General features: G+C 39.9%; 3 protein-coding genes across 6 annotated transcripts in view; 1 reads left to right on the top strand and 2 right to left on the bottom strand.

The window, feature by feature from the left end:
* Nucleotides 1–42710, top strand: part of Ttd14 (TRPL translocation defect 14) — a 104591-nt gene extending 61881 nt beyond the window's left edge. Inside the window, exon 12 of the mRNA XM_070104235.1 lies at nt 37032–42710. Coding sequence (XP_069960336.1) covers nt 37032–37357 — 326 coding nt within the window. The 3' untranslated portion in view covers nt 37358–42710. The remainder of the gene's footprint in view (nt 1–37031) is intronic.
* Nucleotides 42711–50047: 7337 nt separating this feature from the next.
* LOC128697180 (palmitoyl-protein thioesterase ABHD10, mitochondrial-like) lies at nt 50048–63153 on the bottom strand. Of its 3 annotated transcripts, none has more exons than XM_070104050.1 (6): nt 63047–63153; nt 58649–58910; nt 56469–56629; nt 55384–55531; nt 54154–54402; nt 50048–50250 (listed from the first exon to the last, which is right to left on the bottom strand). In XM_070104050.1, the coding sequence occupies exons 2-6, from the start codon at nt 58688–58690 to the stop codon at nt 50080–50082; spliced, it is 771 nt and encodes a 256-aa protein (XP_069960151.1). In that variant the 5' UTR covers nt 58691–58910; nt 63047–63153; the 3' UTR covers nt 50048–50079. The 3 variants fall into 3 exon arrangements, with proteins under 3 accessions (XP_069960151.1, XP_069960152.1, XP_053644698.1); XM_070104051.1 differs by having other exon boundaries at nt 63031–63147; XM_053788723.2 differs by lacking the exon at nt 58649–58910 and having other exon boundaries at nt 63047–63151.
* An 11883-nt stretch (nt 63154–75036) lies between these two features.
* Nucleotides 75037–112247, bottom strand: LOC128697148 (sodium/potassium-transporting ATPase subunit beta). 2 transcript variants are annotated; one of them, XM_070104046.1, is made up of 7 exons: nt 112078–112247; nt 88459–88605; nt 78846–78965; nt 78505–78686; nt 77738–77857; nt 76169–76331; nt 75037–75792 (listed from the first exon to the last, which is right to left on the bottom strand). In XM_070104046.1, the coding sequence occupies exons 1-7, from the start codon at nt 112190–112192 to the stop codon at nt 75689–75691; spliced, it is 951 nt and encodes a 316-aa protein (XP_069960147.1). In that variant the 5' UTR covers nt 112193–112247; the 3' UTR covers nt 75037–75688. The 2 variants fall into 2 exon arrangements, with proteins under 2 accessions (XP_069960147.1, XP_069960148.1); XM_070104047.1 differs by lacking the exon at nt 112078–112247 and adding an exon at nt 111673–111802.
* Nucleotides 112248–118196: the final 5949 nt, after the last annotated feature.

Genomic DNA, 118196 nt, shown 5'->3' on the forward strand with positions numbered 1-118196 from the left:
ATGCTGGTGTCTTGAATCACTTAACACCGTTCATTTATCAGTAACGTATTTGGTGGTACAGTACATCAAAAAGATTTTTTTATTATTTGACATTAGTGTTTTAACCGGGGTGACCATACATCATAACAAAAATTACAAATGAATTTGAATTTTTTGTTGGTGAAGGTAGTAAAGAATTCGGTACCATGTATAGGTCTATTTTTGTCATTGATGACAGTGGAAAAGCTGATATGAATATGTATAGTAGAGTAAAAAGTAACGAATGTGCACACAATTCAGCCCTCAAGTTATAAACTTCAAAACTTAATTTTTCATATTTACTGAAAACTTCGGATATTGTATTTAGAAGTGGCTGACAGAGGAAGTTTTTAAACTTAAAAATATACACCATATGGATATTATTTTCTTAAATAAATGGTATGGTTACTCTGGTTTTAACCATAGTCAAATTCTCTCCAATAGTGCAGTAATGGGTGTCTTATCAACTTAAAATAATATTTTTCTCTCAAAAAAAATATTTTTTTGTTGATGAAATAGTTATATAGAGCCAGTTGCCAATCACCACTGGGAATTTTCATATACTAATGTCAGACAGAAATGTTTAAGTGGTTCTGGTAACAGTTGTTTTCATCCTTTAAATACACATTAATGCATTATATACTGCATGTAAAATGTATTCTAATATATTCACCGAATGAACTTGATAAGTTGCAACTTCAAGTATAGAACAAGTTACCGAAACCACAAACTTTTTGGTTTGGCTCACTGTTTGATCTGATAAGTACTGTCAAATATAGGTTGGTGGTATTTCCTACCCTTAACATGGTGCTGGATATTATTAATTTGACTTTTAAGAGCTGTTGTAGCACACAGTGTTGCTAACACGGTATTTTACTGATGGACCTAGACTTCACTGACAAGTCAATGCCTGGTGTTTTGTCTTACTTGTGGACAACAGACTACACTGACCACTGGCAACGCCTGCAGTCAACCTCACGAGTAGTCTTGTATATACTGTAGTATACTGCCCGGTACATTAATGTGGGTTAGTGCAATGTTGTCATCACACATACACGCACACTCTGTATTCCATATAAATGGTATTAAGTAGTGGAAAGCACCAGTGGTGACCCTGCTTGATATCTCTCCCATTAACATGTAAATTTTCTGCAATAAAGAAAGGCATTAATTTATAATGCATGCATGTTATAATTCTCATTCACTAGTACAATTTAAATTCACACTTCAGTTTTCTTATCAAATGTTGTTTGGGACACATGAAATCGTAATAACAGATTGCAGAAAAATCATGGAACGGATGGGGTTTGAACAGTGGCATTCAAGCCCCATCCATTCTGTGATTTATCTGGGACAAATACCATTCACGATTGTCAGTGATATTTTTACCTTCTCATCTCGTTATGTTGTTTCATGATATTTATATTCATCTATATTTGTACTTTAAAAAATATAAATGACCATTGGACATTAAACTTAGTCATAAAGTTTATGATAATCATTTAGTCACATTATTATTATTATTTTTTTTATATTCAAATGTAAGCTGTAAACCCATAAGGGTCATTCAATGCTTGGGAAGTAGGAGGCAATCAGGTTTGATCTGTGGATGAGGAGGGTGGCTCCAGTTCCTTGGATCAAGCACCCTTCACCAACACCATCATGAAGGGATAGACTCAAAATGTAAGGAGACCAGATGGATGTTGATTGGTATAAAGTTTAATCTTGGTTGAATATAAACTTCTGTATGATACCATCATTGATTCATTCTTGATATTTGTGTTAGTGACATTACTAATCATGTAAGAAAGCTGAATGTTAAACAGATATTCTGAAGTAATTCCCCAGGTGTTCAAGAATGAGTTGACTTTTCTGTTGAAGAGGCACATAAGTTCCTCCGTCTTCTAGTAACATGTTCATTTTTCCACTATAATCAACGTTGTCCATAATTACTATCGCATTTGCTTTGTCTGTTTCGTAAGGTGAAGTCCAGGATCTTTCCTTAATTCATGGTATAACTTAACAAATCTTTGAGGACAATTGTGTTGTAGAGGTCTGAGCTTTGCTCAGACAGAGCAAATGCAATAGTAATTATGGACAAGGTAGATTATAGTGAAAAAATGAATGTTTTTAGAAGGTGGAGGAACTTGCATGCCTCTTAACTGATCATATACTACAAATGATAAAACACTTTACATAATAAGAAAAGAATGTTTCTACAACATTCTTAGGTAAGATTACCGAGTAAATTGCAAGTCTAATGCTTGATCGCAGTGAGTCAGTGAGTGTGATCATGACAGAGATGTTGTTAACATCATCATAGCATCTGCTGAAGCACGTCAGTAAAGTGAGTGTCGTCATTTTGAAACACAAAGCAGACTTGAGTTAGACCGAATAAATTTAATGGTGTAAAAAATGAAAAAGCAAGGTAGAGATGCAGGAATGTCAGAATAAGTTAGTATTATGGGTCTTTCAGTGTATCAACATAAGCCATAAGTAAAATAAGAATCTCAGTGTTGTTCAAGTAGCAAATTATGTAATGAATACAATGGACTGGCCCGGTGGCCATGCAATTGCTACTTCACGACTGTACTGACTTCACTTTGTGGTGATGTTAGTACAGTTGTGAACTTACAGTTGCTAGATCACCAGTTTGGTTCTTACTACGTACACAGCTAATAAACCTTAAGATATGTAAGTGTATTGAGTGAGGACTAAGTAATATTTTCTTGTAAAGCTCCAAGCACGACATCTTACTGTATTAGTGAGATAAACTCGTAACTGTGACAATCGTGAACACACAATAAATGATGAATAACTAAAGTATAATGAACACTTGCCAGTGCTCAGTAATAACCCACATGGAAGCAGAAACTTGGGAGATTAATTGATCTATATATTTTGACCCCCTGCTGGGGTCCTCTTCAGCAGATGGAAGAGGATCCCAGCAGGAGGTCAAAATATACAGATCAGTTAAGCTTCTGAGATGTTTTGTATTTATTACCAATTACGGTAGTCCCCCTGTATCCATGGGGGACGCGTTCCAATACCTACCGTGAATATCTGAAACCATGGATAGTAGCGAACCCTATATATAAGTCATTTTTCGTTTACATTCCTACGATTAAGTTTAATTGATAAATTATGCATAATAAGAGGAGAATTAGCACTTTTTCACTAATGGGAAGCATTTCACGGCTTCTCTTAGGCTTTAAAGAACTCTCATTACTACTTTTATGCTTTGGTCTAATTATTAAGCAAAATTAAAGCTTACTTTCAGGCCACGGATAACTGAAACTGTGAAAACCAAATCCCTGGATGCGGGGGTTCTACTGTGTGTAAAAATTTATGCATGCACACCCAAAACAAGTACAAGGAATTTCTAATAGAGGCATCCTCTCTTAAGTATGGAAATTCCACGAATTGAAGCTTATTTTAATAAACCTGGCGGCTCTCCATAAGGAGCTTGATATGATCTGGATTATTTTTTTTAATTCCAGTGTGTTTGTATGAGGCTCTTTAGCAAACAGTGTGGAAAATACATAGGAGTGATCCTGTTTGGCATACCAGGGAAGAGTTATAATATCCAGGGAAAACCAAGAGAATGTAGAATACATTCTGAGCAGGGAAAATCTGCTATGAAATTAATGAAGTTTAAACTTCAGGGCCCCTAATCCTGGAGGAGCCCCAGAAGTGACTTTAGTCCACATTGCTTAAAAATCTTGGGTCTGCTGTATGAGAAGGGGTTGCAAAGGGACCCCCCAACAGTTCAAGCTTCAGGGCCCAAAAAATGATGGTCTGCCACTGAAATGAGTGAAACCTGTTTAGAAAATGCTCAGTGCGCGATGCCAGCTATGAATGACCCTCATGCATTTAGTGCTTTATTTGAATATAATAATAATAGTAATTATACCAAGAATAATCAGAATGATTAAAATTTGAATATAAAAATACAGTGCATAGAAAAGTGACATTATTTGTGGTATAATGTTATTATAATCATAAGTGAGCACTAAACCAGTAGGGATCTTACAGCACCAGGGGGAATAGGAAGTAAACAGGTTTGATCCAAGGAAGAGGGTGGCTCTAAATTCCTGGATCAAGAGCCATTTATTAGCATCAGAGTAACTCCATTTAATGTCAGAACCTGTGAGAGTAGGTTTGGTGTTGGGGCCAACCCAAAATTTAGCTGATTTTTGCAGATCAGTCTTTTTATAAACACTGCAGAAGAGGCAGCATAGAGTGCAAAAGAAGATAAATAAAGTACAAAAGGGTATGAATGAACTTGTGCAATATGGTTAAAAAAATTTTTTTAATGCACCAGCCATGTCCCACTGAGGCATGGTGACCTAAAAGAAAAACAGTTTTTTTTATATTTAGTAATAATATGGTTAAACATACTCGCAAAATTGCAATAACACGATTGCAAACAAAGCGCAGAATGGATGGGGGTTTAATCCATGGTAAGTTTTAGGGCTTTGCTTGCCATGGGTTTAATCCCCTGCCCATCCTATGGGCTGGTTCAATATGTACAGTCAGGCAAGGTGATGACAAGTGAAAAGTGATGGGAAAGTAAAGTGATCGATGTGTTTCTCAGCTCCAGAGTAAAACGTGTATGAGTGAATGTACCATTAAGGAACAAAAAGGCACAGTACCATGACTGGAACAATACACAAACAACCCAAGTTGGACCAAAACATTGTCATAAGCTCCTCTCTTCTGTCTGGGTTATTTGTGTATTGAAATGTAACACTGTAATGGGAAGTAAAGAATCAGAAGGAAATGGTAAAAATTTATATACATATATATAAAGTACTTGGAATCACTACCATGCAACATGTTGCAACATGATGCAACACTACAGTCATAAGTAGAGTGATTTGTTGTTATTCTCTTTTGTTTGCAGGATTATAATAGAGACGATAGAATAAGAGAAAAATCCAGAATTCATTTTGTAGTAAACTATTGAAGAAAATGTGCATGATGTATACTAAACTATGAGATAATACCATATAGACATGTTGAAGATATGTAAATTAAGTGTGAATTACTAATTGAAAAAACAATGGACAATGGTATGGACAATAATGAGTGAGTGTTGCAAGGAAAATTTGCAAGAGTGAGATACAAAGGATTTGGATGACAGGTATACTGTGCAATAAACTTCTTGGACAGGAAAAGTCAGGCAGTACAATCAAGGAAGATGCTATGATAGCAGACAAAACAGTCTATGAAGGTCTACAACATTTACATTGGTCACTTTGTCTTTCTGTAACCAACCCAGAGAATACTTGCCCATGGTCATTACACACCAGTGATACAGAGGAACATTTACTTTATTGCAAACTGGTTCATTGTTACAGTAAGTTATCTTGCACTTAAGATTCTTACAATTAACATATTATTATATTAATAAGACCTGTTAAATCTGTTAGTATTTGTGTTAATTGTGACTCTACATAGTGTACTTGTTTTGGATCATTTTAATACCTGTATAAAATAATTATTGCTTCCATAACTGTATGGATTTTAATATACAGTGGACCCCCGCATAACGATTACCTCCGAATGCAACCAATTATGTAAGTGTATTTATGTAAGTGCGTTTGTACGTGTATGTTTGGGGGTCTGAAATGGACTAATCTACTTCACATTATTTCTTATGGGAACAAATTCGGTCAGTACTGGCACCTGAACATACTTCTGGAGTGAAAAAATATCGTTAACCGGGGGTCCACTGTATATCTTTTAAAACATTTATTTTAAATTAATATCTACAATTGGTCAAATATATCCAGCATTTATGTATTTGAATGATCTTTTTGTATCAGTTTGTGAAAATTAATTTAGATAACATGGGTTAAGTCTTGTTTTACAAGTACATTGCTGCTATAGATATTGTTACTTATTATTATATGTTTGTTATTGTAAACACTTATTGTTGAGATGTTGTATATGACAAGCATAATATTCACTGTCCGTTCTGAAGGATTTTTCTTGTGTATAGAAATAAATTATTTTTTATTGAGGGAAAAGGAGAGGACCCTGACTGTTGAAAATTATTTAGAATCAGTGGCCAGTCAATCTGAGGTTAATGGAATTATATATATTTTGGGGGAATCTTAAAAATAATCTAAAGCGCCCTAAATAAATTAGCTATTACAGTGGTCCATTGAGTTACAATGGTCTCGAGTTACGATAGTTTGAGTTTTGGGCAGTGGCCCAAAAAAAGAAAAACTTTCACCATCATTCACTCCATCACTGTCTTGCCAGAAGGGTGCTTTACACTACAGTTTTTAAACTGCAACATTAACACCCCTCCTTCAGAGTGCAGGCACTGTACTTCCCATCTCCAGGACTAAAGTCCGGCCTGCCGGTTTCCCTGAACCCCTTCATAAATGTTACTTTGCTCACACTCCAACAGCACGTCAAGTATTAAAAACCATTTGTCTCTATTCACTCCTATCCAACACGCTCACGCATGCCTGCTGGAAGTCCAAGCCCCTCGCACACAAAACCTCCTTTACCCCCCCCCTTCAACCTTTCCTAGGCCGACCCGCTACCCTGCCTTCCTTCCACTACAGACTGATACACTCTTGAAGTCACTCTGTTTCACTCCATTCTCTCTACATGTCTGAACCACCTCAACAACCCTTCCTCAGCCCTCTGGACAACAGTTTTGGTAATCTCGCACCTCCTCCTAACTTCCAAACTACGAATTCTCTGCATTATATTCACACCACACATTGCCCTCAGACATGACATCTCCACTGCCTCCAGCCTTCTCCTCGCTGCAACATTCATCACCCATGCTTCACACCCATATAAAAGCGTTGGTAAAACTATACTCTCGTACATTCCCCTCTTTGCCTCCAAGGACAAAGTTCTTTGTCTCCACAGAATCCTAAGTGCACCACTCACCCTTTTCCCCTCATCAATTCTATGATTCACCTCATCTTTCATAGACCCATCCGCTGACACGTCCACTCCCAAATATCTGAATACATTCACCTCCTCCATACTCTCTCCCTCCAATCTGATATCCAATCTTTCATCACCTAATCTTTTTGTTATCCTCATAACCTTACTCTTTCCTGTATTCACTTTTAATTTTCTTCTTTTGCACACCCTACCAAATTCATCCACCAATCTCTGCAACTTCTCTTCAGAATCTCCCAAGAGCACAGTGTCATCAGCAAAGAGCAACTGTGACAACTCCCACTTTGTGTGATTCTTTATCTTTTAACTCCACGCCTCTTGCCAAGACCCTCGCATTTACTTCTTTTACAACCCCATCTATAAATATATTAAACAACCACGGTGACATCACACATCCTTGTCTAAGGCTTACTTTTACTGGGAAATAATTTCCCTCTTTCCTACATACTCTAACTTGAGCCTCACTATCCTTGTAAAAACTCTTCACTGCTTTCAGTAACCTACCTCCTACACTATACACCTGCAACATCTGCCACATTGCCCCCCTATCCACCCTGTCATATGCCTTTTCCAAATCCATAAATGCCACAAAGACCTCTTTAGCCTTATCTAAATACTGTTCACTTATATGTTTCACTGTAAACATCTGGTCCACACCCCCCCCACCTTTCCTAAAGCCTCCTTGTTCATCTGCTATTATATTCTCCGTCTTACTCTTAATTCTTTCAATAATAACTCTACCATACACTTTACCAGGTATACTCAACAGACTTTTTTTTTTTTTTTTTTTTTTTTTTATCACACCGGCCGATTCCCACCAAGGCAGGGTGGCCCGAAAAAGAAAAACTTTCACCATCATTCACTCCATCACTGTCTTGCCAGAAGGGTGCTTTACACTACAGTTTTTAAACTGCAACATTAACACCCCTCCTTCAGAGTGCAGGCACTGTACTTCCCATCTCCAGGACTCAAGTCCGGCCTGCCGGTTTCCCTGAATCCCTTCATAAATGTTACTTTGCTCACACTCCAACAGCACGTCAAGTATTAAAAACCATTTGTCTCCATTCACTCCTATCAAACACGCTCACGCATGCCTGCTGGAAGTCCAAGCCCCTCGCACACAAAACCTCCTTTACCCCCTCCCTCCAACCCTTCCTAGGCCGACCCCTACCCCGCCTTCCTTCCACTACAGACTGATACACTCTTGAAGTCATTCTGTTTCGCTCCATTCTCTCTACATGTCCGAACCACCTCAACAACCCTTCCTCAGCCCTCTGGACAACAGTTTTGGTAATCCCGCACCTCCTCCTAACTTCCAAACTACGAATTCTCTGCATTATATTCACACCACACATTGCCCTCAGACATGACATCTCCACTGCCTCCAGCCTTCTCCTCGCTGCAACATTCATCACCCACGCTTCACACCCATATAAGAGCGTTGGTAAAACTATACTCTCATACATTCCCCTCTTTGCCTCCAAGGACAAAGTTCTTTGTCTCCACAGACTCCTAAGTGCACCACTCACTCTTTTTCCCTCATCAATTCTATGATTCACCTCATCTTTCATAGACCCATCCGCTGACACGTCCACTCCCAAATATCTGAATACGTTCACCTCCTCCATACTCTCTCCCTCCAATCTGATATTCAATCTTTCATCACCTAATCTTTTTGTTATCCTCATAACCTTACTCTTTCCTGTATTCACCTTTAATTTTCTTCTTATGCACACCCTACCAAATTCATCCACCAATCTCTGCAACTTCTCTTCAGAATCTCCCAAGAGCACAGTGTCATCAGCAAAGAGCAGCTGTGACAACTCCCACTTTGTGTGTGATTCTTTATCTTTTAACTCCACGCCTCTTGCCAAGACCCTCGCATTTACTTCTCTTACAGACTTATCCCCCTATAATTTTTGCATTCTCTTTTGTTCCCTTTGCCTTTATACAAAGGAACTATGCATGCTCTCTGCCAATCCCTAGGTACCTTACCCTCTTCCATACATTTATTAAATAATTGCACCAACCACTCCAAAACAATATCCCCACCTGCTTTTAACATTTCTATCTTTATCCCATCAATCCCGGCTGCCTTACCCCCTTTCATTTTACCTACTGCCTCACGAACTTCCCCCACACTCACAACTGGCTCTTCCTCACTCCTACAAGATGTTATTCCTCCTTGCCCTATACACGAAATCACAGCTTCCCTCGTATGGGCCAGTAGGCCTTCTGCAGTGTTCCTATATTCTTATGTTCTTATGTTCTTATTTAACAATTCCTCAAAATATTCCCTCCATCTTCCCAATACCTCTAACTCTCCATTTAATAACTCTCCTCTCCTATTTTAAACTGACAAATACTTCTTATAATAAATTATCTTTGCATAATAAATGAGAGTGAATTAATTTCTATATAACTGTAATGCATTAGTCATATCTCAGTTATTAGCACATTATTATATTTATGTGAAAGAGGTAAACCTGTTGGGTCATACAGCATGTGGGAAGTGGGAGGCAATCAAATCTGATCCAGAGAGGGAAAGGGTAGCTCCAGTTCTGGGAATCAAGGCATTCCCTCACCTTGAAAAACAGACATATATGGTACTGCTCAGTAGCAAAGATAACACTGATTGGTTTTAACTGTATTATTGTTTTGTTTGTTTTATTTCATTTAAATATAAGACTTAAAACTGCATCGTGAGCAATTCTATTATTCAAGATAATCTTACTCATTATTTTCATTGGGGTCCTCGAAGCCTCTCCCCCAGTATATAACTTGTCACACCAGTCAACTTATGCCCAGATACCTACTTAATGCTTAATGGTGGCAGCAGGTGTAAACAACTATGTCCAACATTTCCCAAGGCAAGTGGAAATGTTGAAGAAGCTTCCTTACTCCTGCTGCCACTGTTCACCTAGTAGTAAGTAGGTACCTGGGTGGTAGTATCTTACACCTGTTGTCACTCTTTCCCTAAGGTACCTGGGTGGTAGTCAACTAGTGTGGGTTGCATCCCAAGGAAAGAAGATCAAAGAATCCCCCATTGGAAATATGCTAAGCCAAACAGTCTGATGGCATGGCTTGATTGGGTCATCCTGGGTTACTAACCCTTAGGATTAATAATCCCAACAGAATCTTCTTAAATGGTCAGTTTTGTCTTGATCCACTGAACCTTAATACTGTGTTTTTTGACACAGCGACCATCTCCTGCCTCGGCAGTTTGACCTAAAAAAGAAGAAATGCTTTCATAAAGTTTTCTTTTTTTTTTTAACACTTTGGCTATCTCTCACTGAGGCAGGGTGACCCAAAAAGAAAGAAGAAACCCCAAAAATGAAAAACTTTCATCATTCAACACTTTCACCATTACATACATAATCACTGTCTTTGCAGAGGCACTGAAATACGACAGTTTAGACGTCCCTGCAAACTGCCAATATTCTAAACCCCTCCTTTAAAGTGCAGGCATTGTACTTCCCATTTTCAGGACTCCAGTCCAGATAACTGGTTTCCCTGAATCCCTTCAAAAAATATTATCCTGCTCATACTCCAACAGCTTGTCAGGTCCCAAAAATCATTCGTCTCCTTCACTCCTATCTAAAACACTTGTGTACGCTTGCTGGAAGTCCAAGCCCCTTGCCCATAAAACCTCCTTTACCCCCTCCCCAACAGATTTATATGCTCTGCAAGTCATTCTACTTTGTTCCATTCTCTCTAAATTGCCAAACCACCTCAACAGCCCCTCTTCAGTCTTTAATACTTTTAGTAACTCCACACCTCCTCCTAATTTCCACACTACGAATTCTCTGCATAATATTTACACCACACATTGCCCTTAGACAGAACATCTCCACTGCCTCCAGCTACCTCCTTGCTGCAGCATTTACAACCCAAGCTTCACACCCATGTAAGAATGTTGGTACCACTATACTCTCGTATATTCCCTTCTCTGCCTCCATAGATAACCTTTGTCTCCACAGATACCTCAGTGCACCACTCACCTTTATTCCTTCATCAGTTCTATGGTTATCTCATCATTCATAAACCTATCTGCTGACAAGTCAACTCCCAAATATCTGAAAACATTTACTTCTTCCATACTCCCTCTCTCCAATGTGATATCCAATTTTCTTTATCTAAACCGTTTGATACCCTCATCACCTTACTCTTTTCTATGTTCACTATAAACTTTCTCTCTTTACATAACCTCCCAAACTTGTCCACTAACCTTTGCAAATATTTATCACAATGGGTGGAATCAGGTAAATGTATAATTTTTCATCTGATGCCTAATTAGATGTACTCTATATCATTATAACATTATTATTATGTTATGTATTATTACTGTATTATTGTTATTATTATTATTATTATTATTATTTTATGTGAGAAAATGCCAAACCCATAATGATAATATTGGCTAGGGAATGAGGAGGTAATTAGGTATGATCCAAGGAAGGGAAGGGTAGTGCCAGTCTGCCAGATAAATAGCTCTTGACTGGCAGTAAGGCAAGACTCTTCATCCTTGAAGGTACAGTCAAACATTGGGAAGTACTGTCCCTCCAGGAAGGTTCCTTAATGGTGATAAGGGGAATCTTGATCCAGGGAATTGAACTTGCCCTTCCCCTGTGTCAAACCTGATTGCCTCCCACATCCCAAGTGCTGTCTGGCCCTATGTATTTAGCTCTTTCTCCTAAATATAATACAGCCTCTCCTCACTTAGCAACATACTCGTTTACCCGTGCCTCGGACTTATGATGAGCTCTTTGACCAGCCTTCATACCTAAATAATGTATATCAGAAATGACATCCTCTGTTCTGTTTATTTCAGTATATGGTACACTTAGGTCACACTACACATACATGTACAAGCATATATATACATACACATCCCTCTGGGTTTTCTTCTATTTTCTTTCTAGTTCTTGTTCTTGTTTATTTCCTCGTCTCCATGGGGAAGTGGAACAGAATTCTTCCTCCGTAAGCCATGCGTGTTGTAAGAGGCAACTAAAATGCCGGGAGCAAGGGGCTAGTAACCCCTTCTCCCATATAAATTACTAAATTTAAAAAGAGAAACTTTCGTTTTTCTTTTTGGGCCACCCTGCCTTGGTGGGATACGGCCAGTTTGTTGGAAAAAAAAAAATGGTACACTACTGTATAAACATTTAAAAATATACCAGAAATGTTATAAATGGTGCAAAGGTGATATGAAAACAATATCAAAGATGGTTGACACAAACTCTCTACCATTATAGTGTGCTTCTTGTTTAGCGGCAAATTTGTTTAACGACATGATCTTTGGAATGGAACCCCACCGTTAAGTAAGGAGAGGCTGTAATTTAAGAGGGAGGAGGCTCGAACTGCGGTGTTGAGATCTGGGTTCATAATAATAATAATAATAATAATAAAAGAATGTGAAGCACTGTACTGGGTTGCCATGCACAATTGTATAATCAAAAAATATTTATTACTGTTTTGAAAGTTTAATTTTATGTACAGTCAGCTCTCTTAAAGCTCATCTATATATGCAATTTTTAATAAATGTGTCGATAGACCTTCATAGTAGGTGCTATTTAATTTTCAGTGTATTTTTTCAATCGGCTTTGTAAAAAAATTACACGATATAGAGGAGCTTTATAAAGAGCTTACATGTACAGTACAGTGATCTGTTAACAGGATACAGTACTGTATTATGTATTTGTAGACCACAAGTCTCACTATCTATTACTAAAACAAGTTCCAAGTACAACCTATTTACTTAAAAGTAAGATATATTTTGACATGAATATGAGAGACAAGCAAAAACCCAAATTAAAATTTCACAGTGTGTTAGTCTCCAGTGATAACCCTCACACTACCAGCCATGTGGTGTTAGTGTCCAGTGATAACCCTCACACTACCAGTCATGTGTTGTTAGTCTCCAGTGATAACCCTCACACTACCAGCCATGTGTTGTTAGTCTCCAGTGGTAACCCTCACACTACCAGTCATGTGTTGTTAGTCTCCAGTGATAACCCTCACACTACCAGCCATGTGTTGTTAATCTCCAGTGATAACCCTCACACTACCAGCCATGTGTTGTTAGTCTGCAGTGATAACCCTCACACTACTCAGCCATGACACAAACAGCTCACCCAGAAAATGCAGTTATTATTACTGTACATATACAGGTAGGACTTGATTTGTGCAGATAATGAATCACGTGAAGTGGTCATATTATTTGAATTCTCATTTTGAATTATGTTCATGTATGTAATTTTTGCATATTATTTGAAGAGCTTGGGGGGACTAGTATTAATTAATTTTGCACTAAATCAAAATTGACACTATTTGAGCTCACATTAATTAAAGACCTGGCTGTATTCACAAGAAGTGCTAAGTCTGTAAGAGTCATGTACTGCCTTTGGAGATAATCAGAGTCAGAGATTTATTTCCACATGATAAAATGTTGATACAGATATGGGTGACATTTGGTTGTGCATGCAGAAAGAACATAGTTATGCAGACCATTTTGGGCAAGCCTAAGCCTAACTTAAGACTACAGTGGTTTGATCTAATAAAGGGGATGGTGTTCTAGTTCTTTGGATGAAGAACTTCTAATGGTTGAAAATCCTTATAACCTGTTCTTAGCACAGCAGCCACACTGGAGGCTTACACTTGACTCCTTGTCCTTGCTCATTTAAAAGTTAGAGATCTGAACTGACTCACGAAATCGCAATGACACGATTACAAACAAACCACAGAACGGGTGGCTTACGCACTGGCCTGGAGCTTTACGACTCGCTCGCCATGGGATTGAAACCCCGTCCATTCCGTGGTTTGTTTAGAGATCTGAAAGTTTAGTAACTTTTTTTTAAATGAACATCTCTGCAGTTTGTATATTTTTTCCTTTTTTTTCCATGGGAAGAGCTGTACACTGACTTCTGATGAGGGTCCATTTGTTGACGTGCTTCTCATGTGATGTAAACACCAAGGTATTGTATTGTTAAGATGTGGTGGGCAGAGACCCAGCGTAGGAGATCCCAAACTTACAAATGGTTCAAGTTAAACACATCCACAATTACAAACAGGCACTTAGGGACCAATTTAAATAATTTACAACTGCTAAGTTGTGTGAAATATAATTATAACTGATAATATATGTGAATACCAACAAATTTCAAAAAATAAGACACTAATGCAGTATGGAAACTTTGTAAATGATAATGGTTTACTTGGTTTACAAGTTGTTATTTTGAAAAAAAAATTCACCAACCAAGCAAAACTTTGTCATTTATAGTTCCCATGTTAGTTTTATTGATCAAAAATTCTCCTCTATACTGTTATTTCCTATAGAAACCTCTCATTTGTAAGCTGAAACACCAGGATTACAACTTTTTTTTAAGTTGGGGATCTCCTATTTCTAAATGCAAGTTTCTGGTGCCTACTTGCATAATGCACTCATTGCAGCGCTCTTACCCAAGGTCAGGCATATGCTTTGTAAACAACCAATGATTACTGTTAAGTTGCATCTGTTATTACTTTAATGCATTCTCAATATTATTACTTCAGGTTTTGTCTTGCTCGACTGTATATTAGTGGTATTTAACCTGGAGGTATTTGTATAATAATTATGTGAGTGTTGAACCCATACATGTCATACAGTGCCTAGGTAATGGGCAGTAACTAACTTGATTCTGAGAGAATAGCTCTAATTTCTTAAATCAAGAGCCCTTCATTAGCCTAAAAGGTAATCTGGGAAAAAATTACCTCTGGAAATAATTCAGCCTTTATATGGGAATAATTAGTTGGTGACATTGGCTATTTATTATTGTTTTTAAGTACAGGTGCTTCTTGCCGTGTGATGGGGTTATGTTCTGACGAACCCATCCCAAGTGCAGGTGCTCCTTGCCATGTGATGGGGTTATGTTCCGACGAACCCATCCTAAGTACAGGTGCTCCTTGCCTTGTGATGGGGTTATATTCTGACGAACCCATCCTAAGTCCAGGTGCTCCTTGCCGTGCGATGGGGTTATGTTCCAACGAACCCATCCTAAGTACAGGTGCTCCTTGCCGTGCGATGGGGTTATGTTCCGACGAACCCATCCTAAGTGCAGGTGCTCCTTGCCGTGCAATGGGGTTATGTTCCAACGAACCCATCCTAAGTACAGGTGCTCCTTGCCTTGTGATGGGGTTATGTTCCGACGAACCCATCCTAAGTATAGGTGCTCCTTGCCTTGTGATGGGGTTATGTTCTGACGAACCCATCCTAAGTACGGGTGCTCCTTGCTTTGTGATAGGGTTATGTTCTGACGAACCCATCCTAAGTGCAGGTGCTCCTTGCCTTGTGATGGGGTTATGTTCCAACGAACCCATCCTAAGTGCAGGTGCTCCTTGCCTTGTGATGGGGTTATGTTCTGACGAACCCATCCTAAGTACAGGTGCTCCTTGCCTTGTGATGGGGTTATGTTCTGACGAACCCATCCTAAGTGCAGGTGCTCCTTGCCTTGTGATGGGGTTATGTTCTGACGAACTCATCCTAAGTTGAAAATATCTTAAGTTGAATGTGAATGTGATATGCTAAATGAATAAGTAAATAAATAACTACTGTCACTGAATAAATAAACAAATACATAATTATCATAACTAACTAAATACCAGTATTGAAAAGTAAATAAATAAATACAAGTTAGACTTGCCATCTTCATGCTGGGTAATTATCTTAAGTCTCATTTCCAAAGAAATTGCTTTTGCACCATTGTGAAGTCAAAATATCATAAGTCAAGGAGCATCTGTATATACAGGGAAAGGGTGATTATGGTACATTTTCTTTGCTACCTCCAGGGGTATTAATACCAAAAATGTTAAATACCGCTGGTTTATATTATATTGATTAGAATTGCTGAGTTGGCGTAGCCTTGAGAATATTAATTTATTGGCATTTATCCACCTCGGTGAGAGGTAATTAATCACTGATGCTGTTTCTTTGGAATGCATATTTTACAAGCATCACATAAAATATTTGCTTTGCTCTTTCTTAATTATCTGTTGACAAGTATTAAGTGCCTGCCACTTACACAAGTATGAATTCTCCCATTCTACAGTAGTTGCTGGTTCCCCCATTCTACAGTAGTTGCTGGTTCCCCCATTCTACAGTAGTTACTGGATCCCCTATTCTACAGTAGTTCCTGGTTTTCTTATTCTACAGTAGTTACTGGTTCCCCCATTCTACAGTAATTCCTGGTTCCCTCATTCTACAGTAGTTCCTGGTTCCCCTATTCTACAGTAGTTCCTGGTTCCCCCATTCTACATTAGTTCCTGGTTCCCCCATTCTACAGTAGTTCCTGGTTCCCCCATTCTACAGTAGTTCCTGGTTCCCCCATTCTACAGTAGTTCCCTCATTCTACAGTAGTTCCTGGTTCCCCCATTCTACAGTAATTCCTGGTTCCCCATTCTACAGTACTTCCTGGTTCCCCATTCTGCAGTAGTTCCTGGTTCCCCCATTCTACAGTAGTTCCTGGTTCCCCCATTCTACAGTAGTTCTTGGTTTCCCCATTCTGCAGTAGTTCCTGGTTCCCTCATTCTGCAGTAGTTACTGGTTCCCCCATTCTACAGTAGTTACTGGTTCCCCCATTCTACAGTAGTTACTGGTTCCCCCATTCTACAGTAGTTACTGGTTCCCCCATTCTACAGTAGTTCCTCGTTCCCCCATTCTACAGTAGTTGCTGGTTCCCTCATTCTACAGTAGTTACTGGTTCCCCCATTCTACAGTAGTTGCTGGTTCCCTCATTCTACAGTAGTTACTGGTTCCCCCATTCTACAGTAGTTGCTGGTTCCCTCATTCTACAGTAGTTACTGGTTCCCCCATTCTACAGTAGTTGCTGGTTCCCTCATTCTACAGTAGTTACTGGTTCTCCCATTCTACAGTAGTTGCTGGTTCCCTCATTCTACAGTAGTTACTGGTTCTCCCATTCTACAATAGTCAACGATTCTTTGAAAAACACCTTACAGCCAGTCAAAAAAATAATAAAATTTAAATCTTTTAAATTTCAATGTCTTTGATAACGTTCTTAAATTAATTTTGCTATTACACTTGAAACATTGTACTATATGTATCTTCATGTAGGAACTCTATCTACATTCTCCTATATCAATTTTTTTATGAAATACTGTGCCCTTTGCATGAATTCTAAATATAAATTTGTGGACAGCATGAGTACCATCACAAATACAAAATATAGCAAACAGCTAAATGCAAATAAACAGTGGCTGTTAATATTTAGTTTTACAGTATAGTGTAGTTGCATTTACATCGTGCATTATGTTTACGTCTCATTACAAACTACAGATAAGTAGTAAGTCATCACTGCTTCTCAGCTTCTTATTTATAAAATACGTATAATCCAATTAAGCAGTAAATCTGAAGGGGGCAAACAGCACTTTCTTATTCACAAAATATACATTAAATTTGAGGTATACATATTGTACTAAACTAACCTACTGGTAGTGTTAAAATTTAACTAGTCACCCAAAGTGCCCGTTGCAATTTTGAAAGCCTGAGACCTTGTCTTGCTTGGATTAAAACTGTATAGATACTGTTCAATGAAAAAGTGAAAAACAACATGGACACAAAAATCAGATACAGTGGTACCTCGAGTTTTGGCTACAATTCGTTCCAGAAGGCTAACGAGTGCCGTTACTGAACAAATTTGTTCTCATAAGGAATAATGTAAATTAGATTAGTCCGTTTCAGACCCCCAAAAGTACACTTACAAAAGCACTTACAAAAATACACTTACGTAATTGTTCGAGTTGGGAGCTGTTTGAAACTGGAGGTACCACTGTATATCTGGGCCTCAGTCAGAGACCCTCTTCAGCAGAAGTTCTGCTCAAATGTCTCTCTTATTAAGACTAACATATACACACCTCGCTTTTCATTTCTTGTGTTGTTTGTGGTTGTCATTATAATGATTACATATAATAATTGTCCAGTAAATTTTATAACCTATGAAATGTATTTTGAGGAGAGTCAAGTGTACAGTAAACTTGCATTATTGCCACTGTTTATTGTTAATGCTTGTGCAGACTTAAAACTGACTGGATGTTACCTTTGCCAGGACAAATATGTGCATCACTTGGATATCTTTATAATGGAAACGTTTCACCAGCCAGTGGCTTCTTCAGTCCAGTATAGAGAACAGTGGAAGATGAGGAGGAGGTTTGAGGTAATCAGTCCCTCGTCTCCCACCGTTCTTCTCTGTATTGGACTGAAGAAGTCACTGGCTGATGAAACGTTATAATAATAAAAATTTGCAATTGTTGCACAAGTGTCTCATTCTTCAACTTGTCAGTTTTGTAAACCATTTACATCAAAGTTTAAGTTGTGGAGCTTTATGAAAATTTATCAACAAGTATTTCAACACGTCAGATTAGCCTTCCATTTTGATTTTGAATATTTGAACCAGAATCAATAAATGGAAATTTTTACATCATGGCAAGCAACAGTGGCAATTATGTAGGTTCAGTGCATGCGTAAATGTTTGTACAATAAGGACATGTAATACAAATTTCCACTAGGTGTAATGCATGAGCTTATGGTTCACCCCTGGCATGCAGGTACTGTATTAGACAAGCTCTTTGCAATTTATCACCTCAAGAACCACACAAAGCAAACAGGGAAGTGCTAAACCCTGAAGGGTCATTAGAGTGCCTGGAAAATGGGTGATGAACAGGTCAAATTTAAAGAGGTAGCTCCAATGCCTTGAATCCAAAGCTCTTCTGCAGCATTGAGTCACCACCCCTCCTTGTCTGGTTAGGTCCTCTCGTAGTTATCTTCCATCCTAGTCCATATTTATTTTAATTATTTGTCATCACTACAAATAAGAGTTTAGGAGGTGCCTTATAAACACCCCAGGTTACACCTGTCAGTGCTTACAAACACCCCAGATTACATCTGTCAGTGCTCACAAACACCCCAGATTACATCTGTCAACACTTACAAACACCCCAGATTACATCTGTCAACACTTACAAACACCCCAGATTACATCTGTCAACACTTACAAACACCCCAGATTACATCTGTCAACACTTACAAACACCCCAGATTACATCTGTCAACACTTACAAACACCCCAGGTTACACCTGTCAGTGCTTACAAACACCCCAGGTTACACCTGTCAACACTTACAAACACCCCAGGTTACACCTGTCAACACTTACAAACACCCCAGGTTACACCTGTCAGCACTTACAAACACCCCAGGTTACACTTGTCAACACTTATAAACACCCCAGGTTACACCTGTCAACACTTACAAACACCCCAGGTTACACCTGTCAACACTTACAAACACCCCAGGTTACACCTGTCAACACTTACAAACACCCCAGGTTACACCTGTCAACACTTACAAACACCCCAGGTTACACCTGTCAACACTTACAAACACCCCAGGTTACACCTGTCAACACTTACAAACACCCCAGGTTACACCTGTCAACACTTACAAACACCCCAGGTTACACCTGTCAACACTTACAAACACCCCAGGTTACACTTATCAGCACTCACTAAAGTGGGCACTAAGGAATCAAATACAGTGGACCCCCGCATAACGATTACCTCCGAATGTGACCAATTATGTAAGTGTATTTATGTAAGTGCATTTGTACGTGTATGTTTGGGGGTCTGAAATGGACTAATCTACTTCACAATATTCCTTATGGGAACAAATTCGGTCAGTACTGGCACCTGAACATACTTCTGGAGTGAAAAAATATCGTTAACCGGGGGTCCACTGTAGTTTTACAACTTGTGAGTCAGAACCAACATGTACAAAACATAACCATATCCTTTGTACTATTACATGTGTACAAGCAACTCATTTTTAAGTTGAAAATTCAGGAATGTAAATTGTTCGTAAGTTTGGACCTCTTGTATGTAGGAGTATACTCCAGTTAGTGAGTCATTTATGATATATACACTAGGACTGTGGGGTAGAGTAGCAATCGTTAGTGGTCTTTCTAGTAACGCATCCGTTGTGATGTGTCAACTCTGAGTGTAACAATGTTTGTTATGGTTGTAAAGCAGTGCCAGCAAATATTGGTGATACTTGATACTTAGATGTGTAAAGCAGAACAAATTCTTATTAGTTATACACTGGTCAACAACAACCAAAAATTCATTACCAAAGATATTTGAAGGTATTTAGGATATTTTGGGGTTGCTAAATTCGAAAATGACACTAGATTTTTCAAATTGGCTCTAGTTTGTGAGATATTGCATAATTACCCTCGACTAACAAGGAACTTAGCCCTCTTGGTATAGCAGTCCCAATGAAAGTAAATTATTATTATTACATGTATTTACTTTCATGGGAGAGTGCTAAACCAGCAAGGGGTCACACAGCACATGGGGAAATGGGAGGCAACCGGGTTCAATCCAAGAAAGAAAAGTCAGGTGGAATAACTTGAATCTAAACCTCCTCACTTGCATCAAAGAATCTCCCTTGAGAGAAAACATTTATTCACTGGGCTTTAAAGTTCTCCTTGGATAAAATTTTTTGTCTTACTAAAGGCTTGCTTGGGTGCCTTTGTATTACCCAGTGTTCCTGTTATTTGAATATTTTTGAGTCAATGCTAGAACTATTATATTTTTTTCATGAGCTTGCTTCTGCAGTTTGTAAACAAGGCTTGTGTGTGGCAGAGTAATGAAGGTTCTCTTACTCTAGGAATATGCTTTCCCTTCTCCTCTGTCATGTCTAATATCTTACCATGTCTTTACAAGGTTTGTTAAGCATGATCTACCATTCCTGAACCCATGTAGTTGATCTTTGAGAAATTTGTATTTTGCGTTTGCACCGAGCCGAAGACTCGATGTCCGTAACCTCACTGAGTGGGAGACTTTCTTGCATTGAATGGGAACCCTGCTTAAACAGTTGTAACTAGGTATGATTATATCTCTGTGGCTGGAAAACTTAGCTATTTGGCATTACTGCAAGATATTAATAAGATATCTTGTTTAATTATGAAGCAGCATATCAGTGATGCATATGCTCTTCGACATTGACAGTTGCATAGAGCAATTGTTAGTTTACCATGTCACATTTCTATTAAGGTCTTGATAATTTTTGAAATAGATTAATTAGTCATTAAAAATTATTAAGATATTTTCAATACTTCAGACCAAAACAAAGATAATTGTTCCTAACCATTTCTATGTCCCGCACACCTAGGAACCAAATGCAGTACTGTGGGGGAACAAATGGAACTCGAAAAAAACAAATAAACGTAAAATGCAAATATAAATTGAGCAATTAGAAAAGTTTTTGGTAAAATAAACAGAATTGTGATTTTCATTAGGGCTTTTTGTCACACCCCTGAAATGCCATCTTGAGCCTTCTAGGGGTGTATGCACCCCAGGTGAGTGCACACACACCACAGATTGGGAACCTCAACTGTAGAGTCAGTCTTTCTGTACTACAGTGGACCCCCGCTTTACAATCACCTCCCAATGCAACAAATTATGTAAGTGTATTTATGTGTGTAATAAAGTTGGTAGAATTACCGACAATATGTAAAGTAAAAGGACACAAGTGCAACTAATGTGACATTTATTGTGGCAACGTTTCGCTCTCCAGGAGCTTTATCAAGCCATCAAGCTTGATAAAGCTCCTGGAGAGCAAAACGTTGCCACAATAAATGTCACATTAGTTGCACTTGTGTCCTTTTACTTTACAAGTGTATTTATGTAAGTGTGTTTGTATGTGTATGTTTGGGGGTCTGAAATGGACTAATCTACTTCACAATATTCCTTATGGGAACAAATTCGGTCAGTACTGGCACCTGAACATACTTCTGGAATGAAAAAATATCGTAAACCGGGGGTCCACTGTATATAGAACTGGATAAAGATAAAATGACTGTGTATCTGATTTTGGAGTCAAGAAGTTATGTTTATCTTTAGTTGTGCATTCTTATAAAGATCACAAACCTATGGTACTTGTACATATCTGATCCTGAAAGTACTCTTATATAATACATAAAACAGCACGTTTTCTCCATTAGTAAACAACTTATGTTAACCCGTAAACGGTCCAAACGTATATATACGTTTTTTCAACATTTGAAAGTATGTAAAAAAAGTAGATTTTTTTTTTTTTTTACATTTGAAAATGTGAAAAAAAACTTTGATCTTTTTTTTTTTTTTTTTTTTTCTTTGTTATAATTGAAAATATGTAAAAAAAAATAGATCTACTTTTGAAGCACTACACATGTGAATGTAGATCTGCTTGGACCATTTATGAGTTAATATTTTACTAACTTCTGTTGCAAACTAATTTGTTTAATGGGTTCTCTGACTGCAGACTTCAATAAAAATTGTACTATTTTGAGTAGGCAAAATTAAAAATTATTTGCATTATTGATGACAGTTACCATTTTGTGCCTTAATCACAGCATTAATCATCCTTATTTATTGCATGAATTACCTTATCCATGACTTGAAACCATTGCCTTATAATTATTATTTTATTATGTTCACGGGGAGGTTCTAGATCCATATTGGTCATATGGCACTCGAGGAAGAAGGGGTAATCAGGTTTGATCCAAGGAAGAGTAAGGTTGCTTGGATATCTTAAATCAAGAGACCTTTGCCATCATCAGTGTAATGCCCCCTTCTCCAGCCTTGAAGGGAGCCACGGTCATAACATGACTAGTAGCATAGTACACAAATAATCGCATGTAGGACACTGAAACTTATGATCACGTTTTAATCCAACTTGGACCGTTAACTATTCAGACCGAAACTTTATCATAAGTTTCACTCTCTTATGTGCTGGTTATTTGTGTATTATTCCAGTCATGGTATTGTCTTTTTTTATTGTTTAGTAGCATCATACTGGTTTCACAAGATTCATTACAAACACTATCTTTGCATATTCATTACTGTACCAGACAATTCACAGCAGCAGAATCCATCACACTTCCAGACTTATCAAAAAGATCATTTAGAATTAGTTATCCAAATGTTTCACTGTAGCATTTTTATGTACAGGTATAAAGCTATACTAACTTCCGTACAATGCTGTAGTTTCACCCACTCTTACACACATGCACACACACAACATTATATAATGAACAAATTAATAAAGACAGGTCACAAACTTGGCTCTACTTCCACCAAGACAGGGTGATGCAATAAGAAAAACAAAAGTTTCTCTTTTTAACTTTAGCAATGTATACAGGAAAAGGGGTTCCAGCCCCTTGCTCCCGGCATTTTAGTCACCTCTTACAACATGCATGGCTTACAGAGGAAAAATTCTGTTCCACTTCCCCATGGAGAGTAATTAGAAGTAGGAACAGTAATTGCGTGCATATGCGCGCACGCATGCACGCATGCACGCATGCACGCACACACACACACACACACACACACACACACACACACACACACACACACACACACACACACACACACACACACACACACCTGTGTGTGTGTGTGTCTCTGACATGTATTGTGTGCAGAGTCATGGAGAAGATTATCAGGAGGAGAGTGGTCGAACACCTGGAAAGGAACAAGATTATAAATGAAAACCAGCATGGGCTCATGGAAGGCAAATCCTGTATCACAAACCTCCTGGAGTTTTATGACAAGGTAACAGAAGTAAGACACGAGAGAGAGGGGTGGGTAGATTGCATTTTCCTAGACTGCAGGAAGGCCTTTGACACAGTTCCCCACAAGAGATTAGTGCAGAAGCTGGAGGATCAGGTGCATGTAAAAGGGAGGGCACTGCAATGGATAAGGGAATACCTGACAGGGAGGCAGCAACGAGTCATGGTACGTGAAGAGGTATCACAGTGGGCGCCTGTTACGAGCGGGGTCCCACAGGGGTCAGTTCTAGGACCAGTGCTACTATTTTTGATATATGTGAACGACATGATGGAAGGAATAGACTCTGAAGTGTCCCTGTTCGCAGATGACGTGAAGTTGATGAGAAGAATTAAATCGGACGAGGATGAGGCAGGACTGCAAAGAGACCTGGACAGGCTGGACATGTGGTCCAGTAACTGGCTTCTCGAATTCAATCCAGCCAAATGCAAAGTCATGAAGATTGGGGAGGGGCAAAGAAGACCGCAGACAGAGTACTGTATAGGCTAGGTGGACAAAGACTACAGACCTCACTCAGGGAGAAAGACCTTGGGGTGACCATAACACCGAGCACATCACCGGAGGCACACATCAACCAAATAACTGCTGCAGCATACGGGCGCCTGGCAAACCTGAGAATAGCGTTCCGATACCTTAATAAGGAATCGTTCAAGACACTGTACACTGTGTATGTTAGGCCCATACTGGAGTATGCAGCACCAGTCTGGAACCCACACCTGGTCAAACACGTCAAGAAGTTAGAGAAAGTACAAAGGTTTGCAACAAGGCTAGTTCCAGAGCTTTAGGGAATGTCGTACGAGGAAAGGTTAAGGGAAATCGAACTGACGACACTGGAGGACAGAAGGGTCAGGGGAGACATGATAACGACATACAAGATACTGCGGGGAATAGACAAGGTGGACAGAGATAGGATGTTCCAGAGAGGGGACACAGGGACAAGGGGTCACAACTGGAAGCTGAAGACTCAGACGAGTCACAGGGACGTTAGGAAGTATTTCTTCAGTCATAGAGTTGTCAGCAAGTGGAATAGCCTAGCAAGTGAAGTAGTGGAGGCAGGAACCATACATAGTTTTAAGAAGAGGTATGACAAAGCTCAGGAAGCAGAGAGAGAGAGAGGACCCAGTAGCGATCAGTGAAGAGGCGGGGCCAGGAGCTGAGTCTCGACCCCTGCAACCACAATTAGGTGAGTACACACACACACACACACACACACACACACACTGAGCACGTCACCAGAGGCACACATCAACCAAATAACTGCTGCAGCATACGGGCGCCTGGCAAACCTGAGAATAGCGTTCCGATACCTTAATAAGGAATCGTTCAAGACACTGTACACTGTGTATGTTAGGCCCATATTGGAGTATGCAGCACCAGTCTGGAACCCACACCTGGTCAAGCACGTCAAGAAGTTAGAGAAAGTACAAAGGTTTGCAACAAGGCTAGTCCCAGAGCTCAGGGGAATGTCGTACGAGGAAAGGTTGAGGGAACTCGAACTGGCGACACTGGAGGACAGAAGGGTCAGGGGAGACATGATAACGACATACAAGATACTGCGAGGAATAGACAAGGTGGACAGAGATAGGATGTTCCAGAGAGGGGACACAGGAACAAGGGGTCACAACTGGAAGCTGAAGACTCAGACGAGTCACAGGGACGTTAGGAAGTATTTCTTCAGTCATAGAGTCGTCAGGAAGTGGAATAGCCTAGCAAGTGAAGTAGTGGAGGCAGGAACCATACATAGTTTTAAGAAGAAGTATGACAAAGCTCAGGAAGCAGAGAGAGGACCTAGTAGCGATCAGTGAAGAGGCGGGGCCAGGAGCCGAGTCTCGACCCCTGCAACCACAATTAGGTGAGTACAATTAGGTGAGTACACACACACACAGAAAGCTACCCCTGCAACTGCAAATATGTAAATACGTACATACAACAACATCTGCAGTTATATCATTATGTAGACTGGCATTGTTAATTTTTATTTTAAGTTTGATACAAGAAGTCATGCATCTTACTTCCACACTAACTTGCAAGTGTTAATCGCTATCTTAGTATAAAGAATCAGTCACCCTCACACTAAACTTCATATTATAAGCAAGTGAAATGATGATTGTATTATAATACATATGGTCCTGGAGATGCATTTTCACCTGCATAAACTATATTTTGAGAAGATTTCAAATTTATAAGAAAATTGTGTTGTTAGAAATAATTACGCCTTGTAAAAGAAATAGTTTAGGTATGTAAATATACTTTCACTCTAGGACTGTTTTATAATGTAACAGCAATATAAACGTATCAATAATGAAGGATGGCAAAATTTCTTTAATATCTAAAGAGGAGCCAATAAATTAAAAAAAATTGACAACTGGAAATTTAGTGTTTTAAATATTCATGTTGTAATGATGCATTGGCAATATAAACACAAATGCAGTATAATGTGATCCTTTATTGACTACGTTTCGCCCACACAGTGGGCTTTTTCAAGTCACAAACAGAACTACTGTTTGTGACTTGAAAAAGCCCACTGTGTGGGCGAAACGTAGTCAATAAAGGATCACATTATACTGCATTTGTGTTTATATTGCCATTGTGACGGTATTTTATACCATTCATTTCCGTAATGATGCATTACTGAAACAGCACATTTTTCCTCTAACTAATTATACAGTGGACCCCCGCATAACGATTACCTCCGAATGCGACCAATTATGTAAGTGTATTTATGTAAGTGCGTTTGTACGTGTATGTTTGGGGGTCTGAAATGGACTAATCTACTTCACAATATTTCTTATGGGAACAAATTCGGTCAGTACTGGCACCTGAACATACTTCTGGAGTGAAAAAATATTGTTAACCGGGGGTCCACTGTATTTAGCAGGCAAAAATTATATTCTCTGAGCAGACTACTTTTTTGTGGTGAAGGATTTATGGTCTCAGTGCCTTGGACTGTACTGGCTGCGGCTCTCCTTGCCAAAGTGGCAAAGACTGCAGAAAGTAACGGAGCATTTCTCCCATCTGTTATGTAGAGACACCCACATACTCCTAGATTCTTCTTGCAGGAGAGTTGTGCCTGCACCTGCAACTGTGACAGATCGATCAGTACCATGTTTCTTTAATGAGTGGATAGAGGTGAAATTTAGTTTCAGTAATGGCTGTTAAATCAATCTGCTGATTATTAGCTAGGGTCAAGCAGGCACTGGAGGGTATGTTGTGCCATTTTGGCCCTGTGACTGTTTCTAAGACCTCTGAAGGATACTAGCATATATTGATCATTTAATAAACAATGGGAGTTATATATTTAAAATGAACTCCTTGTTGAACTCGAGGAAGAGAACAAACACTAAAACTCGATCAAAGAAATTTGTTGCCTAGCAATGAACCACAACTGCAGGGCAGGCAGACTCAAAGATTAGAAAAAGAGAAGTAGACGTACAGATTAATCTTAAGTGCCAGTACACAAATAACCCGCACCATTAACTAGTTAATAGTCCAAGTCGAACCAAAACATTGTCATAAGTTTCTTTCTCCCATGTTTGGGTAATTTGAGTGGCAACCCTGACAAGGAAAGCCCAGGTGCATCACAGGGCTTAAATAAAGACTGTTATCCTGCCACTGTAACAAGGACTCTGCTCTCCATTATTATTATTATTAAAATCGAGGGGGAAGCGCTAAACCCGGAGGATTATACAGCGCCGGGGGGGGGGGGGATGTGGAAGGCATTCAGGCTTAATTCGGGGAACTGGAGCACAGATCCAATTCCCTAAATCAAGAGCCCCTGACCAACATCAAGGAACCTTCCTTGGCTGATTTGTGACTCAATAACTTGTTTATCTCCTCTTAAGTTCATAGCAATATAGGAATAATTGTATATTTTGGTGCATGTACTTTCCTAGGAAAATAATTTTCCAAATAGAAATAAAAATTCAAAATTGCTTGATAAAATTTTGTCATGGAAAAAATCTTAAAGTATGAAAATTTGTAGAAGGGCGATGAAAGTACGAGTTACCGTGAGTACTGCAGGAGTAACAAAGTAATGAATACGCTCAAAAGACTTACACAGTCTGTTATAAAAGATACGTAAATGTTTACACGAGCCAACATTAGTAAGTAATCTATATCAAAGATTTTTTTCATTGCTCTCATCTAAATTCTGCTGTTTTGTATCGATTCTTTGGAGGAATATGTGTGTGTGTTAGGAGAGTGAAGAATGTACTCGATACTAAGTTCACAGACTTGATAACATCATCTTGACTGACACTTTTATGGACCTCACCCTACGATTTTTTTTTTTTTTTTTTTAATGCACCGGTCATATCCCACCGAGGCAGGGTGACCTAAAAAAAAAAAAAAAGTTTTTCATTTTAAATTTAGTAATTTATACAGAAGAGGTTACTAGCCTCTTTCTCTCGGCATTTTAGTCTCCTCTTACAACAAGCTTGGCTTACGGAGGAAGAATTCTTTTACACTTCCCAGTGGAGCCAACAAATAATATAGGCTTATTTTCCAAAATTTGAATATTATATTTTTACAGTTTGTCTTGTTGGATAACTTGAAATCTACTTCACTGAGAGATGTTAATTATTATAATTATTAGATTTCAAATTTTGCTAAAGTGTTTTATATTTTAACTTATATCCTGGTGGGTGAGGGTAGGCATTATATGTGATGTTAAGGTGCAAATCAGCACATCTTCAGGAGCTTGCAATGTTGCAGAAATGAGAAGGAAGTCCAGGTAGATTCGTTCAAGGAAACGACTCTAGCTAGAATGAGATGATTATAAACAATTTAGGATTACATTATATTTTATTATGTTAGTTGAAACAGATGTAAATGTAGAACAAAACTTTTATTGAGGCAACATTCTGCTTGCATAACAGCCTTTCTTTTTCCAAGTCAATACAAAATAATGAACAAATATATTTATACAAGATGGTGAGTCTTTGAAGAATTGAGATGATGACATGAGTGGTAAGTAGCCAGGGAGCACTGCAGCTGCGGCTCTAGTGTTCCTGGAATGTTCACGTGAATCATCAGTAGCACTGCAGCTACAGCTGTAATGTTCCTGGATGTTCACTTGAATCATCAGTAGCACTGCAGCTACAGCTGTAATGTTCCTGGAATGTTCACGTGAATCATCAGTAGCACTGCAGCTACAGCTGTAATGTTCCTGGAATGTTCACGTGAATCATCAGTAGCACTGCAGCTACAGCTGTAATGTTCCTGGTGTGTTCATGTGAACCATCAGTGAAGTGGTTTTGTTTTTGTAATAGGTGAAGGGCTAAATAATTTGCTAATCTCCACACAAAATACCATTGAACAGAAATAAGGAGCCTTAAGCTCAGCAAAATGCTTAGCCTTATTTTTATTACAAAAACAAGAGTACGCTAATCAAAATCAACATTAATTTCCCATGATAAGATTATTTATGCAGGAATAGGTGATACTTGAATGCATGTAAAAAGCCCATGGTTATGCAGAGCAATTCAGGCAAGCTTAAGCTTAAATTAAGGCTACAAGGGCAATAAACATTACATATATTTTTTTTTAATAACACGCTGGCCTTCTCCCACCGAGACAATGACCAGAAAAAGAAACACTTTCACCATCATTTACACTAAACTGTCTTACCAGAGGTTATTAAATGTATACAATGTTCTGGCTGCTTACCATTCATACAGTGATCTCAAACAAGCCACCTGGAGATGGAAATATTTAGCTAAATATTTCCATCCCCATGTGGCTTGTTCTGCACTGTTAAGATCGTCTATTTTCAATTGTTTTGCACGGTGATCTCATTTTCCTGACTACAGGTACAATATTGCCTCAAAAAAAGTTATTCTGTATTTATCTGTACCACCTTGTTGGTTATATGTAATCTCTCCTTTTACTGTATTGATGGGGAAGCTGTAAAGAAGTAGGGGGTCAGACACCATTTAGAAACTAGCAGGTAGCCAAATTAGACCTACAGTGAAATGGTAGCTCCAGTTCCACAGATCAAGAGCCCTTGAGCAGCATCAAGGGGTCCCCTCCCTGAAGGAACAGAGTTTACAGTAACACAAATATTGTAGGACTTGTGAGAAACAATATCCAGCCCAACACAAAGTAGAAAGTGAATCCACCTCAATGAGTTTCAATTTGCATTTTACAACTAGTATTCAATATAAACTTTCTAGTCTCAAGTACAGTATTGTATATTTAATTTCAAGTACTGTACAGGTGACCCTGGCATGATGCAACAATGTTGCAAGTCCACAGTAACTACTAAACACCATCAAGCCATCAACAATTCTGCATAATAAGAATCTTCAAATATGCTTTGCACCCAGCACTGATTGCATATGGCAAACATATATTGCACACACACAATTACCAATTGAAATAGGTACTTGCATAATAATGACTTGACATACAATGAAGCAGCATAAAGCTAGGGAATCCTGTATATATTTTATTGTATTTTTGAGATGGTAAGTGGTTAAATTAAACCCCAGCTAACTTCACACTGCTGCAAGCTCTGTAAGCTTCATATATGTCACCATTGTATATAAATATATATTTTGTAAGAAAAGCATTTCATCACCATCTTAATATCACTAGTTTGTTAGAGCATAATCACAGTTCTATAAAAAAAAATATTCACCTCCCCTTTGTTTTGCACAGTCAAAGAATTCACTACGACTCGCGAAATATTAATAACATGTGAATCACAAAATCGTAATAATGCTGTTGCAAACAAACCACCGTATGGGTGGGGCTTGAACTAGCGGCAAGTTCACCACGAGTTCAAACCCCATCTGTACTGTGGTTTGAAAGAATTCACCATTTCACAGCACATCTATTAAACCCATACGTCTAAGTTTTACAGCACATAGGAAATGGGAGATAATCAGTTTTAATCAGAGGAAGAGGAGGGTAGCTAGAATTCCTTGGCTCAAGACTTCACCTGTATCACAGTAGTGTCCCCTTGAAGGGAAAAGTTCTGCTATACAGTTTAAAATGTGAAACTTTGCACTCTTTGACAATGCAAAAAGAGGAAGAGGTATTGAAATTGTTTACTGTAGTTTGCATGTAAAACTAATTGGTGCAGTGGTGTGAGTTTAAAACACAACACAAGCCAGGCACAGGTGTGAGCTTCAACTCTAGCAACAATGTGTAGCGATGTATCAAGCTCGTCCAAGCTGTGTGCTACAGTGTAATTCTTGCAACATACATGTTTACCATGTGTTGTTTATCTGGTACCGTGTTTTTATACTTATGCAGTGTGAGCTGAGGCTGCAGCATTATGTACAGAATGATGAATTGTTATTGGAATAGGTTTTTCTTGTTTACATTTGTACTGTATCGACTAAACTCGATAATTTTTAATGTATCTGAAATCTTTTGTCATACTATGAAGGCTGATGTGTCCTAAGCTCACAGTGCTGAAATAGGGACTAAATTTTGGCATGTATTTATATTGTTTACTCTTGGTAAATTGTCTTATATGTAGCAAACATTACAGCAGTGAGAGCCCACTTCACTGATGACACACATGTAATGATCATCTCCCATCTCAATAAACAGGTTAATGTTTTATGGGTTTTCTTGCCATGTGGATCAAAGTCAACTTTAAAGCCAGTTCTAATAGGCCTCTTTAACATTTGTACTGTGCATAAATCTTTGAGCATGTGATTTCTTATATGCCCTATAAACTGAAATAATTAACCAGGCAGGAATGTGCTATATAATGTGTGTGTATATAGTATGTATTACTATTTATATACAGTGGTACCTCGAGTTACGAACTTAATTCATTCCAGAAGGCTGTTCGAGTGCCAATACTGAGCGAATTTGTTCCCATGAGGAATAAGTAAATTAGATTAGTCCATTTCAGACCCCCCAAAAATACACTTACAAAAGCACTTACAGAAATACACTTATGTAATTGTTCGAGTTGGGAGCTGTTCGAAACTCGAGATACCACTGTATATACATATGTATACAATATATATGGTCACTAACATACAAATGTTGCAGTTTGCAAACATCTTCATTTACAAATAATGCCTCAGGAATGAGAAAAAGATTTACAGCCATTCACTGGAAAATTTGAAGGACATAACCATCCTCTATTTTACTGTTGTCTATATGAGCTACTCAGTCGTACATTGAAACTCCTGGAACTACTTACGTAATTGTATGTTGGAGACCATCTGTACGTGACTTATTACAAACTCTGCATGTTTTTTCCTCATTGAGTGAGACCATATATGAACTTTGGCTGGTATGTTGAAAATCTTTTATGAAATAGTATTTTCAAATTTTGAATTTTGGTATTAGAGTGGACCCCCGCATAACGATCACCTCCGAATGCGACCAATTATGCAAGTGTATTTATGTAAGTGCGTTTGTACGTGTATGTTTGGGGGTCTGAAATGGACTAATCTACTTCACAATATTCCTTATGGGAACAAATTCGGTCAGTACTGGCACCTGAACATACTTCTGGAGTGAAAAAATATCGTTAACCGGGGGTCCACTGTATGTTTATTGTAATTAGGGGAAGTGCCATTCCAATAGGGGTCATATAGCATTTAGGGAACAGGAGGTATTTAAGTTTGATGCATGGAAGAGGAGGATAGGTCAGCTGGATTGGATCAAAAGCCCATTACCAGCATCATCACCTTCCTAGACAAAGGGTAAACTTGTTTAAACATGAGGTTTTTACTTCAAATTTAAATAGCTAAGTTTGAGCTAGAATGAAGATGGGATAAGTGTGTCCTTTGCTAGTTTGTGCCGGGAAGGTTCTTAGTACAGTGACAACCTTGCTCAAACTGACTTCTTGCAAGAAGCTAGACGTTCATACCGTGATAAAGCCCAGCGTAATGAGGGTTAACTTAAGATAATAACTTTATTAATCCTAATCAACTGTATTTACAACTGGTTTAATCAGAAGTTTGTGGATATTCATATTACATTACTTTATGCACAAATTCATTGCACACAAAAATACTTGTACACTGTATGGATACATTACATATTTATTTGTATTTGATGTAGATGTGTCAGCAGATGAGCTAAATCACAGACTAGACAAGGAAAAGAAATCAACAGGAATGTTGTTGACTCTGTGTGAAGGAACTTGTTAAGTGGATGCAAAATGGGTAATGTATATGAGTGTTTTGGTATAAACATTTTGTATCTATGTGAGGCATGGTCTTTGAATTAGATTAGGTTATGTAAGGTTTGTCAGGAAAGAGGACAAGTATTGCCTAATATAGGTCTTAGTCATATGATGACCCACAGCTGGAGCTTTTGGTCATCTGACTGAGGCCTTCCACTGGCTCACCCCTCCACCTTTATAAAAATTAGGGTTATTTTTACTAATAGTCTTTGAATGTTGCTGCAAAGTGGAAGATAGAGACTGTGAGTGAAGATGTGTCTAAGGTCAGTATGAAGTATGTATGTATATGATGCAAAAAATAAGGATTAAATAAATTAGATGGTTTGGCGGCATAAGATGGTAAATTCAGGTCATGGATGTAAGGTTGTTGAGATGACTTGAATGTTTTGAAAGGTTGGCATAAGTTGATGAAAAGCTTGGATGGAAGGTGTAAAGGATGTCCAAGCATGGGCTGAAAGGTTTGTGTGAAAGTGGTATTGAGTGGTAAAGATTTGAGAGTCTGGCAAGCACATGTGATCTTGGTAGATCAGGAAATGGAGGCAAGTGGCTGCTGGAATTTTACAGACTGTCGAAGAGTGTGAAAATATCTATTAAAGGATTTAGAACAACTGGCTGGTATAGTGACTGCACCTGAAAAGAAGAGCAGAGGTACTGCAGCTCAGAGAATCACACGAATTTTGATATTTGTGCACAACTGGCTGGACAGTTAATAATGTGACAGTGAATGAACTGTTTTATATTGGGGTCTCCCTATCTTGTTACAAAATGGCTTGTGTGGTAATAGAAAAAAAAAAAGGGAGAAAGCTTCTGTGGCTGTGAGAAGAAGCATCAGGGTCACAGATGGTGGCTGCTGACGGAAATATGAATAGAAGTCGTTTCCGAAGTCTTCCTATGGAAAGCCTCATAGCTCAGTGGTAAAGCACTGGACCTGCTCCATGCCAGGGCCACACTTCAAGACACTACCTGTTCTTCTCTTTATTCATTGATAATCATTTAGGTACACCTACCATCCGACTTACGACCTGCTCGACTTACGACCACTCGAGTTACGACCGTGTTTTTTATGCCAAATTTCTGGGAAATAAACAACTATTTGTGTTGTACACAGAGTTTATCCTAAACCTTACAGTATAAAATACAGTACTAACAACATAAAAAGTAAATTAAAACACGAAATACCAAAATAAAACAATAAAATAAAGTCATTACAAAAATGTTTTGTTGATATTCAGTAGTAAAGTTCGACTTACGACCATTTCGACTTACGACCGGTTTCTCGGAACCGAACTCGGTCGTAAGTCGGATGGTAGGTGTATTATGATATATTGTTATATATATATACACGTATATATACGTATATATATAGTGCAAATTGCTTGCATTTGGCATGACTATATCAATATTTGCTCTCTGTGGTGCACATTACTAACTACAGATGCTTAATAACTGTTTCTCACCATTACTACCAGACACTTAAGTTTCTTATTAACAAGATTAATGTGTTTACATTATCTAATTTGATGCTGTTGTCAAGCTTTGTGCCTCGTTACCTGACCAAGTTGTCAAACTCAACTTAGTTAAGAAAGGCTTTGGCATAAGATTAATATTCACAGAAGATTTAAATCTTCTGTGAATATTTCACTAGTAGTAGAAGACTGTTGAAGATATGATAAATATTTGTTAATGAGGTTTAAACATACATGGAGAGAGACAAGAGTAGTAGGTTGTCTGTCTATTACAACCTCCAGCTAAGTTCTTTTACATATTTGCTGAATTATTATTTTTATTACATTAAAAACAATCAGGCACTAAACCCACATGGGTAATAGAGGTGGAGACAATTAGCACAAAATTGGCAAATAATGAAAAAGACACAATTTTCTTTTTCACCCCTGGGTTATAGATATCTCTTGTTTCTCTCTCCATCTGAGGTTGAACCTCTCAAGAGGATATTGCAGTATGTAGAAATGCTTTGTGTATAATGCTGAGTTAAGCAACTTGTAAAGGCCAAAATAGGCTTCAACGGTATGTAATAACTGAGGTTTGGGTTTAGTGGCTGAAGAAACTACCATGGAAGGCTAGCTCTCAGGCCCTCATACTGGCATGCATTCCTGGTAAGTTAACAAGTACTTTTAGTACCTGCTTGTGCACATGCCTTGCTGCCTTGCATTTACATAGTTGTGTTGCTCGAGAACCTGATTGATAGTGTACACTTAACACTAACAAACATTATCTGGAGAAGCTGAGGCTCTACTTCTACCACAAAAATATATCATTACAAAAATAGGAATAAAACGAATTTATAATCAATGAAGACTAAAAAATAATGCTATGAAATAAATAATCTACATACTTTATATTAATTAGGTTCTCTTCATAATGAACAGTTTGCATTTTTGGCATCAATATCAACTAACATTAACTCCCTTTTTTCCTTACAGCCAATATTCATATAAACAAGAAAATAATTTCGTTTTCATTTAATTTGTATATAACACTGTAATACATTTACAGATAAGTCATTAAACTTGTAGTTTGTAAATTCTCAAAGCAATGTTAGTAATTTTTATTAGATTGTAAATGGCATGTTTAGATATTTTTTTTTAAAACTGAGGTAAGGCGTGGATGAAAGATGAATGTGGACACACCAAGATGCTACTTTTGTAAGCAAGTGGGGGTAATAGGCATGAGTAATTTAGTCTCTATATACATATATAATCATGGGAAAACACCAAACCCATAGGGGGCATACAGCATCATGGGAATGGGTGATAATCAGGGTCCTTGGATCAGGAGTTAATCACCAGGTATCAAGGCACCCTTCTCCCCGGCCCTTGAAAGGGAATATAGGGTGATGTACACAGTACAGTGTACCTGGAAATAGGACTGGAAAAAAACATTTGCGTTAATAACCAAATTGATGATTAAACTTCACAAAGTTCCTCATTCTACAGATGAGATTTTTCTAATAAAATACCACTTTCAGGACTGGCATTATCAATAAGTATTGACACTGAGGAAAGGTTACCACTTTAGTGGTATTTTATTCTGAAGGCTACTCAGACATTTGCTAACCTTGTTTGCAGTGCAGTACAATTTTCATTTTTTATGTGGTACAAATATGTAGTTTACATGTAATAAAACACTGGTAGGCACAAAAGAAAGCCGCTAGTATTCAATGCATTTCAGGCCAACTGCCACTGCCATGTAGTCATCTGGATGAAAGTTACCCTGAAAAATCTTTAGCCAAAAACTTCAACCTGGTGTTAAAATTAAAGTAAATTGACGTTTGGATTATTTGAACCAAAATAAGCTTTCTTACCTTGACTCTATGGAACCTTGTGCCAGATTCCCCAAGTATTACATTCAAGTCTTTAAATACCCATAGCTAATAGATTAGGAACTAATGTTTTGGCAGACTGAAATAGAATCAGGCTTAATAATGATCCAGGATGGATTCAGACAGTCTAAACACTGATCTCTAATTTATGAGTTAGTTGTGATTTATTTTTATGCATGAACAGAATGTGTTGTGGTCATTCGTGAAGGTGGGAAACACCACTGGTGGTGTGAGATGATAATGTAGATGGAAGAGATGTAGGATATGTTTGTAAATGAGGTGTTTAAATCCAAGAGTTTTACAGTTAATTCAGTCATCATTAATTATCTGCCAATCCAGTGATCTTGCTCAATTTATCATCTAAACAAATAATACTCAAAATGTGCAAAATAGAGGACATAAAAAAATTTGTGATTATCGTGGTTTCTGAAAATCTGGATCAACCTTGACCATAAAGGCACAGGATAACTGATGATCCACTGTATTACCTAAGGATGACTGAAGAACAAGTGCAGTGAAGGTATTTTGTGTAAAAGTAGAACAATAAATAGACGGGAAGTCCTATAGTAACTGTGGAACTTCCCATTATTTATTTAGTGCATGATAAACAAGTTATTGATACTTATATTTTATATGTCCTTTTATCCTTCATACCCGTTTACATAAAAATGAGGTTCAGAATAATGTAATTGACAACCTGTTCTTGGAATATAGCAGGCAACTATCATGTTATTTTTTATATTAATAGTATATAACTTATAATTTCATCATTTTTATATCCATTTAGGATAATAATCCTAGTAAATAACTTCAGTATAGATCTTGTGAGTAAAATATTATGTGTAAAATACTTATTGTTATCTACAACATGTAGTCTGTTGTGGAAAGTGTTCTCACTATATATTACCACCAACAGAGGAAGCTGAAGAGACTGCCTGTGGGTCTTGTCCTGGTTCTGGGCTCGACATGCACCTGCACCAGCAGAGTCCCCTCCTTGCTTCATCCAAACTATCCTCTTCGCATCATGCTCACCTTGAGTCAATAGCTCCATATAACCCCATTCTTCCCACCCATTTTGAGACAATGTCCAAGAAACTACTCCCCATCACATCTAAAGTAGCCATCAGCAGCCTTGAGGACAGCATCAGTATGGACACGAGAGGTATTGACATCCCATCTTCAATCAGTGTAGTTAATGGCCCAGTAAAAGTGACTAATGGTTTTTACATCCCAGAACATTAAGTGACCTGTTAGTATTATATTTAATGATAAATATTTATGTGAAACAAGATCACAAGAAACAAGTGATATCTTAATATGCAGTTTAATCACTTTGAAAGGGAAATTAAATTTGAAGAGCTTTCGTTATCTTTCAGTCTCATTCTCAAGGAATCATTATTCCTTGAAAAATCAATTGAAAGGCCACAAAAGAATTGGAATTTAATTTTGCTTTGAAAGTGGATAAACTGCAAACATTTGTGTGTGCGTGAAAATCAACTATGAAGAACAAGATACATTAAGAACAGACTTAATTTGAGCGGGATGTGATCAAGATACCTAAATGAAGCCGGATAAATACAGTATACAAATACTGCAGTGTAATAATAGCTATGCAATACTCATGTAAGTACATACTAAACTATGTAGTTAACTGTATATCTTGTAATGACTGTCTCATGCTAGGTTTTAAGTTAAATAATATAATTAATGACATTATACACCTAAATAATTATATTATCATTATAAACAAGCTACTGTTTAAGTTAAAATAATACAGATAAAGACATTTTACATTTAAAACTAAAACTATCATTATGAAGTACAATTTAAGGGTTAACAGCATAAACATTTAAAAATAAAAAAGTACAACATTCTATAAGTTATTAAGTTACTTTAGAACTTTCAACTGAAAGTAAAAAACAAAACAAACTAAGAACTTGATATACTGATATTGAGAGATTTGAACATTGCAATGCAGGGTTGTGCATATGTGTGTATAGATCATTTCCATCTTCCAATGCATCAAGTTACACACGTGTATTTGCAAGCAAGGCACCTCGGAAACATTGTTTTACAACCACCAAGTCTCGATACAATCATGTGTGTAACATAGCCATCTACTGTACTGTTCTTTTCTATAAAACTCGTTTGTATGCCGGAAAACCAGGAATGCAACTTGCATGTAAGTTGGGGGCCTCCTATATTTATGCTTAGTATGCAGGTTGGGAGGCAGCTGTGCGAATGTCTCGTTGCAAACTTGGGCATATTTTAAATTAATGAAATTCTTTTCAGTTTTCTCTATAAGCTTAATGGTGAACTGAATACAGTATTCTCATAATTTTAAATTAATCATCAATTTTTTTATTTGTTTCCTTCAGCCTTTTACAATGTGCAGTAATTCAAACAAAAATATTAATTATCAGCATGCAAATTTTTTTTTTACGTGGAGCACTAAACCCATGTGGGCCCTTGAACATATGGGTGAAGGCTCAATCCTCCATCCACTAACTGTGAAAACAAGTCAAATCGTACTCACTTATTTATCAGTTTACAACAATGTGTAAAGACCTTACAAAGAATTGCTTATCATTAAGTCCTTAGAGTGAACTCTAAGTTGTGCTCCTGGAACCGAATGAGCTAACCCAAGTGCTATTCTAATATAACGTGCTCTGTCTGGAGTATTGTGTTCTCGTCTTTAAAGACGAGATATCAAAACATCAAGCTGCTCCCTTGATGGGCATATTTATAGTATATTATATATATATATTATCACACTGGCCGATTCCCACCAAGGCAGGGTGGCCCAGAAAAGAAAAACTTTCACCATCATTCACTCCATCACTGTCTTGCCAGAAGGGTGCTTTACACTACAGTTTTTAAACTGCAACATTAACACCCCTCCTTCAGAGTGCAGGCACTGTACTTCCCATCTCCAGGACTCAAGTCCGGCCTGCCGGTTTCCCTGAACCCCTTCATAAATGTTACTTTGCTCACACTCCAACAGCACGTCGAGTATTAAAAACCATTTGTCTCCATTCACTCCTATCAAACACGCTCACGCATGCCTGCTGGAAGTCCAAGCCCCTCGCACACAAAACCTCCTTTACCCCCTCCCTCCAACCTTTCCTAGGCTGACCCCTACCCCGCCTTCCTTCCACTACAGACTGATACACTCTTGAAGTCATTCTGTTTCGCTCCATTCTCTCTACATGTCCGAACCACTTCAACAACCCTTCCTCAGCCCTCTGGACAACAGTTTTGGTAATCCCGCACCTCCTCCTAACTTCCAAACTACGAATTCTCTGCATTATATTCACACCACACATTGCCCTCAGACGTGACATCTCCACTGCCTCCAGCCTTCTCGCTGCAACATTCATCACCCATGCTTCACACCCATATAAGAGCGTTGGTAAAACTATACTCTCATACATTCCCCTCTTTGCCTCCAAGGACAAAGTTCTTTGTCTCCACAGACTACTAAGTGCACCACTCACCCTTTTCCCCTCATCAATTCTATGATTCACTTCATCTTTCGTAGACCCATCCGCTGACACGTCCACTCCCAAATATCTGAATACATTCACCTCCTCCATACTCTCTCCCTCCAATCTGATATCCAATCTTTCATCACCTAATCTTTTTGTTATCCTCATAACCTTACTCTTTCCTGTATTCACCTTTAATTTTCTTCTTTTGCACACCTTACCAAATTCATCCACCAATCTCTGCAACTTCTCTTCAGAATCTCCCAAGAGCACAGTGTCATCAGCAAAGAGCAACTGTGACAACTCCCACTTTATGTGTGATTCTTTATCTTTTAACTCCACGCCTCTTGCCAAGACCCTCGCATTCACTTCTCTTACAACCCCATCTATAAATATATTAAACAACCACGGTGACATCACACATCCTTGTCTAAGGCCTACTTTTACTGGGAAATAATTTCCCTCTTTCCTACATACTCTAACTTGAGCCTCACTATCTTTGTAAAAACTCTTCACTGCTTTCAGTAACCTACCTCCTACACCATACACCTGCAACATCTGCCACATTGCCCCCCTATCCACCCTGTCATATGCCTTTTCCAAATCCATAAATGCCACAAAGACCTCTTTAGCCTTATCTAAATACTGTTCACTTATATGTTTCACTGTAAACACCTGGTCCACACACCCCCTACCTTTCCTAAAGCCTCCTTGTTCATCTGCTATCCTATTCTCCGTCTTACTCTTAATTCTTTCAATAATAACTCTACCATACACTTTACCAGGTATACTCAACAGACTTATCCCCCTATAATTTTTGCACTCTCTTTTATCCCCTTTGCCTTTATACAAAGGAACTATGCATGCTCTCTGCCAATCCCTAGGTACCTTACCCTCTTCCATACATTTATTAAATAATTGCACCAACCACTCCAAAACTATATCCCCACCTGCTTTTAACATTTCTATCTTTATCCCATCAATCCCGGCTGCCTTACCCCCTTTCATTTTACCTACTGCCTCACGAACTTCCTCCACACTCACAACTGGCTCTTCCTCACTCCTGCAAGATGTTATTCCTCCTTGCCCTATACACGAAATCACAGCTTCCCTATCTTCATCAACATTTAACAATTCCTCAAAATATTCCCTCCATCTTCCCAATACCTCTAACTCTCCATTTAATAACTCTCCTCTCCTATTTTTAACTGACAAATCCATTTGTTCTCTAGGCTTCCTTAACTTGTTAATCTCACTCCAAAACTTTTTTTAATTTTCAACAAAATTTGTTGATAACATCTCACCCACTCTCTCATTTGCTCTCTTTTTACATTGCTTCACCACTCTCTTAACCTCTCTCTTTTTCTCCATATACTCTTCCCTCCTTGCATCACTTCTACTTTGTAAAAACTTCTCATATGCTAACTTTTTCTCCCTTACTACTCTCTTTACATCATCATTCCACCAATCGCTCCTCTTCCCTCCCGCACCCACTTTCCTGTAACCACAAACTTCTGCTGAACACTCTAACACTACATTTTTAAACCTACCCCATACCTCTTCGACCCCATTGCCTATGCTCTCATTTGCCCATCTATCCTCCAATAGCTGTTTATATCTTACCCTAACTGCCTCCTCTTTTAGTTTATAAACCTTCACCTCTCTCTTCCCTGATGCTTCTATTCTCCTTGTATCCCATCTACCTTTTACTCTCAGTGTAGCTACAACTTGAAAGTGATCTGATATATCTGTGGCCCCTCTATAAACATGTACATCCTGAAGTCTACTCAACAGTCTTTTATCTACCAATACATAATCCAACAAACTACTGTCATTTCACCCTACATCATATCTTGTATACTTATTTATCCTCTTTTTCTTAAAATATGTATTACCTATAACTAAACCCCTTTCTATACAAAGTTCAATCAATATAGGTAGGAACTTATTTAGTGGAGGCTCAGTAATTCATTACAGTGGACTCCCGGTATTCGATATTAATCCGTTCCTGAGAGCTCATTGAATACCAATAATATCGAAAACCGAATCAATTTTCCTCATAAGAAATAATGAAAATCAAATTAATCCGTGCAAGACACCCAAAAGTATGAAAAAAAAAAATTTACTACATGAAATATTAAGTTTAATGCAATAGAATAATTACAATAACAATAAAATAATTGACACTTACCTTTAATGAAGATCTGGTGATGAATGATGGGATGGGAGGAGGGGAGAGGTGTTAGTGTTTAGAAGGGGAATCCCCTTCCATTAGGACTTGAGGTAGCAAGTCCTTTTCCAGGGTTACTTCCCTTCTTTTAATGCCACTAGGACCAGCTTGAGAGTCACTGGACCTCTGTCGCACAACAAATCTGTCCATAGAGCTCTGTACCTCCCGTTCCTTTACGATTTGTCTAAAATGGGCCACAACATTGTCATTGTAATAGCTGTGTTAGGGTGATTTTCATCCATAAAGGTTTGCACTTCAACCCACTGTGCACACATTTCCTTAATTTTTGAAGTAGGCACAATGTATTCCACAACTGGTATAGGCTTCTCAGGGTTAGCCCGAAACCCTTCAAAATCTTTCTTAATTTCCATACTAATTCTCACCCTTTTTACCACAGGGTTGGCACTAGAAGCTTTCTTGGGGCCCATGGTGACTTATTTTGCAGAAACAAGCACCAAACACAGTGATAATATGGATAATATGGAATGTACCGAATGTATCCTTAGATGCGCGCACACTGGCTGGCTTGTAAACACTGGCACACAAGGGGCAGTTCAGGCCACATGTGGACAGGTCTCGTACAAATTGTATCGAATACCGGGTTTTCAATCGAATACCGAGGAAAAATTTTTGCAATATAATGCATTGAATACCGGATTTATCGAATACCGATGCCATCGAATACCAGGGATCCACTGTATTGATAAAATTTGAAGTAGAGTACTGTACTGCAAGACACGTAAGTGTAGGTGTTCATGTAATATATGAAAATGTATACACCTACCATCTGACTTACGACCTGCTCGACTTACGACCACTCGACTTACGACCGTGTTTTTTATGCCAAATTTCTGGGAAATAAACAATTATTTGTGTTGTACAGTGTTTATCCTAAACCTTACAGTATAAAATACAGTACTAACAGCATAAAAAGTAAAGTAAAACATGAAATACCAAAATAAAACAATAAAATAGTCATTACGAAAATGTTTTGTTGATATTCAGTAGTAAAGTTCGACTTACGAACATTTCGACTTACGACCGGTTTCTCGGAACCGAACTCGGTCGTAAGTCGGATGGTAGGTGTATGTAGAAATAAGTGTGCAGAAAGACATCAGCTTACCAATACCTTATGTAGTACAGGTAATTTTTTAAAAGTAAACAAACATGAAAATAGAAGAACCTGTGCATGAATATATGTAGACCAGTGTTTTTAAATGGGGTTCCCCAAAACCTTCAGACTACAAAATTTTCCAAAAACTGCAGAAAGTTCTTAGGTTCACTTGTAATGGTCAAGGGCAGGTAAGGACGGCACATGCTATTTGACACTAATATACTGACAGTAGAAAGAAAGCTTTTGAAGCTAGAAGCTTCAGCTGTTAATACAATAATAAATAATTTAAAATAACCTTAGAAGAAATGTGCAAATATTATATCACATGAAACAAAAACCACTAAAGTTATTCATTTTTATAAAACTTTGGAAAATCATCAATCCTAGCCATGTGTACACATGGAAGTGAGATGACTTTTACGAGACAAGGTACTCTTGTATTATGATGATCGTAAGAAGAAATGTTATGTACCTTCAGCTAAGACAATGTTCTTAAATTCTATCTTGCTTAATAATAAACCTTGGTCTTCTAAGTTGGATTACTTAGCTAGTATATTTCAGCAGATGAACAAGGTAAATACTAGCATTTAGGGATGAAGTTAAACTGTCTGCACTTGAATGATTAATATTTATGCCCCCAGTAGTAACCTGAATTTTTCTACAGGCAAATTATTAAGACTGCCAATTAAAGTCTAGATAATCCCTTCATAAATACTACCATACTCACACTCCAACAGAATGTCATATTTTAAATACCATTCACTCTGACTCCACTCTTGACTAACCTACATATTCCTGCTGGATGTTCAAGATTCTACCTCTGAAAGATATGTTTGACACCCTTCTTCAAACATCTCCTTTGCCTCTAACCTCCTCACTGCAATATTTATTGAACATAACTTCATACCCATGCAAAAGGGTTAACACCATTATACTGCAATACATTACCCTTTATATACCCACTGACAAATTTCTTTTTTACAGATTCAATATGCCACTTAATGTGTCATATACTCTGTGATTCAACTTATCACTTTTATATACTATCTTTTTTTTATCTCTTCATTCCACCAGTCATTCCTATTACCTCCTATAATCACAAACACCTGCTGCACACACACTAGCACTGCATCCTTAGATTGGTCTATTGACTACACAATACTTCCCGGTAAAAGTAGGTCTTAGACAGGGATGTGTAATGTCACCATGGTTGTTTAATATATTTATAGATGGGGTTGTAAAGGAAGTAAATGCTAGGGTGTTCGGGAGAGGGGTGGGATTAAATTATGGGGAATCAAATTCAAAATGGGAATTGACACAGTTACTTTTTGCTGATGATACTGTGCTTATGGGAGATTCTAAAGAAAAATTGCAAAGGTTAGTGGATGAGTTTGAGAATGTGTGTAAAGGTAGAAAGTTGAAAGTGAACATAGAAAAGAGTAAGGTGATGAGGGTATCAAATGATTTAGATAAAGAAAAATTGGATATCAAATTGGGGAGGAGGAGTATGGAAGAAGTGAATGTTTTCAGATACTTGGGAGTTGACGTGTCGGCAGATAGATTTATGAAGGATGAGGTTAATCATAGAATTGATGAGGGAAAAAAGGTGAGTGGTGCGTTGAGGTATATGTGGAGTCAAAAAACGTTATCTATGGAGGCAAAGAAGGGAATGTATGAAAGTATAGTAGTACCAACACTCTTATATGGGTGTGAAGCTTGGGTGGTAAATGCAGCAGCGAGGAGACGGTTGGAGGCAGTGGAGATGTCCTGTCTAAGGGCAATGTGTGGTGTAAATATTATGCAGAAAATTCGGAGTGTGGAAATTAGGAGAAGGTGTGGAGTTAATAAAAGCATTAGTCAGAGGGCAGAAGAGGGGTTGTTGAGGTGGTTTGGTCATTTAGAGAGAATGGATCAAAGTAGAATGGCATGGAAAGCATATAAATCTATAGGGGAAGGAAAGAGGGGTAGGGGTCGTCCTCGAAAGGGTTGGAAAGAGGGGGTAAAGGAGGTTTTGTGGGCGAGGGGCTTGGACTTCCAGCAAGCGTGCACGAGCGTGTTAGATAGGAGTGAATGGAGACGAATGATACTTGGGACCTGACGATCTGTTGGAGTGTGAGCAGGGTAATATTTAGTGAAGGGATTCAGGGAAACCGGTTATTTTCATATAGTCGGACTTGAGTCCTGGAAATGGGAAGTACAATGCCTGCACTTTAAAGGAGGGGTTTGGGATATTGGCAGTTTGGAGGGATATGTTGTGTATCTTTATACGTATATGCTTCTAAACTGTTGTATTCTGAACACCTCTGCAAAAGCAGTGATAATGTGTGAGTGTGGTGAAAGTGTTGAATGATGATGAAAGTATTTTCTTTTTGGGGATTTTCTTTCTTTTTTGGGTCACCCTGCCTCGGTGGGAGACGACCAACTTGTTGACAAAAAAAAAAAAAAAAAAAAAAAGACTACACAAGTGTCATTAAGGCTTCTTGCCACCTGTGCACCACCATTTAAGAATAATTTATTCCTTAAAATAGGGATTAACTTAAACTCTCAGCATATATACATCAAAATATACACACCTGTGTATACTATGTACTTTTAAATCCACAATTTGCTTCTCATCGCTCAGCCAACTGTTCTTCCAACAGTTCCTCGTGTCTCTCACTAACCATCCAACAGTCCCTCACATCTCTCACTAACCATCCAACAGTTCCTTGTATCTCACTAACCATCCAACAATCCCTCACATCTCTAACCATCCAACAGTTCCTCGTGTCTCTCACTAACCGTCCAACAGTCCCTCACGTCTCTCACTAACCATCCAACAGTTCCTCGTGTCTCTCACTAACCATCCAACAATCCCTCACATCTCTAACCATCCAACAGTTCCTCACATCTCTCACCAACCATCCAAGTATTCATAATTGTCATTGTAATCCATGTTCCTATTATTGTTTCTTTAGCTATCATTAAATTATTATGCATATCAGCTGCTCATCTAAAAATGCTTACTTCACCTTGTGGTTCTGTATGACCCCCCCTAAGGGTTTAGCACATGTTTTGTAAATATAATAATAAAAGTAAGTACAGTATAAGCAGAGGTTGATCCTTCAGTCATTTACCCACTAACAGCAAACTGAGTTTGTTGTGCACTTCCTTAAACTTCATATACCTATTTATTCTCTACTGTGAAAAATGAACTGACTGTCAGGAATACCTTACTTCACTTATAAACCAGGTGATTGCATTACCAAAGGAACCAAGTAGAGGGGATATGATCATGACATACAAAATACTTGAAAGCATGGACATGGTAAACAAGGATAGAATCTTTACCAAATCTGAAACAAAAAAACAAGAGGGCATGATTGAAAATTGCAAACCCCAAATAAACACAGGGATATCCAAAAAACATTTCCTGAACATAAGATTGGTAAAGAAGTATGACAAACCAAACAACGACACAATGAAACCAGACTCAAACAGCTTTTTTAGCTGCTGAAAAGCTCACTTCTTACAAAAGTAAATAGTTACTTACACTTATGAGAAATATGAAATATATTATAAGTAAACACTTCATTTGGTGCTTCATAAAAAAACATTACAACATTTTAACTTTTTATATGTATTTTATCAATACAAATAATATGCAGTGTTACAGGAGCCAAATGTACATTACAGACTTTATACATGCCATATGTGTGAATTTTAAAACTAAGTATTACATGTATATGTATCTTTTCCAAGTAGAGTGGGTTATATTTTTAATGCATATGTAGCTAATTATAGAAATTTCCGAGAATAAAAGTGACAATAGAGCTGCTAGAACAATTGACAACTTAACCACAGTTTGGAGAAAGAATTTTTAAACTTCTCAGCCATGACTTATTAATGTTACAGGACCAACTGACAAGTTGTCTAGTTCTCTCTAAAAAATTGTGGTCTAGTTTTGAATTAGAGGAACCTTAGATAACATGAAGAAACCAATGTAATAAAAGTATGATATATTTTTATCTTTTGCCACTGTACAAACCTATAGAGAGACTCAACGTAGTGTTGTAAACTGCCACTCTGCTGTAGTTATACTCATACAGTACCCTAAATTTCTTTAAAATGAAGGGATAATCAAGAAATACGTTTAATCCTGTCTTATAATCACACTACAAGTGATCTCAAAGTAATATCTTCATAACTACTCACCATGCCCACAGAAATCATTTTTTTTTTTAAACACATCGGCCATTTCCCACCAAGGCAGGATGACCCAAAAAGAAAAAATATCTACTGATAGTACTCTCTTTACTGAGTGGGGGCAGTTATATGAATCAGTTGTCTACGTAAACATAAATTTGGTTTAGAGTATACGCTGTCCTCTACATTAAAACCAAGAAAATAAAAAAAAAATCTGAATAATGCATATCATGTCCAATGGGATTATTGTTGTTTAGTGTTAGTTTCACAGGGAGACAAACCAACTGCAAATAATGTATATCAGGTACAGATGAACTTGCTGTTCTCTAGCAGCAGATGTAAGTTTCATAATGAAAAAGTTGAAGATTTGCTTGTAAGAAATCAAGCTTTCGTACTTCAAAACAAATGACTCGCCATACTTTAAGGTGTAACTGTATAGACAGACAAACTGAGTATCTACTTAATGCAAAAAATGAGTGTATCCCCACAAATCCTGGTACACTATGGTATACTCCTTTCAGATATATACTTGCATACATTAAAAAGCTGTACACTTAAAATCTGTCTTATTGATTGCATCTCCTGGGTAATAAGGAGTTAAATGAGTGAGTTTGATGGCTATATTATCATATACAGTACTAAGGCAAATAATATAGTAAGCCAGCATCTTAAATCAATTTAACACAAATTTTTCTTGCTAAGTAACAGGTGACTATGTGAAGTCAACAAATTCAAGAAATTAACACTAATATCTTGGGATGATATTAGCAGTTTGGAGGGATATGTTGTGTATCTTTATACATATATGCTTCTAAACTGTTGTGTTCTGAGCACCTCTGCAAAAGCAGTGATAATGTGTGAGTGTGGTGAAAGTGTTGAATGATGATGAAAGTATTTTCTTTTTGGGGATTTTCTTTCTTTTTTGGGTCACCCTGCCTCGGTGGGAGACGGCCGACTTGTTGAAAAAAAAAAAAAAAAAAATCTTGGGATGAGAGTTGAATTTACTTTGTCATTCAACTTCTTCCGAATACAACTAAACGAATGTTACCCTCAGTCTTAGACTCAAGAGGTGTGAGGGGTGGGGAGGGGCACGAGGCTCTTCTGCTCCCCTCATGTGGGTGTTGAAAGATAATGTAACTAATATATATTTAGTTACACTTCATGAAAACCAAATGGAGAAATATATATAGCCCTGCTTCCATTACAGTGTTGGACTCACTTAGCATGAGCCAGTAGGACTGGTGCAGTGCTCCTTCTTTCTCATGTTATGTTTTAATATTCCCCTTCAGGTTAATATCCATCTGATTACCATATTTCAAAAAGATAATATTTTAATAATTATTCCTTTCCTTTTATGCATTAGAAAAATCACATTCACTACTGTAATGAAACAAATGAATGAACCAGTGTAGCCAAGATAATAAAGTTAGTTGCATACCATTAACATCTTGAGAACTTGCTTATACAATGCCTGGTAAATAAAGTTTTCCCTTGAAACAAAAAATTACTGTACCAGCTCTATAATGTAGTCTTCTCAGCATTAACCCTTTCAGGGTTTCGGCCGTACTAGTACGGCTTATGCCCCAGGGTTTTTGACGTACTAGTACGCCTAAATACTGTGCACACTGACCACATAGACCCATTCTTTCATATGTAGGCCTACCAGCTTTCTCACTAGATTTGAGGGCGCTAGAATTTAGGCGTACTAGTATGTCAAAAACCCTGGGTCGTAAGACGTACTAGTACGTCCGAAACCCCCAAAGGGTTATTCAAAAGTATTGTACTTGGTAAATAAAGCTTTTCCTTGGAACAAAAGGTCAACATAATCTTTTCAGTTTTATAAAGCAATTTAGCAAACCAACAATAATATTCAAGTACAGTATCTTTTCTGGCCCCCATAGTATCCATTAAAGGTAATTTGCACAATGAATATCATGATACTGGCAAATAAATATGAAGAACATTTAGCCGTCTACCTGAAATTGGAGTAGACGTATTTGTTTAGACTAAACTATTAGCAAGGCAGTCATAACTATGTACCGAGTGCTGAATGAAGCTCATTAAACGTTAAAATAATATCCTTATGGAAGATATCCTAAGCCTATAATACTTATTAAATTCAGGAGTGGAAATGTCAGACAGGACACACCAGGACTCAAGATGGGAAATTTGGTGATTGTTCAAGCTCCAACCAGGTCCAGAAGAAATGCCACAGTGACACAGCTCTCCCAAAAACTGAGCAATATCGGGCAAAATAAGGTAAGAAACAGCTCTTTTTATATCCATCTTAAACCCTAATCTTTCAATGAATTTAGGTTATCATTAATAATGCAATGTAGCAGAAAAAAAAGATCTACTTCCAAACACTGTTTCCAGTGTGACTAATACCGACAAAAAGTTCAAAGAAAATACATACACGTGCAACATATGGGAACTTTTACTCAGGAAACTTTGCACTAACCATGAGCTGCCTCGGCCTGACAAGTTCCTGGCAAACAACCCATTTCCTGAATAAAAGTTCCCCATGCATTGCAGTCTTTTTTATACAATATTCCTAGTTCTGCTAATGCTACAATACTGTACTACAGTACACCAATATACATAATACAGTAGATCATTAATTCCAGGACCACTGGGAAATGGTCTTGGAATTAATGGTCCATTCGTTATGCATTTTCCTTTTCTGTGTTTGTTTGTGTGCCAGATAAAATGACCACAAGATGACGGCAGCAGCCAAGTAACCAGTCACTGGGTAAGCAATGATCTAAAGTATTTACAAAGTTATTCATTGCACAATCATAGCTCAAATTTCCTAATCCTTAAGGATATTTTTTTACATTTAGTAGTAATCATAAACAGGTGTCTCATTAAATACCTTTGCATTACATAAAAAAAAAGCTACACTAGGGCCAGGAAGAGAAAAATTAAGTAGAGAAGAAAGCTGCTTTTATGAAGATTTTCCATGAATCTGAGCCAGGTCTAAGAGAGCAACTTTTATTGCCTCAAGACAATAGTCATCTTCAAGAAAATGACTTCCAGATTCAATTAATGTTAAAGTCTTCTCGGTGGATGCTAATGCCTTGAATAACTTTTCAGAAAATTCATACGGGATCTCATCCTGAAATAAAAGATAATGTAATAAGTATATTTATGGGAAGTGCCCAGCATGTAGGGGTCATGCAGCACCTGGGGAAGGGTAGGCAATCTGTTTTAATCCAAGAAAAGGGTAGCTCCATTTCCTTGAATTAAAAGCCCTTTCACCAGCATTAAGGCATTTCCCTTGAAGTTAAGAAATATCGGCAGACAAAGTCTAATGGTTGATAGACAAGTTTAACGGTCAATTTAACACTTAACAGACTTGTAACTGAGTTGCTAATCTATGTAATATCACTCAGATCATTTGTGCACTTTACATAATGACCAGGCAGGACTGTTGGTCTTTCCTTTCTGTCTCATGAATATGTAAGATGCCAGTGTGGTGGAGGTGTATGAGGCAGTGGGTAGAATGAAAGGCAGTAAAGCAGGTGGGAATATAGTTTTGAAGAGCTCAACACTTTTGTTCAATTAATGTATGAAAGACGGGAAGGTACCAAGGGAGTGTCAGACAGCATGCATAATTCATTTATATAAAGGGATGGGGGACAAAAAGAGTGTAAAAATTATAGTGGAATAAGCCTACTGAGTGTACCAGGTAAAGTATATGGTAGGGTTATTATTGAAAGAATTAGAGAGCAGGACTGCAAATGAACAAGGAGGCTCTAGAATGGGTAGGGGATGTGTAGATCAAGTGTATCATATGAGTTAGGTAAAGAAAAATTGGATATCACATTGGAGGGAGGGAGTATGGAAGAAGTGAATGTGTTTGGATATTTGGGAGTTGACTTGTCAACAAATGTGTTTATGAAGGATGAGGTAAACCATAGAATTGATGAAGGGAAAAGGGTGGGTGGTGCACTGAGGGATATGTGGAGACAAAGAACGCTATCCATGGAGGCAAAGAAGAGAATGTATGAGAGTATAATGGTACCAACACTATTATATGGGTGTGAAGCATGGGTTGTATAGGCTGCAGCAAGGAGGAGGCTGAAGGCAGTGGAAATGTCGTGTCTAAAGGAAATGTGTGGTATAAGTATTATGCAGAGAATTCGTAATGTGAAAATTAGGAGGTGTGGAGTTACTAGAAGTATTATTCAGAGGGCTGAGGAGGGGTTGTTGAGGCGGTTTGGTCATTTAGAGACGATGGAGCAAAATAGGATTACTTGGAGGGTTTTAAATCTGTATTGGAGGAGAGGAGGGTTAGGGGTTGTCCTAGAAAGGATGGAGGGAGGGATAAAAGAGGTTTTGTGCACAAGGGGCTTGGACATACAGCAGGCATGTGAGCGTGTTAGATAGGAGTGAATCGAGATAAATGGTTTTTGGGACTTGACAAGCTGTTGAAGTGTGAACAGAGTAATATTTTGTGAAGGGATTCAGGGAAACCAGTTAGCTGGACTTGAGTCCTGGAGGTGGGAAGTACAATGCCTGCACTTTAAAGGAGGGGTTTGGGATATTTGCTGTTTGGAGTAACATCTGAACTGCTGTATCTGGGAGCCTTTGCAAAGACAGTGATTATGTGTGAATGATGATGAGTGTTGAATGATGCTGAAAGCGTTTCTTTATTGGATCACCCTACCTCAGTGGGAGACGGCTGGCTGACATTTTAAAAAAAAACTACACACGCACAACTGCATTACACATGTACAACTGCACTACACTTGCACAACTGCATGTGTAGTATAAGCTTGATGTAAGTAGACATAAGAATATATACCTGTCATCTTGCATGTTTATGAGACAGAATGAAGAAAACAACAGCAATCCTACCATTGTACACTCATCTGGCAGGATGGTAGTTTTAGACTCTATAACCCCACTCGGTACATCATCAGATGCAGCATTCTCCACCCGATCTCAGCATTCTGAACCTGACTATAAATACTCGCGTACCTTCCACCCCAGGTAGATCTGTTTGTGACTTGAAAAAGCCCACTGTGTGGGCAAAACTTTGTCAATAAAGGATCACATTATACTGCACATGTGTTTATATTTCCAGGATGGTAGTACCCTCCCCCAGGTTGTTCTTGGCTACCAACCTTCTTATAATATTCATCCAATTAGCTATATAGGTATCTTGTTGCAACAATAATAATTTTTTTATTCACATAAAAAGTGTACTAGTGATACAGATTTTGCAACAAGCCCACAGCCTGCACAGTATTTCGGGCATCGAAAAATCTTATCAAGTTAATATATATGGTCTATTGGTTAGAACACTGGCCTGCTACTTTTAGGATGACCCAATACTAGTTTTAACTATAGTTCTGCGAGAAACAATATGCAATTATGCACAGGTTCTTCTTGAAATGTGCGTAATTATCATCTTTCCAGTGTACGTACCCTTGCAGTTTAGTGCTTCTTTTTTATTATAATAATAATAATCCAGTGTATGTAGCTTTTCCTACATGAATAAATGTAAAATACCTTCCATAAATAAAGATTCTTCCTTTCCTCAATGTTTTAGTCTTCACCTGAAGAATAATAAATTTGAAGAACACTATGTGCCTGCCAGTCAAAATTGATATAGTTTAGTATACCCTTGCAAAAACTCATTTTAACCCGTAAACGGTCCAAGCAGATCTACGTTCACATGTGTAGTGCTACAAAAGTAGATCTACGTTTTTTTACATATTTTCAAATATAACAAAAAAAAAGTAGATCAAAGTTTTTTTACACATTTTCAAATGTAAAAAAACAAAAAAGAAGATCTACTTTTTTTACATACTTCCAAATGTTGAAAAAATGTATACAGTGGACCCCCGCTTAACGATCACCTCCAAATGCGACCAATTATGTAAGTGTATTTATGTAAGTGCGTTTGTACGTGTGTTTGGGGGTCTGAAATGGACTAATCTACTTCACAATATTCCTTATGGGAAAAAATTCGGTCAGTACTGGCACCTGAACATACTACTGGAATGAAAAAAGTTCGTTAACCGGGGGTCCACTGTATATACGTTTGGACCATTTACGGGTTAAATGTTTAGAGCATACACAAGCCATGGACTTCCTAGGTACCCTGAGTCCAAGTCCACCTCCAATATATACAGAAGCACACAAGTTATGGTAACATGGATGAAACAATTAACAAGTAATGTACAATTTGACACTTTTGGTTTGATAATGGGCCACGAGGGACTGAAATGTTATCTTAAATTTTTCCTTAAAATTGGGGGTTAGTGTGAAAATTATTAAAGATTTATTTTCTTACTGCCAAATTATAATCTTATACTGGAGTGCCCAGCACGTTCATCACCTTCTTTATCACTATTCCATGTTTTTGTTAACTTTCAACTCAGCCACTGTTCATTATGTTCGGTGTTTTTACCACTTATCCCCCATTTTCAGCACCATATTTTAAGGTAAGTATTGTGTGTACTATGTACAGTAGGTCCCCATTTCCATGGGGGATGTGTTCCAAGGACCTGCCGCAGATACTTAAACTGTGGAATGTACCAAACCCTGTATATAAGTCCTACACATACCTATTATAAAGTGTAATTGATAAATCATGCACAATAAATGGAGAATTATCACTTTTTCACTGATGGGAAGAACTTCATGGCTTCGCTTGAACTTTGAAGAACTTCCACCATCACTACTATAACACTTTGAGGTCATTATTAAGCAAAATTAACGGTTATTTTTTGGCCACAGTAAACAGTGGATAGCTGAAACCACACATACCTGGCTCATGGATATTGGGGTCCTACTGTATTTATTTTGTTTTTTATCTATATTTTTTAAGCATAGCTGCATTGAGCACTTAATGTATGATAGTGTAAATACATTATTGAGTGTTTCAGATGCATTCAATAATGAAAAAATGTTCTTTTCCACCTGCTGGCGATTTTTCCTTATTGCACAGGGTCGGGAACCAAAGAGCCATACAAACCAGGCCTTCCTGTATATATTTCATACTTACTTTTTCTCCATGAATGATGGTTACTCTGCAGTTTATGTTTATCAGACTACTGCCAAGTTGAATATTGTGCTGCTTTGCATCCCTGAGCAATTTTAAAATATTAAAATAACCTATGTGCTGTGATGCCCCTTCCATTAACTTGCTGTCAGTGGGGGTTGTTGTCACTGCTTCATGTAAGTTGTACACTGGACCCAATAACATCAAAGCAGTAACTCTCTCAGGATGCTTCAATGCTAAATGAAGAGCTATCTGAAAATAATCGTTGACACATTAACTACAGATCTGACCCTGATTCCACCAAATCATAAGTTTATGTACAGAGGTCACTGGAATTGTAAAATCTGTACTCAGAAGGAAAAAGAGCTAAGGAATGTATGATGGTGAATGTGCTTTCTTTTTCTGGCTCCCCTTACCTTGGTGGGAGGTAACCAATGTATTAAAAAAAATGTTTTTTTACCCAAAATGCTGTGCACACTAATGGCTTTTCACAAAAAGTGTATCACATGTAGGGTGACAGAAACAAAGGTAACACATTCACCATCATTCAATCAAGAGATGACATGGCAGAAGTGTGTACAGATAGCATAATTTTGTCAAATGACTCCAAATTGCAACATTACCGCCCTTTTCCAGAGTGCAGGCACTGCACTTTTTTTTTTTTTTTTTTACAAACTGACCATATCCCACTAAGGCAGGGTGATCTAAAATGAAAAATGAAAGTTTCCCTTTTAAAATTTAGTAATTTATACAGAAGAGGGTTACTAGCTCGTTGCTCCCAGCATTTCGGTTGCCTCTTGACACGCATGACTTACAGAGGAAGAATTTTGTTCCACTTCCCCATATTTAGTTCCTAAAACCACTTTTGCAATCTAACAACAAGGGAAGAAGAGCTCACCTTCCTAAAGCCCATTTTACATACATTTATTGGTATTTATGTTACATACATTTATTGGTAATTTATTGGTATTTGTTGTAAGAATGAAGGAAATCTTACAGCACTATCTGTACTCCTGGACGGGGATATGGTTTGGTTGCAATCGTGTCATCACGATTTCATGAGTCACTGATACATTTTGCTACAAATGCCATGTATACAATGGGTTCAACCATGGTACCTATACTAGAATCTTACATATTTTTTTTTTTTTTTTTTTTTTGGTGGAATAAATCTTGAAATTTGAATTTGAGACATTGACCAGGTACTGTAGAAGTCGACCATACAAAACTTACCAATCCCCCAAGTGAGTGTGACACAATAATCTGCGAGCCCCTTGTAAGGTTGAACATCTCCAAAGCATCGTCTATCCAAGTGGAAATAATCAGTTTATATTCTATAGGGTCACTGCCTGCACTTTTTGCCACATATGTGGGATCATACCTGAAAAAAAATATACAGTACACTGGTCTTTGATGAGACACCATCACTACAGATATGAGTATCTCTTATATAATGAACTGTGAACGTCAAAATTTATAAATAAAATTTAATTACTGTAAATGAAATCTTATACTGACCTATTAATTGCCACTAAAAGTAAATTATTTTAAATAAAAATCCATTATTTTAGAATCAAAATCTGTATAGTCCTTGTGGCTTAGCGCTTCTTTTTTATTATAATAATAATAATAGAATCAAAATAAATAATCTCTCAAATTTTATTGTGCTTTTCATATGGCTTTTTTTTTTTTAAATATGTGAAATATTAACATATAAGAAATATGTGCTATAACACTACTTTTGTTAAGCTTTCCCAGTGTTTCTTAAAGCTGAGCATATAGTTAGAAGTCCTGGGTCCTACACATACTTGACTGACACCCAAGTCTGACTGAATTCAGATTCAGGAAGGCTATAGGAAAGCACTGGTTTGGTAATAGAGTTGTGGATGAGTGGAACAAGCTCCCGAGTACAGTTATTGAGGCTAAAACGTTGTGTAGTTTTAAAAATAGGTTAGATAAATACATGAGTGGGTGTGGGTGGGTGTGAGTTGGACCTGACTAGCTTGTGCTGCTGGGTCTGGTACAGTGCTCCATCCCTGAGTGGGGATGACCAGACTGGGTGGGCCATTGGTCTAATCTGGGGGGAGGGGGGGGACATGGACCTGCTCTGAATGGATCAGTAGGCCTGTTGCAGTGTTCCTTCTTTCTTATGTTCTCATGTTCTTATAAGTTCTTTCTGCTATATGTGGGTTATTAGTGTCTTCAGAGAAGGGATAAACCTCACAAATTTAGTGCTTTTCATAACTATTATGGCAGACATCAGGTAAATACTCTGTGTTCAAAATATGCATAATACTATTAAAAACAGATCATCTCACCTTAAGAATGAAAAGTCATGTTCTTTGCAAAACTTATTCAAGAACTCTGGTTTCTTGTCAGTCATGTCTCCCATAAAACCTGGTATGTAAAATATACCATGCTCTCTTCTGCCACTTAGCATCATGTAGGCCAGCTTACGTGACCCATAACAATTCTCAATCTAGAATGAGAAATACAAAACTTCCAGTTCTGGTTATTTATGAGTATAAAGCTGAAATACTTGAATGTCAACACTTCACAGAATGATAAACAAGATACTTGTGCGACACTTAAGTATCTTTATTCTGGAAATGTTTTACCAGCCAGAGGCTTCTTTAGTACAATACAGAGAAAAAAGATGGAAGATAAGGAGGAGGAGTTTGATTACTTCAAATTCCTCCTTGTCTTCCATCTTTCTCGGCACTCGACTGAAGAAGTCACTGACTGGTGAAACAGTTCCAGGATGAAGATACCCAAGTGTCACACAGGTGTTTCATTTATTAACTTGTCAGTTTTCTAAACCATTTATTCAAACTTCACAGAATTTCATATAGTAACCTTATTCTTGACACAGTGACCTTATACGCCAGTGAGCACATACGTCTTATGTGATACTTGGATGATTCCAGTATGTCCTGGGCATTTTGCCCAGCGTAGAAAATTCTTTCCTTTTATGAGATCTACAGCAATCGGCTAACACACTTTTTTTTTTTAACACACTAGCCGTCTCCCACTGAGGCAGGGTGACTCAAAAAAATAAAACACTTTCACCATCATTCACACTATCACTGTCTTGCAAGAGGTGCACAGATATGACAGTTCAGACGTTGCAATAAATAACAAATATCCCAAACCCCTCCTTCAGAGTGCAGGCACTGTACTTCCCACCTCCAGGACTCAAGCCTGGCTAACTGGTCTCCCTAAATCTCTTCACACAATATTACCTTGCTCACAAGGTACATTTCTACCATTACCATTTCAGTAATGGACAACAATGAAAATGGTAACAGATCACATTTTGAATATAGAATGTAAAACATAATGTTAAGAGCATGTGTAAGAAAAGACATTAATTATATACAACAGATTACTTCCATGGAATTAAATAAATGTTTACCTGGAGAGAGTTCCGGGGGTCAATGCCCCCGCGGCCAGGTCTGTGACCAGGCCTCCTGGTGGATCAGAGCCTGATCAACCAGGCTGTTACTGCTGGCTGCACGCAAACCAACGTACGAGCCACAGCCCGGCTGGTCAGGAACCGACTTTAGGTGCTTGTCCAGTGCCAGCTTGAAGACTGCCAGGGGTCTGTTGGTAATCCCCCTTATGTATGCTGGGAGGCAGTTGAACAGTCTTGGGCCCCTGACACTTATTGTATGGTCTCTTAACGTGCTAGTGACACCCCTGCTTTTCATTGGGGGGATGTTGCATCGTCTGCCAAGTCTACGTAATGTCGTTTACTAAATACAGTGGACCCCCGGTTAACGATATTTTTTCACTCCATAAGTATGTTCAGGTGCCAGTACTGACCGAATTTATTCCCATAAGGAATATTGTGAAGTAGATTAGTCCATTTCAGACCCCCAAACATACACGTACAAACGCACTTACATAAATACACTTACATAATTGGTCGCATTCGGAGGTAATCGTTATGCGGGGGTCCACTGTACTGTAAACAAGCTTTTAGGCAATTCCAAAAACACTGTATGTTAGACTTGCATTATTATACTTCAACTGGCTGTGGTGTAGTGTCTGCATATAAATACAGTTTTTATAAAAGGGAAACTCAAAGTGAACAAAACAGATAACAAAATTAAAAAAATTAACACAAAGAATGATTGTGGAGATGTTCGCTTTGGAAGGTAGGGGAAAGGAGTCATGATGATCACACACAAATTTATAAAAGGCTAATTTACAATTTAAGGGGATATAAATAATACAATACTATGTATAATGCAAAAGAACACAAAATAGAGGGAAACTGTACTCAAAGGAAGGTCATGCATGCTATAACCATGAGAAATTTACAAAGAAAATATTCTTAAGCTCTTTTTGGGGGGATGGGAAAGAGGACCATTAATTCTGTTAGTTACACTATACTTTAAATGTCTCCGCACTTTACTCTTTGCTGCAATGAAAACTCAAAATAATGCTCTCTCTCTCAAATTAACACAGACAACTGATGAAGAACATACTGTACCGTGTGACTCTGCATCTCTGGTTCTTCCTTGGGAGTTTCCATGATCTGGAGGAAAACAATACAAAGATATGTACAGGTACACCACCAATTTTCCGGCAATGGACAGTTCGGCACCTCCTTTAGCTTGGATAAAATTACTAGCAAGAACTTGAAATTCCTGCACCCGCCAGACCAGTTTACTAGGCAGCCCACAGATGGAGGTGTGTGTAGCCAAAAAGAATGTGTCCTGTGGCTTCAACTTCAAGTACCCCGGATGTCACACCTGCAGCATCAGAAATGCAAGATGAAATGATCAACTAGGAAACAGTAATCATCACAACTCTCAACTTCCAGATGCATAAATAAATTTTCTTGTCGAAAAAAATATTGTTTAATTTAATTATTTAATTTACATTTAATATTTGTTTAGTTTAAGGTTGTAACAGTACATGGTGCTTTAGAGACGCACAGGATTCGAGTGTGATGAAGAAGGTTATCACTGTTGGTTTGACAAAATGGTTAATCCGGTAAAGCTTTGGAACCAGGGGTGCCAGAAAATCAGTGGTGAGCCTGTACTATATTATTCAGTAATAATGAAATATACTTTTGTATTAAAAAATATCATGGCATATTTAATCCATGATGCTTCCCCCCCACCCCCCAGGTAATGTGCTGTATTCTCCATTTATGTTGCACCCCAAGGTGATGTGCTGTTTATTGTATTGATGTTTTTGAATCCAGGGTGATGTGCTGTCTCCTGCACTGATGTTGCCCCCAAGCTGATGTGCTGTCTCCTGCATTGATGTTGCCCCCCAGGGTGATGTGCTGTCTCCTGCATTGATGTTGCCCCCCAGGGTGATGTGCTGTCTCCTGCACTGATGTTTTTGCTTCCAGGGTGATGTGCTGCCTCCTGCATTAATGTTATGTCCCCCAAGGTGATGTGCTGTCCCCTGCACTGATGTTTTTATCCCCCAGGGTGATGTGCTGTCTTCTGCATTGAACAGAATGTACTAAACAGTCTGTAAATTGTTAATGTAACTCTTAATATACAGTGCTTTTATCAAAAATGGCTTATAAGGCTGCCAAGCAGGTTAGTTAAGACTGTCAAGTGGGCATACAAGGCTGCCAAGGGGATTTACATGATCAAATTAGTACTGAATTATATTTATGGTGATGTGCTAAATGCTTAAGTTACACACAGCACCTGAGGAAAGGGAGGTAACCAGATTTGATCCAATATTACATCAAGGTGATAATACTGATTCATCTAAGTGTTCTGGGTGTAAACACCCAAGTGGCCCAGTCCATGATCAGGTCTCCCAGTGGATCAGGACCTGATCAACCAGGCTGTTACTGCTGGCCTCGCACAATCCAACGTATGAACCACAGCCCAGCTGGTTGGGTACTGACTTTAGGAATCTATCCAGTTCCTTCTTGAAGACAGCCAAGGATCTATTAGTAATTGTTTTGTATGATGGGAGGCTGTTGAATAGAAATGAACCTCCCCCAACTCTATTTTATCTTAGCGTACTCACAGCATCGCTACTTTTCAAAAGGGGGAAAGGTTGCACTGTCTGCTGAGTATTTTGCTTTCATAGGAAGTGATTTCAGTGTGCAGATTTGGGATGAGTCCCTCTAGGATTTTCCAAAAGTAAATTATGATGCATCTTTCTCATCTGTGTTTCAAGGAATACAGGTCAAAGAACTTCAAATATTCCAAGTAACTGAGGTGCTTGACTGAACTTATATGTGCAGCGAAGGTTCTCTGTACAGTCTCCAGATTTGCAATTTCACCTGCTTTGAATGGGGCTGTTAGTGCACAGCAATACTCCTGTCTAGAGAAAATAAAGTGACTTCAAGAGGATTATCATTGACTTGGCATCCCTTGTTTTAAAGGTTCTCATTATCCATCCTATCATTTTCCTCGCTATGATTATTATAAAAATCAAGCACTAAACCCACAAGGGTCATACAGCGCTGTCCTCGTAGCTGTGACACTGACATCGTTGTGATCCTTGAAGTAAAGATCTTTTGACATTATCATTCCAAAGTCACATTAGCTTTTTACTCTATTGTGTGGCTAGAATTTGTGTTATACTCCATTTTATCCTTTATTTCCTCAAGTTTTTCATAATTAAGTAACTGAAATTTCGCCCCCATTTGAACTTAATATCGTTTTTTTGCGGCCCACTGGAAAACTTGGTTTGTATCCACTAGGAGATTTAGTGTCCTTAATGGACGACACTCATACAAATTTTAGTAATGTCTGCAAAAGAAGACACAGAGCTATCTATGGTTTACATCTTTGTCTATGTTAGATATTAAGATGAGGAAAAAGATGGGGGCAAATATTGTACTTTGTAGTTCTGTTGTGAAGATATTGACCAGAGATGACAATATTGACCAGAGATGACAATATTGACCAGAGATGACAATATTGACCAGAGATGACAATACTGACCAGAGATGACAATATTGACCAGAGATGACAATACTGACCAGAGATGACAATATTGACCAGAGATGACAATACTGACCAGAGATGACAATGTTGACCAGAGATGACAATATTGACCAGAGATGACAATATTGACCAGAGATGACAATATTGACCAGAGATGACAATACTGACCAGAGATGACAATACTGACCAGAGATGACAATACTGACCAGAGATGACAAAACTGACCAGAGATGACAATACTGACCATAAATGACAATACTGACCATAGATAATACTGACCATAGATAATACTGACCAGAGATAATACAGACCAAAGATAATACTGACCAGAGATAATAGTGACCAAAGATAATATTGACCAGAGATAATACTGACCAAAGATAATACTGACAAGATAATACTGACCAGAGATAATACTGACGAAAGATAATACTGACCAGAGATAATACTGACCAAAGATAATACTGACCAGAGAAAATATTGACCAAAGATAATACTGACCAGAGATACTGTATAGTCCTTGTGGCTTAGCGCTTCTTTTTGATTATAATAATAATGACCAGAGATAATACTGACCAAAGATAATAATGACCAGATATAATACTGACAAAAGATAATGACCAGAGATGATAATGACCAGAGATAATAATGACCAGAGATGATAATGACCAGAAATAATACTGACCAGAGATAATACTGACCAAAGATAATACTGACCAGATATAATACTGACAAAAGATAATGACCAGAGATGACCACAGATAATGACCTGAGATATACTGACCAAAGATAATGACCAAAGATAATGACCAGAGATGATAATGACCAGAGATAATAATGACCAGAGATAATAATGACCAGAGATAATAGTGACCAGAGATAATACTGACCAAAGATAATGACCGGAGATAATATTGACCAGAGATGATAATGACCAAAGATAATATTGACCAGAGATGATAATGACCAGAGATAATAATGACCAGAAATGATATTGACCAGAGATGATAATGACCAAAGATAATGCTCAGAGATAATATTGACCAGAAATGATGACCAAAGATAATAATGACCAGAGATAATACTGACCAAAGATAATGACCAGAGATAATACTGACCTGAGATAATACTGACCAGAGATAATACTGACCAAAGATAATGACCAGAGATAATACTGACCTAAGAGAATACTGACCAAAGATAATACTGACCAGAGATGATAATGACCAAAGATAATAATGACCAAAGATAATACTGACCAGAGATAATACTGACCAGAAATAATACTGACCAGAGATAATACTGACCAAAGATAATACTGACCAGAGATAATACTGACCAGAGATAATACTGACCAGAGATAATACTGACCAGAGATAATACAGACCAGAGATAATACTGACCAAAGATAATACTGACCAGAGATAATACTGACCAGAGATAATAGTGACCAGAGATAATACAGACCAGAGATAATACTGACCAGAGATAATACTGACCAGAGATAATACAGACCAGAGATAATACAGACCAGAGATAATACTGACCAGAGATAATACTGACCAGAGATAATACTGACCAGAGATAATACTGACCAGAGATAATACAGACCAAAGATAATACTGACCAAAGATAATACTGACCAGAGATAATACTGACCAGAGATAATACAGACCAGAGATAATACTGACCAGAGATAATACTGACAAAAGATAATACTGACCAGATAATACTGACCAAAAATAATACTGACAAAAGATAATATTGACCAGAGATAATACTGACCAAAGATAATATTGACCAGATATAATACTGACCAAAGATAATATTGACAAAAGATAATGACCAAAGATAATGACCAGAGATAATAATGACCAGAGATAATACTGACCAGAGATAATACTGACCAGAGATAATACTGACCAGAGATAATATTGACCAGAGATAATACTGACCAGAAATAATACGTAAGTCTGCTTCTTGATGCATTTCGTCCATAAATTATAATATTACTGGACTACCACCAACTGACGCCATTATGATCTAACTCAAAATTTTACATAAAAAATATATATTAAAACGTTGTTACATAGAATTGTTTCTCTTTAACATTTTTCTTGCATATTATTATCGAAATTATTATTATTATAAAGAATCGCAAATTATTATTTACAACTAAGCTTTAAATCACAATTTTAACAAAAAAGTTTAATTTTAATATTCGTTTATCAAATTATCATCAAAATCGAGCGCTAAACCCACAAGGGTCATTAATACTCATTTAATTGTTTAGGTCTGATTTATTATATGTTCCATTGTTAAGACTCCAGTGATTATAAATATTTTTATTTAATATCGACAGCAGAATATTATAGGTATTATATTATGCACTATTTTAATTTCAACTGCTTTATTAGCATTGGATAAAGTTGTTTTAAAAAATAATTACAATTAGAAAAGCTCTAACCCCCCACCTCAAAAAAGGCGCGGGAGGGAGACCTGACGTCAGTACCTGACCAACCGAGGTAGAAGTACCACGTCGGTCTGCGTGCTGCTGCCAACAGTAATAGTCCGGTTGATCAGGCCCTGATCTACCACAAGCCCCGGTTACGAACAGATCCACGGGGGCGTTGACCCCCCAGAAACCCTCTCCAGCTGTACAGATTTTTCAAAATAAGTAATATAGTTGGACCTGGATTGGTTACTTGTGAGATAAATCGGTTTTTGAATGTCGTGTTGAGGGGGAAAAAAATATTTTGGTTTTCGTACGTTCTCTTGGATGTCGACGGACGAGTTTTCGCGTTTACGGAATGGGATAGTCATTATAATCAAAAGGAAGCGCTAAATCTACAAGGGTCATACAGCGGAATGGGACAGAGGCTCAGGTCACTTCGGATTATTATAATCAAGGGAGAACCGCTAAACCCGGAGGGTTATACAGCGCCTGGGGGGGTGGATGTGGAAGAACAAATTTAACCCTCAGGGTGACCCCTGAGGGGAGGTTCCTCGACGCTGGTCAGGGGCTCTTGATCTAGGGAATTGGATCTTGTGCTGCAGTTCCCTGAATTGAGCCTGAATACCTTCCATCCCCTTCCCTACAGATGCTGCTGTCTAATCCCCACGGGTTTAGCGCTCCCTCATGATTATTTAGATGAGCCAGTAGAGGACCTTGTCCCCCTGGGGAGGACCTTGTGTCCCTGGGAAGACCTTGTGCCCCTGGGGAAAACCTTGGACCTAGAGGTAACTGAACATGTGAAGGAGTCCTTGTGTCCCTGGGGAAGACCTTGTGTCCCTGGGGAGGACCTTGTGTCCCTGGTGAAGACCTTGGACTTAGAGACAACTGAACATGATGTGAAGGAGTCCTTTTGTCCCTGGGAAGTTTCTTGTGCCCCTGGGGAGGACCTTGTACCCCTGGGGAGGACCTTGTACCCCTGGGGAGGACCTTGTACCCCTAGGGAGGACCTTGTACCCCTGGGGAAGACCTTGGACGTAGAGGCAACTGAACATGATGTGAAGGAGTTGGTGGAGGAACACAAGTGAACTCACCGCAGAAGTTCTCGTAGACCTTCAGAAGGAGCAGCAGAAGATCTGTCAGAGGAAGAGGGGGGGAGGGATGATGTGCCCATTGCATTTGTCAAGGAAATGTGTGCTAAATGGCGTAAAGTGCAGGAGTTTGCTGGAAAATACCATCCAGATAAAGCAGTGGCCATCTGTCATGTATAGTGACAGAGTCAAGTCTCACTTTAGACAAGTTAAAACGGAGCCCGAAACAAACCCCATTTGACAGGTTTTTAGTGAGACAAAGAACCAGTAACCCAGAACAAGGTGTTAGTGGTGAAAGAGAGAGAGAGAGAGAAGAGAACACCAGAAGCACAGTTTCCTGACATTAATATGTGACTCTTCTTCCAACCGGTAACTCCCCCCTCCCCCCCTCCTCTCCAACTCCATCTTCCAATATGCCATTACCACCTCTGACAGGTAAGGGGCAGTTAATTTTTCACATGCTATACAGTATTTCACTTAGTTTCATTTAGTATTCATTTTTACAGTTTACCCGTGCTGTGTAATTTTATACGTCGTTTTATGTAATAGTTAATAAGTTTATTTAGGTACAGGTACACAAATACAGTTACATAAATTATCATGCATAGCAGCATATGTGTAGATTACCCAGGTTAACCCAGAAATGTCAGACTAGGTGACTTATTTCCACTGGAGCCCTTATGATAATTATAATTTACAAGTTAAAACAGGTAAGTGATTTACCATGTGGAAAGTAATCATAATAAAAGGAGATATACTAGGGGTAAGGTAAATTCAGTTATTTAGGATCAGGTCATAGTACATGTATGTTAGGTATACAAGAAATCACTCTTCTCCCTTCCTGTACCCACATTACATACCTTTTGGTTCTTCTTGAACTAGCTGATGCTGTGATAGGCTTTGGCATGTGCAGGTAGTCTATTCCACTCCTTAACTGATGTGCAGTAAAATGTGTTGAAAGCCTGACCACTGACTGTAGGTATTGCAAAGTTGTTCACCCTTCCCCAAGTATTGTAATTGATTTGGTTCCCAGCTGTAACAAAACTGGCAGCAAGCTATGCTGGACACTAGATGTGAGCAATTCTATAAACATAATTTAGCTAGTTGTTTTACTGTCTTCAACATGCAGCATATCCCGTTGTAATTCATTCTGGCCTACATTCTCTCTTGGACCCAGCTCCAGAATGAATCTCACCATTTTGTCCTGGGTGATTTGTAGCCTATTCTTAAATTATTTTGTTAAGGCAGAGTACTATGAAGAGCAAGAATAATCTGTATGACATTGTATAAGAGCTAGACATAGGAGGCCTGGTCACAGACCAGGCCGCGGGGGCGTTGACCCCCGGAACTCTCTCCAGGTAAACTCCAGGTCCTGCAAGCCTCCGTAGGTAGACACTGTGCCTGTCTCCCCATTATTAATATATTATTTTATTTGGGGTCTGGAACGGATTAATTCTATTTACGTTAATCTTTGTGAAAAATTGCTTTGATTGTCATTGAATCGACATCTGGAACGAATTTGAAAACTGAGGTTCTACTGTATCCTGCCTATTAGTTTCTATTTTCATTATTATTACAATCATAAGTGTTAAACCCATAGAGGTCATACAGTGCTGTCTATATTTGGATTAATTATATTTGTAGAGTGCTAAACCCATAGGGGTCATAAAGTGCCTGGGGAATCGGAAGTAATTAGGTTTGATCAAAGGTGAAATTCTGATTCTTTGGATCAAGAGCTCTTTAGAGTATCACGAGACCTCCCCCCCTCCTCCCCTAAGGGACCTTCCATTAAACATCAACTTCCTCCTGTGATTATTATGATTAAAAAGGGTCAAGGTCAGTACGGGTTTATTAAAAGAAATATGGCAATCTGGTCATTGTTTAGTCAGTTTATTCCTAAAGACATTCAATACTAGGCTGGTTATGTTGAAGAAATAGCATTTTATTCAAGTAAGAATCAAAAATAACATTACTCTGCCAACAATAGATATGGGTCTGACGCACAGTTCTTTACTCATCTTTGTTCACTGTGATTGGCCCTAACGTTCTGCACATCCCAAAGTTTATAATTTTGCTAATCTCTCAAAAGTAACAATATACACAAGAAGTAATTCATGCCAGGTACAGAATGCTTGTAGTTCAACGAAGAAAATACGTGATATTAAGTCTGATCTGAACATTCACAGCCAATTTAAACAGAAATTATTGATAAATATTATCATGGAGTGCTAAACCTGTAGAGATTATACAGTGCCTGTGGGTGGGGGATGGAAGGCATTCAGGGAATTGGAGCAGATCCAATTCCCTAGATCAAGAGCCTCTCACCAACATCAAGGAACCTCCTTGGAGGGGTTATTGATAAGTAAGAGGCACACAAGTCCCATATCTACAACTGGAGTTGTACAGATGTGGTACTATAGTAACAAGAGAAAAAAAAATGCTGGTGCTTTTCCATTTCTGCTTAAGACACTTCAACAACGAGGTTATTAGCACCACTAGACTATCATATAAGATGCCACTTGATAGCTTGTGTAATTAACTTTGTAGATGTCTACCCAGCTCTCACAGCTGTTAACACCTGGAATATTACTGGAGAAACAGTATACAAGAACCTCGCACCACACAACCAGGAACGTCGTCTCCATAGGCATCTTTCTTAAAGCTCCTGCACCCCATTGTGGCAAAGTTCCAAGACCAATTCTGTGGGAGAATTCATGTCATCCTACCCCATGCAATGCCCATGAAACCCAGACATCTGCATACCCCTGCAAAACACTTCCTGCTTTGAATACACTAAAGAACTGATTGACAGCTGTGTTCCAAACTTTGGAACACAATCCCCATTAAGGGACTTATCTTGTGACATTTCAGACGAGACTTTAGAGAATGGAACCCCAGCCATATGAACGTTAAATTTCCACCCTCCCCTTCCCCCCATATTCATCCTGCTGGGGATTTGATCCCCAAACCATTATGAGCCGCACCCCCTGCAACTAAGCTATCGTGCACGATTTAAAAAAAATCAAGGGTACTTTTATGCTGCTAGGTACACAGGGTAATTGGGTGAAAGGAAACTAATTTCCACTTGTTCAGGGATCGAACTTCAGTGCAAGCCGACTCCCCTACCAATTAAGCCACAAGCATTTAAGGTTAGTGTGTAACACTGGAGGATTTGAATCTCCACAGGATACCTGAGCCGATATTCTTATAATCATATCTAAGTGCTAAACCAGTCAGGGTCATTATTATAATAATCAAAAAGAAGCGCTAAGCCACAAGGGCTATACAGCGCTGCAGGGCAGAAAGGAAGCGAGGGCATCAGGTGGCATAAGGGAGATGGATGAGTAATAGGTTACGGAGAACAGCGGGGCAGTGGATGGTGAAAGGGTAAAGGACAGCAAGAGATTGAGCTAGAAAGGGCTGAGGGAAGTGCGAAAGGTATCATCATAAGAGTTTGTGGAGTAAATCAGTCGTTGTCAAGAAGTCAATGAGAGAGTCAGGATTAAAGGAGGGTCCATCAGCAAGAAGAGAAGGTAAAGAGAGAGTAGTAGAGCGGAGACAACGTTGGAGGTAAATTCTGCGTGCTCGTTGATAGAGGCGCCAGTCTAACAGAGTGTGACTAATCGATACTGGAACTTGACACTGCTCACAGAGAGGAACAGGGCGCCACTCCATGAGATACCCATGAGTGAGACGAGTGTGGCCAATGCAAAGGCGGGAGAGAGTGGTCTCCCAACCTCTGCACTGATGACAAGAAGACGGCCAGTAACCTATGCTCGGTTTAATAGAATGAAGTTTGTTACCGAGCAGAGTTGACCAACGTTGTTGCCAACGGGTGTGAAGGTGGGTAGCTATTACAGCAAAATAGTCCAGAAATGGAACACCTCTATATGAAATTGGTAGGTCATGTACTGCTGACAGCGCAGCAGTGTCTGCCTGTTCATTGCCCTGTACATCGACATGACCAGGGACCCAACAAAAAACATCTTTGTGCTTGGTAGAGATACGGCGTAGCCAAAGTTGGATATGGAGAACTAGGGGGTGAGGTGTATCAAATTTTCGTATAGCCTGTAGAGCACTAAGGGAGTCTGAGACTACCACAAATGATGACACGGGCATAGATGCGATACGAATAAGTGCTGCAAGAATGGCATACAATTCAGCAGTAAAAATGCTAGCCGAAGATAGTAAATGCCCTCAAACGACACTGTCCGGAAACACTGCTGCGAATCCGACACCGTCTGAAGACTTAGAGCCATCTGTGTACACAGAGATGGCATGAGAATGAGAGTAGAAGTGATCAAGAAAGGTGGGAAGCCACCATAGGCAGTTGGGCTTTCGAGCAAGAGAGTGAGAAAGAACAGACCCGAACAGCTGGAACTTCCCAGGGGGGTGCGGAAAAGTGAGATGCTACATGAACATGTAAAGGTGGTAACTGAAGGGAAGACAAGAGCGAATGTAGGCGAAGAGAAAAGGGATGAAGCAAACAGGGGCGGCGAACAAATAAAGAATGTCTACTAATATCGGTGACCATTCTATAAATGGAAGGATTGCGGAGATCGTGAGAGCGTACATAGTAGCGAAGGCAATGGGCATCACGGCGATCAGACAAGGATGGAACATTCGCTTCTGCATAGAGGCTCTCAACAGGGGAAGAGCGAAAAGCACCAAGGCATTAACGTAATCCTTGGTGATGGATGGGGTTAAGGCTAGAGAGAGTAGCAGGAGAGGCCGCTGAATAAATCTGGTCACCATAATAGAGTTTCGATAAAATGAGGGCTGAATGTAGGCAAAGCAGAGTTCGACGATCAGCTCCCCAGGAAAGATGAGCAAGGGTTTTAAGAAGGTTCAGCCGGCTGTGACAAGTTGCCTTCAGAGAGGTAATGTGAGGTTTCCAGGATAACCTACGGTCAAAGAGAAGGCCTAGAAACCTGACTGTATCATGTTCGGGGATACGGGAGCCATAGAGATATACAGGATGATCGGAGATGACAGAGCGTCTAGTGAAAGTAATTTGGTGAATTTTGGTACTGGAAAATTTAAACCCATGCGTGGTGGCCCAAGTGGAAACACGGTCGACCACATGCTGGAGAGAAACTGTAATGAGATGACAGTCAGCGCCTGCACAAGCAATAGCGAAGTCATCAACATACAGTGATGACCAAATATTGAGTGGAAGAACAGAGGCCAAATCATTTATAGCAAGGAGAAAAAGTGTTGTGCTCAGAACACATCCCTGAGGGACACCTTCAGCTTGGACGAAGTCCGGGGAAAGCACATTATTGACTCGAACACGGAAATGTCTGTCAGTTAAAAAGTTCTTAAGGAAGGATGGTAGATTGCCTCGGAGGCCTAAGGAGTGGGCTTGGGCCAAAATATTATACCTCCAAGTTGTGTCATATGCCTTCTCAAGGTCAAAAAATATGGCAATAACCGAGTGATTATTTGCAAAGGCATTACGAACATACGTATCCAAGCGTAGTAAGGGGTCTATGGTAGAACGGCCCTTACGAAAGCCATATTGACTAGTGGAGAGACTGTTGTGTGTCTCTAAATACCACATTAAACGTCGATTTACCAGACGTTCCATCACTTTGCAAACTGCACTAGTAAGAGCGATGGGACGATAGTGGGAGGCATCATGTCCCATAGTACCCGGCTTGCGGAAAGGGAGAACAATGGCAGATTTCCACAGCTGGGGAAGAACTCCTTGTGTCCAAATAAGATTGAAGAGGTGTAAGAGGACTACAAGGGCTGACTGATGTAAATGTTGTAACATACGAATATGAATGTCGTCAGGCCCAGCTGCCGATGATCGGCAAGCTGAGAGCGTTGCCTTTAGTTCCTGAAGTGTAAAAGGCACATTATACTGTTCTTCTGAGAGAAGAAAAGTCCAAGGGTACTAACTCTCTGGCAGACTTTGAGGAAAGAAACGAGGAGCATAGATGGAGCCTCCGGGAAATACGGACCAGATGAGTGCCAATTTCAATGGCAACATCAAGAGGGTTTGCTACGTCAATACTGGCGACTCATAGAACAGGAGCTGGGTCAGGAGAGTATTTACCACTCAATTTCCTCACTTTTTTTCCAGACTGCACTCATATAGGAAGCAGAGATGATGGTGGAAACATAGTCTCGCCAGCAAGTGCGTTTAGGGTCACGGATGACACGGCAAGTGATCGCATGCTTCTGCTTAAAATCAAGAAGTCTCTCATCAGTTCTATTGTACCAGTACCTGCCCCATGCAGCGCTGTTCAAACGTACTGCATGAGCACAAGCAGGAGACCACCAAGGCACGCACTTCTGAGAATGCCTACCTGAGGTTTGGGGTATAGAATGAGAAGCTGCGGTATAAACTGACGTCGAGAAGAGGTGTAGGAGCTCATCAATGGAGGATGAAGAAGGAACCTCACTAAAAGCAGTGAGTTGCGAGTAAAGGTCCCAATTTGCCCGATCAAATTGCCAGCGAGGGCTATGGAAAGGTGGTGAATGTGCAGAAGAAAGAATGATTGGAAAATGATCGCTGTCATGTAAGTCCGGTAGAACAGACCAGGTGAAGTCTAGTGCAGTGGAGGAAGAGCAGACTGATAGATCGATGCAAGAGAGAGTATGAGTACGAGGATCAAAATGGGTGGGAGTACCCGTATTTAAAACATGGAGGGGGTAAGAGGCGAGAAAAGCCTCCAACTGGATGCCACGTGAGTCACAATGAGACCCCCCCCCCCCCAGAGGAAATGGTGGGTGTTAAAATCAAGTAACAGAAGTGGTGGTGGTAAGGATGAAACGAGAAAGGCAAAATCTGGGATAGAAAATGCTCGAGGAGGAGAGAGATATAAAGAACATATTGTAAACCACTTATTCAAGTGGATACGGGCTGCAGTGTAATGCAGCGAGGTATGGACAAATAGTTGACAGTACGGAATATCATTGCGTAGAAGAAGGGCACTTTCATTAAAGGTCCCATCTGAGAAAGGATCCAAAGAATACAATAAATTATAGCCTGAGATAGGTTGGAAAACAGCCGAGTGTAATTTTGGTTCTTGTAAGCAAGCACCAACAGGGGAATTATTATTATTATAATCAAAGGGGAAGCGCTAAACCCGGAGGATTATACAGCGCCTGGGGGGGGGGATGTGGAAGGCATCTGAACTGGAGCTCACCCCAAGATTAGCCCTGAGGCCTGAGGCCGGATATTCCACTGTAAATAGGCCATGATTGGCAATGACGAAAATACCAGGAATCCGTAGGGAAGGGCACCTACAGACTAGAGGGGTTAAAAAAGTCAAAGTGTGGTGGCATTGGAAGACGTTCAAGCAGCGAACGGAGTGTTGCAAAGAACGGAGTTGTGGAGAGGGAAGAGAAGGAACAGGAGGTGGATCAGTGTCCATTGAAGGTTTAGTCTCTGCAATATATTCTGAAATGGCTTCAAGTGTTTCTGAATTCAAAGATGTATGGAAGACAATATTGGAGGTAGGAGGAGGGTGAGTAAAGATTGGGACAGTAATGGACTGTACCAAAGTAGAAGGGGACGAAAGAGTGTAGGGGACTGGAGAAGAAGTGTGGGAGGGGACAGAAGAGGCAGAAACCTGGGAGGTGGCAGAAGAGGGAGAAACTTGGGAGGGGACGGGGGTGGAAGGCATAGTACGAGGAGGAGGGTGAACCTCCACACTTGCCAGAGAGAAGGGAAGAACTAGGCACAGAGACTGGAAAGGTAAAGTGCAGAGGTGGAAGAAGGGAAGGAAGGGGCAAAGAAGATTTGAGCAATGGGGATTTTTTGGACTTCTGAGAAGTAGAGGGGCGATTGGTATAAGGTGTCGTACGAGGTCTTGTCGATACTGGGGTTTGTGAGGAAGGACGCGATGATGTGAGAACAGACCGAGTTGTAGTCGGGACGTCAGAGCCAAGGACAGCAAAAGGATTAGATGCCGGAGTGGCTATGGGAGGGGTAACAACAGAGGAGGCTGCAGAAGATGGGACCCCAGAAGTGGGGGGACGTTTTGAAACACGAGAAACACAGGGTAGTCTCCCTTGGAGGCGGAGATGAGTAACTGCCATAGCATAAGGGAGACCTTCTGCCTCTTTGAGGCAACGGATTTCATGCTCATTTAAGTAGACCTGGCAACGGCGAGAGTATGAAGGGTGAGCCTCATTAGAATGGTCGTCTTAGAATGGTCGTCTGCACCACAGACTGGGCATTCGGCTTTAGATCTGCAATATTTCGCTGGGTGACCAAAACGCCAGCAATTTCTACACTGTTGTGGTGTAGGGATCACCTTTCAAACTTGTAACCGATGTCCCGCGACATAAACAGAGGATGGGAGTTCACGGCTGTCGAAAGTTAATCGAGCCACATTGCAAGGGTAACGTCTCCGCCCTCAGGCAGGAAGGACATAAGTGTCTACTTTGAGGATTGGGAGATCCTGGAGTTCCAGCTGTTCAAGAATGTCATTGCCACATGACTGGAAATTCTGTTGGACTATGGTATGGGGCAGAATGGCAGTACCACTACAAGAATTGAGAGAAAGATGTTTTTCAATAGTGATAGTAGTAGTATCGATATGCGAAAGGAGAGAAAGATCATGAGCTTGGGTAGCATTCTGGACAGTGACGATGCGCGTACTGCTCTTGAGAGCATGAAATGAAATATCTCTACCAACATGGCGCAGGAGCGCTTTGCCAATACGGTACTATAGTCAGAAAGATAGGCAGAAGAAGTCGGTCATAAAGTAAAGAATTTAGTCCATTGTGTGTCCGAAACTGAGCGTGGAGAGGGAGTGCATGACGTGTCGGTCTTTTCCGAGTAGAATGTGAAGGTAACGAAGGAACATCAGGAGATTGTCGTTGGCGTTTAGGAGTAGGACCGGAGTTGGTCCGTCGTGAAACGGGCTGACAATTCGAAAATTGCCGTACCGTAGAGGGAGAGGCCGGAAGCACAGTCAAAGGAGAGCGGAGGTCAGACAAATCGAAGGAGTCAGTCGAAGCCCTGGTACCTGAAGCGGGTGAGGAAACAGCACCAGCAAGAGGTACAGGGGCATGAGGAGTGTCCGAAGAGTGATAAAAACACAAAGCAGGGTCAGAATGGGGTGCGGTATCAAGGGGCCCGGGGGTAGTGGGTTCATGGATTGGTTTCTCCATGGTTAGGTTACTCCTTTGCTTTTTGTTTAAGAAAAAAAAAAGAAAAGAATGAAAAAAGGGGGGAGCGAGGAGGAATAGTTCCCAGGAGGAATGAAAGGGCCGGAAATCTCCCTCCGCGCCCAAGAGGACCTCAGCACTGCAAGTAGCGCAGATGCAGCATGGAACCCGTCCCATACCCTACCCTTCATGCCAGTAAACCAGCAATCCGGGATAGCAACCTCACTTCTGCCAAGCTACCTCGGTGGACAAAGGAGAGGGCGGCCAGATATCCGCCACAAAGCATACCTCCTTCGGCCACCACCCCGGAATCCGAAAGATGGCTTCCAGAGATACACCCGTCGCCTGAAAGACACCCAAAGCCACTCTCCGGGATACCGGAGAGGGATTGGGACATCCCCAGGCGATCCAGATTCCATGACAAACTACGCCACCGCCAAGAACCTCAACGGAATGGGATGGACCTTGGTACCCTTTCCCCTACCTAGGAACTAGCGCGCCTGTGGGAAAAATCCCAAAGGCCAAAAAGAGGAAGGGCAAAAGTGAGGGGTGGGGGGGGGGGGAGGAGGAGGAGGAGGAAAGGGAAAAGGGAAGGATGGGATAGGGAAGGGGGGATTGGGGGGTAATTAGGTTCGGTCTGAGGAAGGAGACAGACAGGTGTAATTCCTCAGACCAAGAGCCTCTTCACCACGCCAAGGAGCCCCCCCTCCCTTGAAGAGGAGTCAGGGTCATAAAGCACTGAACTTGACCCAAGAGCTCAGAAACAAGATAGAAGAGTATAGCAATCTGGCCATGTCACCTGTGGAAGGTGTAAGTGATGGTGCACAACCTAAAGGCAGTAAAGTTTGTTAGCCAAATTCTATGCATGCTACAGAAAAAAATGGGTCAAGAGCCATTTTAAACTACAGTAGTTGTCCTTCATGATTCCACAAAACTGTATTAAGTTGGTATTTTACTTTTTACCAATCCAGTGTAAAATTCAAACATTTGCAGTCATGCTAGTAACATCCTGGAGAAAAGGCACTTTAATACTTCTGTACACTTTAGTTTTCACTTTTAAATGACATTTTCAAAGCATTTAGTGCATAAAAACTAAGATTGAGGGCAAGAGTAAACGTAACAACACTTCCCATCTCTAAACGTATTTTTAACTAATATTTTTTACAAAGTTTTAAATTTCATGGTAAACTTTTCAGAGCCATGACATCTTTATTTGTATCTGTTGATGAACTTTAGTTTAAACATACACAAGGTTATTAAGCAGCTAAACTGGAGGTGTTAAAGATCTTTACTGTTCAATAACAGAGATACAGAAATTTCCTTTTTATGATCCAATTTAGAATCAATCCTGCCAAACAACATTGATAAGTTATGATGTATGCTCTCACTAAGAAAAAAAAAATTGAACAGCAGTCATGTGCCATAAATACATTTGGGCTTATGAAAATGCCAAGTGATTATGCATACCCATCACCCTATAATGTTGGACAGCAGGTGGTAAGTAGATTGCAAGAAACAATTTTATCCTCTGTATACAAGACTATTTACATTAACTAATACAGGAATATCAACAGGACTACTAGGTTTGTCTACATACTGCACAACTCCAGGATAAATCACATATACACAAAATCCGACTAACCATTAACAATTTCATAAACTTTGAATGCATCATTCCTTTTACAACCACAGGAAGGCAATTAGTATGGCAGTACTGACCCAATACCAGTATCACCTCTCAAGTAAAAGGACAGTATAATAGACTATCTTACAACTTCACAATAAAAATTTACATTTACAACCATTTTCCTTATAGAACAGATATAATTTAATTAAAATGAATGATGGATGTTTAAAAAAAATAATGTTCCTTGTGTGGGTATTTTATATCCAACCCCCTGCTGATGCAACCTTTGAAGTTATTAGTCCTTCAGCAGCTCAAAGTGGACTAGACCAAGACGATTCTGTCGATCGTGCTTAATGTTCTTGGCCCAAGCACGGCACTCGATATTTATGAGAACATTAGCTGCAAAACAAACAATACTTCATTAATCTCAAAAACAGTTTCAACATAACCTTGTCATAAGTGAAGATGTACTTTAATTACATACTACTCATGATAAGGATTTTTTTTTTTTATTATCACACTGGCCGATTCCCACCAAGGCAGGGTGGCCCGAAAAAGAAAAACTTTCACCATCATTCACTCCATCACTGTCTTGCCAGAAGGGTGCTTTACCTACAGTTTTTAAACTGCAACATTAACACACAACCACTAACAGTTGATAAGTTATATGAAAATGGATAACATTTAATATGCTCACACTATCATATGCTCTCCACACATTTCATTATATAAAAAAAACTTCCCCATACACTGACCAAGTTGTTAGAATACTTACAAACAGGAGAGTCAAACTGGACTGCAACAATGGGAGATAAGTAGCCTGGTGTGTGCATATATGGGAAGTAGTAGGCAGGGAACCCTTGCCATGGAGAGTAACGAATAGGCCCAATGTATTCTTGATCTGCAGGGTTCTCTCCCTCACATGAGACCCATATCATCTGTAGCCAGGTTAAAAAACAGTGCATTAGTACAAGTTGGAAACTAAACTTCAATAGTAGTACCACTGATAAAATATATTTAACACAGTAAAATATTCACAAAAATTAATTCTGAGAAGCATTAAGAACTTTGCTTACTTCAATGTTAGTAATACAAACTGGCTGTTATCAAATGTACAGCATTAAACTGAATGTATAATATTTATTTGCACAATTATTCCTTTTGTCTAAATTATGCATTTTTTTTTTTTTTTTTTTTTTTTTTTTTATTTTTTTTTTATTATCACACCGGCCGATTCCCACCAAGGCAGGGTGGCCCGAAAAAGAAAAACTTTCACCATCATTCACTCCATCACTGTCTTGCCAGAAGGGTGCTTTACACTACAGTTTTTAAACTGCAACATTAACACCCCTCCTTCAGAGTGCAGGCACTGTACTTCCCATCTCCAGGACTCAAGTCCGGCCTGCCGGTTTCCCTGAATCCCTTCATAAATGTTACTTTGCTCACACTCCAACAGCACGTCAAGTATTAAAAACCATTTGTCTCCATTCACTCCTATCAAACACGCTCACGCATGCCTGCTGGAAGTCCAAGCCCCTCGCACACAAAACCTCCTTTACCCCCTCCCTCCAACCCTTCCTAGGCCGACCCCTACCCCGCCTTCCTTCCACTACAGACTGATACACTCTTGAAGTCATTCTGTTTCGCTCCATTCTCTCTACATGTCCGAACCACCTCAACAACCCTTCCTCAGCCCTCTGGACAACAGTTTTGGTAATCCCGCACCTCCTCCTAACTTCCAAACTACGAATTCTCTGCATTATATTCACACCACACATTGCCCTCAGACATGACATCTCCACTGCCTCCAGCCTTCTCCTCGCTGCAACATTCATCACCCACGCTTCACACCCATATAAGAGCGTTGGTAAAACTATACTCTCATACATTCCCCTCTTTGCCTCCAAGGACAAAGTTCTTTGTCTCCACAGACTCCTAAGTGCACCACTCACTCTTTTTCCCTCATCAATTCTATGATTCACCTCATCTTTCATAGACCCATCCGCTGACACGTCCACTCCCAAATATCTGAATACGTTCACCTCCTCCATACTCTCTCCCTCCAATCTGATATTCAATCTTTCATCTTTTTTTTTTAATTTTTTTAAATTAAATTGGCAAAAGTTACATTCTGAACGCATAAACTCCCATGTTAAAATAATTACAGATTTTGACTGCGCAATTTTTTTTTTTTTTTTAATTTACTTTTGTTGAATAGCAACCACAAAATTGTGCAGAGTTGAGAGATTTCCCTAAAACAGGAATTTTTGTAATTGTTACATTTCAATATGTAGACTGACAACTCGATCTACATGAACTAGGTTATCCTTCAGCTTTACTGTACCTTGGGGATTCTACCCTGGTTTTCTGTCATGCGCTTCTCAATATGTTTCTTGAGGGATTCGGGCATGTCCTGTGGCAACTCTTCCAAAGTCTCGTAAACTTCTGGTACCCACCTTATCATCTGCAAAGAATTTCTACTATATTCCTTTCCATTACGAAATGTATCATCACGGCTAATAAGCAAGTTATACTGCAGTTTAAAGGTTTTAAATTGATAAACTTTATAATTATTCCTCAAAAAATAAATAAGTATTAAGGCTTTAATAGTATTATATAGTCTGAATGGTAATAAGTGACAGTTTGGCGACTTTTGAAAAGTAAAAGTTGATGCTCTGGCATTTATAATAAGCATCACAAAGCTCAACTCTGGCATTTGTTTGGAAGTTAACAGGACAAAACTACTTTAGTTACATTTAATCAGTGTAAAATTACTTATTTTTTATCTTTGGTAATAACCATCAAAGCGTAACCATCTCGAACAAACTAACCACAAAGAGCTTATGAGAAAATACTAAATATTTGGCAATTCCATGAATACATTGTCAATTAGTGTTACTTAATTACTTCACCTACTTTAATGAAAACTGACAAGTTTAGAGATAATACACTACAAGAATCTAAGCAGGATAAAAGATAAGGTCAATATGCTAACTTAGACATGCTACTGTTAATCTAAAGGATGTAAACTATTGAAAAAGAAATACCTTTTAAAGCTTCCTACAACCTTATGTCGATAATTATCTCCAAGTGCACATAATATTTAATTACCTTGTTTAGTTTCAGTAGAATGCAAGGTGATTCTCTGTTATAGCCCCAGCTCTCTGCCTTCTGGCACTTGTCTTTGAGCCAGCTATCCTGGAAGCGGCACACCTCGCGTTCCTTTGGAAAATTATCTTCAGAGCAGTCCGTTATATGCTGGCCAGAGATGGCGTCACTGGTGCCTTCATAAGCTTTATGGTGGATGCACAAAAAAAGTTACTGTAATGCTCTACTATGAAGAAACGTATTCACTAAGTTATGTGGTAGGTACACCAACAAATTACAGTATTTCAAAGTGCTGTAGTTTATTAATTACACCAGTTATTAACACATGAATTTTAAGTACTTACGTTTGATAAACTCATTAAGGGTGTCGACCCAATGTTTAATGTCATCATTGTCGCCATTCTTATACCAAATCAATGTTGATTCTACATTTTCACTGCGTGGAAGAGGTCTGAAGCCCATGGCTGAAGAAAAAATTAGTCACTATATGAGAAACTTAAGTTTAAACAATAACAAATGAACATTTACATATTTCTACAACCTGGAATGGCTATCACTAGACTGGTTATCCCTTGATCTAATAACTAAACCCATGGGGTATTTCAGATTTTTTTTTTTTCAACAAGTCTGCCGTCTCCCACCGAGGCAGGGTGACCCAAAAAAGAAAGAAAATCCCCAAAAAGAAAATACTTTCATCATTCAACACTTTCACCACACTCACACATTATCACTGTTTTTGCAGAGGTACTCAGAATACAACAGTTTAGAAGCATACACATATAAAGATACACAACATATCCCTCCAAACTGCCAATATCCCAAACCCCTCCTTTAAAGTGCAGGCATTGTACTTCCCATTTCCAGGACTCAAGTCCGACAGCAACCACCCAGGGAAGTACTACCGTCCTGCCAGATGACTGTGTAACAGAAACCTGTAACTGTTTTGCATGATGGTAGGATTGCTGGTTTCTTTTTCTGTCTCAAACACGCTAGATAACAGGGATATCTTGCTACTCCTACTTACACTTTGGTCACACTTCACAGACACACACATGCATATATATATATACATACATCTAGGTTTTTCTCCTTTTTCTAAATAGCTCTTGTTCCTCTTTTTTTTTCTTCTATTGCCCATGGGGAAGTGGAAAAGAATCTTTCCTCCGTAAGCCATGCGTGTCGTATGAGGCGACTAAAATGCCGGGAGCAATGGGCTAGTAACCCCTTCTCCTGTAGACATTTACTAAAAAAGAGAAGAAAAACTTTATAAAACTGGGATGCTTAAATGTGCGTGGATGTAGTGCGGATGACAAGAAACAGATGATTGCTGATGTTATGAATGAAAAGAAGTTGGATGTCCTGGCCCTAAGCGAAACAAAGCTGAAGGGGGTAGGGGAGTTTCGGTGGGGGGAAATAAATGGGATTAAATCTGGAGTATCTGAGAGAGTTAGAGCAAAGGAAGGGGTAGCAGTAATGTTGAATGATCAGTTATGGAAGGAGAAAAGAGAATATGAATGTGTAAATGCAAGAATTATGTGGATTAAAGTAAAGGTTGGATGCAAGAAGTGGGTCATAATAAGCGTGTATGCACCTGGAGAAGAGAGGAATGCAGAGGAGAGAGAGAGATTTTGGGAGATGTTAAGTGAATGTATAGGAGCCTTTGAACCAAGTGAGAGAGTAATTGTGGTAGGGGACCTGAATGCTAAAGTAGGAGAAACTTTTAGAGAGGGTGTGGTAGGCAAGTTTGGGGTGCCAGGTGTAAATGATAATGGGAGCCCTTTGATTGAACTTTGTATAGAAAGGGGTTTAGTTATAGGTAATACATATTTTAAGAAAAAGAGGATAAATAAGTATACAAGATATGATGTAGGGCGAAATGACAGTAGTTTGTTGGATTATGTATTGGTAGATAAAAGACTGTTGAGTAGACTTCAGGATGTACATGTTTATAGAGGGGCCACAGATATATCAGATCACTTTCTAGTTGTAGCTACACTGAGAGTAAAAGGTAGATGGGATACAAGGAGAATAGAAGCATCAGGGAAGAGAGAGGTGAAGGTTTATGAACTAAAAGAGGAGGCAGTTAGGGTAAGATATAAACAGCTATTGGAGGATAGATGGGCTAATGAGAGCATAGGCAATGGGGTAGGTTTAAAAATGTAGTGTTAGTGTTCAGCAGAAGTTTGTGGTTACAGGAAAGTGGGTGCGGGAGGGAAGAGGAGCGATTGGTGGAATGATGATGTGAAGAGAGTAGTAAGGGAGAAAAAGTTAGCATATGAGAAGTTTTTACAAAGTAGAAGTGATGCAAGGAGGGAAGAGTATATGGAGAAAAAGAGAGAGGTTAAGAGAGTGGTGAAGCAATGTAAAAAGAGAGCAAATGAGAGAGTGGGTGAGATGTTATCAACAAATTTTGTTGAAAATAAGAAAAAGTTTTGGAGTGAGATTAACAAGTTAAGAAAGACTAGAGAACAAATGGATTTGTCAGTTAAAAATAGGAGAGGAGAGTTATTAAATGGAGAGTTAGAGGTATTGGGAAGATGGAGGGAATATTTTGAGGAATTGTTAAATGTTGATGAAGATAGGGAAGCTGTGATTTCGTGTATAGGGCAAGGAGGAACAACATCTTGTAGGAGTGAGGAAGAGCCAGTTGTGAGTGTGGGGAAAGTTCGTGAGGCAGTAGGTAAAATGAAAGGGTAAGGCAGCCGGGATTGATGGGATAAAGATAGAAATGTTAAAAGCAGGTGGGGATATAGTTTTGGAGTGGTTGGTGCAATTATTTAATAAATGTATGGAAGAGGGTAAGGTACCTAGGGATTGGCAGAGAGCATGCATAGTTCCTTTGTATAAAGGCAAAGGGGATAAAAGAGAGTGCAAAAATTATAGGGGGATAAGTTTGTTGAGTATACCTGGCAAAGTGTATGGTAGAGTTATTATTGAAAGAATTAAGAGTAAGACGGAGAATAGGATAGCAGATGAACAAGGAGGCTTTAGGAAAGGTAGGGGGTGTGTGGACCAGGTGTTTACAGTGAAACATATAAGTGAACAGCATTTAGATAAGGCTAAAGAGGTCTTTGTGGCATTTATGGATTTGGAAAAGGCATATGACAGGGTGGATAGGGGGGCAATGTGGCAGATGTTGCAGGTGTATGGTGTAGGAGGTAGGTTACTGAAAGCAGTGAAGAGTTTTTACGAGGATAGTGAGGCTCAAGTTAGAGTATGTAGGAAAGAGGGAAATTATTTCCCAGTAAAAGTAGGCCTTAGACAAGGATGTGTGATGTCACCGTGGTTGTTTAATATATTTATAGATGGGGTTGTAAGAGAAGTAAATGCGAGGGTCTTGGCAAGAGGCGTGGAGTTAAAAGATAAAGAATCACACACAAAGTGGGAGTTGTCACAGTTGCTCTTTGCTGATGACAATGTGCTCTTGGGAGATTCTGAAGAGAAGTTGCAGAGATTGGTGGATGAATTTGGTAGGGTGTGCAAAAGAAGAAAATTGAAAGTGAATACAGGAAAGAGTAAGGTTATGAGGATAACAAAAAGATTAGGTGATGAAAGATTGGATATTAGATTGGAGGGAGAGAGTATGGAGGTGGTGAATGTATTCAGATATTTGGGAGTGGACGTGTCAGCGGATGGGTCCATGAAAGATGAGGTGAATCATAGAATTGATGAGGGGAAAAGGGTGAGTGGGGCACTTAGGAGTCTGTGGAGACAAAGAACTTTGTCCTTGAAGGCAAAGAGGGGAATGTATGAGAGTATAGTTTTACCAACGCTCTTATATGGGTGTGAAGCATGGGTGATGAGTGTTGCAGCGAGGAGAAGGCTGGAGGCAGTGGAGATGTCATGTCTGAGAGCAATGTGTGGTGTGAATATAATGCAGAGAATTCGTAGTTTGGAAGTTAGGAGGAGGTGCGGGATTACCAAAACTGTTGTCCAGAGGGCTGAGGAAGGGTTGTTGAGGTGGTTCGGACATGTGGAGAGAATGGAGCGAAACAGAATAACTTCAAGAGTGTATCAGTCTGTAGTGGAAGGAAGGCGGGGTAGGGGTCAGCCTAGGAAAGGTTGGAGGGAGGGGGTAAAGGAGGTTTTGTGTGCGAAGGGCTTGGACTTCCAGCAGGCATGCGTGAGCGTGTTTGATAGGAGTGAATGGAGACAAATGGTTTTTAATACTTGACGTGCTGTTGGAGTGTGAGCAAAGTAACATTTATGAAGGGGTTCAGGGAAACCGGCAGGCCGGACTTGAGTCCTGGAGATGGGAAGTACAGTGTCTGCACTCTGAAGGAGGGGTGTTAATGTTGCAGTTTAAAAACTGTAGTGTAAAGCACCCTTCTGGCAAGACAGTGATGGAGTGAATGATGGTGAAAGTTTTTCTTTTTCGGGCCACCCTGCCTTGGTGGGAATCGGCCAGTGTGATAATAAAATAAAATAATAAAATATATCTGTTCTCCACATGCCTGAACCACCTTAACCACTCTGTCCTTTGAATTATGCCCTAGGTGATCCAACACTGCCTTTTAATTTCTTCTCTGAATTCACCACAATACTCGCACCACACATGACATCACTGTCTAAAAAAAATTTAACCAACTTGCTGCAGCAGTTAAGTCCATGCATTACACTTGTACAATGTTGGTACCACTACACTAGAACATTCCACCCCCCCCCCTTTTTTTTTGTTCCCCCCCTTCCCCCAGAAAACCTTTTCCATTTAAGCCTCAACCTACCTCCCCTTCCTTGCTACATTTTTCATAGACCCATATTTAAATTTTGCAAAGGAAAGGAACAGACATTATACACTGCTTATAGTGTATTGTCTATAAATAATTCAATAATATGTATAATCAGTAGACATGTACAGTATTTTAAGACATGTACAGTGGAACCTCCACTCGTGAGTTTAATCTGTTCCGTGACCTTGCTCCCATCTGGATTTGCTCATTTGCAGTCAATTTTCCTCATTTAAATTAATTGAAATGCAATTAATCCATTCCTGGCTCTCAGGAGGCTCAACAAGATGCTTTAATATTTCGCTAATATCTATACGGCTTATTTACAGTGGACCCCCGCATAACGATTACCTCCGAATGCGACCAATTATGTAAGTGTATTTATGTAAGTGCGTTTGTACGTGTATGTTTGGGGGTCTGAAATGGACTAATCTACTGCACAATATTTCTTTTTTTTTATTATTTTTTTTTTTTATTATCACACTGGCCGATTCCCACCAAGGCAGGGTGGCCCGAAAAAGAAAAACTTTCACCATCATTCACTCCATCACTGTCTTGCCAGAAGGGTGCTTTACACTACAGTTTTTAAACTGCAACATTAACACCCCTCCTTCAGAGTGCAGGCACTGTACTTCCCATCTCCAGGACTCAAGTCCGGCCTGCCGGTTTCCCTGAATCCCTTCATAAATGTTACTTTGCTCACACTCCAACAGCACGTCAAGTATTAAAAACCATTTGTCTCCATTCACTCCTATCAAACACGCTCACGCATGCCTGCTGGAAGTCCAAGCCCCTCGCACACAAAACCTCCTTTACCCCCTCCCTCCAACCCTTCCTAGGCCGACCCCTACCCCGCCTTCCTTCCACTACAGACTGATACACTCTTGAAGTCATTCTGTTTCGCTCCATTCTCTCTACATGTCCGAACCACCTCAACAACCCTTCCTCAGCCCTCTGGACAACAGTTTTGGTAATCCCGCACCTCCTCCTAACTTCCAAACTACGAATTCTCTGCATTATATTCACACCACACATTGCCCTCAGACATGACATCTCCACTGCCTCCAGCCTTCTCCTCGCTGCAACATTCATCACCCACGCTTCACACCCATATAAGAGCGTTGGTAAAACTATACTCTCATACATTCCCCTCTTTGCCTCCAAGGACAAAGTTCTTTGTCTCCACAGACTCCTAAGTGCACCACTCACTCTTTTTCCCTCATCAATTCTATGATTCACCTCATCTTTCATAGACCCATCCGCTGACACGTCCACTCCCAAATATCTGAATACGTTCACCTCCTCCATACTCTCTCCCTCCAATCTGATATTCAATCTTTCATCACCTAATCTTTTTGTTATCCTCATAACCTTACTCTTTCCTGTATTCACCTTTAATTTTCTTCTTTTGCACACCCTACCAAATTCATCCACCAATCTCTGCAGCTTCTCTTCAGAATCTCCCAAGAGCACAGTGTCATCAGCAAAGAGCAGCTGTGACAACTCCCACTTTGTGTGTGATTCTTTATCTTTTAACTCCACGCCTCTTGCCAAGACCCTCGCATTTACTTCTCTTACAACCCCATCTATAAATATATTAAACAACCACGGTGACATCACACATCCTTGTCTAAGGCCTACTTTTACTGGGAAAAAAATATTTCTTATGGGAACAAATTCGGTCAGTACTGGCACCTGAACATACTTCTGGAGAGAAAAAATATCGTTAACCGGGGGTCCACTGTATCTATCAATTCATCTAATATGACATAATAAACAATATAAATAACATGGAAACCTGATATATACACATATATACTCTAGATTGAATAAAATATGTCATGTAACATGTGGAGGCAGCCACAACCACTCCTGCCATCTAGTGATGGCCTTTTGAGGACATCTATTATAATTATTATTATATAGTACATTATTATTAAACACCTTATTATACATATTATACTATTATTATACATATTAAAATATAATTTGTAATTTTTATTCACAAAAAATAGAAGATTTACTGTTATGCAGACTACTGCATTATTGTAATACAGTGGAACCTCAAAAATCGAACCGCTCCCAACACGACCAATTATTGGAAATAAATGGTATAAAATACCGACACAATGGCAATATAAACATAAATGCAGTATAATGTGATCCTTTATTGACTACGTTTCGCCCACACAGTGGGCTTTTTCAAGTCACAAACAGAACTACCTGGGGTGGAAGGAACGCGAGTATTTATAGTCCGGCTGAGGTCAGGTGAAGAATGCTGCATCTGATGATGTACCGAGTTGGGTTGTAGAGTCTAAAAACTTGGGTAGCTTGGAAAGGAGACTGGACAAGTTTGTGAGCAGACCTTCTACAGTGTTCTTATGTGGGATAGCGATGAAGAAGTTTCTTGGCAAGTGGTTCAGCTATGTTATAGAAGCCACTATTCTGGTTGAAGTTGTCGGATATAGAAATAAGTGATGATTCCAGGATTCTTCGGTATTGAGTGTTGTCTTCTGTGGCGATAAGTCTTGAGTTTCTGTAGTTTATCAAGTGGTTGTGTGAATTACGGTGTTGTACGCAGGCATTCCTTGTGTCGTCAGACCTGCTTGCGTATTGGTGTTCTGAAATACGTGTTTGGAGGTCCCTTGATGTTTCGCCCACGTATAACTTGTTGCAGTCATTACAAGGGATTATGTATACTTCCCTATTCACTAAAGTACCTACTAAACAAGCCATCGATCTCTTGCGCAAGAAAATTGACGATTCACTTGATCTTCCCATTCCAGCCAGCGACTTCATCGACCTGGTTGAACTATGTGTTGGCTTTACGTGTTTCTCTTTTGAAAATCACCTCTTTCAGCAGACTTTTGGACTACCCATGGGTTCGCCACTCAGTGCAGTCCTAGCGAACCTATACATGGAACATCTAGAAGCCGAACGTTTCTCCACCATTATTCCTTCGTCTGTCACCTGGCTCCGTTATGTTGACGACATTCTCCTCATAACTCCTAAACGCTTCAACGTTCAAGCTCTCCAAGACAAGCTCAACCAGGTCGAGCCTTCAATCCAGTTCACACTTGAAGAAGAGGTCGACAACACTCTTCCTTTCCTTGATGTTCTACTCTGCAAAGCTGACCACGAACTTCGTTTTAAAGTCTATCGAAAACCCACCAACCAAAACGATCTTCTCCACTTCTACTCTCACCACGACACCAAAACCAAACGTGGTGTAATTATAGGCTTCTTCCTGCGTGCACTCAGAATCTGCAGCAACGAGTTCCTTGAGGAAGAATGCACTATAATTGAACAGGTATTTTCCAAACTCCACTATCCTCGTCACTTCATCAGAGACTGCAGACGGCGAGCACTAAACATCTTCAACACACCCAGAGAAGACACTGCCGAGAAGAGATACATAGTCCTTCCCACCAACTCCATTGCCAAACATGTTTCCAACATCTTTGCCAAAACATCATTCCAAGTATCTACCTCCACAACCACGACCATCAAGGACATCACCAGTAGTAGGCAGGACAAGCCTCCATCCTCTGCAGGGGTATACATAATCCCTTGTAATGACTGCAACAAGTTATACGTGGGCGAAACATCAAGGGACCTCCAAACACGTATTTCAGAACACCAATACGCAAGCAGGTCTGACGACACAAGGAATGCCTGCGTACAACACCGTAATTCACACAACCACTTGATAAACTACAGAAACTCAAGACTTATCGCCACAGAAGACAACACTCAATACCGAAGAATCCTGGAATCATCACTTATTTCTATATCCGACAACTTCAACCAGAATAGTGGCTTCTATAACATAGCTGAACCACTTGCCAAGAAACTTCTTCATCGCTATCCCACATAAGAACACTGTAGAAGGTCTGCTCACAAACTTGTCCAGTCTCCTTTCCAAGCTACCCAAGTTTTTAGACTCTACAACCCAACTCGGTACATCATCAGATGCAGCATTCTTCACCTGACCTCAGCCGGACTATAAATACTCGCGTTCCTTCCACCCCAGGTAGTTCTGTTTGTGACTTGAAAAAGCCCACTGTGTGGGCGAAACGTAGTCAATAAAGGATCACATTATACTGCATTTGTGTTTATATTGCCACGACCAATTATTTTTTTTTTTTTTTATCACACTGGCTGATTCCCACCAAGGCAGGGTGGCCCGAAAAAGAAAAACTTTCACCATCATTCACTCCATCACTGTCTTGCCAGAAGGGTGCTTTACACTACAGTTTTTAAACTGCAACATTAACACCCCTCCTTCAGAGTGCAAGCACTGTACTTCCCATCTCCAGGACTCAAGTCTGGCCTGCCGGTTTCCCTGAACCCCTTCATAAATGTTACTTTGCTCACACTCCAACAGCACGTCAAGTATTATGTAAGTGTATTTTTGTAAGTGCTTTTATAAGTGTATTTTTGAGGGTCTGAAAAGGACTAATCTAATTTACATTATTCCTGATGGGAATAAATTCATTCGGTAAAGGCACTTTAACAGCCTTCTGGACTGAAGAAAGTTCGATATTTGAGGTTCCACTGTAATTGTATAATTAATGTCAACCCATTCACAACTACATACTGGAATGGACAGTGATGTCATTTTTTACTCTTGAACACTGCTAAAGAATCAAACTTTTCTGCTACTCCGAGCTCAACTTCAAGGTACTTTTCGTCTTGAAACCAATAAAAAATCGTACCTATTTCTGTAATATATCTTCCATTCTATCAAACGAGACCAAAAAAAACAAGAATACAACCATAAAAACCATACAAAAATATACCACAAAGAGGCAGCTAATGGCTGAGAAGTGAACTCCCTTATTTATTGTCCGATTTCTTTCATTTTTGGTGTATGTTAAGAAGCATCTATCATTCATTGCCTAAGTTTCAATAAAATAGTCCAACAAGCAAATGAGATCCAATTCTCTAGATCAAGAGCCCCTCACCTTGAGGCCCTCTCGCTTATGGAAATTTTGCTTGCGTATTTAAGCAAAAAATCAACCCACTGACTGCTCGTGTTTAGAGAAACTCGCCTATGGATGCGCTCACAAGTAGAGGTCCCACTGTATGTATTACGTAAAATTAATGAAAATTACTATCACACAAATGTCAAAGAAAAAAATTGAAAGAATTGTGTCCCATGCTAATAAAAGAATTAAACTAATCCACCCTAGAAAGTCATTAATTTTTTGTTTTTAATACTTCTCACCTGGGTTACGAAGGAGAGAGCCGCCGCCACCAGGGGTGTACTTTGGGAGATGATTTGTGTCTAGTGTTTGATAGAATACGGCCAACATTATGGCAAAGAACCCAGCTAGACATGCATAGAAGATGAGGTAGAATACACCAATCTTAACTGAAAAGAAAAAAAAAAGTATAAATTATACAAAGTTTATCCAACAGAACAGATAATCCCTGGAAATGTTATAGGAAGGGAATTTCGCAGTGATCTTTGTATGAAAGTCTAAAGGTAAAAGTTGTACTGCACTTGCTTTAGACTGGATGCTCCGGATCACTAGTGAAAATTTAGTTTCTACACGAGTTTCCAGAGATGATCTTGATTTATTCATACCAGCAGTAACAGCCTGGGTGATCAGACCCTGATCCACCATGAGGCCTGGTCTCAGACTGGGCTGCGGGGGCATTGACCCCCGAAACCCCCTCCAGGTAAATTCAAGGTAACCCTCAGTCAAAATTGCTGCAAACCGAGCTGAAACATCTAAAAGTAAAGAACAAGAAGAAAGTGTTCCATTTTTAATGAATGTTAATGTTTCACTTATTTCTTTATAAATAGAATATAAAAATGAAAATACTACAAACTAAAGAATATTGTACATGTTAATGATATTAGATATGGCAGCAATAGCATGTTTTCTGCTTATAATACAAAGTAACAATTTAATCCCATTGTGATAAGACATTGCAACATCAATTTTATTTCTGGATGTTAAATCTAAAATATACATACTGTATTTACAAGGAATAAAATATAAAGCTGTTGTAACACTTGTTTCTAACACCTTAATGTGACACTAGTCATGGCCAGACCACCAGCTGGGCCAAGATAAAGTACTGTCATTATTGACAGCTGGCATGATGAGGGTTAAGCAACTGTTGAAACCACATCTGGTTGTATACCAGAACTTTAAATTTAGGAAAGCACTAACAATTCCCTATATCCAGACCCACTTAATTTTATTTAGAGATGAGATTTACAACACCAAAATATCAGATGTCATATCAGGTCTATGGGGGTTATACAAATAACCCGCACATAAAAGAGAGAAGCTTACGACGACGTTTCGGCCCGACTTGGACCATTTACAAAGCAAATGGTCCAAGTCGGACCGAAACGTCGCCGTAAGCTTCTCTCTTTTATGTGCGGGTTATTTGTGTCTCGTTCCAGTCACGGTATTGTGCCGTTTTTTATTTATGGGGGTTATATTAATGTCCAGGTACTTCCACCTCTGACCCTTTATGCACCAGTTAAGTTTCTTTTTGGCTCTAGTACATTAACAATGGCATTTACAAAATGCTGTTACTGAAGGTCGAGGCAAAGATGTTGACTTTTGTTAAACCTAATTTATGGGCTTGCTGGATACTTCATATTATATTCATGGAGAAGCACTGAATGTGTTGAAGCATTCACATGTAGTGCTTGAGGAATGGACAGCAATCAGGTTGCCTGTAGTCACTACCCCTATAACCCAATCTCAGTTGCTGCCCTGGTCTGGGATACCTAAATTCCTCGGATCAAGAGCCCTTCATTAAGGTTCGGGTCTTCAATAATAACATACAAATCATAAGTTTTCATTTGCATTTCCGGCAATTTAAAGATTTTCCACTAGTTTTAATATAGTAAACCATGTAGAATTTAACCTAGAATAACCCATTGAAATTAATTAAGCAATGACTGACACATTAACAAAGTTTTGCAAGAAGGGATAATTGAAGAAAATAGCGAGGGGTGATTTGTTGGTAACTGACGTAGCTTTAACATTGGCCCGACTCCAATACCTGTCTGGCTTCTACACATCCCTATCTCCACTACGGGGTCCCCCCCCCCCTTCCGGGCAGGTATACTATTTCTTTCACTACCCCCCCCCTCCCCGCCCTGTCAGATTTTAACAACTTATTACAAAGATAATTATAACTACTGTACAATTAGATCTACACTGTGGGGCAATAAACTTGTGTGACTTATTCGGCAGTGTTGGAGGCTGGATCCCTAGTCTCTTAATTGTATGCTAGACGATAAGTTGTACTCGCCTGGTTATTTATTAAAAATACCAAATATATTTAAAACTACAATTATAACATATCACTACCCTTTTCCACAAAAAAAAAGCAAAGATCATTAACACAAGTTTGTTATTCATGAAGACTGGAGAAAAACTGTTCAGACCCAACGTGCCGGCCGGCAAGAGCGGCGCCGCCTGAATTATAGCTGTCTCCAAAGTACACTGTCAGCAAGTTCCACCTACTGTCAGGATACGTACACAGTATTGGACTTATTTATGTATATGCACAGTTAATTTTATTCCTAATTTTAGGGATTAAAGTATTCTTTATATTAATATACAGGTGAATAGTCTTGACTAATAGGTTTTAAGCCTAACCAACACAAATAATCAACTGTAGTTGACAGCTTTTCGTGTATTGTATATACTGCGGGAACAGTTACAACTGGCACATAGTAGTAATAGTACTTTTTGGCAAACATTCTCAATGTTGTACCTGCAGTCGTCAGAGTATAAAACACTGCCAGAAAACATTAATACTTGCCAACTGCCAGTAAGTCAGGTGTTACTAAACTGCTTTACCCTACTACATTCACTCCATAATTCAACAATGGTAAATTATTAAGGGCTTCTACATTAAATAAATGAAATGACAACTTCAAATTACACCAGCCCAAACTTGACAACAGAGCTGAGTTAGCTGTAAACATTACACTCTCTTTTCTTTGGTAATGACTTTATGGGAAAATTTATAAGCCGTGAATATTAAAACTGAAGAGGAAGCGAATAGTGAATTATATTTATAGGCAAGAGGAAGAGCATAGTGAATTATATTAATAGGCCAGTGCTGAACCCATAGGGCTATACAGCGTTTGGGAAATAAAAGATAATCAGGGCTGATCCAAGGAATGAGAGGATACTACTACTACTAACTTCAATTTCTTGTATTAAGAGTTTATCGGTTCTATCCAGGCAGCCCTGGATAGAACCAGGGAACGGTAGCGAGCGTGCATCTTAAAATTCAAGCACTGCAGTGAGCCCTCATAATGATCAAGTCAAACAAAATAGTTATTTTGAGGCAAAACTATTTTCTATTAAAGCTAAAGCAAGCAGAAAATTGAGGTTAAATCTACTGCTTATAATCCAAAGACAATACTTGGTGACAAAAGCAAACTGTAACAAAACCTGCCGGTTGAAACTGTCGCAACATTGATCTTTCTCCCCGTTCCACACCCCACCACTCCAGCCTCCACACCCACTACACTCCATCGATAAAAACAAGCAATTGTTAGCCATTCTGTTATGGCTGAGAGAACAATGTCGCCTGAAATCTTAAAACATTTAGATTTTCTGTTTTATCTTTAGATATATACGCCTAGTTGATGTGTAGGTAGTGTTTTTTGTCCATGGTTGTGCTCACCAAGCACCACAATCCCCGCCCATCATCCTACCCCCACCCCACCACCAAAACTCCCTGGTGGCAAACTTTCCACTCCGAGTGGAAGGATACCAGATGTCAATTCTAGTTAGGAAATTGCTTGCCTGTCTATCCAGCCATGATTCTTAACTAAGTAACCTTATTCATAACTAGCTAGACTATGTACATTATTCGTCTATATTACGTTGTACGCTCTGTTTTTTAACGTTTTATTAATGTAGAACAAGCGTGCTTAGTTATTGACCGGGCTGACCGAGGCGTGAGCCAGCAATCACGCCAACTGACAACCACCTTCCCTCACTAGCTGGCAGAAAGTTGTTGCTAAGCAAAAAAAAAAAAAAAACTAACATTCTACTCCAAAATCTGGAAAAAATTACTAAGGCAATTCTTTAGCCAGTAACCTTACTATAGGTAAAAAATATCTTATTACCTCTTCAAACATGCAAGCAACGTAAAACCTGCCTAAAATGAGCCAGTAAGAATACTACTACCATGCTCCTTTATAAAGGATTCCCGTCCGTAGAAAAAGCAGTCACGAAAGCTTCTCCACAATTAAAATTAATTCTTTTAAACTAGTTCAAGTATTACCGCAGAAATAATCCTGTCACAGTATGGCTTTTATATTTAATTATATATATATATATATATATATATATATATATATATATATATATATATATATATATATATATATCACACACACACACACACACATACAGGCCAAACCCACTTCATCCAACTGTTCATCACTACCGAGCGTATGCTTTAAGATAAGACTTGATGAACAGAGTAATTGTCATTACCATTATCATATTAAAATACAAAATTAAAACAGACTAGTAAACAGTTTCGATCGCCAATTCTGCCAGCAAGGGAGTCTGAGGGTGAACCAAGTGTGTCGTGTCGTCTTGTTAAGTAAGGTTGCGCAAGTATGACTACGAAAACAGACTGAGGATGTACTGTTAATGAGGGACGGGATAAACACTGCCATGAAGAGAGGGGGGAGCGAAGGTGGGGGGTTGGCCGGCTAGGAGAGGGAGAGTGGAAATGACGGGGTAAAAATGAAGAGGGGCTGTGGGGTTTAGTGGTGGGGGGGAGGAGAGAACGTACACGCACAGCTAGTTTGATCTGGAAGTCAGCCGTGTGGCTACCCCGAGGTGCATCAGACATCCTGCTGGAAAGGTAGTGGGAAGGAAGATGGAAGGAGGCCGTGGAGAGGATATGAAGGTGGGAGGAGGCCGTGGAGAGGAGAGGAAGGTGGGAGGAAGCCGTGGAGAGGTGAGGAAGGTGGGAGGAAGCCGTGGAGAGGTGAGGAAGGTGGGAGGAGGCCGTGGAGAGGAGAGGAAGGTGGGAGGAGGCCGTGGAGAGGAGAGGAAGGTGGGAGGCGGCCGTGGAGAGGAGAGGAAGGTGGGAGGAAGCCGTGGAGAGGTGAGGAAGGTGGGAGGAGGCCGAGGAGAGGAAGGTGGGAGGCGGCCGTGGAGAGGAAGGTGGGAGGCGGCCGTGGAGAGGAGAGGAAGGTGGGAGGCGGCCGTGGAGAGGAGAGGAAGGTGGGAGGAGGCCGTGGAGAGGAGAGGAAGGTGGGAGGAGGCCGTGGAGAGGAGAGGAAGGTGGGAGGCGGCCGTGGAGAGGAGAGGAAGGTGGGAGGCGGCCGTGGAGAGGAGAGGAAGGTGGGAGGCGGCCGTGGAGAGGAGAGGAAGGTGGAAGGCGGCCGTGGAGAGGAGAGGAAGGTGGGAGGCGGCCGTGGAGAGGAGAGGAAGGTGGGAGGAGGCCGTGGAGAGGAGAGGAAGGTGGGAGGAGGCCGTGGAGAGGAAGGTGGGAGGAGGCCGTGGAGAGGAGAGGAAGGTGGGAGGAGGCCGTGGAGAGGAGAGGAAGGTGGGAGGAGGCTGTGGAGAGGAGAGGAGAGGAAGGTGGGAGGAGGCCGTGGAGAGGAGAGGAAGGTGGGAGGAGGCCGTGGAGAGGAGAGGAAGGTGGGAGGAGGCCGTGGAGAGGAGAGGAAGGTGGGAGGAGGCCGTGGAGAGGAGAGGAAGGTGGGAGGAGGCCGTGGAGAGGAGAGGAAGGTGGGAGGCGGCTGTGGAGAGGAGAGGAAGGTGGGAGGCGGCTGTGGAGAGGAGAGGAGAGGAAGGTGGGAGGAGGCCGTGGAGAGGAGAGGAAGGTGGGAGGAGGCCGTGGAGAGGAGAGGAAGGTGGGAGGAGGCCGTGGAGAGGAGAGGAAGGTGGGAGGAGGCCGTGGAGAGGAGAGGAAGGTGGGAGGAGGCCGAGGAGAGGAAGGTGGGAGGAGGCCGTGGAGAGGAGAGGAAGGTGGGAGGAGGCCGTGGAGAGGAGAGGAAGGTGGGAGGAGGCCGTGGAGAGGAGAGGAAGGTGGGAGGAGGCCGTGGAGAGGAGAGGAAGGTGGGAGGCGGCTGTGGAGAGGAGAGGAGAGGAAGGTGGGAGGCCGTGGAGAGGAGAGGAAGGTGGGAGGAGGCCGTGGAGAGGAGAGTTAGGTGGGAGGAGGCCGTGGAGAGGAGAGGAAGGTGGGAGGAGGCCGTGGAGAGGAGAGGAAGGTGGGAGGAGGCCGTGGAGAGGAGAGGAAGGTGGGAGGAGGCCGTGGAGAGGAGAGGAAGGTGGGAGGAGGCCGTGGAGAGGTGAGGACGGTGGGAGGAGGCGGTGGAGAGGAGAGGAAGGTGGGAGGAGGCCGTGGAGAGGAAGGTGGGAGGAGGCCGTGGAGAGGAAGGTGGGAGGAGGCCGTGGAGAGGAAGGTGGGAGGAGGCCGTGGAGAGGACGGTGGGAGGAGGCCGTGGAGAGGAAGGTGGGAGGAGGCCGTGGAGAGGAAGGTGGGAGGAGGCCGTGGAGAGGAAGGTGGGAGGAGGCCGTGGAGAGGAGAGGAAGGTGGGAGGAGGCCGTGGAGAGGAGAGGAAGGTGGGAGGAGGCCGTGGAGAGGAGAGGAAGGTGGGAGGAGGCCGTGGAGAGGAGAGGAAGGTGGGAGGAGGCCGTGGAGAGGAGAGGAAGGTGGGAGGAGGCCGTGGAGAGGAGAGGAAGGTGGGAGGAGGCCGTGGAGAGGAGAGGAAGGTGGGAGGCCGTGGAGAAGAGAGGAAGGTGGGAGGAGGCCGTGGAGAGGACAGGAAGGTGGAAGGAGGCCGTGGAGAGGACAGGAAGGTGGGATGCCGTTAAATAACGTGAATAAAAAATACCCTCCTAATGACAATCCATACATAAAATTCTTACTCACTACAATATTGTAATTTGGTAAATTAAGATATATACTACTTGATACATTTATTGAGGCAACGTTTCGCCCATTAGGATTGTCAGTCAAATAATACATACATCACATGAACACTAGAAGTTTAGTAAGGAGGGTGGGGTAGTAGTAATGTTAGTAACAGCTTTTCCAAACACTTCACCAGAACTAAAATCTTGTACCAGAAATAGTCCACGCAGATGTCTACACCATTAACTGAGGGGGTGTGAAATAAGTATCCACGGGTGAAACATCCCACAGCCTCTAAACACGCCTGACTGAACACATGCCAACAGATGCGGCAGCATAAACAATGTGTGGTCGGGCGCAGCATCAGAACACCTCTAAACACCTTATGAAATAGAATGTTTGTCTGGTAATATAAGTCAGATGCGCAGCCTTTGTAAGTCTCCAACAGTTACACAGAAAGGCAGATATATCTTACGATCTATAAGTCCTTTCTGTACAAGAATGGTATACAATACCGACAAGATGAAATTGAGACACATGTGCAACATCTGGGTATCTTTATTGTAGACGTTTCGCCATCCAGTGGCTTTATCAATACAAATTCCAGGACATAACTTGAAGACAGGAGAACTATGTACAGAAGATGAGGTGATCAGTCCCTCAACCTAGCAGTAGGTGCGAAGAGCACCGTAGTCGTGGAGATTCTCCACGACTACGTCTACAATAAAGATACCCAGATGTTGCACATGTCTCAATTTCATCAAGTCCTTTCTACAAACACACGATACCGGTGTCCTGGTGGCTGTGGCCCGGTGTCCTGGTGGCTAAAGCTCCCGCTTCACACACGGAGGGCCCGGGTTCGATTCCCGGCGGGTGGAAACATTTCGACACGTTTCCTTACACCTATTGTCCTGTTCACCTAGCAGCAAATAGGTACCTGGGTGTTAGTCGACTGGTGTGGGTCGCATCCTGGGGGACAAGATTAAGGACCCCAATGGAAATAAGTTACAGTCCTCGATGACGCGCTGACTTTCTTGGGTTATCTTGGGTGGCTAACCCTCCGGAGTTAAAAATCCGAACGAAATCTTATCTTATACCACCACATAACACCTTTACTAATACCCAACCTTCTCCCCCTTAAACATTCATTGCGTATTTTTTATATTTTAAGCAGAAATGAAGCGCTAAACCTTTAAGGGTCAAACAGAACTTATTGCGTAATTGTTATGTACGGGTATGTATTTGCTTGACAAAGCCCATGACGGACAAAACTGTCAATAAATTTCAAAGTTGTATGTATCCATTTGTCTAGGTATCATTGATATTATCAATTACACGTACAACACTAGCAAACATTGCGCCATAACCAAAGCTTTATTAGATTATTCATTGGGGAGGACTAAATCCGCAGGACTCGCAGACCCCAATTTCTTGGATCATGAGCCCTCTCACTGCCGTTAAGCAATATCCCTTGGTATCTAAGTCAGAAAACTAAATCAGCCATAGTAACACTTATGACGTCAAAAAATTCCACAAAAACTAGTATAGTCCCGACTTCGCAGAACCAGCACCAACCAAAGCACCCTATACCAGTGACGTCATGAAGCCTGCTCTAATCAGAGAACAGCTACTGACGTCGTCACGTCTGCACCACTCGGAGCTCTTAACTTTCGTCATCGAGCCCGAGTCACTCAGCTACTGACGTCATTAAGTTTATTCAGGTATACACAAATACAGTTACATAGAATTATCATACATAGCAGCATATGTGTAGAGAACCTAGGATAACCCAAAAAAGTCACAGAGTGACTTATTTCCATTGGGGTCCTTTAAATTTCCATTTGGCCTGCCCTACTCACCCTCCAGCAAATATGAAGTCATTAACTTAAGCCCTGATCCATCAATCAAGAAACACCAAACGCAAATAATGTTATCCTTTGCAGCAATACATTCAACATTTCAAGATAAGGAAATGTTTCAGATCTAAACATTAACCGGTGATAAATCTTGTGCCTTGGCTTATGCTACATCTTTCCATTAACGAGTTCTTTACAAAATATTCAAACCTCTCAAAACACATCTATAATGCAATATACTGTCTAGTTTCTGCAATGCGAGTTAAGCACAAAAGACTACACAGTTCACTACATGGTACAGGATATTGCAGTTTAAACTTCATCTACTCTTCCTGCAGCTAGGGACATCCAGCTGCCTGCACTCAACAATAAAATGTAGTGAACCTGCCACGTCTTTGACTCGTTGAAATACACTTGGGACGAGGACGAAAATGGGTGTTAATGAATTTAGACTAGAGTAAATCAGTGACCCCCCCCATCCCCCCACTGTTAAGAATTAATATTTTACACTTAAATAAAAACTAAATTATCAAGCCATGTCTAGTGCATTTTCTATTCATGAGAGTAGTAGGAAAAGTGTCGTCATTCTCAGTGATAATTTTTCCTACTTACAGCAACTAGTTTCAGTACGTGTATTGCGTTATCTCAATTTCTAAATCTTAAGGTTCGGGAAAGCGAGAGCCCGCTTTTATTATTATTATTATTATTATTATTATTATTATTTTACGTGGTATAGCTACCATGGAGTGTGGGTGTGACATATTAAAATATCCAAGACACCAAGTGATAAGGAGTTCATATAAGATGAACTCTTCATCTCGACTGGTTGAGCTATGATTTTCCTGAACAGCTGCTACACTGGTTTAACGACCAGGTAATGCTAGATTCTGTTTTGGCAAGTACTTGTTTAATCAAGTTTCTAAGGTAAAATACTATCTGTTAGTACACAAGTGTACAAAAAGCCAACCAAGTATACTACACTTTGCAACAGTGAAATTGATCCAAGAAGAGTCTTTAAAAGTGACCACCATGACCACCAAAGCAACTTACCCAGAAAAAAATAACTCTCTCCCTTCCTAGAAGAGAAGACTACAGTCCCATGTTGACTTGCTGGACCGCGACATCCCTGCTCAATTTCCAAGTGCAAGCACTGTACTTCCCAACCTTCAAAACAAGGCTACACGGTTTCTCGAATGCCTTTTGCGAGTTTCACTATTCTCTGCATTGCTTCCAACTATTAATTTTATTTATGACACTCTAAACACCTATGAACCACTTTGTCCAAATTTCCCAATAGCTATGCTATCTACAAAAATATTAACTTGTTAAATTATTTTATGGCCGCATATGCCCTGCATTAAGACGACTAAGAAAAAGATAAAATCTACCAACAGTCTAGTAGACCCAGGACTTAATCTGTAAAGGGAGAAGGGTGATACGACCTAAGTATACATATGAAAGCAGTGTGTATAGGACATATAAGGTACCGAGACTATCCAACGAAGAACAAACTTTATATAACTGATTAAATTCAGATTATGGAAGTAGTGACAGGAAATAGCAACTTGGGTTATAACAGATGATACAAGAATATTGGTATGTAATATTTCATAAAGGCGCACAAGCAGAAATTGGGAACCATTAAGACGTTTGTAATTACTACTTATCTTAACTGTATGCCTTAATAGTTAGTGTTTATTTACCTAACAATCAAATATTCACACTCTTGTACCTTTCCAACCTAATAGCAATAAATGTTCGGTTCAGGTTGTGAACGAGAATGCCGGATGTGGAGGAAGAGACCTTTACCCATGTCTAAAGGTACCGGGGATCAAATCTCCAATATAAAGGTTATTTAAAATGCCAGTCGCCACTGAAGAGGCAGTGGGAGAAGGATACAAGATCACACTTACAGTAACGAAAATAAACAATGTAATCAATTACACTAAGGCAAAACTTTATTATCCTGGAGAATGTAACATAGCAGTCATGTCTCATTAGTTGTTCTTCTATCCTTTTACCTAACATTGTAATTTTACCAATATTTGTACTAACCTCTCAGGTCCACACCCCCCTCCTTCCGTCCCTGCCACCACAAGGGTCAACCACAGCCACAGCCCCCCGCCACACAAGAAAGGGTCAGCCACAGCCCCCCGTCCCTTCCCTCCCAGCAACAAATCGAGCACAAAGTTAATAAACCCCCCCCCACCCTCCCCAACCACGCAATCGAAGCAATTTATGACAAAAATCCATATTCCCACCAACACCATCCTGTGAGTCAGTCGCTGCTGCTGCGAAAGCTAGCATGCTGACCGACTTTACATACAGCTAACACTAAGCTAGTATTAATTTAGCTGTCTACACATTGCAGATATCGCTTTAAACTGAATTCTGTTTTTGTTTATATAATAGTCTCCAACTCGACAAAGCCTGCCTCCCAACTTAAGAAGCTTTTTATCACTTGCTCTGGTATTATAGTTGCTCTGCTGCAAGCCTACTGGTCCATGCTAGGCAGTCAATGTACACCACACCATTCCCAATTACAATAATTGTCTAACCTATTATAGCTCATTTTCATGACAGCGGTTAACACCCGCACAAATTTTGCCAGTCCAAGCATGTTCGTACCACCTACAGTATGTAGCAATACACCATCACAAATTACGCAAGTGTTCGGGGGAAGGTGGCAGATAATTAAATTGGCAGAGGGCGGGGGGTTGGTGTGGCAAATGGGGGAAGTGAAAGCAGGTGCAGACTCGAGTCCACCTCTGCCGAGGAGCATCCGGACAAGGCGACATAACCTGGCTATTTGCAGACCTTTTAGTATTTTTGTCTGTGGCAAAGGCATGAACTGCAACTCGCCAACTTTATTTTAACAGCCACATTAAGCACTTTAGTTTTCCATTAATTAATATGCTGGAATTTAAGTTTTTTTTTTGTATCCGTTGGCAACAACCATAGATGGGAAAATGGCTAAGAAATTATATAATGGCTTATTCAGTCCTGAAGACCAATGCCATTCCGGGTGCAACATTCTCATTAATTTTTGTCCTCACGGGTACTGATAACACTAATCCACTTTTAGTTAGTCTCACCTCACCTGCGTCACAATGGTATACAATATCGACATGTTAGACATTTGCGACACTAATAGCTTATTACCGAAACGCTTAGTCTGCACAACGTGCTTCTTCAGTCGATACAGAGAAATACAACATTGAAAGCCGTGATAATAAATATTTTGACGTTATCGGTCCATCACCTTCCGTGGGAGGAATGTGGAACTGACCACTTCCCCACTGAGGGAGGCGGGCTGATCACGTCAGAACTACTACTGCTTTCAATGTTGTATTCGACAGAGAAAGCCTGTTACGCAGGCAAAACGTTTCGGCAATAAAGATACCAAGGTATTACAAATGTCTTATTCACGTACATAACTAAAAACGAGTTAACCCCCCCTATGGGGGAGAGGGGGAGCTTGGTAAGTGGATAGTCCCGGGGGTAGCGGCGGCGAGGGTTTATAGAGTCGCAGTATAAATGACTAATTTCAGTAGCTCATATGCAACAAAATCCAATTTTATCCGGTTTTAATCCATTAGCTTTTTTTTTCATAGCTGACCGGGCCGAAAGTACCGGCGAATCAACAAGACGACTTTAGCCACATTACCAAAGCGCCAGTCGCTGTTGAAATCCTTCAACCTCAACCCTTCAATTTCTCTCCGTTATGACTCGATACCTTTACCTGCATCAGGCAAGACAATAATAACCACAAACTACCGTTAAGTAAAGTAAAAGGACACAAGTGCAACTTATGTGACATTTTTATTGTGGCAACGTTTTGCTCTCCAGGAACTTTGTCAAAGCTTGACAAAGCTCCTGGAGAGCGAAACGTTGCCACAAGAAAATGTCACATAAGCTGCACTTGTGTCCTTTTACTTTACATATTGTCGGTAATTCTACCAACATTATTACAAACTACCGTTAACTTTCCTCACTCGTGGGGAAGCGCTAAAACTTGTAGAGGGTGTGAATACAAAAACTGTATACAATACTGACAAGTAGTTAAGTACTTAAGACATGAGGCAAGAGTTAGTCATTTTTATTCCAAAACGTTTCACCTCACATTAGGTTTCTGCAGTCGAATACTGAGACAGCAGCAGCAGTGGATAGAGGTGTAATGATGTAATCAGTCCATCACCCTCAGCGAAGCAGTGTTAATTAAGGTAATCAGTTACTCTGTCTGGAATAGAGTTCAACGTCATAGTCTGGAACAATATGCAGCTGAAGCCCTGGAATGGAGACGTCCCGTCAAAGATATATTGCAGAAATCTTGATGATAGAGGCGGGGACTCACTAGTAGAAGCAAGAATGTACGAAGTACTGTAGTATGCCTACTGGCCCATGCTAAGCAGGTCCTCAAATCCATCCTTTCTAACTTTTAACTAGTGGTAGACAATAAATTTGTCGATGTCCTCTGTACCTAGCACCTAGATACCGGTGTGTTGCAGTGTCCGATTGTGTATTGCCTAACCACTAGCTAAAAATAAGAAAAGTTGGATTAGAGGAACCTGCTTAGCATGAGCCACTACAGTATCTCTGTCTTGCATCTACTAGTGAGCCCATCTCTTCTGTCGTCCTCAAGATTTCTGCATCTCATTTTTGGCAATATACAAGTCTCCCATCTCATGCTTTAGCTTCACACTGTTACAGACTATGAAGCTGAACTCGGCTGCAGGCTCAGGGACCTGAGAGTCTACCTAGACATGGGCAACAAGTGTTAAGAAAAGGGAGGTGTATAGTTTTTCCCAACAAGGTTGGGGTGGTGTATGCGGTCAGACAGATGATGTAGATATGGGAACATACTCAAGTAGGCCTACTGGTCCATGTTAGACATCCTTTTCACCCAACCACACTCTTCCAAAACATAAGAATGGAGGAACACTGCAGGAGGCCTGTTGGCCCATACTAGGCAGGTCCTTTACAATTCATCCCACTAACAAAACATTTGCCCAACCCAATTTTCAATGCCACCCAAGAAATAAGCTCTGATGTGAAAGTCCCACTCAAATCCAACCCCTCCCACTCGTGTACTTATCCAACCTAAATTTGAAACTACCCAAAGTCCCAGCCTCAATAACCCAACTAGGTAGACTGTTCCACTCATCAACTACCCTATTTCCAAACCAATACTTTCCTATGTCCTTTCTAAATCTAAACTTATCTAATTTAAATCCATTACTGCGGGTTCTCTCTTGGAGAGACATCCTCAAGACCTTATTAATATCCCCTTTATTAATACCTATCTTCCACTTATACACTTCGATCAGTCTCCCCTCATTCTTCGTCTAACAAGTGAATGTAACTTAAGAGTCTTCAATCTTTCTTCATAAGGAAGATTTCTAATGCTATGTATTAATTTAGTCATCCTACGCTGAATGTTTTCTAACGAATTTATGTCCATTCTGTAATATGGAGACCAGAACCGAGCTGCATAATCTAGGTGAGGCCTTACTAAATGATGTATAAAGCTGCAGTATGACCTCTGGACTTCTTTTGCTTACACTTCTTGATATAAATCCCAGTAATCTATTTGCCTTATTACGTACGCTTAGGCATTGCTGTCTTGGTTTAAGGTTGCTGCTCACCATAACCCCCAAGTCCTTTTTGCAATCTGTATGGCTAAGTTCTACATCATTTAACTTATAAGTACTAGGGTTATGGGCACTCCCAAGCTTCAGAACCTTGCATTTATCTACACTGAACTGCATCTGCCACTTTTCTGACCAAGAATAGAGTTTGTTTAAATCCTCCTGAAGTTCCATAACATCTACGTTTGAATCAATTATCCTACCTATCTTCGTGTCATCGGCGAGTTTGCTCATATCACTAGTAATTCCCTCATCAAGATCATTGATATATATTATAAACAACAACGGGCCCAAGACTGATCCCTGTGGAACGCCACTTGTTACAGATCCCCACTCGGATTTAACCCCATTTATGGACACACTCTGCTTCCTGTCAGTGAGCCATGACTCGATCCACGAGAGCACTTTTTCCCCCAATACCATGAGCTGCCACTTTCTTGAACAGTCTATGGTGCAGAACTCTATCAAAAGCCTTACTGAAATCTAAGTAAATAATATCAAATTCTTTATCGTGGTCAACAGCCTCAAAAGCTTTACTGAAGAAAGTTAATAAATTAGTTAGACAAGACCGGCCTCTTGTGAATCCATGCTGAGTATCATTAATCAAGCTATGCTTATCGAGATGGCTTCTTATAATCTGAGCTATAATTGACTAGTAATTTGCCTACAATTGAGGTCAGGCTTATTGGGCGGTAATTTGACGGTAACGACTTGTCCCCTGTTTTAAAAATAGGAATTACATTAGCCATCTTCCACATATCAGACACTACACCTGTTTGAAGAGATAAATTAAAAATATTAGTTAATGGTTCACAGAGTTCGATTTTGCATTCCTTAAGAACCCTTGAAAAAACCTCATCAGGACCCGGCGACTTATTTTGCTTCAGTCTGTATCTGCTTCACAACCATTTCACTAGTGACTGTGATGTTACATAATTTATCATCTTCTAGCCCACTATAAAAATTAATTACTGGAATATTGTTAGTGTCTTCCTGTGTAAAATCTGAGAGAAAAAATTAATTATTAAAAATCGAGCACATTTCATTCTCTTTATCAGTAAGGTGCCCATAGTTATTTTTAAGGGGACCTATCTTATCTCTAACTTTTGTTCTATAGACCTGGAAAAAACTTTTTGGGTTAGTTTTAGAATCCCTAGCAACTTTAATTTCATAGTCCCTTTTAGCTTTTCTTATCCCCTTTTTAATGTCCCTCTTAATGTCAATATACTGATTCATAAGATGACCCTCGCCTCTTTTGATACGCCTATAAATTCCTTTCTTATGCCCTAGTAGATATTTGAGCCTATTATTCATCCATTTTGGGTCATTTCTATTTGATCTAATTTCTTTATATGGGATAAACGTTCTTTGAGCAGCTTGTATAGTGTTCAGAAAACTGTCATATTGATATCTCACTTCGTTACCCCAGTCAACAGGATAAGTGTTCTCTAAGCCCATCGTAATCTGCTAAGTGAAAATCTGGGACTGTTACTGAGTTATCGCTACTATCGTACTTCCATTCAATGCTAAATGTAATTGATTTGTGGTCGCTAGCACCCAGTTCCTCTGAAATTTCTAAATTATTAACAAGGGATTCATTGTTTGCCATAACTAAGTCAAGCAGGTTATTTCCCCTTGTAGGTTCTGTCACAAACTGCTTCAAAAAAACAATCCTGAACTACTACTAAGAAGTCGTATGATTCTAAATTCCCAGTCAAGAAATTCCAATCAATATGACTAAAGTTAAAGTCTCCTAGAATTACTACATTATCGTGCCTTGTGGCCTTAACAATTTCCTCCCATAGTAGTCTCCCTTGGTCCCTATCTAAGTTTGGGGGACGGTATATCACTCCTAAAATCAGTTTTTCATGCCCCTCTGAAAATTCTATCCAAACCGACTCTGTATGTGTTACTTCAGACTTAATACCCGTTTTTATGCAACAGTTCAAGCGATCTCGGACATACAATGCCACCCCACCCCCCTTCCCGATACTTCTATCTACTTGGAACAATTTAAAACCCTGAATATGACATTCCGCAGGCATGTCCCGACTTTTTGAATTAAACCACGTCTCAGTTAAGGCAAATACATCAATGTTACCTGCACTAGCAACTAATCTCAACTCGTCCATCTTATTCCTAGCACTACGGCAATTAGCATAATAAACATTGAAAGACTCTCCTTTCTCTTTACCCTTCCTGCTCATTTCTGTTTTTCTACTAAACCTATTACTGTCCTTATCACCCAAAGTCCCTGGCTTTTCAATATCTACCTCGTTCTGCTTATTACTAGTTCCCCTAGAACTCGTAATATTACTACACTGGGACTTCACTGTTTTCCTGCCAAAACCCATACCACTAACTATTCCTAGTTTAAAGTCCTAACTGCTCCCTCCACTGCAGTTGCCAGTGCTACCACCCCAGACCTAGATAAGTGAACCCCATCCCTGGCATACATGTCATTTCTGCCATAGAAGAGGTCCCAGTTGTCAATGAATGTTACCGCATTTTCCTTACAGTATTTGTCCAGCCAGCAATTGACACCAATTGCCCTGGACAACCATTCATTTCCAACTCCTCTCCTTGGCAAAATACCACATATGACAGGGTTCCCACCCTTACTCCTAATTATTTCTATTGCTGACCTATACCTGCTAATCAGGTCTTCACTCCTACGTCTGCCAACATCGTTGCCTCCAGCACTGAGACAGATAATAGGATTGCTCCCATTACCTCTCATGATGTCATCCAGATGGCTAACAATATCCTCCATCCCAGCCCCAGGAAAGCAAACTCTCTGTCTCCTACTCCTGTCCTTCAAGCAGAACGCCCTATCCATATACCTAACTTGGCTATCCCCAACAACAACAATATTCTTACCTTCCTTGGTGTCGTTCGTCGTGATGTTCCCAGTAGTCGACTCACATTCGTCGGGTAGCACTGAGAATGTATTAGATGTTTCCACAACAGTTTCCACGGCAGTCTCTTTCTTCTTCATCGTTTCTATCTTTCCATTCGTCTTCTTGATCGTCAACTTCGTTCCCTGCTGTCTAGCCACTGACCAGTTTCCCTTCTTGACCTGAGGACTCAAAACAGGAGGACTACTACGAATCTTCTTGTTTTCCTCGGTCAGTCGCCGAATCTCCAACTTCGCCATCCTCAATTCTTCCTTAAGCTGTTGGTAAAGTTGCTCGATGGAGGGCATCTTGCTTCAATTCGTAGAGCGCGCAAACAGGTCTTCACAGAGCTAAGTAAACGTCAACACTGCGCAAAAGCCAACTCAATCAGGAGCTACTGAACACTCTCATTAGCAGCACGTCCGCACGGCCCAATAGCGATGCGAACACTACAAACACATATGCAGTATAATGTGATCCTTTATTGACTACGTTTTGCCCACACAGTGGGCTTTTTCAAGTCACAAACAGATCTATCTGGGGTGGAAGGGACGCGAGTATTTATAGTCAGGTTCAGAACGCTGAGGTCAGGTGGAGAATGCTGCATCTGATGATGTACCGAGTGGGGTTATAGAGTCTAAAATCTTGGGTAGCTTGGAAAGGAGATTGTCTGCTCACAAACTTATCCAATCTCCTTTCCAAGCTACCCAAGATTTTAGACTAACCCCACTCGGTACATAATCAAATGGAGCATTCTCCACCTGACCTCAGCGTTCTGAACCTGACTATAAATACTCGCGTCCCTTCCACCCCAGGTAGATCTGTTTGTGACTTGAAAAAGCCCACTGTGTGGGCGAAACGTAGTCAATAAAGGATCACATTATACTGCATATGTGTTTATATTTCCCTAGTGAAAACCAGTGATGGGATCAGGGTGTCACCAGCCCTGCCATCTTGACATCTTTATCGCCCTACTGCAGTCTCCCAAGCTCTTATTTCCTTGAGAAACCATCCTTTGTTATACAACAATAAAATTTCCTTACATAGCGAGTATTTTTGGCAAACAGTTCCTGCTTTAACCTTTAAGGTCATACATCAGAAAAAAAAAATGTAATTTATAAAACTATATATATATTTTTGTATAAATATGCCATATTTATTAAACTTCAATCCATTGCTGAGATTTTTCTAGATAGTTCACTATTATTTTAGACCTCATTATGTCAATGGTAAACGACAAATCACATTTATAGTCTCATCAAGCATTTAACTTGCCCAATTTATTCTAAACTTGCCCACACCTTGAATAAATTAAAAATGTGTCAGGGTATACCACAAATTCTAACCATATAATAGAGCGGAAAAGTAATGTGAAGGACCTGGGAGTGATAATGTCAGAGAATCTCGCCTTCAAAGACCACAACAATGTATCTACCTCATCTGCTAGGAAAATAAGATGGATAATGAGAACCTTCAAAACTAGGGATGCCAAGCCCATGATTCTCTTCAAATCGCATGTGCTCTCTAGGCTGGAATACTGCTGTACACTAACAGCCCCCTTCAAGGCTGGCGACACTGCAGACCTGGAGAGTGTACAAAGAACTTTCACGGCAAACAAGTGTGATAAGGCACCTAAACTACTGGGAACAGTTGAAGGTCCTTGATCTGTATTCCCTCGAGCCCAGGCAAGAGATACATGATAATATACACTTGGAATGTCCTGGAGGGATTGGTACCAAACTTGCACATGAAAATCACTCCATATGAAAGCAAAAGACTCGGCAGGAGATGCAACATTCCCCCGATGAAAAGCAGGGGTGCCACGAGTACACAGAGAGACAACACAATAAGTGGCCAGGGCCCAAGACTGTTCAATTGCCTCCCAGCATACATAAGGGGGATTACCAATAGATCCCTGGCTGTCTTCAAGGCGGCACTGGACAGGCACCTAAAGTCAGTACCTGACTAACCGGGCTGTGGTTCTTATGTCAGCTTGCGTACGGCCAGCAGTAACAGCCTGGTTGATCAGACCCTGATCCACCATGAGGTCTGGTCTCGGACCAGGCCGCGGGGGCGTTGATCCCCGAAACCCTCTCCAGGTAAACCCTGTTTAAGTAAAAACTAATACAGTACCAGAACAACTTATTTCTTAAATATGTCTGGGAATGGAATGCAGCAGTCAGGTTCTATCTGACCAGGAGGAATAATTCAAATTCCTTGGATTAAGAGCCCCTTACCAGTATCTAAACACCCCCTTGAGGGGACAGTCTCTACTAAATGGGAAGAAAATTAACAAAGGTCAAGAACATAGTGGACTCCCCCCCCCCCCAATCAGCTGCTTGGGCCAGTAACCTCCACATGGCTAGGCAGTGAAAGTTGAGTTCAATCTACACAATTTAACCTTTAACATTAAACTAAAGGTCCCCCTCTGTACACATCCCTTTAGTAAATAATGAGCTCCATTTTTTTTTGTAAATACTGTACTAAACTTTCAAGCAATAGTAGACCAGAACCAGCCCATTACAATTTAACTCACATGAACTACTAAGTGCATTAAAGGTATGCAACCTACATATTTCTTTAGTTCAAGTACCAACTAAGATACCAAGATGTTTGCACCAGAACCTTCAAAGACCTTTCAGCCATTCATGTGCACATAAATCCACAACCCCTACTATTGCATGCTTGAGAGAATAGCCTTGAACAGGATTGAAGTTCCAAGGTTAATGCCATAGCTTTGATGGGTTTGGCGAGTTTTCCTACTTCTGCAGCCTGGCCTTGGACCACGACTGTCTGGTACTTGTGTGGTCAAGCAGACTGTTCCTGCTGGTAGCCCACAACGTAACTGGTCCAGTACTTGGCAGAGGTACTGATCAATTTTCCTCTTCTACACTTGTTCTGGCAGCATTTCTATTTTCCAGCAAGGTGTTAAAAAAAAATCACAAAAAGGGGCAAGGCTTGAACCCATGGCAAGCAGGTCCAGAAACTTGAAGGCCAGTGTGCTATCTACTGGACTACTGGCCTGCAAGTTTTAGGGCCTGCTTTCCATGGGTTCAAGCCTCACCTATTCTGCAATTTCTTTGCAGCTGTGTTATTTCACAAGTCAAGGTGTTAAAAAGTCAGGCCACACGTTAATGCAATTTTCTCTGTAACCACGGAACCCCTATTTTTCCATTAGGTCATTTTAGCATTTTCTCCCATACCTCTCACTCCAGTATGCTGTAATGGCAGTGTGCAGATCTGGGGTCTACAGGAGGCCCTCAAGATCTTTCCATGTACACAGGACTGAGGTATTCCCAGTACATTTGAATACTTTATTGGTTGTATGAGGGCCGTAAACAATCTATTTGTTCCTGTTCTGAGCAGAGCTATTGACAATGAGCAATACTAAAAGCACAAGAGTACAAACAATTTGAAAGGTGTGATGGGCTCTAGTTTAGTGATATAACAGTATTTATACTTGTGTAGTCATTCATGCATACTCTAATCTCTGATGTTACAAGCTCAGTAATGAACAGGGGAAAGCATATTTCAAGACTGTATACAGAACTGAAGCATTAAGGCAAGGTTGGCAAACTTTTTTTATTAGCATTCTTTTGTGTCCATGAGAATTTTGAGCTTCAATATTATACTTTTATATACAGTACTGTATTACAATTATATACACTAAGGGCATCAAGGGGGTTATAAATAAGGTTAGCAGCCATGCCTGCAGGTATATGAATAAGTGCATGCAAATTGTTTCTATTATGGTCATTAGAACCTCCTATATAGTGTGTCATTACCATATTTTCTTCAACAGTTTCACATGAAACTATTAATGGCCCTAATGAGTCTACATACACAATCTTATTATGACCTGCCTCCTCAAATACCTCTGAAAAAAAAGTTAGTAAATTAGCACAGCAAGAACGTCCCTTTGAAAACCGTGCTGAGATTCATTTGAATTATGTCTTTCAGGGTGACTTTAAACTGCATCTACAATTACAGATTCTGTTAATCTCCCAACAGTCAAGATTTAGCAGACTGGCCAATACTTTGAAGCCAAGGGCCCATCTGCTGCTTTGTAAATGGGTATCACACTTGCCCAGTATGACTTGGTTTTAGCCTGTTTGTCTGAACATATCACTAATGACTTAATTTTTATCCTGATCTATGTAATTAACCCTTAAACTGTCTAAACGTTGATCTAGGTTTTTTAAACATTTGAAAGTATGTAAAAAAAAGTAGATCTTTTATTTTTTTACATTTGAAAAAGTGTAAAAAACTTTGATCTATTTTTTTTTGTTATATTTGAAAATGTGTAAAAAAAAAAAAATCTACTTTTGCAGCACTACGCATGTGAACGTAGATCTGCTTGGACAGCTTAAGGGTTAATGATTCTGGATTTTCTCATTTTCATGTCCTCTTGTGTAAAAATATTAGCAACAATTCTTTGCCACTTAGAATAAGATGACCCGAGTTACATTTAAGTGGACCTATCTTTCCTCTTAATCTTATTCCTATATACAGCTGAAAGAAACCAATTTGGATTGGTCTTTGATTACCTGGTAGCTTTATCTCTCCTGGCTTGTCTTGTACCTTTCAACTCCCCCCCCCCCCTTCTCTTAAAATGAATATTAGTCCATAAAGTGACTTTATTTGCCTGAATTGCCTCATTTTACCCCAAGATATAATTTAGTATTACATATTTACCCAATTAGGGTCACTTGTATTTTGTGTCATATTGGCAACATCTCCATCTGTCCAGCCTCCCTCACCATAATCCCTAATCAGATGATTACTGCCTATATTCCTCTGGTAATCCCTTGCATATCACAGGAACAAACATGGCCATTACTGCCTCATTTCCATTAGAGTTCCCATGGTTTCACAATTACCAGTATTTTATTTTTATGTTAAGCCTATCTATATTAACCCAAGACAACTGAAGAAAGCCGTACATATGGCATTTTTACTGGGTCCTCGAAGTAATTTCCAAGACTGCAATCCACAACAGATAATTCCTTCGAAGAGCAACAGGCAATAAAACTTGCCCATATGTCTTGCCCTTACCAGTACTGAAATCGGGTCTTTTCGATGGAGATGAATGCGTTACTACCAGGTTACGAGATATTACACAATACATACACACAAATGTCTTAGTTTGACTTTCTAATGTGAATTTACCATTGCATGGTCTAGAAATACTGGAATAGCAATAGATATATATTAAAATTCAATAAGATTTCCTCTCTGCATGACTAGTTTTTACTAAGAGACTGGATGAATCTTATTGTGGCTAGCTGGCCCAGTGGCTAACGCATCGGTCTGGAGTTTTATGACTGATCATGGGTTCTAACCCTGCTCGTGGTGTAGTTTGTTTGCAATAGTGTCATTACGATTTTGCGAGTCATTCTTCATTTATTCTGACATCCTACAATAAATAATTTACCCCTCACTGCGCTAAATACAAATTTTTTTTTAAGTAATGTGTACAGTTTGTGCATTTTTTAGGTGTAGCTCTAATGCTTATTAATATACACATGACAGTGTAAACAAGTTATCAGGCTTTTATATGCATTTGAAGGTGAAAAAAGGTTAAGATTTACTTTAGTCTGGAACCTAACCTGCTGTATAAGTGGGGCCTTACAGTAGTCTGGAACCTAACCTGCTGTATAAGTGGGGCTCTCCTATATGATTATATTAAAATGATTCCTGAGGTGTAGTTGACCCAAATATACGCCTAGAACAGAGACCAAAATCCCAACTTATTGATGGTTGACGTGGAAAAAAAAGGAGCGACGTCATTATTTTTATAGCACAGCATTATGAAAAGAAAAGAGAAAATTAAGAATAAAATCCTACTAGTATAATCATTGATATATGCTGGTAAGAAGTGACTAATATACCATTTCTCACTGGCAGTTCAATAAGGGTATGGGGAACATTTTTTTTTTTTTTACATGCTACAAGAAAAAAAATGATGGCCTAGTTTGAAGTAAATCCTGTTGGTACTTAAAACAAAAACGTCTATGAATAGCCAGGAATATAAGGATGGAGAAAGTAATCAGTTTCTTAAGACAAAATTTACATGGGGAACAAGAGGAATGGCGGAATTAAGGGAATGTACAAAACTGATTAAAAGACTTTAATTTAAATAATTTATGATACTTACGCCAGGAACCTGCAGTTCGACCCAGAAACTGACTAGTCTCAGAGTTCCAAATAAATTTCTTAAAATTCTTCTCCTTGCCAGCATAAAGCTTCATCCTATCGTTAGTCTCTTCCATTTTGACCTGATGACTGATTCCGGCAGACTAACTGTGTCATGTCTGATAGACCCCACACAAGGTGCGGTCAATGCGGAATTCCCCTCCCTAACCCATCTTCCCCACTACCTCCCCTCACACCTGCACTACTGACCACAGAACAGCGCATGCCTGACCCAACCACCTCAGGTATACACCCCTGCAACATGCAATACACGCCAGTCTAGCCTCGACTCTGCTCTAAGGTACGGCCGCCATCAACCAGCCTCACCCCCAAAAATAATCGATCTGACCTCCCCCACTATACTTACACCATGATGACCCCGTGCGGCCCAGGAACTGCTTCTTATCGGAGTTCCATATGAATTTCTTGAAGCCTGTGTCCCTATCGGCGATATTCTTATAAAGCTCGTTGTTGTCGGCCATGGTGGAGGTGGAGAGGTGTACTGTCTCAGGCTCAGGCGGCCTCTGATCAATACCTCGCCGCCTCCCACCGTTGCCACCTCTCTAACACAAAGTTTCCCCACCACAATGTCAATTTTCCCTAACAATTCCCCCGCAGTTTTTCAATTGTTGGGTAAATGGACACAGTAGAAACTAATTGATGTTTTATTGTGGTAACGTTTCGCTCTTCAGGAGCTTTGTTAAGCTGTTATCTGACTTTTAGATGAATGGTTCAAAGAACCGACACGTTGTTAAATTAAACACCTGTGCAACTCTTGGGTATCTTTATTGAGGAAACGTTTCGCCACACAGTGGCTTCATCAGTCCATACAAAGGATAAACTTGAAGAACAGGAGAATGAGGTAATCAGTCCCTCAACCTTGAGTCGATGTGGTCAGTCCATCAATCTTGATTAGTCTGCCCGAAATGCACCGTAAGCTAGTGGCTTTCTTTTGTGTTTAAGAATATTTTATTATATGTACACTACATTTTGTATACTGCAGAAAATATATAAAGTTGCATTGTAAAGCTCCTGAGAGCGAAACGTTGCTACAATAAAATGTCACATTAGTTGCAACTGTGTCCATTTATCTAGCATTTTGTCGGTAATCCTGCCATTATTACTATCATTTCAGTTACCAAGGCTTTTTTTCGTTTTTTCTTTTATTTTTAGATTTAATCAATTATATTTTGTATTGTTTTACTGGGATATTCACTTGAGAAGTGATCCCCATTTGCATTTTAAATATTCCAACCTTTGAACATTAAAATGGTATAAAATACCGACAGGTTGTTAGGTAAGACACATATGCAACAGTTAGGTATCTTTATTTTGAAACGTTTCGCCTACACAGTAGGCTTCTTCAGTCGAGTACAGAAAAGTTGATAGAAGCAGAAGATACTTGAAGACGATGTAATCAGTCCATCACCCTTAAAGTTTTGAGGTGGTCAGTCCCTCAGTCTGGAGAAGAGCATTGTTCCATAGAATGAAACAATATGGAGATGAAGTGACAGGATGGAGCCTTTTTATAGCGCCAACAGGTGAGACGTAGGTCACTAGGAGAGGTAAGAACTCAGATGTTGGGAGGTCAGGTCCCTCTCAAATCCAGCCGTTCTCACTAGTAGAGGTTGTAGAAGTTGATTGTAGGTCTGTACCAAGATACCCTTGTGTTGCAGTGTCTGACAGATTGAACATTAAAATGGTATAAAATACCGACAGGTTGTTAGGTAAGACACATATGCAACAGTTAGGTATCTTTATTTTGAAACGTTTCGCCTACACAGTAGGCTTCTTCAGTCGAGTACAGAAAAGTTGATAGAAGCAGAAGATACTTGAAGACGATGTAATCAGTCCATCACCCTTAAAGTTTTGAGGTGGTCAGTCCCTCAGTCTGGAGAAGAGCATTGTTCCATAGAATGAAACAATATGGAGATGAAGTGACAGGATGGAGCCTTTTTATAGCGCCAACAGGTGAGACGTAGGTCACTAGGAGAGGTAAGAACTCAGATGTTGGGAGGTCAGGTCCCTCTCAAATCCAGCCGTTCTCACTAGTAGAGGTTGTAGAAGTTGATTGTAGGTCTGTACCAAGATACCCTTGTGTTGCAGTGTCTGACAGATTGAACATTAAAATGGTATAAAATACCGACAGGTTGTTAGGTAAGACACATATGCAACAGTTAGGTATCTTTATTTTGAAACGTTTCGCCTACACAGTAGGCTTCTTCAGTCGAGTACAGAAAAGTTGATAGAAGCAGAAGATACTTGAAGACGATGTAATCAGTCCATCACCCTTAAAGTTTTGAGGTGGTCAGTCCCTCAGTCTGGAGAAGAGCATTGTTCCATAGAATGAAACAATATGGAGATGAAGTGACAGGATGGAGCCTTTTTATAGCGCCAACAGGTGAGACGTAGGTCACTAGGAGAGGTAAGAACTCAGATGTTGGGAGGTCAGGTCCCTCTCAAATCCAGCCGTTCTCACTAGTAGAGGTTGTAGAAGTTGATTGTAGGTCTGTACCAAGATACCCTTGTGTTGCAGTGTCTGACAGATTGAACATTAAAATGGTATAAAATACCGACAGGTTGTTAGGTAAGACACATATGCAACAGTTAGGTATCTTTATTTTGAAACGTTTCGCCTACACAGTAGGCTTCTTCAGTCGAGTACAGAAAAGTTGATAGAAGCAGAAGATACTTGAAGACGATGTAATCAGTCCATCACCCTTAAAGTTTTGAGGTGGTCAGTCCCTCAGTCTGGAGAAGAGCATTGTTCCATAGAATGAAACAATATGGAGATGAAGTGACAGGATGGAGCCTTTTTATAGCGCCAACAGGTGAGACGTAGGTCACTAGGAGAGGTAAGAACTCAGATGTTGGAAGGACAGGTCCCTCTCAAATCCAGCCGTTCTCACTAGTAGAGGTTGTAGAAGTTGATTGTAGGTCTGTACCAAGATACCCTTGTGTTGCAGTGTCTGACAGATTGAACATTAAAATGGTATAAAATACCGACAGGTTGTTAGGTAAGACACATATGCAACAGTTAGGTATCTTTATTTTGAAACGTTTCGCCTACACAGTAGGCTTCTTCAGTCGAGTACAGAAAAGTTGATAGAAGCAGAAGATACTTGAAGACGATGTAATCAGTCCATCACCCTTAAAGTTTTGAGGTGGTCAGTCCCTCAGTCTGGAGAAGAGCATTGTTCCATAGAATGAAACAATATGGAGATGAAGTGACAGGATGGAGCCTTTTTATAGCGCCAACAGGTGAGACGTAGGTCACTAGGAGAGGTAAGAACTCAGATGTTGGAAGGACAGGTCCCTCTCAAATCCAGCCGTTCTCACTAGTAGAGGTTGTAGAAGTTGATTGTAGGTCTGTACCAAGATACCCTTGTGTTGCAGTGTCTGACAGATTGAACATTAAAATGGTATAAAATACCGACAGGTTGTTAGGTAAGACACATATGCAACAGTTAGGTATCTTTATTTTGAAACGTTTCGCCTACACAGTAGGCTTCTTCAGTCGAGTACAGAAAAGTTGATAGAAGCAGAAGATACTTGAAGACGATGTAATCAGTCCATCACCCTTAAAGTTTTGAGGTGGTCAGTCCCTCATGATGTCAAGCGCCAACAGGTTTCACTATACCATTTTAATGTTCAATCTGTCAGACACTGCAACACAAGGGTATCTTGGTACAGACCTACAATCAACTTCTACAACCTCTACTAGTGAGAACGGCTGGATTTGAGAGGGACCTGACCTCCCAACATCTGAGTTCTTACCTCTCCTAGTGACCTACGTCTCACCTGTTGGCGCTATAAAAAGGCTCCATCCTGTCACTTCATCTCCATATTGTTTCATTCTATGGAACAATGCTCTTCTCCAGACTGAGGGACTGACCACCTCAAAACTTTAAGGGTGATGGACTGATTACATCGTCTTCAAGTATCTTCTGCTTCTATCAACTTTTCTGTACTCGACTGAAGAAGCCTACTGTGTAGGCGAAACGTTTCAAAATAAAGATACCTAACTGTTGCATATGTGTCTTACCTAACAACCTGTCGGTATTTTATACCATTTTAATGTTCAATCTGTCAGACACTGCAACACAAGGGTATCTTGGTACAGACCTACAATCAACTTCTACAACCTCTACTAGTGAGAACGGCTGGATTTGAGAGGGACCTGTCCTTCCAACATCTGAGTTCTTACCTCTCCTAGTGACCTACGTCTCACCTGTTGGCGCTATAAAAAGGCTCCATCCTGTCACTTCATCTCCATATTGTTTCATTCTATGGAACAATGCTCTTCTCCAGACTGAGGGACTGACCACCTCAAAACTTTAAGGGTGATGGACTGATTACATCGTCTTCAAGTATCTTCTGCTTCTATCAACTTTTCTGTACTCGACTGAAGAAGCCTACTGTGTAGGCGAAACGTTTCAAAATAAAGATACCTAACTGTTGCATATGTGTCTTACCTAACAACCTGTCGGTATTTTATACCATTTTAATGTTCAATCTGTCAGACACTGCAACACAAGGGTATCTTGGTACAGACCTACAATCAACTTCTACAACCTCTACTAGTGAGAACGGCTGGATTTGAGAGGGACCTGTCCTTCCAACATCTGAGTTCTTACCTCTCCTAGTGACCTACGTCTCACCTGTTGGCGCTATAAAAAGGCTCCATCCTGTCACTTCATCTCCATATTGTTTCATTCTATGGAACAATGCTCTTCTCCAGACTGAGGGACTGACCACCTCAAAACTTTAAGGGTGATGGACTGATTACATCGTCTTCAAGTATCTTCTGCTTCTATCAACTTTTCTGTACTCGACTGAAGAAGCCTACTGTGTAGGCGAAACGTTTCAAAATAAAGATACCTAACTGTTGCATATGTGTCTTACCTAACAACCTGTCGGTATTTTATACCATTTTAATGTTCAATCTGTCAGACACTGCAACACAAGGGTATCTTGGTACAGACCTACAATCAACTTCTACAACCTCTACTAGTGAGAACGGCTGGATTTGAGAGGGACCTGTCCTTCCAACATCTGAGTTCTTACCTCTCCTAGTGACCTACGTCTCACCTGTTGGCGCTATAAAAAGGCTCCATCCTGTCACTTCATCTCCATATTGTTTCATTCTATGGAACAATGCTCTTCTCCAGACTGAGGGACTGACCACCTCAAAACTTTAAGGGTGATGGACTGATTACATCGTCTTCAAGTATCTTCTGCTTCTATCAACTTTTCTGTACTCGACTGAAGAAGCCTACTGTGTAGGCGAAACGTTTCAAAATAAAGATACCTAACTGTTGCATATGTGTCTTACCTAACAACCTGTCGGTATTTTATACCATTTTAATGTTCAATCTGTCAGACACTGCAACACAAGGGTATCTTGGTACAGACCTACAATCAACTTCTACAACCTCTACTAGTGAGAACGGCTGGATTTGAGAGGGACCTGTCCTTCCAACATCTGAGTTCTTACCTCTCCTAGTGACCTACGTCTCACCTGTTGGCGCTATAAAAAGGCTCCATCCTGTCACTTCATCTCCATATTGTTTCATTCTATGGAACAATGCTCTTCTCCAGACTGAGGGACTGACCACCTCAAAACTTTAAGGGTGATGGACTGATTACATCGTCTTCAAGTATCTTCTGCTTCTATCAACTTTTCTGTACTCGACTGAAGAAGCCTACTGTGTAGGCGAAACGTTTCAAAATAAAGATACCTAACTGTTGCATATGTGTCTTACCTAACAACCTGTCGGTATTTTATACCATTTTAATGTTCAATCTGTCAGACACTGCAACACAAGGGTATCTTGGTACAGACCTACAATCAACTTCTACAACCTCTACTAGTGAGAACGGCTGGATTTGAGAGGGACCTGTCCTTCCAACATCTGAGTTCTTACCTCTCCTAGTGACCTACGTCTCACCTGTTGGCGCTATAAAAAGGCTCCATCCTGTCACTTCATCTCCATATTGTTTCATTCTATGGAACAATGCTCTTCTCCAGACTGAGGGACTGACCACCTCAAAACTTTAAGGGTGATGGACTGATTACATCGTCTTCAAGTATCTTCTGCTTCTATCAACTTTTCTGTACTCGACTGAAGAAGCCTACTGTGTAGGCGAAACGTTTCAAAATAAAGATACCTAACTGTTGCATATGTGTCTTACCTAACAACCTGAGTGTCATCATGGGCTTGGCCTCCCTAGTTTTGAAGGTTCTCATTATCCATCCTGTCATTTTTCTAGCAGATGCGATTGATAGTGTTATGGTCCTTGAAGGTGAGATCCTCCGACATGATCACTCCCAGGTCTTTAACGTTGGTGTTTCGCTCTATTTTGTGGCCAGAATTTGTTTTGTACTCTGAAGATTTAATTTCCTCGTGTTTACCATATCTGAGTAATTGAAATTTCCCATCGCTGAACTTCATATTGTTTTCTGCAGCCCACTGAAAGATTTGG

The sequence above is a fragment of the Cherax quadricarinatus genome, chromosome 89 (genome assembly GCF_038502225.1).
Source record: "Cherax quadricarinatus isolate ZL_2023a chromosome 89, ASM3850222v1, whole genome shotgun sequence".
NCBI lineage: Eukaryota > Metazoa > Arthropoda > Malacostraca > Decapoda > Parastacidae > Cherax > Cherax quadricarinatus.

Excerpts from the sequence above, each read along its gene's own strand:
- LOC128697180 (XM_070104050.1), bottom strand. The coding sequence starts at position 58,690 with ATGGAAACTCCCAAGGAAGAACCAGAGATGCAGAGTCACACG. Across the intron at positions 56,630-58,648 it reads CAGAGATGCAGAGTCACACG|ATTGAGAATTGTTATGGGTC; the intron begins GTACAGTATGTT and ends TTCTCATTCTAG. Across the intron at positions 50,251-54,153 it reads CCATCATTCATGGAGAAAAA|GATGAGATCCCGTATGAATT; the intron begins GTAAGTATGAAA and ends CTTTTATTTCAG.
- LOC128697148 (XM_070104046.1), bottom strand. The coding sequence starts at position 112,192 with ATGGCCGACAACAACGAGCTTTATAAGAATATCGCCGATAGGGACACA. Across the intron at positions 78,687-78,845 it reads CCTTAATGAGTTTATCAAAC|CTTATGAAGGCACCAGTGAC; the intron begins GTAAGTACTTAA and ends TCCACCATAAAG. Across the intron at positions 76,332-77,737 it reads ACCAGGGTAGAATCCCCAAG|ATGATATGGGTCTCATGTGA; the intron begins GTACAGTAAAGC and ends ACCTGGCTACAG.